Here is a 121,896-nt window from a genome sequence, read left to right on the forward strand (position 1 = left end):
TTAAAATTTGTTCAGCATTTATTAGTGGGGCTATAAAACTTCCATCTTATTTACAATGGCTTTGGCTGGTGATGGCAGATATTTCAGATAGGGGCGTGTAACTGGAACAAAGACAGTCTGTGAGATGTTCTCTCGCTGTCTTGTTTGTTTTAAATCTACTGCAGTCGTAGCTTTCTTCCCTGTAGGTGGTAGAATATTTTTACCCGCACTTGCAAAAAGATCTGAGTATTTAAATTTTTTCAAGTGTAATGGGGCCATGTGTAAATTTGTGAATGGATTTCTTCATAACGAATGCACTGCAGACTAAAAAAATCCCTGTACTAAAGCCCTCCCTGGAATTATCTGACCTTCTTTGGAGACCAGCGGGTTCTCCTTCCTTCTGTTGGTGGTCCTGGGCCGGCTGGTTTTGTGTCCTGCATCGGGTTTGACTGAGCAGTGACACTTGTGAAGCTCAGGCAGTGTTTTACGATCACAGCAAGACCTAAACCGCGTCGCCAAACCCCAGCTCTTCTTAAACGCAGGCGTTTCTTACTGAAGACGCCAACTCTTGGGGAATCTTACCATGCAGTTAACGGCCCCCAGCCCCCAGGGAGCTGTCAGGGCCAAGATTTACACCAGGAGCTTCAAAGTGCCATGTGGCTGGGGACAAAGCCTCTGCCACCTTGAAACTTGGCTGGTGTCTGGAACTCGGGGCCAGTTTCCCAAGTTTCTCTTCACGGGAAGATAGGAGGCTTCTCCCGGAAGGGTGTGCAGTGTGAGGTGATGTATGTAAAGACAGATTTCACCCTGGTTCCCAAGAGCTGGATGATTCATTGGAGCTTTTGCTGCTCTACTCCATCATCCCAGGTCAAGTGCAAGAGAGTTGAAGGCAGTGCTAAAGGCACGGGTTTGGGAGGAGAAGGCTGAGAACCTAAGAGAGGCCTGAAAACAACAGAAAGAAAAGGGTGGTATGAGATTTACCAAAGTGATGGCCATAGGAGAAGCCGTCCTTGTTGGACATCCTTTGGCTGGACATCCTTTGGCTGGACCAGCCAAACATCTGATCCCACATCATCCAGCAGGCCTAGGAGACTGTTTCAAAAATTATTTCTGGGCAGTTTTGTGTACTGTATATTCTAACCACTAGGAACTGATTGTGTATGCTACCAAATAGAAGGTGCACTGTACCTGGTCACTGGTTTCCCAAGCTTAAGTAGTTTTAAATAATGGCTTTCATACTTTGTATTTTTGGTGGATTATATCTCTGCAAACCTTGATTCGTGTGTTGCTTCAGGGTCGCTTGCTTGCATTCTCTGCCATGGATGCTCCTGGGCCACATCTCCTCAGTATCTCACCCAGTCAGTCACAGGCTTTAACATTGCTGTCACAGCTACACTGGTTTGAGTTAGAAAATTAGAAAAATACAAGAATTCATGCTGCACCTTTGTGAGCCGCTGCAGGCTTAATGCTTACAGTGTATGTTTGTCACCTATGGCACCTATGGCACCTTGGTAACATGGAATATCAAGGTTCTACTTACAGAGGCCACTTCGATAAACTGAAGACTTAATCCTGTAAGGCAATTAATTACCTATACCTACTGGCAATATTTCCAGCAATCTGTTTATGATCATTAATAACATCTTGAAGGGATGTGTTCTTAACATGTGACGTATATTGCTGTCTTTCACGGACTTGTCTTCAGTTGCAAACCTTTTGCAAACCACTTATACATGCAACTGTAATATAAAATACGGCTGAAGTAATTTGCAATCAAAATTGCCTCCTGTAATACGTCCTAAGATGTGCTGAAATATTCTACCCTGTCAAACAGAGCTTTTAAAGAATTCCCCACTTCCTTTGGCTTTGAGGAAGGGAAGTTGTAAATTTGATTTTGGAGTTGTTCAGCTCTGGAACTTTTTAAACATTTACTTGAGGTTAAAAAAAAATTCTAGTGTAGAGCTATTGTGATCGCTTTTACATACACTTGCATATTTGTGTTTCTTCTTTATGAGTATGAAATGAGGAGTGGAGAAGATGCATCATAAAGTTAATTTATGTTTTCAAAGCTCTTCTATAATAGGAGCACAAAAAGTTGACCTTAAAAAAAAAAAAAAAAAAAAAAACAACCTCCCAAAAGTACATGCCAAGGAAAAAGCTTTCCATTCATCCAGGGTTCAGCATGTGTTTTTTTCATTTACTGGCCCTAACAGCTGACTTTATCTGTTAGCTAATTACCTAGTGACATTTAATTGAAACCTGAAAAGAGCCCAGGGGGCTAAAAATAATCACAAACCAAAAGTGAACGCACCACTTGTTTGAAATTAACACTGAGCAGCAGAGCGATCCCTAACATCCACCGCTGATGACAATGGGGTTTGGAATTCTCATGAGGTGGCAAATATCTCTCCACCTTTTGGGGATCATCTGTCCTTGTCGGTATCTTGGGCTGGCATGTCAGGGCTGTAGTCATTCCGTAATGTGCTTGGGTATCGGGATCCTGTGGGCTATGTATGTGAGCTGTATTAATTAAACAGGCTCTTCAGCACCTTCCTGATACTTTCTCTTGCTTATGGAGGGAGGACGTGGCATCCTGTAGAACTGGAGATGTTTCTCCACGTACTTACCTTTGAGGAATGAATTGTGCGTCGTATTTACTAGGATTAATTCAAAGCATATGTATATCTTGCAGGATCAGAACTAAACGCTGAAAGTTACGCATTGCCTTTGTCTCTTCCCCACCCTCCCCACCCCCCTTTGCGTCTAAAACTCCTCTGCATGCAGATGGTGGTGCCTTGGTTTTAATCGAGTTCAATGTACTGAGTTTACACTGTTCTACTGATTTTAGCGCACAGTGTCACAACTCCAGCATGTGCAGTGAGCCCACCACCGTCCTGCTGGCCACCAGAGCTCACAGAGGTGGCAGTGACAGCCGAGAGACAGAGCAGAAGCGCTGGCCCCAGGTGGTTCAATGTGAAGAAAGACATTCAGGCTTTACGTCTGAACGCGCTTTTCCTAAAGTGCTAGAGAAAGAATACTGGGGCTGTGCCAAAAGAGGAGAAAAAAGACAGTAAGACTATTTCTTCCCTCAGTTTGGGGCTATCTGTCCACTTTGGAGAGCTGGTAAACCTTTCCACAAAACTTGGTTGTTGATCTGTCCTACATCTTGTCCAACGGTTACATCTTATCCACTACACATGGACAAGTATTAATTTCCCAGTTTCTTCCCAGTGGCATTAGAGCAACAAAACACGTACTCTGTTTCCGTAAAAGGAAACAAAGCGAGCTGGACCATCAGCTTTGAAAGCCTGTACACTGTAGGCAAGACTCGAAGAGGAAGCAATGCCAAACTCGGCATCTTCTCCAGAGACACTGCCTGCTCGCCCTTGCACCTTTACGGGTCAGTCCCCACCCCCAGACACTCAGTGCATCAGGAACTTTACTTACAGGAGTAGTACTGTGAATTCCTACAGCATGCCCACTGCATCAGTATTTCTGTTTTACAGCGCTGCCTTTGCAAGCTCTCACCGCAGAGCATGGACTCAACGTGCTATGCACCTTCTGAACATAAATCGAGGCAGCAGCCTCCATGCCAGGGAGTTCAGCTACAGCAACGGGTGGCAGATGGATACAAGCAGAGAGAAAAACACAAGGAAGTTGGGTTTTTTTTGTTCGGTCTGATGGACAGTGGTCCCAGCCCAACAGCTGGCTGGCTGGCTCTAGAAGAGCTTCTTTCATGCTTCTGTATTTGCAAGGTCAAGGCCTTCCTTCTCAAAAGAAGCTTTCACTCCCACCAGTCCTGCAAAGCCAACTTCACTCGAGAGAGAATCCCTCCAGGCTGTTCTACTTCATGCCTCTGACAAACGGCGGCAGCAAAGTTTTGATCATCGAGCGCTCATTTAGTAACAACGGAGATGGAAAGACGGCTGTCCTGCTTGGGCAATGCTTGCTCTGACGGGGAGGATGTGATGAAATTGCTATCTGATTCGTAAATGAAACCAAGAAGATCTGGAATTCCTGAAAAAGAATAAATATGAATGGCCCTGAACCGTGCCACTTGTCTGAATATAACCAGACTTCGAGCTGTTGTGCCATGATCCCCCTTCCAGATTTATATCTGGATACACAGGGCACATCTAGAAATAGAGCTGGGGAGGAAATAGCTTTCTCGTTCTGCAAAATTTTTAAGATTTCAAACATTTTCTGTTTCGCAACAGGATGAAACAGAGCTTTTGAAGTATTTCATGGTAAAAAAAACCCCTGAGATTCCAAAATAAAAAATAGCTCAGGGAGCGGATCACCTGGGATGCAGAAAACCCACATCCCTCTTTTGCCTGAAATACATGAGGAACTTGAACCTGTACTGTTTCCATCCGAGAGGAATATTCAAACCCCTAACCTGTATAACCCATCAGTTACCCTCTTGCATTGAGTCTTCTTGATCTGTAGCAGCAGCAGTGTGTCCTCAGTGTGTCATTTGTCAGCTGATGTTCTTTGCAGTTGCTATGGATTAACTGCGACTGAAAAACTTCTGCTAAAATATGAGAGATTTTCCGATTTCAGGCTAAAGCATCCACCTCTAATCACTCCATTTTCAAAAAGTGGCCATGCTTTCCCTCTGAAAACTCCTGTCCTTTGACATGTGTCATGCCTTGATCCTCCTGTAATCTCATACCTCTTAAAATGAAGAGTTTTATGATTGAGGCTGTGTAAGTGTTGCTGTGCCTCAAGCAAATCAGCAGCTCTTGTTTCAGCAGAAGCATAAGAAAACTTCCAGGTATCCTTTGGGCATACAGTCTTGTACCCATGCTCTCCCATCTAGTGTCTGAATAATCTGAATTATAGATGAACTCTTCTCTGTTGCATGGACGTATTTATCCTGCAAACGCTGCTGAGAGTGTGAGGCAGGACACAGCAGTGTACTTCACATCACCCAGGATGATTTTGGCTGGTCATCTTGTGGACTGCAGTACCTTTGGGATCCAGAGAAGTGTCATGAGCAAAAGCCAGATTTTCTGGCTAACAGGGCCCTTTCTATGTGTTTTTGTGGTTTATGGTAGGGACGATGTGCGAGTGCTTCAGTTACAAGCATATGAAGTCCAATGGGAGCAAAGTGTGAGAGTAAATTTTTGAATCCTATAGAACTCATTACTTCAAAATGCCATTGATTAAAGGACCAGGCAGTAAGCAAAGATTAAGATCCTTAAAACAAAGCTGTCAGATGATTTACCATTTTTAATTTGTTCAGTTACCTGGTCTGAAGTTTAAGGGGACTTCCCTCCCTCTTCAGTACTTGCTTCGGGTTTGCAAAAGGCAAAATACTCTGTACAGATAGGACGTCAAGGACAGCGGTCCAATTGGAGTTATTTCCTTTTATACAACATCACTAATTTTATAGCTTGCCCTGAAAACAATATCCTTTTAAACTTGATCCACAAGGCCGCTAATGAGCTATAGGCATGCAATCCAAGCAGGCCTGAATATGAAAACCAGACACCCCGGCGGAAAGCTCCCAGGGTTTCAAGCCTGCAGAACCTATTTACTCCTCTGAAACTTAAATTTACACTTCTTCTGCCCTTCACCCGTCCCTTCTGCAAATGAAGGGCATATAAGGGCTGCGTGGGACTGTCCTGATTTCAGCTTAAACCATGACAGGGACCCTATATGTTAGGGGGTAGTTGTGGTTTCAAGTGTTTGTGACTCTTCTGTTGGCCCCCTGCAAAGATAATAATTGCGCCTGCAAAGCACAGTCCACTCCAGTGGTGGTTAATCAATGAGTCTTGGGCCGTTTCCATAACGGGCTTTGGTTTTGTTCAGTTGTTCCGTTTCTGAGTCTGGTCCGAGCCTGAAACATCAATTTCTCTCTGATTTTTCCCGTTGCCTAGTAATTAGAGTGTAGTATTCACCAGGATTATGGGATGGCATTGGTTAAATTCCCCAGTCCTCCTTGATGCAGAATAGATTATCAAGAGGAGAAGGGAAAAGAAAACATTGTGTTGTCTGGGACAAACATCCTAGCCTGCCTGCTGCTCAAACACAGAGCTTGGAAAAGCTCCGTTTTGAATCAGAACCTCCAACGCAAACGGCAGCTTATTTCTGGCGGACTTCAGGTTCCTGCCTTCCCAAGCAGAACATCCTCTCCTATGTCCTTAAACACCTCATTGCAGGTTTGAATTCAGGACACACAGGATTTCATCTCCACCACATCAAAGTAGCTGTTAGCTTCCTTCTACATTGCAGACCCGGGAATTGTTCGGCTAAAGCATTGGAGATACGAGGAGTTATCGGAATTCTGCCAAGCCTCTGTTATATTACTGCCTCTGGATACAGGATAAGAAAATTGGTGTCCATTTTAGAGACTCCATATGCCCCAGCCTATTAAAAAGTATAATTAGTGTAATGGAACACCAGGCATGTGTCTTCCAAAGCAGATCAGCCAGTTCTAGGTCATTTTAACCTATGTCCTTTGTTAATTGTTGTTTGCGGATCAGATTTTCATTTGCCCGTTTCTCTGTGGGTAATGAGAATGGCTGGCATCTCAAGCCCATTTCAGCCTGCGTCTGGCTCGCTCTGTTCAACAATCCAGATGTTTTTTACCATAGGCATTTTATAAAAGCCTAAAACAAATAAATACGTGGTCCTACCCCTTCACTTCTCTGGGGATTCAATATTCCCAGAGTGTTATTAAGGCGTGTTTTCTTCCCTTAAACCCAGCCTCGCTGAGCGGCCGGTTCACACAGATCCCATTGCAGGCTCGTCCACAGCAGGGCTTGAGAACCAGAGGGTAGCTCAGCCTGGAGCCTGGCTGCCCCCTCCCCCGCTGGGACCCTGCCCCAGCCCGCATCTCACCGCTGATGTCAGCGTGCAAACCGCTGCGCCGGAGCCCTCGGCCAGCCTGGATGCACAGCACGGAAAGTAAACAACATCATCTCTCCCTCCTCTGCATCCCCTTCCCACCACCACCACCCGACGCCTACAAATGAGATGATCTGTAGCTACAGCAGTGGAACTTTAAAACAAGCATTTCCCTGGCAGATTCAGTTGAAATACCAAGTGGTTTTTTAATGGGAAAAATTAACCAAGAGGTCTTACATTTCTTTTCTGTTGTTGTTTATAATCACGGTCGACAGAAACGTCATCTTGTAATAATACTTCGCCCACTTATCTTGCCACACGATTATTCATACCAGAAGTGGGGATGAGAGGAAAAGAGTCTTCTGTGATTGTTGTTTCATAACCTCTTCCTATTTTTAAAAGGCATCGAGTCCAGAACCAAACTGTAAGGGTTTAACTCAGCCCAACATCACCTCGTTGCCACCAGAACCTTTCTTAATGGCATAGGTTCTGTGTGTGTAATTAAAATAGCCTTGGAGCTGCTCTGCGATAGGATCGTAGGGAATTAAGGATGCAGAGCTCTCCCAGGTTTGCAGCATTTTGCTGCCCTCCCCAGCCAAGCCGCCAGTGCTGGGAAGGGACCCGGCTGCTCCCCATCTTTTTCCCAGTGGTGAATTGTTTTGCACCAGCTTGGGCTAGAGGTAGTAGTCCAAGATCATCCTGCACCTGACTGGTTTAGTTCTAGGGGCAAGGCTAAGAAATTTGAATGGCCCTTTTAAGTGATGGGTTAGAGAGTCACGGAAAATAAGGCAAGGAGATTAATCTCACAGGAGATTAAGGCAACTGTTGTGGTAATGGTAAATGTTGATGTGTAACCACATGAGTAGGATTATCTGCTCCTACAAAGAGTAAGGGGAATGGTTTGCTGTCAAGGTCGAACAGCACGCCCCAGGGGTGACCTTTAGGCTTGAAAAATTAGAGTCTAATTCATCCCTACGTTGCTCTGTTGGCTGTGATGCAGCCCAAATGCCGGTCTTGTTTTCCAGGGGTTCCCAACACATAAGGGCTGTTGATATCCATGTCTGAGCTACAAAATCGAGTAGAAACCCAAAGGAAGGCAAGACGCCTTACACCACAGACTTGGAATATGATAATGTTGAATCAAGTCCTCAGACTTCGGGCTTTTTTGTTCTGTTTCTCATCTAGGACTAATGACCACGGTCCTAATTAGCGTCAGTGGAAGAAAGAGCTTAAATGCACGCTTAACCACAAAAATAGGTTGAGATTTGCCAAACAAATTCAAGAAAAGCCAGTGAGTGTAAATCAGTTGCTGGGAAGTTTAGCTAAGTCAGTTGTGAGTTGCTTTGAAGTCGGTGTATGTAAACAAACATATATACGTAATTATTTACCACCATGTTATTTAGGAATTTGCATGTGACAAAACACCAAGCTATTCAAAACACATTTCTGCCACTTTATCATTGTTGATAAATACCTCCTAGAGCTCTCAGGAAAAATAAAACCCCTATCACAGAAGGTGTTATATACCTAGAGAGAGGGAGCTCTCCGGCTGGCGAGATAGGTACAACGCGGGAGAAGAGCAAGTGTGGTGAGATGAAGTCACGCAGTTAATCAGTTGCAGGCTCGTTAATACAGCTCGTTCCCAGGAGTGTCTTTCCATTGAGAAATTCTTCTTGTGGCTGCACTTACAGACACAGGCAGCCTTCGAGCTTTGGCCTGTTGGTTACCGTCACCTAGTAAAGTCTACCCTTTTGCTGAGCCAGCTGTCCTTGAGAGCTCAAGGGGGAGAATTAGCCTCTGTGCTTTGATACCTCCCCTTGAGGGACAGCGGTGGGACTGTTGCCAGAACATTGCAGGGGGTTGTGTTGCCTGTGAAAACGGAATAATCTCTATTTTACTTTGCTGTGAGGGTCACTTCTCTGGGATTTGTTGCTTTATGCATGCCAGCTTACACCTCGGCAGCTCTTGTGAGGATACAGTCTCCCACTCAAGTAACTAATCAGTGTTTCTTGCTCTGAGCAGCTCCGTGGTTCTGCAGTTCTTACACACCTGGTAATTATCAGCAGCAGCATCATCCGGCTATCTGCAGTGGGGTTTAATGTCTTGTGTCTAAATCTAGTCTTAAATTACACCGACCATCCACCCCAAAATAAGAAATAAGACCAGTGCATTATCTGTATTCTGTGCGGAGGTCGGAGTGTAATGTCCTCAGTGATACAGACCAGCCACGGGTCTGTCATGCTGCTGCACCAGACAGATGTGATTGGAGCATCATTACTGGACAAGTAAAAAGGCAGAAAAACGTAATTAAGGGAATCTGGAACAAATTCTCCCCGTAGGAGCTGATGATGTGATGGTGACTTATGCTAGCAGAAAAGCTGGCCCACTGAAGCTCATCGAAGGTTTTGGAGTTATTGAGTTAAAAACTACTAAAGGTATATTTTCACCTCCAGCTGATAAGGAGATGGATGCTCTAATTATCCTGACTGAAGAGCTTATTTGGAATAAGTAGATAAGCCTTCATAAATCTGGCTTTATATGTGACATGACCAACATCTTGCACTTAGCTGGCTTTAATGGTGGTGTACTGGAGGATGCTTCGACTGGGTGGGGAGGGACAAAGCGTACCAAACCAGTGACAGAGGGTGAAAACTGGGTCTCCCTTCTTGTTTCCAACCAGGCTTATTGGAGCTTGCCTTGTGTTTCAGCATTAGATATGTTAGGATAAAGGTGCTCAGCCCTGATTCCACCCAGGTCCACGGTAGCAATCCTCGTTAAGTCAATCCTGTTTCTGATTAGGATAAGCAAGGTCAGAGAGCAACTTCTAGCAAAGAAAATCAGAAACAGCTTTAGGACCTGAAATCCTGTTTCTTCCTCCCGCAAGTTTCAGCTGTCTGCTTCGGGCTAGGGCAGGAAGAATGAAGGGACCAGACTCGGGTTTGTCTTCCATTTCTGATCAATCCTTTGAGTCCCAAAGCACTTTCAGCTTATCCAAAACCAGCTCACGTGCGTGCAGCGAACAGCTGGCGGCGGCTGTCCTGCAGCATCAAAAAGACATTTTGCCAGAATCTTCATTCCTCAGTGCCACCCAGAACGGCCCGACCTTTTTTTTGCTCACGCCACTTAAAAGATTTAGCCTTGGGAAAACACTTCCAACCCATTCCAACCCGTTCCAAACCATTCCAACCCAAACTGCGAAGGTCAGACGGGTCCCTGCATCAGGCTTCCAGGGAGCCTGGGTCTGCGTCGGCTTTTTTAAGGATTTCAAGCAGTGGCATAAGCTACCTCGGAGCCGCAGCAACATCTGCAGTGAGCAGGGCTGAGAGCTGCACCTCGCGCGCTCTCCAGATGTGCAGCAGGTTTGCAAGGATTCGCTTTTGCTCTGGTGGGAGGCGGAGAAATCCTGGGGTGGAGAAGGAAAGGGCTACCCTCCATAAATGACCTCTAATGGGCAGGTCACAGTTTTCCCATTCCTTCATGATTTCAACACTTACTTTCTTCTCCAGGACAAAAAAAAAAAAAAAAAAAAACAACACCAAAAACCCAAAAAAACCCCAGCATCTCATTAATTGATGATTTGAAAGGAAAAAAAAGGGAAAAAATAGCGAGATTAAAAAAATGAAACAGTATGTTTCAAGCGTTTTGAAATGTCTTGCTTTGATTTAATAGTAAAAGTTGTACAAACTTGTTTTAGTGGAAATTAACGTTTCTCAAGTAAATTACTCAAGTTGTGGAAAAAAGGAAATTTATGTTCAGTTTGAAAAACTGAAAAGAGAAAAATTCAAAAATTGTGCAGACAAAGAAGTTAAATTAAGAAAAGATTTGAAACCAGAGGAGAAACGTAATAAAAATGTTTTCCATTATGTTCCCATATGTGCTGAAAGCCAAATTTCCAAAGTTTTTAACCTGAAGGAGACATGGTAAATGCATGCCGTCCCAGCCAGACTGTTACACGAATCTGTGATTTTTAAATGGAAATCTATTATAGCCTGGATTCTGAGAAAGGAGAGGATGCTGCTTAGCAAGCAGGATGTTGTTGTTTCATTGGAGAGAAGAAAATAACTGAAAAACCTCCAGGACCAGACATTTCTTAAGTTTTTTACACGTAATGGGAAACATTGCACGTTTTTAAGCCGAGTGCAGCCGCGGTGGATTAATGACAAAGATCACTGAGTGTGAGGAGGCACATGTGAAGCAAGACACGGGGAGAAGTTTCCTCCAAAACCTTGAGGTCGTGACCTGCCCCTTCAACACCAAACTCCTTTTCTAAAGGTGTGGTGCTCCCTTCATTTTCTCTAGTTAATTTGCATCTAAAAAACGGGTTGGTCCTGCAAAACCTCTTCCTCCTGCGATGAAAAGCACTCACTGGTGGAGTCAGGGCTGCATCTGAGCGCCGGCTAACGGTGGAGTAAGTTGCCACGTGTGCTGGTTGCTGCTCTCAAGTGCAGGGCGCTCTTGTGTTTTTACGTATGAAATGCAACTATGGGTCCCACCAGTGGTCTAGACACTGGTATCACAACCAGAGCTCCACAGACCTGTTTAGACCTGTATTGCAGTTATGACAGCTGCTGCCTTCTTCTGTCAGTGGAAATGGAATTAGCTTTTCTACTCTCGGGCTTTTAATAGTAGCACCAACACTTGGCTTCTATCAGGGAAATACCCTCCTGTTTCCATTCAACAGCATTGTTTGCAAATAAAGACAGTCTTTGTCTTGGGTTGCATTATGGATTTAAACAACTTCACCAGACAAACGAGGAACTGTTTCTCATTTTTGTTTCTGCCAGGAATCACAGCCATCTATCTGAATGTGCAGCACAAAGAAGGTTAGAGGGATCTCACCACGCGACCGAAAATGCCAGGGCAATATACATCGCGCACAGGCTGAAAGGTGCTGTTCAGACAGCTTCAACAGCTACCAACGGGTGGCTTTTGCACTGCACAAGTTTCATCAGTTCTACAAAATATTGGGGGTTTGACACTTCTATCGCTCCTACTAAACCAGATGATAGCAGGGCAAGTGCTGTGGAACCCCAGCGCCCAGGTTACTCCCTGTAGCCTTTCGGCAATTTTCCTGTGTGTCATCACCACCCAGGGAAAGAAGCACCTAAACTGAACGTGCCACCTCCCAAAATAATCTCCAAGACTGAAATAACTACCATCACAGGGATATTTTCAGGAAAAGACACGCTTTAGCCTTCTATCCAAAGATTTTCAAATTATATCACACTGATGTCTTGCTTGGAAGGGACAGCTACATTTTCATAGCTCCGTTGGTTACGTCTTTTTTGGCTCTGTGTTCTTAATGATAAAGGAGAAATAGGTAGATCTGATGCCTGGCTGAGCAAATTCTCACGGAATTTCTCCAGTTCAAAGGGATGAGTTAATTTTCTTTTTCTTTCCAATGCTACTTCATGCATCATATGACAAGACACATCTGCTCAGTGACTAATATAAAGGGAATATCCCATGCGTGTAAGCGGCACAAGCCTGTCTCACACTCAACCTTTCTGCATTTTTTTCGAGGGCTGGTTATGCAATAAATAAATGGGGACAAATGCATCCCAGGGAAGAACTTTTAGTCAGCTTTGAACGCAGCAATTTGGCTTGGAAAAATCTCCAACATCAAAATAATAATGAGTGCATGTTACTGCTGACAGTCCTGGAGACATGAATTCTCCGTGCGGCCAGAGCCAACTTCTCAAGTCCTCTCTCCTTCATATCTTAGCTCTTACTTATGGAAAACCCTCAGCCAAGGGGGTGGAGGAAGGGACCGGGAAGGGTTTGCAAGACTAAACGCCTCAAGATTTGGCTTTCGGTGAACAGACATGCCAAGCCTCCACAACCAGCAGTCAGCACACTGATGGCACCCTTTGCTGTTTGCTCCGGTGCTGAGCCCAGGGGATCCCATCAGGAAAGAGGAGGGGAGAGAAGAGAAGCCGTTGATGGCTCCGTGCCGCTTCAGGTGCCGATAAACCACCAGACGTTTGCCTTTTGCAATCCACCCGCCGGTTTTGGGGGCCACAGGGCAGCCAGCTGAAGCGGATGGCGTTTGGGCTGTGCCATCTGGAGTTGTCAGTTTAATGATGTAGGACTCAGGGAAACGGTTTAATAAATAAATCTAGCCAGTAGCCATAGCAGTCCGGGGAGCTTTGCAATACTTTGCAACAGTTGTGCAATAAAGAGGAAAATAAGAACGTATTGAAAAGGAGTATTTCATCAACTGGAGGCTGGGGAATAAATCAGAGAAAACCATGTACTGAAAGTAATATATCTGCTAGGTTTGGCCGGACTTTGGGATTTGTTTTCCTTTGTGTTTTCTATTCACAAATTGTTCATCTGCAAATTGCAGTCCACAGCTTCAAATGGTGTATAACAGCATCATGCCGTTAAACTTTATGAACCAGTGTCACCAGCGGAGCTCTGTTACTTCCACTAGCTGAAATGTTGGCCTCGTGTATGTTTTTATGACCTTTTTTATTATTCCTGATTGTTTGATGATGATGACGACAATATATTCCTTCCTTTATGTAAGTGACCCGCTACATCTTTTGTTCTGCCTTTTGGCAAATTAAAATTCAGAACAGAAGTAATCGCTGGCATAGCAGGTCTCTTGGGATAAGGGAGGGGAGTACTCCAGGGAGAGAGAACAGTTATAGAATCATAGAATCCTGTAGGTTGGAAAAGACCTTTATGATCATCCGAGTCCAACCATTAACCCAGCGCTGCCAAACGCACCACTAAACTGTGTCCCTGAGCACCACAAACAGGCTTAGCTCATAGCTGGATAATCCGCGCATGAATCACCACACATTGCATAAGGAATTGGATCTATGGAGTCTATCTCCACCACCTCATCCTCCGCAGCACTGGTGGGACTGGCATTCCGGGGACGTGGTGAGCACTAGGGCGGTAGTGCCGGCCGTAATGGCAAAAGACGACAACTGTTTGGCCCTAGGAGAGCTTGAGACCCATAGAGGATTTTTTCCTCTTCCAAAGGTGAGACAGAAACTTTTTTGGAAAGGGGATATCGTCCCTAGCTGACCGTTTCCCATGAAGACTTTTGATTTTTAACGGTCTGCAATCAGCTCTAATGATCATCAACGACAAACTGCAGATTAAGCAGCCACGCCGTTCCCGTGGCAGCCTTTGGCTGAAGCTATAGCTCGGGTTTTACCACTCAGCACTATGGATTTATCCTGCTTCAACACCCCTTGGAAGCGCACAGGCAGTCTTTACCGCGTCAGTGGAAAGATGAGGGTAATATTGTGAATGGCAAGGTTCCAGTTCTCCATAACTGAAGCCGTGGGATGATTGCCTTTTGTTTAAATGTCAGAGGATCGTAGATGTCAGAGACGAGAAACGGCCTTTTAGATCATCAAATCTGCATCACAGCGTGGAAGGCATAGAAAACGGAGGCAAGAGTAACACCATGTGAACGTCAGTGGTATCCCATTGGAGTTACTGTGAATTACCCGTTCTGACTGACAACCCAACCGAACCCAGATGATGGAGGCACACATGGCATGAAGTATTCACTGAAGAATTTCACTGAACAACACATATGGCTGTATTATATATTTCATGGTTAAAGTAACACCAACTATGTTAGGAATTAACATGAAGCAACTTTGGAGGCCAAGCTAATCACAATTCTTTAAAGTATAGGCAGTGAACCATAACCCGGACATAAAATATTTCCCAATAGCTGTTCTAATACCACCAGCTGTACTCCGATTCACTTGCACTGGTTAGCTTTTACACTGAAAGTAGCTTTAAGTTCAATGCTACTACTCGTAGGAAAGGACTGCTTTCAGTACAAACCAGCACAGCTCTATTGGCAGCAACACAACACCCACTTCTACCAACTGAGCCAGTTGTATTCCTGTAGTACTAACGCTGTTAGGTGATCCAGAGTAACTGTTACCCCTCTTCCCTTAATCTTGCTAATTACAAGCCAAAAATACATCTATATCCTTACCTTCCTGGGCATTGCTCAGGTACAGGGCAGTCGAACAGATTACTCTCGAAGTTGTGAGGCTCAGTTTGCTGCAAGCAGATTAAGACCTGAAGCAGCACAGTGAGGGTGCAAAGTTCTCCTCTCCCTGTTGTAGAGATGGTAAAAAGAGTTCTCAGGCAGAGCAGGAAAGAAAAAATGTTCTTCCTGACACCTTAGTTTACCTACCAGATTAGCCTCTTTCTTTTGCTCTACACTTATTTTACTCTCTTTCATTTTTCCTTTTTTTTTTTCCCATGGGTTAAATCTATTTGATTTTTTTTTTTTTTTCATTTTGTGTTTTTTAAAAATGTGCTTTGGCAGGAGTTGTGATTTTTTGGTTAGTAATCCACTTATTTTGTGGGTTAGAAGATATCTCAAATAACAACTTGGACACGTTGTTGGCTGTCGTTGGCCGCTCATGTGGCATGAGGAACATGTGAGGAAACACGTCCTTTCATGTTGAACTCCCCCTTCCAAAACAAAAAAATGATCCACTTCCTACCATGTGCATACCTTTAAGGTTGGAGGGCGGCTGCAATGTTAGTGTAAAAATACTCACCGGGACGTAACGTTGACAGAGAGATGCAACTACAAACGTGTGTATCGGTGTGTCTTTGTCTCCGCTTCTATATTCTATACATGTGTTTCTATACATGTAGGTGTGTATCTCTGTCTTCACAGCCACACATAAACCCACACGTTTTTTAACTGGAGGTATATTTGTTCCTATAGATGTATTTGCCTGTTGTCTGCATTTTCAGACACTGTAGCTGCCACATAGCCTAAACACTGGTGAGATAAAAGCTCGCTTTTTCTTTCTTTTCTTTTCTTTTCTGTAAACTTATGAACTGATGGGAGCATTTTTTTCATAACCCATGGATTAAGTCAATATGCCTTCTTCTCAAGGATGAGGAAAAAAAGCTGAACAAATAGCAGCTGTCTTTCAGTAAAATGCATGCGATGGCCGTAGGATGTTTGAGGATGTCTAATTTCATTGGAAATAACGAGTTTATCTGCGTACGTTGGTTTGTGCTTGTGGTTACCAGGATAAAAGTTACGCTGAAGGTGAAGGCTAAGCCCTTAAAAAGCAGATGGATCATATGCTTGGAGTAAGCTTGTTATATATATTTATGGCACATGCTATAGGTCCCAGTCAAGATCTTGGCTCCCTCATGCTAGGCACTGCATAAACAATTTGCAAGAGCCTGACTCTTCTCCAAGGAGCCTAAATAGGCCAAGGAAGCAGTTTGAGAGAGGAAGAATTATTAGTTCCTTTCCACAAATAGAAAAACAGGCAGAGGCTGAGGAAGTGGCTTGCCAAAAATTGTGTGTAGCTAGGGTGGCAACCCAGATCCCCCAGGTCCCAACCCAATGCTGTAAAACAGACGACCAGAGGAAACGGGTGCATATACCTGGGTAAAGCAGAAGTTTGGAGTCTCATATGGGGTTTCGGTCAACTTAGGTTATGGGCTTGGAGAGCAACAAAATTTGAGTGGGGACTGAATGTGAGGGACGCAGAAGTAGTCAGGTTTTATTGGCCTGTTGGAAAAAGGACGACCAAATATTATTAATGGCAGCGTCATTACTGAATGTTGCCTGACTGAAGACCGCAGGACTTTTAACCACACTTTTGAACCACTGTCTGCACAGGCCATTGCAGACCGCTCCACGGGAGGCTTGCTGCCACCCGGCATCAGACCTGCTTCGCTGCCTCACCCTGCTCACCATCAAAGCCATCACTCATGTCAACATGTAACGGGGGAACCTCAGGCTTGAATTCCTTATGAAATGCTTGGAGCTGGACCAGTCTGGACAACCAACCTTCTGTTTAGCTGCTTCAATGTACATTTTTATTAGGGAACCAGTATAGACTTCCTCCCAAGTGATTCATAGGTCATCTTCCCGAAGCTGCCGTGTTTATCACAATGGTTTCTTGCTTTTAACCGCGTTCATTTACGGACCGTCATTCAAAGACTAATAAATCTGGCTCCAGTCACCAGCCTCTGTGGTATATATTAGACGACTGGAGAGTCTAAATTGTTCAACCACTGTCTTGTTTAGAGGCTGTTTTGGATGATGCTTTTCCATTATTACAGGCTTTACTAATTATTTAGTTTTATTGCAGCGATGCTAACAAAGCCCAGTACTGCAGCGGGACAGCGCAGGCAAACACACAGTAAAATGTCTGTGCCTGAATCCTGGCTAAGTACGGTAATACAGTTAATTAACTCTCTGAAATAAATAGAGGGCTGGAATGCTTCTAGGACACTTTAGGTTGTGTTGGACCTCAGTGTGGGTCCTCTTGAAAATCCTCAGCGGAGGTGGCAAACTCCCCTTTAGTGGAGTAAAATTCTTCAGATTCAGAAAGAAAACTTTCACATGGCCTTGAAGAAAATCCTCACACTAGATGAAGTTAAGTTGGCTGAATCTGGTTCTTTCAAGTCTTGTCTCTACAGAAACTGGTTTTAATCCCACCTTCTTGTAGGTAAAGTAAGATTTCAGACACATGTTCAGCATGCATTAATAATATATTAAATACTGGAAGTCCTGATTATTAGTCCTTCTGCTGATGGCTATTATCTTCAAAAAGATAATGAGAGGGCGTTAAGCAATGCTTTTGCTTGAAAGCCCTCTCTTGTTCCTTCCAATGGAAAGCTGCTCAGAAGGTCAGAAAAGCGACAGGGGAGTAAAAAGTGTCTGTGACATAAAACTTCCCGTGATTCCCAGAAATAAGTTGCTCACTGATGCATCTCCCAGTAGTACTTATGCCAGCAAGTGGAAATAAAATACTGAAAGCCTTAGAAAGAAGTTCATCAAATAATCTGCAAATATAAAATAAAATAAATAAATATTTATAAAAAAAAAAAAGCCCCAAGGGCAACATTTGGAACGATAACCAGGATCCCAACTCCTTGCAGGTGCTATGTACCTAACCGATTTAAATCTTCTGCATCCAATGTTCTGCCAGCCATAGCTCCGAACACTGTTAATAACGTGGCTTGAGTCCCACGCTGATAACCGAACTTCGGCTCCGAAGTGCAGCGCCTGCGTTAGGGACGCGGTGACATGATGCTTCCCTGGCTGAATGCCGTTTCTTACTCACCGGCCATTTCTCTCCTTACGCCTTCGATGAACCCTGTCGGGCGCCTTAAAATAATTTTTGCTAAATGCAGCCCCGAGAGAGTCTGAGGTGCAGCACAGCACCTGGGGGGACGAGCAGGGTGAGGCCAAGCTAGCTGTTGCGCTGCAGGAAGGCATTTGAGGTTTCGTACAGAAGTTCAAACAAATACTGCAGTTGACGTCATTTATTGTAGAGGGATGTTGGGGAACAGAGGGGAGAAGTAACTGGAACTGACTAAAAAACCAAAGAACAGAACTTCTGACATGGAGCTGGACAACCAAACCGCTGTAATATCCTTTTTTTTTTTTTTTTTTTTTTTTTTTTTCCGTGTAAATAACATCTGATGATGTAGACAGTGGAATTTTACAGTGGTTCATAAGCAAACTAGATTTTCAGGTTCAGTAACATTGCAGGTCAGTAGTTGCTGTTTTCAGTTCCCAGGTTAATTTTATGGAATATTTTGCATTGTGCCAGACTCTAATTAATTCCAAATGATTTCTTCTTTCCTGATTTTTTTCCTCCTTTTGCATGTTATCATCTTACAAAGGAACTAAACTCTCAATTTTCTCTAAGACCGGTGATTATTTGCATAAGTGATGAGAAAGCTCAAGCATTTCTCTGCAAACCCATTACAGACATTTAGGATATGGGTAGTACACTTCCTTAAAAAGATGTTAAAAACTTAGTTGTGAAGTTTTGTGAAGGAAATGACATTGCCAATCTACTAAAGAGAAATTTCAAGGTAGGGTTTTAGAGGACAAAAAAGCCTTGGGTTTTGCACGGTATTTTCAGACTATGATTTCTAATACAGCTCAAGGAACTGTGGCATTTTTTTCAAAGTAGACTGTTTCTGGTACATCTGATGAACTATATATTAGCCTGCTTGCAAACTGCCTTGGATGAAGCACTTTGTATTTTTAGTGCACGCTCTTTGCATTCACTTTTTGGAAGAGTGCTTGGGGCAAAAACCAACCTGGTACGAGACGCTTTATACAACACCACGTCGAGTTTTCAACAACTTTAGCCAGCCCTTAGCAGCATCACTTAGCCTGGTGTAGACAGTGCCCAGGGAAGCTTAAAACCTGTTGGCAGATGAGTTTGATTAACGATTAGTTAATCATGAGCCGGCTCCCTTTGATGAGCCGGCTCCCTTTGGCAGTGGGCAGGTGGGACTGAAGCGGGGATTAACTGGTGTAGGTAGCAAGATTTGCACTGGCGTCTCTGCAGATCCGCTGAGAACAGCCAGAATGGCTACAGAGCCTTCAGCACGGTGCTGCTGATGGGTCTTGCACCGCTGTTGAGGGCTGAGGAATGTGTATGACTTCTGCTTGTTACCACTTGGCCAGAAAAATTGTCTTCCACCTCCCCGCTTCGTCACAGCATTAATCAACCCACGCGCCATTCAGATCTCCCTCTTCGCTGCCGCTTCTTTTAATCACGTGTTGACGTGCTCAGATGTATGAAGCTCCCGAATCACAAGGTCCCTGGGCAGAGGGTTAAAGAACTCGCCGGGGCATTTTTTAGTGGCAAAGCACTCGCCCTGCCCTTGTATCAGGAGGGTCAGTGGATGCTCCAGCTTGGTCGGTCCTCTTCTGCCAGCGTGGCAGCTCTCAGAGCCAAGGGCTGGGTATTGCTGCAGGAGGAGCCAGGGGATCCGACAGGCTGGCAGAAAGTCACAGGAAACAGGGATGGTTCGTATTCGGAATTTCTGGGATCACAGATCTACAAAGAAGGGGGTCAAGGACTTCTGGGAGAGGTGGTGCAGCGAGGTTTCTCTGCTGTCTGTGTTCTTCTGTCTGTTTGCGTTCTTGTCTTTTTCGTGCCAGCGATTTCCTTCGCTCGCCTCATTGGTGATAATGATAACATTGTCAAAGCTTGCCCTTTCCAAGAGCGGGAGTCCTTTGAGTCATAGACCTGCGCTGCTGAATCAGAGCCCTTTTCTTCCTTTCCAGTGCTGCCTTCTTCCCATCCTGCCTCCCCGTTCAGGAGCTCTGCCAGGTCCCAAATGACAGCATGAAGCCTTTCTTTAAAACAAGAGTTTAAAGGGACCAAAAAAAAAAAAAAAAAAAATTAAAAAAATCAGAAAGCAAAGGCTAGAAAAGCAAAGCACTGCTGCCTTTCTGTGTGCATCCTCCCCCTTCCCCCTGGGAGTCAGGAGCGGAGTAACCCAAGTCAATGCATGAGAGTTTAATTTGAACAAGTTGCTGGCATGGCTGTGGGCCAGTGTCCCCCCCTGCGCCGGCTCCCAGGCCCCCAGGAAAGAGCAAGGCGGGGGTGGGAGCTGAGTCAACAGCTCAGATGCACTTTCTCAGCAGTCAGCTGGGAAGTCCGTTCGGGTTAGTCTGTTTGAGTGGGATTTCTGTCTCTTCTTATTGATCTGTTTTGGATACCAGGCACCAGTGTTTTCATCTCCAGTCATGAAACAGAGGGGTAAAAGGGCTGAGGTGAAGGAGAGTGCACAGGGTCTGCAGCACAAGAGCGAACATGCAACAAGTCCGAGAGGAGGAGAGTGAAAACACGGCGAGGGTAGAAAACAGTGGGGGAGGTGGAGAGAGATCAAAGATAGAGTCATGGAAGAGCCAAAAAGGGAGGAGGAAAGAAAGAGGAGAAGAGAGAGAGGGCAAGGTATGGGGGCAGCTCTAAATGGCACGGCGCTTTATTGGACATGCCACCAAGGAGCCGTGGCTGGGCGCTGAGGGACCGCCTGGCCAGCTGCACGGAGAAAGCAGCGGGCTTTCACGTAGGGGCTGATTAAGAAGAAAGAGGAGAAAGAAGGGGATGATGCAGTGAGGGACCAGGGGGTGACGCAGTGGTGGTGACAGAAGACAAAGCGCGGGTGTATACAGATGGAGGGACGGGCAGTGGATGCAACCGTCAGGCCCGGGGTTGTTATAAACATCCTGCCTAGAAAGAATCTTGCTTTTTCAGATATTTCAGTTCTGAAACTGTTCCAGCTAACATCTCTCCAAATAATAAATAACTGTAATGCATGTTTACCCCTACTTCCCGCCATGCACACACACATTGTCAATCATTATTTTGGCTAAACATTTTTATGACACTACCCCTCCTTCCCTGAAGTCATGTTTATTATTACAGCTAAACAGTGAATTTTCTAATAGCCTTTTTATACATCCTTTTAAATGTCTTCTCTAGTAACCCAAAGAAAACCCTCATAACCTCCCCCTTAGCGAGGGAGCAGCAAGATTGCTCGGGCAGATTAGCTAGGCACATTTTCGCTGCTGTCTGTCCTACAGAATATGGTCACTACTGGCTAATGCAGGACTAGAAAGCCATGAGCAGTTTTTTCACAAGATACTCACCTGCTGAGCTTGGTTACTACTGACTTTCACGTGCTTATTTAAGTATTTGGACTGAAATAACACCCTGGGTTTTTTTATTTCCTTATCGCTTCTAGACCACAAGAATTGTGGGCTTTAAAATCTTTGGGTCAGAGACCTGAACATGTAGGGATTTAGAGCAAAACCACATCGTCCTCTCTCTAATCCTACTGAACAGTAACTCACAGGCGCTTTACTTTACAGTGACTTACCTACAGAAGAATCTGCTTCTCCATTGCTTCCCACTGTATGGAGTCGTTAGTACTCATGAAAACTGCTGCCTTATAATTAGAGTAGAAATTGTCCACGCTTTAGCATTCGTAAGCCTGACGGCGTATTTCCTGCCAGAGGTTAATGACCAGGCACTAACCTACCTGCTCAAAAACTGCACTTACGCCGTGACGTAGAAGAAATCAGAATTCCTCATCGTGGGCAGCTTTGCTCCACAGTGAGAACTAAAGGTTCAATTAAGTCTGTGGTCACAGAGATGCCATGTGTCTCTAATCACATCCTGCTTTGACGCTAAATGGGTTTTGTTTTCCAGTTCTGGGAGCTGTGCACTCAAATCCCTTAGATTAGGCACGTTGGTTGATTGTGTATCCTTTGAATGTTCATGTAGAAAGCTGCCTTTTGAGGAAAAAATAACGATAGCAATGATAATACTTGAATCTTTCATAATAAGTCCTTAAATCGCTGCTATAGACCTTTGTTCTTTAAGGCCACAGTGCACAAAGTGAGAAGGGGCAGGCTCATGCTGCAGCAAGGGTCACTCAGGTTAAATACTAGGAAAAACATCCTAGCAATAAAGAAACTAAGTTTTCAAAAGAACTTACACTTCCCATAAGTTTACAAAGAATTTATTGGGTTTCAAGAGCAATTTCCAGCCCAGGCAGTCCTTATGAACAGACCTAACAAAAACTGCTTTTGGAAATGGCATGGATAAAACTGCTCCCGTCTTGGAAGAGGGTCCCGGCTGGTGACCTGGAGTTCCCTTCTGACTCCGCTTCTATGAATAATATCCCCATGTTATACATGGGAAACGAAGACAGAGAGCAGTGAAAGGCCATATCCAACGTCACAAAGCAAAACTGCAAGTAGAACTTAGGTCTCTTCTCTGTGGGGGCAAGCAAAAAAGAGGGAAAACAACAACAACAAAAAAAGAAAACAAACAAACAAAAAAGAAAAGTAAATAATGGATTCATTTCAGGCTTTTCCTGCCTCTCAATTCCAGGCTTTCCTGCATTTCTTCAGATGTAGTTGAAAGGAACCTTGGCCTCCAGTTCAAGAGGAGACCAAGTTATCTTCCATCCTAGCCCCTCAAAATCTCAGAATACCCACATACAACCAGAGTAACACGTTGTTTCTGGGCCATTTCACCTGTACATGCTTGATGGGTAGTGTGCAGCACCGGGTCACACCACCTTCAGGCAATTTGCACTGTGACAGCAGAAAGGAGTTGCCTGAATTTAAGAAATCATTTGGCCCACATAGTTTTTTCCCAAGCCAGTAAAACCTTTTTTATTCTTTTATGAATTTTGGGGTCACTTTCAAAAAATAATTGAAAATACAAAAACCTGTACACTGAGCAGTTAAGAATTAGAAGGGGATATTTGTTCTTGTAACGTTCGTGGTTACCACTTGTTTGAAAATAATTGCAGCCCAAGATAAAAACCGATCGCAACAGCAAATTTTGTTCAAGAACGCTGTTCTACTTTTGAGCTCATAGTCGCCATCCTCCTCCAGTTTTAGCATCGTTTGGTATTCAAGAACTTGAAATTACAACAAACGCTGCTGGTTCTGAACTGGGTTTCAGCCGCTGATCACCGGGGATGCTGGGGAGGTTCTCAGATAAATTAGAGCCTCTCTCTCCATCACCTTCTTTATGTACCCAGGGCTAGTGTTAGGTCAATAAATTCTTGATAAGCTGCACACTAACAACTAAAAACTCCTCACTGAACCCGAAGTTCTGCTGAATTCGGAGGAAGGAGCAAGAGGATATTGCACGTAATTAGCCTGCGGATGAAATTCCTACTGAGATAAGCCTGGATCAGACCCTAGATCCGTGCACCCCTAGATGGAGGGGGGAAGTGAAAAGAGAGGCAAAGCCAGTGAAAAAGAGAAGTCCAGGCTTTGGGACTGGTAGAAAATTCTTTTGAAACTTTCTTCTCTCGTTTTCTTGTATAAACTTGAGTTTTCAAAACTAAATTGAAAACATTCGCGGAAAGCATGTTTGCCTCAATTTTTTCATATTTTCACCAGAAAACAGCAAATCCAGTTTTATCTGCAAACAAATAGCTCAACTTTTTGTCAAAAAATAATAATCACAAACTGGAAAATAATCAGTATTTGATGCAAAGTCATAATTTTCCATGGGAAAACCTCCAAATTCCATTTCAGGGCATGTCAACATTCTAGATGAATAAAACAAATACAGGCAAGCTTTAAACTAGCTTGCTCCAGTACCAGTAAGAGCCCAGTACTGGCGGCATGAGCTCAACATGGACTACTCTACCCAATTCTCCAGCAGAAATGGGCCACATGCACAAGCTCCTATTAACACCATGTTGGACAATGGCTCTGAGCCATCTTTTCCTTCGCCTCTGGCCAATATCTTCAGAAAAACGTTAATGAACTCAGTAATAAAATCAGTTAATCATGTCCCACTCCGTCTTCAGTACCAGATGTTCTATGGAGTTGGAGGGGGAAGGCTGCCAGGGAAGAAAACTGATGGTTTTCACGCTGTTGGGGAGCTTTCTTCTGCACCTGATCTCGTCTCCATGGCTTTTTGGGTGCAGAGAAGCTGCAGAAGGAACGACCCACGGGTTTTGCTGGCTTGGTGACAAGGAGCAGCCGGCACCCCTGTTTTGGGGAATGTGAACCTGAGCGATTCACAGGAAGCGTGTGAGGAAAGCTGAGAACGGGGCCCAGATCTCCGCCACCTCCCATCACTTAACAACAAAGTGATATTTTCTCTGCGCAGGAAATTGGATCTCGGTCTTTAGAAGCAAGACAGTCTAGAAAGCAATCGCCCCTCTCCTGGCCAGACGTATGCCAGTAAGTGTTGGCATTAGGCACAAAGAGAAAAGGACAAGAGATTTTCCTATTGACCTTTGCAAGCTTTAAAAAAGCTCCTGTTGGTAATGCTAAAGGCAACATACATTATTGTTCAAAAGAGAAGTCCCTCTAGCAAGTTCCTGATGGATAATAGTGGTGTTTACTTAAGGAAACTGGGTAATCACAAAGGTTATTTTTATTGGGTGCCATCCTTTTTAGCATCCTCGTACACAGCCGACGTCAATGTGTGTCATTAACAATGACTTGTAAAAGGATACAGCAGTTGCTAAGGAAACCTCTGTTGCACAGGAGCTAAACAAATAACAGCAAATTAAGCAGGGAGCAGAGGCCACAAAGGGCCTGATTCTGCAAGCCGTTACCCGTGCAGGCAGTCCAAGGCTGCAGAGCTGCTCTCTGGACTTTGCTGGGAGATGCTCAAGCCCTTGTACGAGAAAAAGTTTGTAGGCATAGGTTGCTTGTCAGAAACTCCTCGAACTTTTATGTATTCAGTAGAGCAGATCAAAGGCAGCTTACAGTCGAAATAGCACGTAGCTATTTCTGGCCTCTGAATATAATTAATTGTCATTTGAAAGCATCCATGTTATCTTTGTTGTGATATTAATTTCACTGAGAGATGCTAACAGGAAACATCAATGTACATGGCCTTCAATCCTCCGTTAATCTTCAGGAAGTGTAGAGCAGATTAGACACCTTTAAGCATTAATGAGATGTGACCTTAGGACATACCCAGGTATCCCTGTGTGTTTCAAAAAGTCTGAGAGATATCCAGGGAAGGTCGTTCTTGCTGGTAGCGGTTGCTGCTTTGACTTTTGGGATGGGGGGGTAAGTCAGCAGGACCCATATTACCAAAGAACAACACGCCAACTCAGTTCTGCAGAGATGCTTTGAAATCCTTTTGCCTGTCAATGAGAAACAAGAGTATTAGTTCAGCAAAAACTTTCCTCCATGCAAAATTCTGGGTTTTTTTTCCAGGGGACAGGTAGTTTTCACTTCACAGGGATCAACCACCGAAGCCAGTCTTGAGGAAGGACACAGCGACGAGCAGATCGAGGGGATAGGATGGTGGCACCTTGCAATGGCAGATCATTTTCTTTTACCTGCATCCAGGTAGAAAGAACAGGGTCTTATGACTGCTGGAATTTAACGCCGCAAGATGCTTTTCAATACAAAAAAAAAACCCACAAAGTTTTTGACAGCAAGGAATAGCTTCACTCCACCCAAGGGAGTCAAAGTGGTTTATTGAAGTTGTGATTTTAAAACTAGTTTAGTTAAAGGGTTGCAAATCGCTGAGCAAACATTGATTCTTCAACTTCAACGAAATTTGTTTCAGTTTAGTTCAAGCCAGGGAGGAGAATATAAGCCACCGCAACCGAAATAATAGTGACCATTGTAAATCTGCATCAGCTTAAGTTAATCAAGGTGAAAGTCTGTAAGTAGAGACCAAGATCTTTAGACTAAAGGACTCTCTTATGCACGTTTCCACTGAACCCAGGACAATGGGACCAGGATTACAGGGTGTTACCATGATACAAATGAGACACAGCATTAAGAAAAACAAGTGTTACCATAGAAACAGCTGATAAATGGGCACATGCAAAAAAAATTGGCTTAATTTGCTTGTTTAAATGGGAGGGGAGCTATTTTGATCCTGCTTAATTGCAGCTGATCCTATTTAATTGCATTTTCTTCTACCAAGGCCGGTACGGCGTTGTAGTTAGAGCAGCGGGATAAAACTCCAGCGGGCTGTGGTCTTGGGTCTTGCTGCCGGGAAACTGAGGCAAGGATAGGTGTCTCTGCTGGCTCCCAGAAGCGATCTGACTTATCTTTTCCTCAATTCCACCCATCCAGAGGAGTGACTATAGCAGGAAAATGAAAATTAAAAAAAATGTATGAGGGAGAAACCACTTGCTCACCTGCTTTGCTCGGGTGGGAATAAGATCGGGTCTTGGGGTTGCAAAGAAGGGGGGGAAGCTTTTCCGATTTGTCCTTTGCAAGGTGCTAATGCTGATTTTAAGGTCGCAGGAAAAAAAGAGCTCCGCATTTAGCAAAGCGGAAAAACAGCAGCTAAGTGTGGAGAATCGGAAACCTGATTTGAATAAGAGTAACCAGATTGTAGGAACTTTAAATAGAATGGCAACTAATGTAATTAAAATGAAAAGGTTCAAAGCACATTAAGGGCATTAATATGCAATAAGGAAATTCTTAACTTGCTATATTCTCCCAACAACAGTCCTGAAGGTGAAAGGAGCAGCGCCCGTAAAAGCCGTTCTTTTGGGGAGGGCATTGGGTTCAGCGCATGAGAAAGGTGCAGGCGGAAAAGCCTTCGATGGAAAGTCTGGTTATCGTGGGCCCTTTGGCGTGATAGAGGCTCGATAGGCAGCACCGGGCACACTCACACCATGCAGATCTGCAACAAACCTTCATCTTACAGCGTGATGCACGTGAGCAAAACCCTTCAGTCCCTCAAGGTCTGCCAAGGCAGATAAAGGTATAAATATATATGTTATTATCATATATATTTATATATCAGCGCAGGGAAAGGGCGGCGCTGGTTCAGGGGTCCGATCGCTCTCCTGAGCATCTCCTGTAATGGCTGGTACCGGCTGCTTGGAAAGATCCTGCAGCGAGGAGCTCTGAAACAGCCCATCTTCAGGGAATCTCCTTCCCAGACTCCCTTGTTAGACGTTAGCTGAAGCCCTTCTAGCAGATTATGCCCCTAAATATAGCTTTGTTTCAGCAGCGCATTGTTTTATTGTAGCAGTAGAAATGGAGATGACATTTTTTTGGACCGTGGAACAGCATTAACAGCGTCCCTCTCCGAACATATTTCAAAGCTTTAAAAAACTAAATGAAAAATTCCCCTTACATATTATCCTTTCTGCACCGAAAGGATTAAAACCAACTAGTCAACACAAGCCCTGTATGTACTAATTAACTCCTTTTCCTGTAGCTTTAAACGATTCATTTAAGCTCCCTGCATAAATATATATTTCACCTAATGGAACTGGAATTTTGCCATGGATACCACTCCAAGCAGGATTATACCTCCAGGCATCAAAGTAACTGGGCAAATAGAAACTTGGTGATTTAAAATCCGCAATGATAGCAAGAAATGCATAGAAGAGGAACGGAAAATGGGAGTCAGTAGATGGCAAATTCTCCTTGTCGGGACAGGAGTATTTCTGTTTGGAGGTGTCAGAGTCACCTCTGGATGGAGCGGCACGGACCACACGCACTCCCTCATACCTACACACAGGCTCCGAATATTCTCACGGGAGCTATTCCCAAGCATATGGTGAACAGATCAGGTTTTCGACAGCGTGTCCCACCTACAGGAACTGCCGTATGCCAGATCCCCCAAATTAAAGACTTACATTTCTCTTGTGTGGTGACAACGCAGCTTGTTCTCCTGCAGGAATCCTCATGTCCCTCCTCAGATTGTTGTCCAAGGAAGGCTGTTAGACAGTTTTTTGGACCTTGCACTCATCAAGAGCTGCTGGGACATACTGTTTTCCCTGTGTTGGTGTTTTAACTCTGAAATGTGGCATAAAAACTGTCTGGTTTAACTACTAGGATATAATTCTTGAATTTTAAAGGAGTGCAGCTAACCGTATACCTCTTAAATCCTTGGTTTCTGTGATCTGCTTTTTTACTTTTTGAAAGGAAATCTTAAAAAAAAAACCCAGACACTCAGTTTCCAGTCTCGGTGGAAGTTGTTTCCTACTGAGATAAATAAATAGATGTGAGAATAGAAAACATACACCCATTCTAGTTACATCCTAGGTATTTATTTTGTTGCAGCATAGAAGTCCAGTTTTAATCCTACATAATGGAAGATGAGCTTCCTAGGGATAAGATTTAGGCAGCAACCATAAAAGTCCATCCACAGCTTCTTAAAAATAATAGCCTCTTGATTGAATCCTCTGCTTTGGGATTTGCAAGTGCCTTTGCAGTCTCTGTTGGACAACAGTTTTCTCCAGAAAGGACACGGTTTCCCAAAGTAGAAAATACCTTCTTGCTTTAGCAGGAAAAGTTCTCCCTCCTCTTCCCCTGGGTATTGATCCCATTGCTGGCATATCTCGCCAAATCTAAGGCAGGGAAGGCAGCGGGAGGAAAGGGGTGCAGACACCGTGCCATGGCAGGTGGCACAAGTAGGAAAAACGAGGGATGTGTCTCCGCTTTAATTAACAACAGCAAACCAGCAACGCTGGGTGAGATCTTTGGCTGATGCATGTCCACTGAGCTCAGCCAGCGAGTGGACCCGAAGGCACGACACCACCTCCCCCGCTGGGGTTGTTGGAGCTGCCTCTGGCCCTCTGCCTAGGTTTTGAGCAGTAAAACTCATTTTCTACTTAGAATCGTAGGATCATTTAGGTTGGAAAGGACCTTGAAGATTGAGTCCAACTGTTAACCCAGCACTGCCAAGGCCACTGCTGAACCACGTCCCCAAGCGCCACATCGACACGGCTTCTAAACACCTCCAGGGGTGGTGACTCCACCACGTCCCTGAGCAGCCTGTCCCCATGCTGGACAACCCTTTGGGGCAGGAATTGTTCCTGATTTCCAACCTAAACCTCCCCTGGTGCAACCAGGTGTTTCCTCTTCTCCTACCGCTTGTTACTTGGGAGCAGAGACCGACCCCCACCTTGTTACAACCTCCTTTCAGGGAGTTGTAGGGAGCGAGAAGGTCCCCCCTTGAGCCTCCAGGCTAAACCCCGCCAGCCGCTCCCCATCAGACTGGTGCTCCAGCCCCTTCCCCAGCTACTTTCCCTCAACTTTCCTGCTAAATCGCACGGGCTTCTCCTATTTTATTATGTAACTTCATTGTCCTGAAGCGCAAGATGAATCCCAATGATTTTCACCCTCCTCCCAGCTGCTCTTTGCTGTCCTGTTAAGGAAAGCCAAAACCCAAACACAACCCAGATGCTAATGTGAGTTCTAGAGACCCTGGTAGGATTCAGTATTACAGTTTTTTAGCTGAGAAACCAGAATATTCTGAATCCAGTGATAGAAATGGAACTGAAACCACTTCCAAAGGGAGGCACAATAAAACTGAAGGAATGGATAACGAGGAAGTTTTTATAATTGCATCAATTACAGATATGACCGCAGTCCATTTTGCTTTTGAAAGGAAGTGAAATAGATGCTCTGGGTTCGAATATCATCACATACTGGCATTATTACTTGATATGAAAGAAATCTTGGGCCCTGAAGGCTTTACAAAAGTCTCTTCTGGATTTGGCAGGGCATAAAATGAAGTTCCTGCTGGTTCTCAGCCTATCTTTCGTAGCCCAACATGTAAGGATATAACATTGGCTGGTCTGAAAATTAAGATAACACCAGACTTCTCAGTGTCATATAAAGGAATGACCTTCTGGATTTCATCGAAACTACTGAGATTTCAAAGGGAATGTATTTGCTTCTAATTAGAAGACCAGACCAGAAGTAGGAAACTTATGCAATGAAGTAATTAAACCAAATTCCTCTTGGTCCCTGTGTGCCTGATGTCCCATCAGGCAGGAGCTTCCATTTTAACGAGCTGTGTTTGTCAGCCAGGATCTCGTGGTGGGTAACGCCGTCAGAGTCAACAGGTCTGTGTGTGGCCATGCCAGCTGAGAATGCATCTAGGTGACACCAGAGGCTGAAATACTCCAGCGGGAACAGAAAGCCAGGCAGAAAACATCACTGGCATAGAAAAAAATTGCAATATTAAGTTTTAATTATGACACGTAAATTATGCGACATTCAGTTTATGAGACCTCTGTATTGACTCCTCAGTGGGACTGGAAAACTTGCACAAACTCAGGGTACGGCTCATCAGGTGGAAAATAGGTTCATCAGGCTCACATTTTTTTAAGTGTGATACAATTGTGCCTTGAATTAGCCCACTCCCTTCCAATGACCTTTCTTGCAGCATATTTTGGATATTAAGAAGAGCTGGAGCTGGGGCAGAGCAGTTCATCCCTCAAGCCAGGAAGCTGAGATGCAGCCAACTCAGAGGAAATTTTTTTTTTTTGTTGTTGGCAATTTTATTTTTTTTTTACTGTGCGTGTTGCCAAAAGATTAGAAATGACAATCATTAACAAGAACGAGAGCCAGGGTAGGACGGGGCTGCCTGCAATAACAGAGGGAGCCCCTCTGACAGCGCTGGAAACGCTCCTTCAGGGTTCACGGAGGCCAAGGGCTTCTCAACCCTTTGCATAGGGTGGATGATGTTTTAATACTGAGATTCTCTGCTGAGAACATGATCCCACGGACCCCACCTCTCCTTTCACTGGAAAGAGAGAGAGCTTCAGCCGTTGCTTACGTGGGAAGTGACGGTAATGGGAGAGAATTGAATGTAGCTTTAGCTGCCGTTAAATGATTTCACAGCTGGATATAAGGAGATGTGACTGCCACTAAAGTTGTTCCATTGGTTTCGGGAGCTGGACTGCCTTCCAAGCAATCGAGCCAATTGAAGAGATTATGTATGGTGTCTGTGGGAACCCCAGATAGGAGCCCTGACCTGGGACAGTCATCTCCTTAAGGACCCTTTCAGAAAGCAAGGGTCAGCCAGCCCCACCACGCACCCAGGGAAGCGAGGGTGGGATTTTCAGGTGCATTCGATGACCTTGACGTTGTCATGGTCACACTTTGCTTTCACATGAACTGCCAGGGGGACACCCTGGCAGAAATCCCATTTTAACCTTTCTGTAGTGCCACGGGCATGGTGGTCCAGGTAGCCTTTTGCTCTAACCATGGCCTTTTTCATATTAACCTAGTAGATCCAAACAGCATGAAACCCTCCTTGGTTGTATGCATTTGAAGTAGGTAGAGCTTTCAAGCGAAGGTCTGAGAAAAATGCATGTTTGCCCAAAATAAATCTGCTGGGTGCTTCTTGGGGCAAAAAGGTTTTGGAGTAACAAGTAGTAAATGAGTTCAGTAGAAAAGCTTCCCGAACAAGTGTACCCAAAAGCACACTACGGAGGGGAAAAGCCACAAAACTGCAGTTTTCATAGAAATCTGACTTCTTCCTTCAGCAAACTATCTTCACGTTTCATGCATTTCTCTCCTCTAAATTCCTTACGAATATGTGGGTTATCACAGAGCTTTGCGCTATGTGTAAGAGTTCAGAAATCTTTGTCCTTGTCTAAACTTTGCACTACAGGCCTTGTTTATGAGCTGTCTGGAGAGGATCTGTGAATCAATGGAGCATTGTTCAATAAATAATAAAAGCCAGACACAACTAGGTTTCTTTTTATATGAGGCTTTTCCCATAGGAGATAGTATATAAAAATTTCTGATGTGTAAGAACATGGTTTCTTCCTCTCTAGAATGTAATTTAAACTCATCAAATTAATTACCACTTTGACATACTATCGTTGGAAGTAATTTGTAACATCACACGTGACACATAAAGTCGCTTTGTAAGATGGGACCTTGTTGTGATTTAGATTCTTTTGTGATCATGCTAGAGGAAGCTGTAATTAATTTCTGTCAGTATGATATATAAGTGGCAGTTTGCTTCATGTTTAATACAAAAGAATTAAACAGGCCTTTCTGGCCCACCTCTCTTGTGTCAAAGAGCCAGATTTGTCTCGCGTCTTTCACCCTACTCTCAGTTTGTCAGACGTATTGCAGTGCTAGAGCAAGATGGGATGTTTGTCTCCTTTAAAATGCCTATGCACTGGTCAGGGTTAATGTAGCAGATGCTTAGATTTTATTCACGCTTGTGCAAAACCCAGGGTAGATAGTCCTGCTCTGTAGTCACTCCGTTTTCTTCTGGTCACTTGGTTTTGTCATCACTGAACACATAGCGGTTGAAGCCAAAGTTAGGTGGAAGGCATTTCATGATAAAGAGAATTTTGAGCCTCTAATCTTACCAAAATCTTGTTACAAATCAGTGCAAGTGGTGAAAAACCCATCTGCTCTTCTTCTTCTTCCAGGCAATCCCTGATTTTTTAATAAAATACGTCTCTCTTTGAATCAAAGTCCAAAGCTGCAGCCTGTGCTTTCTCTGTACTCCCCTGGGCCAGCTGGTACCCACTGCACGTATGCATCAGCCTCAGCCTCTTCGTTAGTTCACCTGTCTGAAAGATACAGTGATCAGGCATGGAAAAAGGCTTCAGATAACATGGTAGCATCTCTTGGAATATGAGGTAAGTGATATTAGGAATGAAATGTTCCATAAATCATATTTAGCTGCACAGCTGGATGGGACTTAAAGGAACTGGGTCAAAAAGGCAAGCACGTGTCTTCCCCCCTGCATTAGTCCAAATGCCTAAGGCCAGACTGGGGCTTGCTGGCACAGCTTTCATTGTCCTGCCTTCCAGAGCTCGTCTTGTTAGAAATGCTTTTATGGTTCTACAGGACTACTACTCCTCGTTGCGAACAGTGATATGTCATTGGACTCTGACTTTGTCCGTGAAGACTCTCCGGTTATGTCTGTGGCAATAGAAAGCTCGAGAGTCTGTCTTTGCTGGCGGTTTGCCTTGCCATAACTCTGTCTCCGTGTGTCCTTTTTACGTCTAGGAGGACCATACCTGCAGGAGGATATGATGTGACAATGCTCACACCAACTACTCAGAACCCCAAGTAGAATCTGGGGACCTGGGCAAAGGTGTTGCTGAGGCTTTTCCACTCGGGGAGAGCAGCTGAGCCACCAGCACAGCTCGCAAGGGGAGCAGCAGGTAAGCCATGAGGCTGGGGAGCAAGGCTGACCCCCAGCCTGTCTTGGGGGTGATTCCAGGCAGCTGGATGTTCATAGCATTAGTCAGGGTGATGTGAGGATCGATACGGCTCGAGCCTGGCATGTCCGTAAATCCACGTGGCAGACAAATCCCACCTGGAGCTGTGGGTTATTTTCATTAAAACAACCTCTTTGAAGGATGTGCTGGACTCTTAAGGTTAAGGTGGGAAACAGAAACAGCTGGTTACAAAACCACCGTGTCCTAACCCAAAGGCCAGTGAAAACTGAGGAATGATTCCATTTCATTCCAGTGAGGTTTGGATCCAGCCATCACCTGCCGTATGGCTGGGAGAGAAGTGGAGTGTAAACACGAAGGAGAAGCGGGCAACCAAGCATGTGACTGGTGTTTGTGACTGCCCGGTGAATGAGCCCTCTGTCCATCCAGGCCATTCCGTGGCCGGATCCACACGTCCAGCCTTGCTCAGATCCCTCTCACAGGAAGGCATCTGCATATTTGTGGCCGGCTTTAGTTGGGAAAACTTCAGTCAAGCCTGTAAGTATCTGTTCTGCTCTACCACCATCACCACCAGAAACCATCTGGTATTTTAACAAGCTTGTGCTGCAGATTTCCATATCTCCAGAATAAAATTGTGTCGGGGAGGGCAGGGGGGAGGAAGAGGAGTCTTAAACCAAAGCATTCGGGAAGCCACAAAGAGGAGGCTCTGTGGCTAACATCCATCCTCTCAACCCAAGCTGGGTATACTGGAGTAGGATGGCTTGCTCAGAGTGCAGAAATTGGGAACAGGCTGTGCTGACAGCTTCCCCGCGAGGGCTGCCAGCGGGAGAACAGCCCCCATTTCCAGCAGGGCACCAAGGACGGGGTGTCCCGGCGAGGTGCTGAGCGCTTTAACACCCATGAGCATCAGGATGAACTGAGGCCAGGAAACCAGTTACCAGACAGGGCTTCCAAGTCCTTTAAGGGATCGATTGTGTTCGCACCTCGGGTCCCATGCCGGGCCAGCCGAAGTCAGTGGGCTCCGGTGGATGAGGTCTCGACCACAATGGGCTTTGAATTGCATTTGCAGAAGGATTTGCAGAAGTGTAGCTCCAACGGTTTCAGCATTGTGTCTTCCTAAATGAGTAAAAAATCAGGCCTAATGATGGAAACTTTTCTAAGCAACCTGATACTCCAGAGCCTCCTAAACACAGAAGTAGAGGGATAATAATGGTAATAAAATAAGAGCCATCCTAAAGGCGTGATCCAAACTGTTACCAGTTCCATCCAGTCCTTTCTGCCTTCTCTTCACCCTGGATGACTGTAATTCCTTTGAAAAAGGGCACGTACCTAGAAATTACCATTTTTTTTTTTGGTGGTGATCACACGAAACATTTGCAAAGGAATGTGAACGTTGTCTGGGTGTGTTACACATGCCGAGTTCTCGACAAGTTGCTCAAATAAAGGGAGACGTCATGGCAAGAGGGCACTGAAGTACGGCCAGAGGGCTCTCCATAACCCACGTAACACCTCCAGCACACGAGAAAGAGCAAGAGAAGATGGTTCCAAGCAGCACTTCCATGCTTCTCTGTCTCACCCAGGACTGCGTGTTTAATTGATCCATCTTCATTAAGTATTTGGAGATGCTCAGCGTTACACAGCAGCACCTTCTTTACATTCTCATCGAGGAAAGCAGATGAAGCGAAGGAAGAAAAGGGTGTGAAAGACAGCATCAAAGCCAAAGGAAAGGAGGTTCTTCGCAGGATGTTTTCTCAGGTGTAAGAGAGGGTGAGACTTTTTCTAGCCAAAGACATCAAAGGCGGGAGCCCCCTCCCCAGGCTGCTGGGCCGGTTGGGTTTGGTTGGGCTTGGCTCAGCAGCCAAGGAGTGACTCGAAGTGACTCAGAGTGACGGGGAGCGACGTTTTTTCTGTGTAATCCGGAATGGGTAGGAGCCTTTGTTTAGGAACCTTTGCAACTCCCTAAGTGAGTTCATCCCAGTGAGGTCAGCAGATAAAACATATCTGAGGCAGGTGAAGAAATCACCCTGACTTTTTATTACTACTTGTGTTTTTAAATACTTCTTCAGTACTGCTTGGATCAGTCCTGTGCTGTGGCTGTTCTGGGCTTAGTTCTCTTACCAGCCAGGGGACGCCGAATGCAACCAGATGGTCTTGTGGTTACTGTACTAGCTAATCCAGGGCCCTTTCCTTCCCCAGACATCCAGCAGGAGACGGGTCCTTCCGTCCTAGACCCTCATCTGTCAAAGAGCAACACCTACAGTGTCCCCAAGAAGTGACTTGCCGGGGTGTCTGCAGTCCCCAGCCTCGTGCCTTCAGAAGTTACTGGAAAACAAGGAATAAATGACGGCACGTTGCTCAGTAGTTACACCCCACCAATGCACATGGTTAGGGAGGGAATTTCTCTCCCACATGCCACAGAGCAGCATTCTTTGGCTTGTGCAGGACCTTCTCCATGAGCAGGGAAAAGAAATACGGTGACCCAGGAGACCTCCTCCTTATCCCTGCGTCCCTTTGACTAAATGACAGGGACCGAAGGCACTTGGAGGGAGATGAGGAATTTCTCGGCGTGGGGCTGGGATTTGGAGCACTTTGAAGTTGCATGGGCTAATGAAGAGAACAGTTTGTCCTGGAAAATGGGAAGTCGGGGTGGGACCGCTGGCTCTCGGTGACCTGTTGTGTAGCCCTGGCTAATTTGCCCATTGTCTCTCCCGTCTATTTAAATCTGAAGCTCTTGGGGGCACCATATGTATTTACACAATGGGGCCATGATTTCCATAGCGCTTGTGCTAATTATCCAACACAAATAATTAATGGATGGAACAAGTTCTGGCCCCGGGGTTGAGCTTCTAACCACCTGCCCTGCTTATAACTTCAGGACAATTTGATTGCAGCAGAGTGAACACAATGCCGTGAAGAAAACCCAGCAAACGATTCAACTTTTTTTTCTGAATATAAAAGCTAAAGAGCCAGTAATCCTAAAGCACATCAGCCTTTCTTTTTTTTCACCTAGCCTGGCTGCATCCTCCTATAACTGCTAAATGCAAACAGTCGAATCAAACACCAAAACCTTAACGCTATATAAACCACTGCTGGGTATTACCGTGTTGCAAGAGTAAGAGCGGCAGCAGCCAGCTCTTGGCTCGATGCCATCGCTTTATTACTTATTACTTATTTTTATATAGCCTTTGGCATGGCGAGGAGTCCTTCTTTAATTATAAACAGGAATGAAGAAGCCACAAGAGGAAATCATACAGTATTGTAGCCGGATAACTGGTACTGCACTGATTACACAGGGGCTCTTATCAAAGCTGACACAGTGCTGGGGCTGCGCAGATATTGTGCTGGAAGCCACGGGCTGTGCGTGGGAGAGAGCCTCGCAGCGGACGTAAGAGCAGTGTAATTCTGCTGAATTGAATTCTCCACGGAGGACTTTTTTTTTTGTTTCCTTTTTCTCTCGTTCTCCCTCTCTCCCCCTGCATTAAGGAAATAGGAGAAAAGTAAAGCCAAGTCCTGGGGGACAAAGAAGTAAGATAAATGTGTAACCTTTTCACTTCTTCTTTCAACGCAGGGCCGGGGGGGGGGGGGGGGGGGGGGGGGCGAGAAACCTCAGTTTGACACAGAGATGAGCTATGGATAACGAAAGTTTGTGGAACCATGAGAAAACTCTTTAATCCCATTAAATCTCTCCCAAGAAGTGAATAACTACTGTTTGTTTATCTTGCCAAAGCCCCTTCGGTTTTCTGGGGAAGGACCGTCAGCCCCAGCTTCCCTGTAGGCATGAGCATCCTGTCTGCAGCATCCTCAGCTTCTGTCACCGCCTTGCCCTGTGCCCCGTGCCCAGCCTCGCCGGCACGTGAGGCTGCTCCAGCTCCTGCCTGATCCCAGAACAAGTTTGCCTGGGGCTCAACAAGAAATCCCCAAAGGGCTGCTGGAACAGAGGCCGTAAATCTGATTTTTTTTTCTTCATTGCTCCTCCACCAGCAATCTGCTGTGAGACCATGGGAAGATTTCTGCTCTTTGCGATGCCATGCTCTCCATGGGTAGCTGCGTCTCTGGGGAGAAGACCAGCGCAAGACTCGATCCATCCCCTTTCAGCCCTGCTTTAGGTGGAGCTTTTGCAGGGCATTGCCATTGCTCTAGCTCCCCGCACCGCACCCTCAGGATTGCACGTTTAGCAAAGATAATATTGGCCTCTGCACCAAAATGGAGAGAAGATGGATCAGCCTTCTCCCCTGCTACCGCCTTGCATGGCAGAAGACAGCTGTACAAGTGCTAGTTTCAGTTCTAGAGCTGACAAACCCCCTTTCTATCATTTCAGGCTGCAAAACATCTAAACTGAAAGTCAAGGGAGGTTTGTACACACATGCTTAGGGCTTTAAGCCAAGCTGCATCAAGTAACCGTTCTCCAAACATGACCGATGATTATTTTTTTAGCTTGACATCTTCCCGTTGGGTCAGATGTTGGCCCTGTCTCTGAAGATTTAAACTCTTGCAATGAACTTATAGCAAATCCTGTGAACACCTAGAGGTTTTCAGAAGCCCCTAGGGTTTTTCAGAAGCCCCTTTATTTTGTGGGGTTCTATATCAGCTAAAAAAAAAAAAAAAAAAAAAAATCCTATTGAGCTTCATTGTCTTGTTTTTCCCCTCAGCTCCCACTTTTGATTGTTTTTCCAGCCAACACTCATTGAAGGCCCATAAATAATCGTGTCGGAGCTGCAGGCATCTTCCAACCCTTTTAATTTTTTTCCAAAAGCCCCAGATACCATCTAAGCTGACTGAAGCCAAGCACTGTGAAGGGCTGGTGAACTTGAAGCTTTCATTGCCTACAACCTATAAAGGAACAGAAAGCCAAAACTTATTTTTATTGTGCCCAAAGGGGACTCAGATCAAGGGGTTTGGATGAACTTCCCTGTCTATCTTTACTCCAAGTACTCCTTTCTTAAAACAAAGTAGATAATTTACTAGTGATTTGGGTGATAATGTGGAGCCAAATTCTTGGTGGTTTCCTTCAGTGAGTTCTCTCTGCAGAGAACTGTGTTCTGGTGACATTTCAGCACTATGAAATAGAGTCAGGGACAGATCCTGCTCATGGCGCTGTACCTGGGGATTACATCTGCTCCGGAGGGCCAGCAGGTCACCAGATTGAACACGAACGCCAGGTAGGAGAAAATCCTCCTGAAATTTAATGTGATGGCAGATAAAGGGATGAATCACCTGATGAACAATGGGAGGATTTCAACAGCTTAGCTCGTTCTCCAAATCATTAAAAAGACATTAGGTCCCTTATTTTTTCCCCCCTCGTGCCTGCATCCTCCTGCCTTTAGCATGGGGACAAGGCAGAGAGTCTCCTGTAGTGAGCAGAGTGAAAAGAACAAACTGAGCACGGGAGAAGGGTGGATTTCCATCGCACGTCCCAGCACACGTAACTCTGGCGTGATGCTGGCATGAAGGAAATCTCTTTCGCTTCTAAAAGCGTCCAGAAGCGTTTTGTCCAGAGGTTGAAGCACGACTTCCACTAGAAAGACGGGGGAGGGCATGCCCGCCTCGGCAGGACTGACCGCTGTCTGCCACCTCCACCCAGAAAGGTGCTAAACCCAAGCCCTGGCAATGTCAGTGAGGATCTCCAACTCCAGGATCAATGTAATATCTCAACGGACCAGGCCAGTGTCTACACGCATTTACCTAAACACTCAAACCAGCATCATATACGAAAATTACCTTTTTTACCAACATACCCTGTAATTCTGAAGTTTTCTTCCTTCACTCCCATCGGTGACTGAGCCATGTATCCATCATACTCCAGCTCGTCTTGTGCTCCCTGGGCAAAACAGTAATTTGTAGGCTCACAAGGTGCAGTTAGAGACCTACCAGGTTCAGAATTTGGCATTTGGTTATTTTCATTTGTTATTTTCGTTACAGAAAGAAAAATCAAGCCGGAGTTCCCAGTTGACCTGCCCTCTGGCCCTTTAAATTGAGGTGGGAAAGGAGGAAAGGGTGTTTCTGCTAGGCTGGGTGCTTGTTGCCTGGCTCCTGGGGCTTACAGTCTTTCTAACTGGTAAGTTTGTAGGATTTCTGGGATTTTTTTATAATTGCTCTTTTCCTTTTTATTCTAAAGAAGAGGCCAGGCCCTCAAAAGTTACAGTTTGGAGTGGTTTTCAGTGACAGGCAAAGCTCTGTGCAAGGTTTTTCAGGTGCATCTGGTTTGCTACATGCTTGTGACACTGGGTGGTTCGATTCACAGAAGGGGAAAGGTAATTTCTCAAAGCACTTTTTTATGGTCTTTGTCCTGTTGTTGTGAAGGGCTCTCGGGTCCCCCGAGTAGCTGGGTGGTGCTGCTGTTATTTGCTGCCCAGTCTGGGATCTGGTGGGATCTCTAAGAGCATCTCTGTGCTTAGCTCTGAACGCAGGTGGGACCTCAATGAATGTTATAACACATTTTCCTCTCGAACAGCTTGAACTGTGACTAGAGAAAGCAAACAAAGGAGGGAAAAACAGGGGCACAAACAGTGATACGAGTGGGCCGAGGGTGTGCAGAGGGGTATCGCTGATTCTCAGCTGTATTTTCTGGCCCATTTATCTGTGTCTTGCTCTGCCCTCATCCGTGGGGTGATGCCATGGGCTCCGTCTGTGCACAGCACAGGCAAATCCAGCTGAGCTCCCTGGGCAATGAATAAGAATGTATTTGGTGAACTTTCTGCATTTTCAATGTTAGGGGTTTTGCTTCTTCAGGAGATTTCTGATAACGAGCTAATTTTATTACTTGATTAAAGAAAACTGATGAGGCCCCAGCGTAAGGACCAGCATCTCCTTACACTGCTGTACCAAACAGGGGCGCAGATATTACAGCATGTAGCTGAAAGCAGGGAAAAGGGCAATGTGAAAAGGGATTCTCCCCTAACAGGTGGAAACTGAGGCAAACTGATACTCCAGACCTGACCCTGCAAACGTTCACATGTGTGCTTAATTTTAAGCACGAGTGCTTCCTTAAAGCCAATGATTTAAAGGATTACTCGTGCTTAAAATTAAATACACATGTATGGATCTGGGGAGCGGGATCTTCAGTCTTGCTGCGTGTGAACGAGCCACTGACTTGGAAGCACCTCCGTGCTCCTGTAACTCTATCGCATAGTACATTCCAAAACAATCTTATCAGCAATGTCTAGGGGGTTGTATGGCACCTAGCACAACAGATCCCTGCAATTATCTGGGGCCTCTGCTGTGCTAGCACAGGAAAAGCCGAGCATTTAACTGTGCCATTTCCATCCTTGTCATCTACCTGCACCTCTGGGGGCTCTGAAGTTTTGTTTTGTTTTTAAGATCTGTTCCAGCCAGGGGGCAGAAGCTTAGTCTCACCCCATTTTATCCATCCACCCTGAAAGGGTTTTCCTTTAAAACCTTCCCATTCTGTCACTTCTATTGTTTTTATGTGATGTAAGTAACCTCGTTGGGTCTGCTTGGAGGCTGGGAATAATGGTTCTGTGCAAGACTGAGGACAGCTTCTGCCAGTTGAGATGTGCTAGCAAGGAGGAGGACATTGGCACTTGGCAGAAAATAATACGAGTCCCAACCCCCACTTATTAAAAACGGGTCTCAATTTGAAGCACGAAGGCTTTTATGTTCTGTTTTAAACCCTTGCCTGGCTTAAAACTGCATATTCTTTATCTTTATTCATGTCTAAACTCTTTTTTAAAATCCTCCTACGTGTCTTCAACAATATCTTGGAATAATGAGTCCCACTGTCTAATTATGAAAGATTTTTTCTCTCAAAGCTTTTTTTTTAAAAAAAAAAAAAAATTCGTGGAGAAGTTGTGAAAACCCCACAGTACCTCGGTAACAAGAACTCCAAACTCTGCTCTGAGCTGGGGTGTGTGTGATTGGTATCATCCCCTCCCAGCAGCTTATCACCAGCTGCTCCTTTACAGAAACCAGAGATGGAAACACTGCACTGGGCACTTGGAAAAAAATCCGGAGTGGCAGCCCCTACCCGGAACGCTCGGTTTAAATGCGATGTGGTGCAGTTTACCTGCTTCTGGAGAACAGCCCTGAAGTGGCAGCATCTTGGGTACCAGGTGTGTGTTCCCAGCAGATCAGGGAGGCAAAGGCATGCAATTTCTCAGCAGGAGCCACGTTACCAGCATGGCTTCCAAATTAAAATCTTCCACCCTGCCTCATTTAAGGCAGGGAAAGGGCAGCCTGTTTTCCTTGCAGCTTTCTCCTCCAGCCAGCCTCTATGCCACTGGATAAATTTCCCTAGCTCTGGATTTGTCTTGCCCACCTTTATTGTAGGTGTCAACATTTCTCAGTGCTCAGCCTTTCCAACGCTGCTGGAAGCTTTTCCCATTTCTGCTCCTCTTGGACTACGCAGTGCTCCCCCCCCCGCCCCCCCCCCCCCCTCCCCAAGCAAAGGGAGATGCTGCAGTGGTCTGGGGCGTGGGGTGGGGGAAATGGGGGAGGATGTGGAGTGGTTCGGAGGGGTCAGCACCGGAGGCTGGGGTCAGGCTGGGTTTTTTCTTTCTTGAGAGAATTTCAGGAGCTGCAGCAGCATCTGGGGCTGAGTCCACCACCCTGGACCACAGACTGTGATTCCCACCCTGAGGACAGCAGATCTGTTCTCTGCCTTTCTCTGTCCTTCAGGTGATGCAGAACAAAGCAGCAGCTCGGGGTTGGTGTCAGCCTTTCCACCTGACCACGCCCTCTGTTAGGGGTTACTGTTGGTTTTTTTTTTTCTCCCTCCCCTTCCCAGTTTCTTTCCAGTCTCCCAGCATCAGTACAGATGCAGCCGTGGGACCAGCTCTTTGTTTCATCTTTGTCTCCAATCCGATTTTCCAGGGGGATGGGAGACCTGGAAAAGTCATTCTCTGCAAGGTTTGCAGCTCGAAGTGGAGCTCACAATTCGCTCCCCCCTGCTCCCGGGTGGTGGGATGCTGTGAAACTGGGCAGCGCTGGTAGTGCCTGACAAGCAGCAATCGGCCGTGCTGCGGGTTTTATGTAACGTGGGAGAATAGGGGAACCCAGTGTCTGAGGAAGGAAAATCGCTTATTCCATAATGACTGTTCCGCTGCCTGGTACAGAGTGGAATAATTAGGGTTTCTTTTCTCTTTAATTAGAAAATGGCAAACATAGATTAATCAATTACAAATGCCTCTTTATACTGCAGTGCACTGCAATTAACATTACTTAAATGTGTTAACAAAGTAGGAGGCCTGTATTTGTAAAGCAACTTCTCACTGCTTTTTCTTTCCCCAGTTTCCCGGCTCCCAACATGTCTGAACCCTTTCCGTTTTCCCTTTCTGCTCTCACCCCTGCTCCTTCTGCAGAGATTTACCAGTTCGAGATGAGATTTAAAAAAAAAAATAATTATATACCGCACAGAGTTAGCGCAACTGCTCTTTCCAAAAAAGCCCTTTTTGGCCAGGCTTGGGGGGCTGGAGGGATTAACCCAGGGGGAAGAAGGGGAATCGGCATGTTTGCTGGGGTCGCACACTACAATAGCGGAGTAAAATCCAGGAAATACAATAACTTGATTCATTACTCGTTTCTTACGCCGCTGCCAAAAGCGTGATTAAGTCACAAAGAGTTCGATTAGGGACACTGGGTAACAAAACCTCGGCTCCATTGACATGGTCTATTTTCAGAGTACATCTAGTGCCTGTGCTCGCTGCTACGGCCTCTTCCTCGGCCGCATTTAATAGCCGCCACGGCCAAACAAAAGTAGCGGAGGAGCGAGTAGGGGAGGGCGAGGGGAAGGTTGGGGGGGGGGGGGAGGAAGCCGCTGCCATTCAAGAGGACAAATACCGGAGCAGCAGCCATGGAGGGAAGGCAGGGTGGTCCGGAGGCTGGCACCCAGGGGTCCGCTCAGCACCCCGCCTTGTGCCGGGTGCTCACCTGTGCCCGCGGCGGGAGCGGGGCTGGGAGAAGCGCCTGTGTCTCCATCCATTGCTGCCATCTATTGGGAGGAATCGGCTCGCTCTCACCCCCATCCCCCTGCAGAGCCGGCTTTCGGCAAGAGCATGGGACTTCCAGCCGCCACCAGCCCCTAAGGGATTACAGCGCCGTTGACCTTGACGTGGGTCCTTCGATCCACAGCGTTGGAGGGCATGCCCCTTCTACAGGTGTTTCTTTCCTTGGGTCTTTGTGAAACGTGTGGTAGCCCCAAATTGCCCCTCCTGGACTCCCCAAGTGTTGGCAGCACGGTTCGGACGGAGGCAGCGACAGCAGGGCTCGATAATACTTCATTTTGTGGTGTAACGGCGGTTTTGCGCCGTAACGAACAGCCCCGTGATTGTAACAAGCAATAGGATGTAGCAAGCAAAGGGACGCATAGGAAGCACTTGGAAGCAAGCGATCTTAAATTTGGATGCTCCAACACAAATCTGGTCCCCCCACACTGGTTCTGCATTGCTATTTTGGATGGATTGGGGGAAAAAAAACCCCACCGTGGTGACTGCAAAGAAACCTGTGGCCTGTGGATAGGGAGAGCTGTGTGCACGTGGTGTGTGTGCTGCTCCCCCGGCAGCGCCTGTGCCCTGGCCAGGAGGTGTAGAGCTGTAGCAAGCAGCTCTCAGGTTTCTGTAGGTGGTTGTCTGCTCCTTTCATCTCTACTGTAACTTAAAGACACTTAGCACCTTGGATCTGCCCCAAGATGAAATAGGTAGAGCAGGGAATGATATTGCTCGCACGTTCATCGCAACACAAAGCTAATGGAAAAACAGGTTTTGCTGTTAGGTCACGTCTTTGTCTAGGTGAAGACCGAGGCACAGTTCCGTGTTTTCTGCCCTGCCTAGTGGTCCTGCCACTTTTTGGCTTTTGCTTTGTTTTGCTTTGTTTTGCCACGATCCCTCCAGCTCAAGTCGGTGGAAGGGGGGTTTATGGTGACACAAACACGCGCCTCCCCACCTTGCCAAGGGCATCCCCATTCTCCGAGAGGTGGTCCCTCTCCTCTCCCTTCGACTGGTGGCAGGTTGTCCCCTTTTGTACCACCCTCGGTGCTGGCTGGTTGCAAGATGCTGTCTTTTAGGGGGTGATGGGCACCGCACCAAATGAAACAGATGCTCCTTCCCAGCAAAATCTCTCAGGGACTAGCCAAATGCAGCAGCAGCAGCGCTCCGCTCTCTTGCAAAGCAGCTCCATTCAAATTCACAGCTGGTGGGTTTCTACCTCCCGTATCACCATGCAGCTCCTCCGAGCCCCTCTTGCTTCTGCCTGAAGGGTAGGTACACAGGTTGCTGCTCTGCCAGCATCCGAGGAATGGGGCGTTTGGCTCCAGCCCCGCTTTGTTTGAAGGGGCGAGGGCAGCATGTCACATAGTGTACCTGCATCACTCGGCTCTATAAAGAGCTACCTCATAAAACAGAAGTCATTTCTCTGAGAGTTCGTTGTGTGCCACCTGTGCTTTGTCCTCTGTCGGCACATTTCCCTAAGACCTTAGATAAAAATGAAAAAGGCTTTTTATGGTTTAGTTCAAAAGATTCTGGAACCGATTAGGTGAAAAAGCTTCCATCTTCATCCACCGCACATGCACTGCTCAGTGGCCTGACTGCCAAAATCTGCCCTGCCCAAGAGGGAGAACACCTGCAGCTCTGTACGGAGAGATCTTTCCTACTGTGGCGGCCTTCTGATGAAGGACATGGACTCTGTGGACCCCAAACGCTGGTAAAGCAGGAGCCTCTGTGCTGTGCCGCAAGTGGTTGGTTTCCACCTGATGATAAAGCTTACGATGATAAATGCACTGAGCTACCTGCCGGCGTGGGCCCCCAAGGATGGACCCGCTAGCTTTCTACAGAGTTTTCTTTTTTTTTTTTTTTTTTTTTTTTAAATGAGCCATTATGTGCTAAGTTTGAGATGCAGCTCGTTAGGGTGCTAGCTATCAAGTATGTGGTTTCAATTTGGGATCTTGCTGGCCATCCTCCCGGGAAAGATGCTTTGAACTGAAGCAGCGGTATGTGGCTCACCACAGCCCTGCCGATGGCAGCCGCCAAAGCCTTTGAGAGAAGAGGCAGAGAGCGGAGCTGCCCCCCTGCTCCCTTCGTGCCCCTCTGTCGGGAGGAAGCGGGGACCACAGAAACGCGCTGGGGGGGGTGGGGAGCGAGCCTGAAGAACTGTCTCTCCTCCCAAGATACTGGCTCGCTTGGAACAAAAGTGCGTGTGGGAGGGGTTGCATCTTATATGCTGGAGGATGCAAAACGAGCTTTGTTTCCAATGTCACCAGCGATGATTTTGGAATTGATAAGGCTGAGGCAGCTGGCACTTCCCAGAGCAATGAGGAGTGCTGTCGTGAGGGCGAGGGGGGAAGGAGAGCCAAAGCTGGGATGCCAAAGGGCTGATCCTGCTTTGGAAAAAGATGGGATGAAGCGATTAAGTAGGAGTGACCGGGAACGGGGCTCTGGAGTTCTGTTCATGCCTCTAGGAAAGGATTTTGATCTGCTGGTGAGCAGTCAGGGGCCAGGCTCCCTGGGTCCTCATCTTACTCTGGTTACATCTGTGCATCAGCTTCCCACTCTGTAGAATGAGGAGGGAAGGCTTCCCCTCGAAAAAAGTTTGTGGGACATCATTACTGAAGTAAATTTGAGTGTTGGAGGGAGAAAACATACTATCTTCTTCATTTCTTGTGTTGACGCAGATTTTTCACTGTGTGGTAAAGATTAACTTGTCAGTCGGGCTTGTGTTTATCCTCTTAGAAATAAAAAGGCAAACTGGATGAACACATGAATGGAAACAGGGTGAAATCAAGTTTTATTGCGCGTTCAACAGTAACACGTGCTTACCATATCGTATTGTTTATGTGTGTTTAAGTAGCATAGTGTGCATTTATATAATAACTTAATTGGAAAGGGGTTATGGTCGGGGAGATTAACTCTGTGGTGTTGCATGCTTTCAATTTCCTGGAAACATGTTCAATGCAGTAACTCCTGCTTAGGCCTCTCTTATTTAAAAAAAAAAAAAATGTTGAAGATAAAATCTCCTGAAGATGCATTTTGAACCTCTCATATATGGGATGGGCTGGATCTGACCAGGATAACCTGGAAGTGCCAATTGCTTTTTCTGCGTAGGGGTACGTGGGCATTTTGTTGCAGGCATGTTGGACTAAAAATCTGTATGTTTCTTAAACAGGAAACATTTACTAAAGAAATAACTTGCAACGAACAAACATAAATAGACTTGCACATAGCTTGAGTTCCAGCTTTGTCGTCTTTGTTTACCAGGAATTTGTCAGACAACTGCTTGGGGCTCTAATATAACCCATAGAGACTTCAGGCAGCTACATAATATATTGCAAGAAAAACTTTATGCAAGGCATCTCCTGCCCAGAAATTCACAGCCTGTTCTAGTGCTTTTTTTATTTCTAACCATAACCGTGTTGAAAAACTCACCTTGTTTAATAACTGGCGAAGGTGGGTATGTTAACTGCTCGCTGACACTTACTGGGTCACCCAGGGAACATCTGGTGGTCCCCTGGTCATGCGCTGTCCTGTGTGGGCTGTCACCAGTTTGCTTCCCATTAAAATAAAAAATAATAATAAATTAAAAAAAGGTAATTAGTGCAGAGTGCAGCTCACCAACGCAGTAGACTACCAGTGAACCTAAGCCTGTAGATTTTACATTATTTAACTCCGGTGAGGACACTGTGCCCAGGTCCCTGGGTTCAACGTATCCGTAGGTGTTAGGGGGTGTTTTACGGCTGTGGGGTCACAGCTGTCCCCTCCAGACGAGGGGGCGTTTGGCTATAAGGAGAAGCCTTTTGCCACGCAGGTAAGGACCCTGCGGCTGAATTTGGGAAGGGAGCGGGGCTGCCTGGATGCTGAGGCTGATGCTGCCTTTGCAGGCAGAAACGTGTAACAAGTGCAGCTCTATTCAGCCCTTTTAATGAGGAAGCTGAGGCTAAAAGGCTGCCGGGGCGGGGGATGGGAAGGCAGGCACAAGTCTGGCAAACCCTTTGAACAGTTTGGACCAGCAACTGAAACGTATTTAACCATTAGATATGAAACTCCAGCCTTTCTTCCCCCACCCCCACCCTCCCCCTTTTCAATTAGCAGTTGGTCCCCAGGCTAACAGCCTGCTGATTCACTCCCAGCGGCCGTACAGCTGATGCTTCATAAAGTCTCTGTGTTAATCTAATCCCTAAATAGCTCTGGTCTCCATCACGGTCGCAGCGGAGATTTCGGTTCCAAATTGTAATTTTATTCTTGTAGCCTCTGAAAAGTCAATAGGTTCCTGGAGGCGTTGCCCGCCCGTTGGGCGGCTCGGATGGAAAAGGGCTATTGTAAACCCGATTTAACATGCCCTTCGGTATGGACGGGGCATGACCCAGAGCCTGCCGAAGGCAGAGGGGCTCTCCGAGGGCTTGGAGTGGGCTTTGGGAGCGGGGCTGTCACAGGCTATTCTCAGGTTCTGCCTATATATTTAGATGGGATTCTGTGCCTCCATTAGGGCCTTTGGCCGCTGCTCGTAACCCGGGTCGCTGAGCGACTCTGCATTCTTTGCATCCTTGCCCAAATTTGCACTTTTATTCCCGGAAGCCATGCTGAAGTGCCGAGCTGGCGTGGAGGGAATGATTCTGCAGATTTTGCTGCGTGAGCTGGCTGCCTGGTGGCATTGTACACTAAAATAACCAAAACTCCAGGCTATTTTTAGAACTAGAGCATTCTCAAAAGCTTCCTGCCTTGATTTCCCTACCTCCCCCAGCTATTGTTCGCTACTTTGGGCTACGCCGTTGCTCCAGGAGTAGCCCCAACAGCATACCTGCCCCGGGGGAAAAAAAATTTCAATTTCTGTGACCTGCACGGACTCTGAATTACATCGTTGCACCCATACCTCTTTTAGCCAGCTATTAATGCTGTTAATCAGCTAGCCTTCATCGTGGAGCTCTTTGCTACTCTGGATCCAGGCTGTCGTGAGCATTTTCAAGTGAGACCAGACTTGTTGCCTGTGATCTTTGGAAAAGATCTAAGCAATTTTCACTTACTATTCCAGGCCCTGTTCTCTCTCATAAGCCCTATCTGATAAGCAGGAGGCTTTCAGCACAGCTCCGAAATCCCTCGCAATAATACCTGCAAACACCTATCACACACCGTAAGAAGTTCTCCTGAAGAAGAGAGACAATCTCAGCTAAAAAAATAAATCAGGAGCTTCCTGGTATAGGATTGCTAAAAGCTTTTCAAAGCTCTTTGGATTAGCTCTTGGGTAGCTATTACAGCGGTCGCTGCGGAGCAACTGTCTTAATTTGGGGCAACCTGGGCACCAGCCAAATTGTCCTGTAGCCCCACAGATGGTTCCCCAGTTTCAAAGCCTTGCCACCAGCTCAAAAGCACGGTTACTGTAGTGAAGGACAGGGAAGGTTGGAGGGGAGTGGGAATTTTCAACCAATTTGGCCAAGAGGTAGAAGAGGGAGGATACAGATGACGGTAAAATCTATCCAGTGCTTCAGCCCTGCTTTCTGGCCAGCGCGGGTTGGTTTCCAGTTGTCTCGGGCTTTGTCCAGCCGTGCCTTCCCTATCACAAGAGATGAAGCTTCGAATTACTTGGCTAGCTTGTCCAGCCAGCTCTTAAAGATTGCGATCTTAAATGAGCGACTGGTGAGTGGCTGGGTGCTGCCACGGGGCAGACGGGGGTCCTGAGCAGCGGTGGCTGGAGCCACCCACCTGGGTCCCTGCAGTGGGAAGGCAGCTGGCAGGAAACGGGCCCCTTCCTCAGCGTACGAATAAGTATTTCCTTGAGCGCAGGGATTAACAAAGTCTGGTTTCCCACAGATTTGTGTCTTGTGGGCAATTGTTAATTGCGATTGAAGCATTTCCCACAACTGGGGCATTTGTACATCTCCCTTCCCCCTCCCTCCCCCATGGAGTCGCTGGTACCCAGTGAGGGGTGGTCAGATGCGGTCGGTTTTCAGTGGATTTTAGGGTTTTCTTCTAACAACTGTCCTTTTCTAACAACTCACAGAGGTGATGGGGAGCTCTGAGGTGTTGATGCCCCCACTGAATGCAGCTGAAGGTGCCCAGACAATTAAAACGGTCAGCAATGGGCACGCACCCATGCACATCCAGCCTGTCTGTGGAAACGTCACCTTGTTAAACCAGACTAAAATTGTTAAGGATGGGTTTGAAAATCAGGGCAGGCTTCATAAACTGAATTAAGTTTTAGTTAACTTAGTGGTTTGGAGGGAGTTTTTGGTTTTGTTTTATGGGTTGGGTTGGGTTTTTTTGCTTCGTGGTGGATTTTTTTGTTTTATGTAGAGCCCAGTCTCGAATTGTTGAATGAAAAGCACACGGGATTAAATTCTGTTGATCTTGAAATGAGGATTGTGGGCATTATCCTGACTTGCTTAGTATAGACAGAGCCGGACCAAAATCCTGCTTTTTGCTTTATGGTCTAGTTGAGAGGCTTGCTTCTTGCTGTTGGCCATCTGTTTGTGGATCAGGCCTAAAGTCGCTGTATTGGTTTCCCAACTGTCACGTGGGGATAAAAGATCTGCTTTGTTCTATTCAAATTTAAAACTGTGAGCTAAGAAGATGCAGTTTCCCAGAAAAAGTATCCTTGGCGTTTAGGTGTTTGCCATGGACAAAGCTGCTGTGCTGGGAGATGTAAACCAGAAACCTCCAGCTTAAATCTCCCAGTCTAGGTTTGAACTGGGGCAAGTTCCCAGTTCATATGAGGCCTTTAAGATGCTTCTTCTTATGGCTGCGCACCAGATAAGTGACAATTAGAAAAGACAATCAATTTGTGGCTGCTCTGGTTTTAGTTTCCATCTGATGCAACTGCAATCTGGAAGACGAATCTTAATTTAGGACTACAAAGGGATTGTTCTCTCAGAAGATAACACGCTGCCGGCCAGGCTGTTATCGGCCGTGGAAATTGATTGTCCCGTTTAGTGATATCTCTACTTTTCCATAGCTGGTTGGGAAGGAGTCGCTGGAAAGCGAACTGAACCAAGGATGTGGATGCTGTGATTGTTGCTGGGAGAGGACGACTTCTCCCTTCACCTTTGCAGGCTCCCTAAAACTCATCCGTTTGCCCTGACGTGGTACAGATGTTCGGAACTCCGTTCTGGAATGTCTGCTTTCCTCTCTCTTCTACTGAACGGTACGGAAAAGGCAAGAGCCTGTTTTAAAACTGTGGACACTGTGACCTCTTCTGTATAACTGCGTGCCCAGTTAGGAAACAGGAGGAGGTGGAATTTCCCATGGCACATACATAAATCCTCCTTGGAGGTGGAGGATAGCCTCGGATTTTCTCTACGCTGTCACCCTTAGTGTCCTTTATCCTTTTCCCTTTCGGTCTGCTCCCTAGCTTCCAGTTTCTTTCTTTCTCTCCATCCCTAGCCCTCACTTGGCTAGCTGCCTTGGGAACACCTTCTCCTGTTTCTTTTCCTAATAAATGGGCCGAAACAGAGCTTCTGACTAAGCTTAAAAATCAGGTTCTTAGCTCTTCTGCTGGTTACCGCGCTAGCGAGAAAGCTCGGAGCAGCTGTCAGATATTTATGCAAGCCCTTTTCCTCTTCTATTTTCAGTTCGGTTTTGATCAAAAAAAGAGGGTGCGGGGAGATCAGCTTGGAAACCACAATACATTATTCACAGCTCCCTGCTGCTTTTTCCTGCTCGTTTGCAAAAGTAGGTGTGAGGTGTAGCACCGGAACGCGCCGGTCGAGCCGAACCTGCCGAAGGAGACGGCAAGCAGGGGCTGGGAGATGCTGACTTGCTGCTTTGCAAACCCCAGCCTTCCTCGCTGCCCAAACTGTGCTGTCAAGTTCATCATCGTCTCCCTCGGAGGCCAACCCGCCGTGAACTTCAGCCAGACAATACACGCGACTCTTCCCAGCCCGACTTATTTAGCAACGTTCAGGGTTTAACATCCAAAGCGGCAGATGGGGAGGATCGCATGCGCTGCGGAGGGGCGGCAGGCAGAGCAGGGTCGGGAACAAGCTGTTCGAGGCCTGTTTCCACTTGGATCTCACCTCCCAGCTGAACTGGAAAGAACGCGATGCTCAGCCCCGGCTCGGGACGCTCCAGTGGCTTTGCGTTGCCAGTAGGGGTTCAGAGGGGTGAAGGGTGGCAAAGGGAGGGTGCAAAAGCACCGCCGCTGGCTGGGCAGGATTGGAGGGGAGAGAGGTGGGTGGTGCTGCCTTGCCCTCCGGTTAGCCTCAGAAATATGAAATCGTGATGCTTCTGAGGGTATTTGAAGCACAGGCGTTGCGGTTGAGCTTGAGCTTGAGGTGAGTGAGGCTATGGGCGATACCTCGAGAGCCGGTGGGTTTTGTCAGGGTCCGTAAAAGAAGAATGGCTGTATGGCTGATGTGGGACCTCAGGCAAAATATGAAAAGTTTCCCTGGTCCTTGTCTTCTAAAAATTACCCTGCGTACGTTTCTACTGTGACAGACAGGTATTACATAGGGATGTTTCGGGGCAGGAACCGGGACAAGAAGCATCGGGTGGGCTGGGCTTTGACTAGCCCAAAAGCCAGGAGATGTGGTTCCAAGGGACCTTCAGCAGCTCTGGGGTCGCATCGGCTGCAAGTTAGCAGAGACCAGAGGCCACAGTCCCCAGGGAGCTTCCCCCGTCGCTTCTACGTGGTTTGAATCGTGCTCTGCTCACTTGGGTCCTCCTACCTAACAAGGCACTGGGTTACTTAGGTTGTGGCAATTAGTACTTTTACCCTGAGAATAATCTTTCCAGCTTCTGAAAAATCAGGGGGAAAGAATGATTCTCACATTAAATGTTCTTGTCAGGACGGTAACCAGAATATTTAATATACTAACCTTAGGATCTGTGACTTGTTATGGTAATAAAAAGAAAAAATACAAAATGACCCTCTTGCAAAACAAATTCCAGTAACTATTGGCTAGAAAAGTTTCAAGAGACTTTCTCAAGAGTAGAGCGAGGAGGCTGCCATGTCATTCCCTTTTTTTTTTTTTTTTTGATTGTTGTTCTTTTTTTTTTTTTTTTTTTAAGAGCTGCTGTGCAAATTGAAATGTATATTGCTGGCTGATTCCTGCCTGCCTTATTTCACACCTAGTGCTGAGGTCGCCCTGCAAGAGGCTGAGCAGGGGATGCTCCTGCCTGCCTGTAAACAGGGGAAAGAGCTTCCCAAGGATCCTTCCACAGCACACAAAAAAAGCAAATTCATGATTCATGAAGGCTCTGGCCATAGATCTTGCAAAGAAATGTTTGGCAGCTTTAGAGAATAGCTGGGTTTATTTTAACCTTTAAGAATGACACCAATTTCACAGCTGTTAATGCTATGTGGCTCCTACGCTTTCCAATGCAAATTGCACATGAAGGGCTAATGCATTTTGATGAAAGGAGAAGGGGGGGGGGGAGCTGTGAGGCAGAATCTCCATATTAATGTGCCAATATCTTTGTTCTGAAGTGTTTAATTTTATGCTTTAATGAGAGATCCTCTTTCTGGTTAAGGCAAGCCTTTGCAAGAAACTATTTGGATATTTGCTAGTGTCATCAGGCTCTGGAGCAGGGGGAGGGAAAAAATACTTCTTGCAAGTGTGAGGGGAGGGGGGTGCCTCTGGCAAAGGCTGTTGTGGTGGGAACCCCTGAGAAAAGGTCTCACCCAGAGCCCCTCACAGTCGGGTTTGGGATTAACTCTTGTCGCAGTCAAAAGAATTGGGGATTTGGGATCGTCCCCCTGGCTGCCGGGTGGAAAGTAAATGGGCTGGATGTCCAAGCGCTGTAAAATGTTGAGGGGCTTCCTCCCCCTCTTCATCCGGGCCAGCACCTCGGAGCTCTGATGGCTTTTACTTCGGATGAACAGCTCTGTCCCTGCGTGCAAAACCTGGCGTTCTGTCTCCACGGGCATCCTCCAAAATACATTACTCATCAGCATGGTGTGGGATAACCTGCCAGAGCATATTGTCGTGTGTAAATGCAACTTCCTCGCCTCCGTGGGCCGTTTCTGTACCTCCCCTGGGCTGGGGCTGGCACCAGCACGTCTACCTGCTGAATGGAAGGATTAAAAAACCCTCTGACTCCGTTTTTCAGGTACAAATCCTGTCCCAAGCCAGGGATATCCATGTTTGGTTAGAGTGAGGTAAAGCTGTCAGCCTGCCACAGCAGTGCCTTTAAAGGGCTTTTCCATCTTCCAGAGATGAGTGTTTTCACTGCCTGGATCAGGCCGAGGTACCGGGAATTGAGTGCTGAAAAGTTCTTTATGGATCTGATGTGTGATGTGCATTTGGTTTTAATCAAAATCCCGTTGAAGGAGGCAGTCAGGGTTTAGAGCATAGGATTAGGAGTAATACCAGGTTATTATTAGTAATCACTTTTCATCATGCATTGCATTTACAAGATACAAAACAATCCCAGTAAATATATACTGAAATGCATAGTTCCCTTTTTAAAAAAAAAAAAAAATCAAATTGTGTGAAGTGAATAAATTTAGTACAGTAATATGAGAAGACCTTTCACTTGCCTTCATTTATGTTTCTGATTAACTCAAACGCAGCAGAAGGCAATAGTTGCAACATTACGTTGGGGATTAAAGAATCGTACCTTAAACATACGGCGGTCACGACCCAGTGAAACCTATTCTGACTATTTGCATATAAACCCCTGAGATATTAAATCCCTTTGTTTAACGAGAAGATTTTGAGCAGGGCAGTTGTCGTTGTTGTTGTTGTTGTTGCCAGGTTTATGGAGCGGAGGCCAAAGCCTGCAGACAGAGCCAAGTGGTTTTGTCGGGGCAGACACCCAGGTAACTCTCAAATTGTATCCTGCCCTTTTGGAACGAGTTCTGACATCACTTGCACCGGTGCAGCCAGGGTTTGATTCATTTGGGCTAAGCAAATTAAAAGGTTTCTGCTTAGCCTCTCCCTTACTTTGCTTTTATACTGTCAGTGTAATTGAAGCTACTCCTGGTTTATAACTCCGCGATGTGGAAATCGCATCCAGGCAGCATGCGGTGACGCATCAGAGTAATGGCACAGATGAAGGGCTGATGCTGAAGCCGGCGGTTATACTAATGTACACCTGTTGAGGAGCTGGTCCAGCGGGCTGTGCGCAGGCGGCTGGCGAGCCACCAAGGCCTCCAGACAGCGCGGGGCTGATCCCTGCAGCGCACGGAGCGTTTCCCATGAGGTTCAAAGCTGCGGCGGGGCGGCCAGGGGTCCCGCTCCATCCGAGCCTACCCCATCCACGCGGCGGCGGTGGCTCCTTCCAGCCATCCCTTTGGTGCGGGAGCAGAGCTCCCCACAGCGTGCCGAGCGGCGAGGGCAGGGTGGGGTGGCTGCCTACGTGTGTGCCCAAGTGTCACCGCCACGGCGGCAGACGAGGTTGGTTTTGCTGGGAAGGAGCAGACGTGCGGGGATGAAGCAGCCGAGCGTTGCTAACTCCCGAGGTGATGCAGTTGCTCACGTCCCTCCGGAGCAGAGCGAATGGAGGGGTCCTGTGCTGGGCGAGGGGGGGCTGCAAGGTGGGCAGGCATTGAGTTACACAATGGCAGGGGGGGCTGCTGCCCTCCAGGGGGTCCCAGCCGGGGAGCAGCTGAGCATGAAGCAGGGGGGTGATGGAGTTTAGGTTCCCCTCTCTTTTTTAGGTTTTTTTTTTTTTTTTTTTTTATTTCTTTTCTTTTCCCCGATGTTTCTTAGTGAGGTTGGACAAAAATCTTTACACCTTGGGAATAGACTCGGAGCGGTACAATAGCAGGTACTGTGCGATTTAATGGCATCTCTTGAATGGAAATGGAAAGGGGGGGACAGCCCGCGGGGGGCTCACAGCACACGCTTTTTTTCTCTTTACATGGATCAGCCAGGAAACAAACCCTCCTACTCCAGGGCGGCGTTTAACCTGCCAGCTAAGCCACAGAGAAAATTTTTCCAGCAGGTTATACCCAGCCTTTGGTAACGACTCGTGGAACTCCTTCCAGGTTTTTATTTTTGGGGATTTTTTCCCCTCTTCTGGTGAGATCTCCAGGGTATAGGCCAGCTATTAGCTCACAACAGGAGGCAGATTTTTAGGGGAAAAGCTTGTGCTGTAACAATAACAGTCCCTTGTGTCCCTAAACCCTCTAACAAGTCTTCAAGGCATGACCATGGCATGGGCAAACCACCGATCTTCGTACAATCTCAATGATTCATGCGCTGGTTGCTTCTTTCTCCCTTTAAAAGCCAGAGTACGAGAGAGAAGCCCAGCTCCTCCACCATCACCAGCCAGTGAGGAATGGGAGTCACAGGGGGATTTTGCAGCTCTTGGTGCCTTCAGCATGCACAATAAGTCATGCAAACATGCTCTGGTACCAAAGGACTCCAATGTCTCATGCAGAAATTTGCTTGTACAAGTCTCCTGCCAAATCTGACTGCGATTCGGTGTGGGTCCTTCACTCCTGCATTCGTTTTCCCACTTTCTCAGAGCAGTTATAAAGGTATTGCCTTCCCAGGGTCTTTTTGGAGGCTCGATGAGTTTTTTCTGCTGTTCTAATGTTTACACATGTCCTGATCCAACATATCGCACGGGATCCTGGTGCCTGTTCCCATTACCAAGCTGAGCCTCATCTTACAGCTGAGCTCCTGTTACTGCCGTTTGTAATTAAAACAGGTTGCTCTGAAAATAAAGGGCAGGTACAGACACTAAATATGTCCTCAGAGGAGTAAATCAGCCCTGGGATAACGATATGAAAAAGAACAGAAAATGTGCTGGAAGGATTTTAGTATCTATAGGAACTACTTGCTACTAATTTTTCCTTACACTTGGACTCAAATCAGGAGGTATACGTGCTCAGAGGGCCAGGGCGACCTGTTTTGTTTTGCAAACTACTTACAGTTCAGCCTGCAACATTAAAAAAGACAAGTAGGAATGTTCACCTTGGGGGTGAAGGGGTGGAGAAATTGGGCTTTGAGTTTGAAATTCAATTTTGTGGAAAATACAATGCTTCCACTCCAAATAGGACTTAGATAGAATGGTGATTCATCCCCCATTGAAGTCAATGCCAGAGTTGCCTTTGATTTAATGAGAATCAAACCCTATGGGATTATTCTCACTTGCAGACTGGACCCGTCCTATTAAGCAGAGAAACCACAGCAGGGTTGCTGCTTTTTTTTTTTTTCTCTCTCTTTTCTTTTTTTTGTCTTTTTTTATTATTTACTTTTTTTATTATTATTATTTATTTAATGAAATTGGCTCGGTGTCACCAAACTGAGCCGAAAGCCGAAACTCGAAACCCTTCTGTTTCAATGCTTTTTCGAATGTTCTTGGAACATCTGGCACAGCTGTTCTTTTGACCCCAAGGCAGGAGCACAACCTCGCTCCGCTCCTGTTCCTGTTCCAGCCGAAGCTGACACCAGCCATGCCAAGGGGACGGGGACTGAGCAGCCCGCACCGAGCCATCAACTCCTTCTGGGAAGAGAAATCAGAGCTCAGGGATGGGGCGAGGACCCTGGAGCAGCCCTGTTGTCACGCTCCGAGCTGTCAAACCTAGGCAAAAAAAAAAAAAAAAGGCAGGGATGAGGTAAAGCAGCGGACACTGTTTCTGGAGCTCCACTAAGGAAGAGGCTACTTCTGTTTTTCTTTAAATTGCTTCCTTATTGACTTTTTAAATTTAGCCGCACACAACCCTGAATGAATGCCCACAGGACGAGGGGGGTTTTTTGCACCTCCACTGAAATGAAATCTGTAGAATCGGTTCATGCAAACAGAATTTCTGTATCTGGATGGATCTGTGAGTCTATTTGAGCTGCCTTTCCTTGCCTGGCACCACAGATACGAGGGGATTTTTTTTTTTTTTTTCCTTTGGCAGAAAAGATTGTGGGGATGGCTGAGGGGGAATCAAACATGCTCAAGAGCCAAAAGAAGCTCTGATCAGTAATGCCTGATATCTAAATCTTCCAACTTCTTCTAAGCTGCAGGAATTAGTAACTTTTTATCTATAAATCTTCTCTCTCCATGCACCTTCCTGATTTCCTTTCAGCTCTGAGGCTTAATACCAGCGCTTATACTTTCATCCCTTAAATACTCAGAGCCTTAAATTGTCTCTGGTATACAGGATAATCAGTTCTCCAGTGTGTTAATCCTCATTATGTGCCTATTAAAATGAAGATTAAATCGAGCATTAGGGTGCCTCCTCCCGTTATGAAATCTGAAAAAAAGGATTGAATTGGGGGGGGGGGGGGGGGGATGGACGACAACCAAACACCTAAAAAAATTGTTTCGTGAGCTTCGCTGGGAAGCAGTAAAAGGCAGACTGTGCTGAAGGCTGAGCTATGAACGTGTGGTTTTATTCATGTCATTGTGTCAGTGAGGGGAAGAGAAGGCAGGAATAAGGTTTTAGGCACCGGGAGGGTATTTGCATGTGCCTACGTGAGGCGCGGGGTGTGTTGCACGGGCTCGGCGCGGCGCACACGTGCTTTGGCAGGCGAGAGGCGATGCCTCCCATCCGCACGCACACAGGTACGTCCCCTTCGCCATGCTGGGGGGGGCTGGGGTCAGGGGTGAGGGGCTGACCCACCGCCTGAGGGCTGGCCACCAGCCCCCCCCCCCCCCCCCCCCCGCCCCTGTACAAAATGCCCCTCTGCCTTCTTCCAAGCTGCTGGAACCCTGGGATAACTGCTAAAGGGCTGGGAAAAAATAGCTTTTCTTAAAGGGCAGGTGATGGTGGTGGTGGTGGTGGTGGGCTGGGGGATGATTTAGGGCTGCCCTGTCATTTCCTTCAGCTCAATTATCCCTCGGAAGTCCCGGCGTGTGTGTGCCCCCCCCTCCCCTCCCGCTTCGCCGGCCGCTTAACTTTTGGGTGCTTGTTGTTTGGCAGGTACTTTTAATGGGCTGGAAAATATTCTTCCTGTGAAGTTGCAGTTTTGTGGGGCTTGAATGAGTCCAGGCAGCCGTTGGCTCTGCCCAGCGCCTGCCGATTGGCTCGGCAGCCCGCGGGGGGACCGATAAGGGCGGCTATAAAAGCCCTCGCCACGCTGGTCCCCCAGCCAGCAGCAGCCAGAGGGGCCAGGCTGCGCATCCCCCAGCCTCGCCAGCATCCAGCCTCTCTCCACCCGGGAGCTCCCAGCCGGATCCACAGCCTCACTCGAGCCGGAGTGGAAGAGGAGAGAAAGACACACGCACGTACACTATATATATATATATATATATATATATATATAAAAAAAAAATAATAATTCCAAACTAGAAAAAAAAAAAGGCACCCAAAAAAAAAAAAAAAAAAAACCAAACCACACTTAGCGGAAACTTGTCAGAGAATGCTCCTAAAGTCTGGTTTGCTCCTGCTGCTGGTGATCAGTGCGTCTGCATCCTATGAAGCTGAACAGAATGACTCTGTGAGCCCCAGGAAACCCAGGGTTGCAGCCCAGAACTCAGGTAACACCCAGCAAGGAGGGTTTTCAGCCTGAACCCTGATGTCTTAAACTGTTTCAGATATCTCTACTGCTGATTTTTCTTTTTTTTTTTTTTTTTTCTTTTTTTTTTTTTTTCTCTCTTTTGCTATAACTGCTGGTAGGAGCAAATATTAATTTAAGGGTCTGGTTAAGGAGGATATTGGTGCGTAGCTGGAGAAGAAATCTTCCTTTCAGGAGCTGGGTCAGGGAACCGGTGTGTGATCTGCTTGCAGGATGCAATCCCTTCTCTCTCCTCCTCCCCCACCTACTAAATGAGTTCCATGTACTTTCCCCCCCACCCCCCCCCCCCACCCCCTATTTGCATGTATCTTTCTCTCTTCTCCAATTGCAATCATACTTTGGTGTTAAATTCCTTGCTTTTTAGGAAGTTGATAAAATCCGTGGAAATTTGTCTGAACCATTGTTCTGCCAAACATCTGTCTATTCAAATAGGGGGAGAGAGATATGCGACTTTGAAGAACGCAGTAACCTAGAAACTGTCCACCGCTAGCATTTATTTTCAAAAAACCTGATTGCTATCAGTTAGATGGTACCATAAAAATGCGATTGTGACATTTAGCAAACTTGCTTTTACAATGGATAGAAAAAAAAAAAAATCGCTGGCAAGTCATCTCTGGATGTGTCTACTTTGTGCACTATAGATGCTTAGATAAGTTGGACACATTGTCTTGAACAATGGAAATTAAAAATCTGTCTTCTAGTATACTGAAAAGATATTAGGTCTCTAATTTGGAGCTCATTAACAGATGTCTTATTTTAGATCTGCAAGGCTCTGCAGCATTATACTAGGGTGTTTGCTCAATTTCCTTTTGTATTTGGTTGCTATAGAAACATAGGGTCTCACTATTGCACCGTGCCTAAAACAATAAAAGCTTAATGCATACTAAGTCTGCTGAAAGCAAAGTTATAATTTGAACCTGTGGAAACATAATTATGGGAATGACTTGGGCGATGGTGAGGTTATGAACTGGGGAGAGGATGTTCTTACCAAATATTTCTCCCTTCAGGCACGTAAGCAAGAGCGGAGAACGAGAAGGGGTTAATTGGGTGATTTTTTTTTTTTTTTAATTTTTTTTTTCTCTCTCCTCTTTTCTGTAAAGATCCTAGTTCTATAGATACGTCTTTAGGCTACAACTTAGCTCTTAATAAGGTGTGTTCTCTTCCACTAAATGCAAATCCTCACTTTTCCCACACCTAGGATTTTGATGGGAGACGCTGGGTTTGCATTTCTTTCCTAAAGAATGTCTGGTAACACAATCTGCAAAAGTAATGAATATGCCTTGCACAGCCACATAAGGGGACAGATGTTCATCTTACCAAAAAAGGTTAATCCCTACTAATTTCAGGGCAATCATGTGGCAATACTGCTGATTCATTGTTAAAATGCATAGTATCTGCACTAAAAAAGACGGGATGACATGGATACCCTCCTGTTCAGACTGACTGCTGCCTCGACGATTTTAATTATACATGGTCAGCTCCATTACCTGAACTTTCTCTGCCCAAATGCCCCTTGTCTCTGCGAATCTTTGGCAATGCGACCTTTCCTGGCTATGCTTGCAAGCTGCTGGGTACCAGGTTAGTATTTAGCACCAAGCTGCTCGCGCGAGTCCTTTGCAGTACCGCTAATGGACACGCAAGCTAAAAATTGTAGTTTTAGGTACGTTAAGCTTTTTAGAAAAGCAGAGGTAGCTCCAGCGCCAGCAAACCCAGCGCTTCCTCGCAGCAAGTGCCGGTTATTGGCAACCGCCGTCACTTCAGTCTCGTTTTCCAAGGAGGTTTGTGAGCCAGGTGTTGCCAAGCTGCTCTGACCTCCCGTTGGTCCAGGACCGCGGAGGAGACCTCGCCGCCCAGAGCTCCCCATGGGCTCAGCCTCATTGCTCTGGTCTTCTTTAGAGGAGCTCTGGAGAAAGCTGGAAGTGCGTGCAGTCAGCATGAGGTTGGGATGGACCTGTAGGTCTCCATCTAGCCAGGGACTACCCGATGTAACCAGTGGAAGGGTTTGGTAGTTGCCATCTCTGTTCCTCGTTCTCTCGCATGACTTCGGTCAATGAATCCCTTTGGGTCCCCAAAAGCCACGAGGCTACTACTTGAGCGTGACTTTGCGCTGGAGAAGGGCTTTCCAGCGCGGGGCAGGGGCGAGCAGCGCGGGGCTGACGTAGTGCCTGTGCCTCTCTCCGCAGCTGAGGTAGTTCGCTGCCTGAACAGTGCCCTCCAGGTGGGCTGCGGGGCCTTCGCCTGCCTGGAGAACTCCACGTGCGACACGGATGGCATGTACGACATCTGCAAGTCCTTCCTGTACAGCGCTGCTAAATTCGACACTCAGGTACAGTTACGAGTATAAAGGGGACGAGAATAATACCTCGCCGTTAGAGCTGCCTTTTCATGCCCTGATTCAATGAAGGGTTTTTAACGAGTCCTAAAACACGGGCTTTGCTGAACGGATGCCTTAATTTCTCTGTCCTCATGGAGATGGGGTCTGCGCAGGCTTAACCCTTCCTTGCTTGCAGCCCTTCCTGCTGCTCAGCTGCTCCTCTGACCCGTGGTGTTGGTTTTTTGGCTCCGAACGCATCCTTCAGGGCTGTTTTCTACGGTACATTTTCCACATACTGTATGCTACGTGTGAGGACTTGGCAAGGAGCGTTTTGTGGGGCGGAGAGCTAAGTTTCCTCTTCAGGAGGAAATATAAACGTTCTTCTAACAAAGTAAGTCTTCTGACTGTGTGACCTGGCACAGGGCTGGGATTTGAATTGGAAGTCTTCAGGCCTGGGAATGCACGGCCAGATCAGCCTCTCCGGAGCTGCAGTCGCTCGCTGCAGAATAAATAGGATAATATCAGAGGGCTGTGGCTCTGCCAAGGCCCCTTCCCTCCCACTTTCTTCCCAAAACGTGCGCACCCCCCGTGTTCCCTGTGCTCTCGCTCCCGAGGACAAACCTAAAAACTCCTAAAGCATCCTGAGGTCTGGTGAACCAGATGTGTTAAATCGCTGGCACGCAGCGAGCGGTCCAGCCCCCTCCCAGAAGGCAGAATTGGCCCATCTCTGGTGCTGGCGCTTTTGGGTCTGTTCACGCCACGGCTTCCATTGCCTACATCTTTTGGGAACGGGAGCTTGCTGTTCTCCCTGGACCGCCTGCATCCCAACCGAAACCACTGTGAACCGTAACTGTGTGGTAATCGCCAGCATTTAGGGTCCAATTCCCTGCCCTGATTGGTAAGGGACCTCCAGCAGGTCCTTAATTGCAGCAAGGGTAATTAATAGAAGCCAGCCACAGCGGAGTACCTGCTAATACATCCCTTTCTTTGAAATCTGCTGCAGTTTTAAGTTTTTTCCTTCTGTTTCCAGGGAAAAGCTTTTGTGAAAGAAAGCTTGAAATGCATTGCAAATGGGGTGACGTCCAAGGTGTTCCTTGCCATCCGGAGGTGCTCCACGTTCCAAAGAATGATCTCCGAAGTGCAAGAGGAGTGCTACAGCAAGCTGGACATGTGCGGCATTGCGAAACGAAATCCTGAAGCCATCACGGAGGTCATCCAGCTTCCAAATCAGTTCTCAAACCGGTACGTGGAGCTTTCCTCAGCTGAAAGGCAGGAACTGCAAAAATGGGCAGCACAGGGAAAGAAATTAGAGGCAGCAAGTTGATTAATTTCTCACAAGTCCTAATGTAGCTTATCCGAAGTAATGTTCTCTGCCTTTTTCAAATCCTTGTTAAGTTTTACCAGCATTCTTCAGATTCTCTTTTTGGGAAATACACTTATAAACATCTCCAGGGGAGAATCATAAAATTAACCAGTCATACATGACTTCAAAGCCTGGAGTTTGTTTCGGTGTTAGTTCTTCTCCTTTGAATGCGGTGTAATGGTAATCAGAGCTTCTAAATACCAAACGGGTTCCATTAATACAGCATCTCTGGCATGCTGAGCACTTAAGAGCTTCTCAGCATCTTGTAGCTTCACTCCTGCTGCCATCCCCTTCCTCGGGTTTGCGTGGCCCCTCCAAACTGACTTACCCTGGGAATGGGAAGGACTGGGAAAGTTTAAAGGGAACCAGCAAACAGGCTCCTCTATAACCTTCTTCTGCCGCGATCTAGTAGTTCACGTTTCTAGGGACAGCCTGGTGTTCTTAACAGTCCCTTTTAGGGTTGTCTTCACCCCTGTTCCTTCTTGATAGCCAAGGCTGCCTGCGGCAATGGGCACGTCACGCTGCTCCCCGGTGCCTTTATCTGAGCACAGAACCGCCCTGTCCCCATCCTCCAAGGACAAGGGACAGAGAGAGGCTTCAGGGAGCTGCTGCAGTCTGCACAGTCACGCTGCAAGGGCAGGGATGGCTTCCTCTATATCCTGGAACAATCAGTGCTGAGTCTTGTGATTGGGATAAAAGGGATCTTTTTTGAACACTTTGAGTAAATATGCTCTAGAATCAGAGTGCAAGCAGACCAAGCTGCAATTTAACATGTTGGCTGGCTGTGACAAGTGCTACAGCTCCTCTGGGGTGGCTGTTTGATTTGATCTAGAAGCATCTTCAACCTCCAGATCCGTCCTGGGACAGGCATGCAAGTGATATGTAGATGCTGCAGCTCTGCAGCACAAATTTGTTACAGAAAACTCCATTGTACATATTCTAGCCAGAAAATTATACTTGTGGGAAGGCGAAAATTATACCTGTGTGTCTTTCCCCCTAGCAAATTTGGAAGAGGTTTGCTTCAGTGTTCCCCCAAGGGCTGGGATGAGGCGCGGGCAGCACTTCATCATCATCATCACGTCACATCAGTGTTTTATAGGCTGAAAGATGGGATAGTCGGCAGAGTTAAACAGCCCTTGGTGGGGCTGTAGGGGCGTCGGGGCAAAGGGAGGACCCTTGAGCGAGGGAGGATGCAGGGACAGCAGCAGCAGCAGTGTCATACGTGTTGGGGATGTTCCTCTTCAGAGGACTGAGCCTGAACCGGAGCCGCTGTCTCCTGAGGCAGAGGGAACCCCTCCCCCCCAGCCGCCAACCCTCGTCGAAGCCAGAGGATATTATGCCATGTTGAGTAACAAAAGCAGCAGGATTTCCCAGCTAATAGTTTACACTAAGGTCTCCTAAAGCATCCTGCTTTCCCAGCCCCTGTCCCAACATAGCCACAGAATAAGAATGTGCCACTTGGCCTGGGACACTGAGGGGAAGTAGTTAAAGGTCATAGCATCTTCCTGCGATTTAATCTCATGGCAGGAGCAGGAGGAGAGGAAAGCCTTGTTGCTTTTGCTTGCAGCCGAGCTCCCAAAAGGCCCTAGCGAGCTGTTGGCTTGCAGCTCCAGCGATGGAAACGGCCGAGCTGGATTCGCGTGAAGGAGGTGGAGGCAGCGCGGCAGAGGAAGGCGGAGAGGATCCGTTCCCCTGTCCCGGTAGACTGGGACGGGTTTAGGCTGGCTGCGTGGCTCGCACAGATGTGTTCAGCATCAACTACCGTGCACACTTCAGACCTTAACATTAGCGCTGCCGAGCTGTGCCTCAGCGTGCCAAAGCCTGGTCCTTTTGTACTTGAAGTGCGGCAGAAACTCTAACCTCACCTGACCTCCGCTGGCTGCTCTAAAGGCCAGAGCTGAGAGTTAGGAAAGGGTTTGAATGTGAACTCTCATTTCCCTCTTCCTTCCCCTCCTCCACCTGCAGGTTATTCTCTTCTCTGCTCCCGTGGAAAAATGTCACGGTGACCTTAAAGGCTTAAAATAAGTTCCCCGCTGTCCTTTCAGGCAGAAGCGGCCCAGCAACTATGGGACTGCTCCTCGTTTCCCAGCCTTCACTCCCTAGGAAGATGCTCTCGTACCGTGAGGTCCCACTGGCCAGCTTTGCTCTCTCCCAGCGCTGGTTCAGCTTCAGCCCCGTGGAGCATCGTCCCTTTGAGCACTGTTTTCTCCTCTTGGCTCAAGCAGCGCTGGGGAAACAGATCAGCACAAATTCCTGGCTCCCTCCGTGAGCGAGAAACGTGCGCTTCAAGGCTGCTGGAAGGCAGAAAGGGAGCAGCAGGCTGCAGAGGAGGCAGGCACGCAACAGGGCAAAGCAGAAGGTCCTCACTTGTGATTTAATGCATGGTCAGCTTGTTGGACGTGACAACCGATTGTATGTCCTGAAGAGCTGTCCCCAGGGAAGACGGGCATCTGTCGGGCTCTGACGTGGACTGAGCTTGCTTCTCTTCTTGCTAAAGGCTGTGCATGCAGGGGAAGGGAGAGGGACAAAAGGGGCTGGTGCCACAGGGATGGACACATTCATAGGAGGGGTCGTGCCAGCTCCGACCGGTGGCCCCTTTAGTCCGTTAGCCCGTCTGGCGACGGGCAGTATCTGCCTCTTGGAAACATGCAATTCCTTTTCTCCCTAAAGCTCTAGAAATTCAGGTGGTTTAGCAGCAAGTAAAACACACATCGATGCCAATTACTACATCGTCTCAGCTCCTCGCTCCCACCTTCTTCCCAACCCGCCAGGGTAACACCAGAAGCGCTTGTGCTTGGAGCCTGTGACCTTGCAGAGCTGGAGCAGCCGCTCGTTTAGAACAACTGAACTAGAAGTTTGACGGGTTGTGTTCCTTCCGTACGTCATGGGCACTGCATCTCCAGTCCAGGGTGTTTGTTAGATGCAATGAGAATATGTACAATTGTGCACGTCAAAAATCCATTTCAGACAAACCCTGAATGACTGAAAAGTTCTGATTCTCATAGTTTTGTTGCAATGGCTGAAAATTTTGATTTTCATAGTTCTTTGCAATGACTTTAAAGTTCTGATTCCCATAGTTTGGTTGCAATGACTGAAAAGTTCTGATTTTCAGGGCATCAGATGCAATTAGAATATGTACAATTGCGCACGTCAAAAATCCATTTCGGACACACCCTGAATGACTGAAAAGTTCTGATTCTCACAGTTTTGCTGCAATGACTTAAAAATTCTGATTCTCACAGTTTTGCTGCAATGACTTAAAAATTCTGATTCTCACAGTTTTGCTGCAATGACTGAAAAGTTCTGATTCTCACAGTTTTGCTGCAATGACTGGTCTCTCCTGGCTTGAGATCAGCTCTTACCTTATTTCTTTTGTCTGGCTGGGAGCTGCCTTGGCATAACAGAGGGAAACTCTCGTTGCAGGTATTACAACAAGCTGGTGAGAAGCTTACTGGAGTGTGATGAAGAGACTGTCAGCACCATCAAGGACAGCTTGATGGAGAAGATTGGCCCCAACATGGCAAGCCTCTTCCACCTGCTGCAGACAGACCACTGCGCCCAAGGCCACCCGCGGGCAGACTTCGCCAGGAGACGGATCACCGAGCCGCAGAAGCTCAAACTCTACTTCAGGAACCTCCGAGGTGAGGGGTCCGTCCCGGCCCACGCGAAGCGCAGCTCCGCCGAAAGCGCGTAAACACCTCGGGGGAGCCACGCTGGGTGTGTAAGGGATGCGAAGCGCTACCAAAGCTGAGGTCTCTCTTCTAGAGGAGGAATGCACCCAACCCAAGTGTACTGTAGCTAGTTTTAATAACGACTAGGAACTGGTTTTAGATTTAGTCATTCATATTTTCTATTCCTCTCGAACAAAACTTTTTGCATGGGTCTGTGTTCAGTGTCTCAGCTTTCCTGCCATCAAAACGTCTCCATCTCTTTTCTTCCCCACAAAAAAAAAAAAAACCCAAAAAAACAAAAAAACACACAAACAAAAAAAAGATATTCCTGAACGATCTTAGTCTTAAATATAACCGTACAGTAGTCAGGCCTTCAGACATCGAACCCTAAACGTACTGTAGTGCTAACACCAGTGAAGTCTGAAGAGTTGGCACCGAGGAGGATAGCTTATTCTCTCTTGTAGTAAGCGGGTAGGTGGCGATAGATGCACTACTAACTATTGCACATCCTAAAGATGTCGGTGGAATTCGTGTTATGAATCTGTGCTGGCCATGGACGAATATGAATGTCATATTCCTGGTCTCTTAGTGTCATGCAGTCCTAACCCTTCCAACAGAGCTCTTCTTCACCCGTGGATTCACCAAACTCGCTAGCTCTGGATGAGTCTAGTTACTGTGACCTGGCACCACAGAGCAAAATGAGTTAAAACTAAACCCCCCCAACCCCCCCCCCCCCACCTCCCCAGCACACACCAAATCAGGAAAAGAACATTTTGTACTACGGAAACGATTAAAAGAGGTGCCAGTCTATGGCTGAAGCTAGTCAGAAGGTTACATAAGCCTGCATTGTATTTAAAAGCTAACATCTATGTACTGTATTTAACTGTCTAAAGCTTTAAAAGAAATCTAACAGAAACAAACCCTGTCTTAAGACTAGAGTATTAAAGGTCTTGCTCTAACTGTGGTATAAATAGTTTTAAAATCTGTCATGTACTGTACATAAATTCCACGAGAGTCTGCTTGAAAGGAGCAGAATATAGTAACTTTATTGCATAAACTTAGTTTTGTAAGTTAGCTATTTCTTTTTTTCCTGGAAACAGTTATCTCTGTTGTATTGCAGAGTTCACATTCTACTCCGTGGCCTTTTTATAATGGAAGAGAGAAAAATGTTTAGGACAGAAATTACAGGGCCAGAAGAAATGAGCGTCTCATAATTAAAATGGGGGGAGGGGGGGCAGGGGGGGAGGAAGAAGAGTTCAGGCTGGCCAGCCCTCGCTTCACGAGACGTAGCTACAGCCCAGGCACGAGCGCTGCTGGGGAGAATTATCAGATGGCTGACAAAAAGCCACCTGGAGATCCCATAGCTGCCTTCAGAAAGCTGATTTCTGGGGAAAGGCAGGAGGAAAAATTAAAAAAAAAGTAATAATTTAAAAAAAAAAAAATCCTTAAATTCGCTGAAGCTTCAGCAGTAAAGCAGCGTGCCTGCCTGGAGAGGAGCCCTGCGTTCCTGCTCTCGGTGCTGCCTTTCCTGCCATCCAGCTCTCCTGCAGCCGGGGCGGACGGGAGCGGAGCCGCGCGGCTGGGCCACCCCAGCGCCCTGCACAGTAGCCTGGCCGGGCTTCGGCGAGCCAAAAAAAGCCACATTGCGGCAGGCCATCAGCGAGGCCAGCTCCACGCTCCAAATCTATCCCGTTACAGTCTGCCTGCAGAGTGGATGACTCTTGCTCAACTAGTTAGAGAGCTAAGAAAGGAGGGAATCTATTTTTCTTTTCAAAATCTAAAGCAATATAACTTTTTTTTTTTTTTTTAAACCACAAAGCCTTTAAACAATAACTTGCTGCTAATATATTGAAAACAGATGCAGTGGCAGCATTTCTAATATTGCTGTCTTCATTAAATGTAGCCCAAAAGTGCTGTCATAAAATTGTAAGCAGCAAAAAATGTTGCTGACGGTAGAGGGTTGTTATTTTTTTTTTTTATTTTTTTTTTTTTTTTTTTAATACTCTGAATCGTGCCATCCAGGGCAAGCAAGATGCAATATTGCTCATTCTTAAATCACAGTCAGGTAGATAAGAGTTCAACACCAGGAAGTTTTGCAAGGTGAAAACCAAAGGCCCCTTGAATATCCTGACCCTGAAAGTTTGATTTACGCTTAGGAACCGATCCCAGAACCGCGCACGTGCCACTTCCCACCCTACAGCATCCCCCTTCCCGCTGCACCGTTAGGAGACAAGGATGACTAAAACAGGGACGTCTGCTGGGGTTTGTGCATCAATATTGCTGTTTGGGGCAAGAGTTATAGAAAAATAATAATAATTTAAAAAAAAAAAAGTCTTTACCTGGCTGGAGGCAGCGTCCAACCGACCGCCTGGATGGCCGCGCCGGTGCGATGGAGCCTCCCAGTTTGGGTACCCAGGGCCTCAGTGGGCTCCACCAGCAAAGCTCACTGGGGACATCGATGCTTCTCATGGCCAGCGGCTTCTCTTGTTGCTTTGCACATCCATTTCCACAAAAACCCAAAGACGGTTTATAAGGGCGCTTGCAGGGCCGGGGAGGGGCCCTTTTGGGTTGTAGTAATGAATATTTTTTTTTTTCCAGTAGGAATTTAAGCTTGTTGGCCCCTGAATACAGGTAGGGAGATGATTGGGAAAATAATTCCCCCCAATTTGATTTGCTCTGGGACCACAGGTGACTGTGCAAAGCAAAGCCCAGCTGGGGGCACCCATGGGTGCCCTGTGCCGGAGGGACCCTCAGCTGCATCCCGAGGCTTTAGTAACATCAGTTGGGTTGTTTTTTATTTTTTCCCCAATGCTGAAGCAGCAAGGAAGCCGCGAGCACGCATCCATCGCATCTAATTCCTGGGGTTCACCTTGCCTAACTTTTGCCATCCAGCCTAAGCTGGTCGCTTAAAGCTCCCTCTTACTGGGGAGGGGGACGTGGGGGTGGGAGAGGTGCTTCCCATGGACTGGGAAGGATGCCTAGTTCCAAATGGTTTGAATGGTGAGAGAGATCCCCCTGGGGATGGGGAATGACTCTCGATGTTAAGTCCAGCTATTTCACATTTTATTTAATCTCTAATGCTTTATTTTTTTAATCTTGCGTTCGTTGCAAAATGATTTCTCGCGGGGGTGGGGAGGGGCTTCTCTAGAAATGTTTGCATGATTCTCATTGTGATTTGTTTGCACTTTAGATGTTTTGTGCCATTATAAATTTGCATTATGTATTTATAATTTAAAGATACTTAGAAGGGGAGAGAGTTTGGGGGTTTTGGTTGTTTTTGGTTTGGGTTTGTTTTTTTGTTTTTTTTTTTGCTGAGTACTGGAATAAACAGTGAGCATATCTGGTATATGTCATTATTTATTGTTTAAATTACATTTTTAAAGCTCAGTGTGTTCATATAAAGGTTATTTGAAACATATCATAGTAATGAGAAAGATGCAAGTTATTTTCTTTGCTTATTTTTATAATTAAAGATGCATAACATAATGAGGCCTATGTTGGATTTTTCTTCTGCAATGAAATAAAATGTCAAATTTAAGGGGGTTTCGTGTCCGACTCTTCCATTGACCCTTACTGTGACTGTACTACCGATGAGCTGGTGGTGGCACTTACCTTTGGCTGAGCGTTGTAGCTTTTACATCTCCTCCGGACACCGAGTAGCTGGGGGTTGGCGCAGGGGATGCGGGGTTGGGGGTCCATCACCCCGTCTCCGGCAGCGAGGCAGGAGGAGGACGCGTAGAAGGGGCTGAGTGTGGAGTAAACTATTCCCAAAGTAGCTTTTTGGCATCTAGACCACCTGAGCATCACTAGAATAATCCTCTGAACACACTCGGTCTGACCAAAACCTCCGATCCTGGGCCCCGCAATGCCTGAGAGTGGCTGTAAATCCTGGTGCTAATAAAGCTAATAAAGCTAATAAAGCTAATAAAGCTCGGGTAATGGTTTTCTCTGACAGTGGCCTAACCTTGTAAATTGTCTCTTATTCAGCCCGATAACAAAATGCAGGCAGAACCATTTTTTAAGGAACGCATCCGTAACACCATTGCAGGAAAAAGAAAATACCTTGATTTTGACTTTGATCTACGTGTAAATGTGCATTTACACTTCATTCAGGAAATCTCTAATTTCCAGTGGAAGATAAAAAAAAAAAAAAAAAGTTTAATAATCATCAGAGGAAGACTGGCAGGCTAATTCAGACTTACTGCTCCAAAAGCTACTGCGAAGTTTGAAAAGCCATTTCCCCCACCACATGACAGTAAGGCTTGTCCGAGAGAGCCAAAGAACGAGGACTGGCGATACAGTTGGATTAAAATAAAATCTCTTCTTCCTTCTTGCTTCGTCCAGCAACTTAGAAATTACCTTGAAAAGAGGCTATGAAAATTTTGCTCCTGTTGAAATCTTTTTTTAGTCAAAAGCTAAGTTCATAATAAGGTACGGTAACTTATCAAAATTAGAATTTATCATTCTTTGCAAAGAAATAAGCCTCTGTGGCTCGTGGCATTGAGAGTCGACGAGCCAGAGCAACGCTAATTGAACATCGCTGCAAACCGGGGCCAAGGTGCTAGCAGAATTGGCCTGGCCTTGAGCTCCTGCTCTCACTGCTATTAATTAATTCATAAATGGTACGAGCCCCCCGTCGCCTCCTTACCTTGGTGCTGCTTTTGGGAAGCAGGAGCTGAGCTGGAAGCTCGCTGGTGTGACCTGGTGCCACCAGTTGCCTTGGCCTTCTCATAAACTCCTTTCTCCAAACGAAGAGGTTAAAAGCCAAGAAGAATTCCTAAGAAGCATCCACATCACTGCCATAACCGAGCATTAAATCAGTTGGGTTTACACGGGAATATGAAACCAGTTCCCGTCTGGTTTCCTAAGATGCACCAGAGGTCTTTTGCTTTCCCATTTTTTTTGTATTTTTTTTTCCTAAAATCCAAATTTTTTATTTATTTTTCCTAAAATCCTAAATCCAAAAAAAATGGATTTGCTTTCCCATTACCAGGAATCCCCAAATCTCTTGCTGAACACATACACCCCCCCACCCACCCGTAAATCCCTGGCTGCTAAATAACACCCCCCGAGTCCCCCCTCTGTAGAAGCCAAAGCAGCAATTAGCCAGAACAACCAAAATTTACGTTTTCTAGCAACATTGCATTGCTAGAAACAAAGCCAGCTACCATCTCTGCTCTTGCAAAAAGCGCGCCTTGGCAATAGTACAGATGCCACGCTTCCAAAAGCTGGCTTTCACAGCTGTTTTGTAATTAGTAACCGCTATAAACTGATTACTGGCAATACAATGTACTATTCATATGAAATCTTCATAAATCTCAACCCGTATGGCTTCCTCATTGGCAAAGAACATCCCTGAAATGAAATTGTTCTCGGAGAATTGGGGAATTTTGCTGGTCTGAAGCACCTCACCCCAACGCACGGAGTCACTTAAGAATCTGGACAGGTCGATAATAATTCTACACAACAAATTCTGTCAGAAATCCTGCTAATTCGGGGTTGGGGGGTCGTTTTCTTTCCCCCCTTAGCTCCCCTGACTGCTAAAACACGACCCTAAAGAGTAAATGCCACAAGAACTCTCCAGCCAGGTTCAAAGCGAGATCAACCGTGCTCCATCAGGAACGGCAGCATCACACCTTCTCCTACACTGCCCAAACTCAAGCCCAACCTCGTGGCAGGGATTATATATCCTATAGATAAAAATGGCAACAATTCATTTACACAGCACGTAAGGCAGGCAGCGCGAGTCAAGTGAAGGTCTTTAAAAAAGAGCAAAGGTGTTAATTAGGCAGCTTGGAGGGTTGTTATCATTATTATTATCATCATCATTATTTTCATTATTATTAGTTATTTTGTATTGTTATTTTGTATTGTTATTTACTATTTATTTCATTCATGGGACATTTTTACCTGGCGTCCCCAACCGCGACAACATTACTGAACCCCAACAACTTCTCAAGAGTCAGAAAAACAGCAGCAGACTTAGGGAAAAAAAAAAAAAAAAAAAAAAAAAAAAACGGCAGCAGCAGGGGTCTAATGGGAACAGCCCAGCCACCAAGGTGGAAAACCTGGGCAGAAACCAGTCGGAGGAAAGGAAATCTCAGCTTGGTGGCGGCGGAGGGCTTGGTGTGCGGTAAAGTCCTGGTTATCATCCTCAAAACAGACCAGGAGTTAATTTGATTTGGCCGAGACCCAAAGTACATGATTGACTGATGTTCTTGTCTTGTCCTTTTTTTTTTTTTTTTTTTTAAGTTTTATTACAAAACAAGGGGAAAATTATTTCAGATTTTCCTGGTCCTCACCCTTCCTGCTTGCTTTGCTGTTCTGAGCAAAGGGGGAGAGAGAGAAAGAGCGAGAGCAGGAGAGGAGGAGTGTGATCTTTGGCACTTTGAATGACACTGGGCAAAATGACGGGGAGCGAAATTTGGGAACAGATTTTGCTTCCTGCCTCCTGTGAACGTAGAAAAATAAAAAGCAGGAAAAAAAAAAAAAAAAAAAAACCACCCTTCCACAATATAATAAAGGACATTGTCTTTGCCATCATGATTCAGCCAGTACAACCGGGAATATGAAAGAAGTTTAAAAAAAAAAATAAATTAAGTAGGATGCTAAAAATATAATTAAAATGCAAACAAATGGACTCCGCAGTGGTCGTTCCCATCATGATGGGCGAGATACAAAAGGAAAAGGCAGAAGAAATGCAAACGGCTGCAGACGTCACTGTGCTGCAAATGGGGGAACTCGCCGTCGCAGGACAGCGAGCTATACAAATGCAACTGGGAATTTTAAATATATATATATATATTTCAGCGTAAAGCAATGGCCAAATATTATACCAATGGATTTTGGAGGGGGTAACTGCTTCAAATCCCACTCTTTCCGAGGCCTGATCAAGGGAGGGATGCTCAGCACCTGCGGGAAGCTTACAGACAACATTGTTCAACAGGGTAAGGCGCTCCCCAAAACTCCCTTCTTTCAATAAATCAGCGTTTTCCAAGGACACCACGACTCCTCACCTGGTTCACATACACACCTGTGTTTTCAAAGGCCGGGTTCCTCCTCAAAAAGGCCAGGTTGGGCGGTAGAGATCACGTCAGATGATTTTTGCTGTAAACCCCTTTATCCCAGCAACACAGAGGGATCCACGTCGCAAGCGGCCGGAGAACCTGAGGCAGAAAATACCTGCGAGAAACACGGGAGTTTTATTCTAGACAACAGCTGGAAAAACTAGTAAAACCTGTATGAGCTCATGGGGGGGAAACGTAACTCTTTTCAGACGGGATTTTTTTCTTTTTTTTTTTTTTTTTCCCTCTTCGGTTTTTATCGTTAAGCAAACACTGGGATAACCCGGATTGTAGCTGCAAAGGGTGGTCACTGTTACCTGCCCCTTCCCGCTTCCCCCTCCAGCCTTTCCCTTGGCCGGGATGGATGCTGAGGGTCCAGGCACACAAACCGAAGCTGGTCATAACGGTTATTTAAAGAGAAAAATAATTTTATGGAAACTGCGTTGCCCTGTCTTCTCAAGCCGGGAAAAAATATTCCAGTTGGTTCCTTTGCCTTTCCTTCAGGGTTATTTTTCATCAGCAGGCTTGGGAGTGTTTTGTGCTGCAAAAACAAATCCCTGCTCTTCTCTCGATGTGCTGTTTGGCTTGGAGTAATCAACTGGGCTCAATAAAATCATCAGCCATCTCCAGCAGGTCATGCCGAAACCCTAGCATGGTTTTGCTCTCAACTGGGGAATTTAGAGAGTCCAAAGCAGCAGAAAGAGCCAGCTATTTATTTTTATTACTGTGCTGATAATTAATCCGAGAAGTTTTTTCAGGACTTAAAAAAAAATCTTTTTCTGAGCTGTTGTTTGCTTAACTGTTTCACATGTGTGTCTTAGAATCACTTTTATTCGCTGGCCGTGATTTTCACGGGAACGAGGTGTCCATCTGGGGGATTCCAGTTCACATTTGTGGCTAATTATGTGAAAAAGGTGCCTTTGATCTTTTCCTAAAGCCGCCTTTATTCCTACAGCCACGGTGAAGAGCGTGGCCCCCACAGGGTCGACTTACAGAGGAAAATGTAAAGAATGAAATTAATCTGAGCAATAAGAGGAGAATACAGATATTTTCTGGGGTTTATCATTCCTCCATCACCTTTGCTCACTCCAGTGCTGCCACGCACGAGTTTCCATCAGCATCTCTCCTCTCCCTGCCCCAACAACCTCCCCCACCGCCGGCCGTGTCCCAGCTCCTGCCCCGTGGCTGCGGATCCTTCCTGCCCAAGGGAAACCTTTCCTTCCTTTGGGCAAAGCCACCGGCCTCAGGAAGAAGGATGGAGGAGGCTGAGAGTCCCGACAGCTCACGGCGAAGTGCGTGACGGGCTAGGTGGAGCTGCCACCGGTGAGTCAAGGGACTCCCAACGACGCACGAGCGTTTTCCTCCTCGTCACTCGCCCGGGTGCTGGCGGGGACGGAGCCCCGAGCCCCGCTGACACGGTTAAAGCTTTGATTGATGGAGCTGGAGAGGGCAGATGTTTTATCGCTGCATCAGAGGAAAGGGCTCCGGGCAGATCCACCCACGGGGCCCCCGGGGAGATGCACCAGCCCCGGAGCTGGATTCCCAGGTCAGGGACCAAACTTCCCTTAAGGATGGGGAGTGGTAGGTTCTGGCCGAAAAAATGAGATTACCAGAAGGACAATATTGGTTTTTCCTCTGGTGTGGAAAGGCGTTCTGCTCTGCTCCCAGCATTGTGCAGCTTTATTCTTCCTAGGGGTGTATTTGGAGTTCACTGACGCTTGCCCCATCGTTAGTCACTAATCAGAATCAAGTACGAGGGACCTTTTGCTTGAAGCGTTGGGGGAAGATCAGCATCCAGAGGAATTTTCCAGAAGTAGCCAGGATTTTCCCAGCATCCCCAGTTGGGGCTGTCTGGGACACTTTGGCAAAGCCCTGGGTTCAGCTCACAGGTGCTCAGCAAGGCTGGAGAAGCAGATCAGCATCAGCTGAGACAATCCAGCCCCAGACATCAGCCCTTCTCCAGCTCAGCGGGCCACAGCCACCACCCACATCCCATTGACATGCAACTGAGTTGTCAGGAGCATCTGGTGGCAATCTCTCCCCAATTTCACATCCAAGCACTGCCAAAAAAGTCACATTAGTGTCACAGAAATCCCGCATGTGCTGGTGCCCGGCTCAGCTTTACCATCTCCTACTCGATTTTGCAGCAGCTAAGGGTTTCATCTGCCACCAAAACAGCAAATAACCCTCTGCTCGGATAGTCATGCTGCTAGAAAAAGCTCATTGTTTGCCATAGAAAGAGCAAAACCTGAATTTCCAGCAATTTGCTGGACACCGACCGAAAGGCCAGCGGGAGCAGCACGTATCCCGCTGTGTGGCCAGGCTCTGGCAAGAGGCACGTTAGTTTTTTCAGCATCCCCTGATATTCAGCTGATGGGCACGATACGAATGAATGAATAATACAGTGGTTTTTGTAAATTATATGTGTGCTCAGAGAGGTCTGATGTGCTCTGGCTGCTTGTCACGCAGGAGGCAGTTCCTTACCGAGGTTGTAAATGTTGTTTTAATACGGTAATAAGTTTCTCGCATGCCATGTTCATCACCCCTAAATGCCTTAAAAGAAGTGAGCCAGCTGTCCCAGCTTACTGCACCTTCAGCACCCCAACTCTCGGCTGAGATCGGAGCTCCCAAAAAATCCTGTTCACCCCTGGGATACGTCTGACTGTGCCAAACTAAGGATGGATTTGATTGAAGCAACGACGGGAAAGAAAACATGGGGATGCTTTCTTCTGGCAAGGCATTTTGGGCTCCCAGCTCAGCTGCAATTTGATTTTAAGACAACTATTGATGAACTCCCGAGAAGTTTGGGATCTGGGCATCGTGGCAAAGGGTAAAGCTGAAGCTCAGTGTCAATCCCTACGGAACTCCACCCCGGCTGCCCTGCTGGGAACGGGGCGAAAGCTGCGTCAGCCCTCGCACAGCATCACTCCGGAGGATTTCTCATGCAGCTCCGGGGCTGTCAGGAAGCGATTAAGAAAGCAAAGGAAATAAAAGCAAGTCAAAGAGTTTTGATCCCGCTCACCCTCTTCCCCCCACAGCGCTGACGCTGGAGAGTGGGATTATTCAGGGTCCCCTTTGAAGCCGTGCTTGCGTCAAAGGATGGCACCTGAAAACGGGGAATCGTCTCGATTCCAGCCTGGATTCAAGGCAGAGAGGAGCGGGGGCTGATCTGGGGCAGAGCCTCATCTCTGCAAACTCTTGAGTGGTTTGTTCAGTCACTGGCACCAGTACCACTACGGGGATTGCACTGGGCAGCAAGAAAACCGGAGCTGGTCTACACTCCTGCCCCCAGGCTGGGCTTAGACCACTTCATGGTTAAGCCAGCCGAGCACATTGCGACCCACGTCCCCATCCCCACCGCGTTCACCTCCAGTGTCACAAGAAGACACGTTTCAGAGCAAACAAGCAACCCAAAGGCTGATTTCTCCAAACCCACCCCAAAAAAACAGGGGTATTATTTGCTTTTCCTCCCGGCTCCCCTGCTCCTGGGAGGCTCCGATGTGTTTTCAGCTGGTTCGGCCACCCCCGGAGCCAGCGCGCAGCCTGACGTCACCCCCACGCTGCACCTCCAGCTCCCATTTATGCTGGCAGCGCTCTAAAGATAGATCCGAGCAAAGATTATCAGCCCGAGCAGTATTAATAGGAGGCAGCTGCTCTTTAAAGACGCTTTTAAATAATCTAAAGAAACTTTGTCGTATTTTTAAAAGCCTTTTAAGTGAGCCAGGCTACCCCTCCTCTTCTCTCGCACACCCCCGCCCCAGCCCACGTGCACCCACTCCCCGGCAATGTGTCAGCCCGTTTTGTCACCCGGCTGGCTCAAAAGCAGCTCTGCCATCCGACGTGGGCCAGGGGACACCGCTCTGCCCCCTCTTCAGCCCAAAGGGAGGGTGGTGGCAGGATTGTGGAGCTGGGAAGGGGTGCACAGCCCCCGCACAGCCCCCCCGGCTGCCGCGCCGGGCTGGCTTAGAGCAGCCACCTCTCCAAAAAAGCCATGGGCAGAGCCGGTCTTAAGAAAAACACGGCGAGCTGCCTAAATTGGTGCTGAGCAGAGGAAATACATCCCCTTGGGTTGGCGGGGTTGTACCTGGGGTCTTCCCCACACTGACATCCCCACGCACCCCCCGGTTCGGCAGTGGGACCGCGCACGTGGCACGGCCACAAGCCTTGGGACAGCCTGGTGAGACGGGACGGTGTCCCGCTGCCGTGTCTGCCGCCTGTTTTAATGGCACGAAGGGAAATAACACAAGATCTGGGTCTTTCCTCCAGCCAGCGCCGGCTCCCGGGCCGTGCTTCAGCCAACTAAATGGCTCCCAAGTGCAAAAAACAGCCCGAGAAAACAGTGAAAGGCAAAAATAAATATTGTGAAACTCACGGCTGTAGAAACCAGCTGCAGCTGCCGGTGGCCACATCTGGCCGCCGTGGCATGGCAGAGGCAGGACCCGCTCGGAGGTCCGGGCGAGCGGGCAGAGGCAGCATCTCCCCCACCTGTCCCCATTTCTGGGGGTAGGAGGAGGATGCTGTGCTGCCCTGGGTACCCCCTGGCAGGAGTGCGGACCCCGCAGCATCACCGGTCCTCTGCTCGGTAACCTCATCTCCCTGTTAACTGAATAATGGAGTGAAACTTTAGCTCTGCTGCTCTCAGCCTGGAAATAAAACCCTCCGGCACAGTGCAGGCTCCTGCTAGACACCGCTCGGGGCTGTCTGCACCGAAAGAGGAGCGGGTACCCCATAAATCCCACCTTTATATAAAATCAGTGGGTGGCGGTATGATACCTAGGGCAAAAGGGTGGGGGTCTGGGCTGGAGCTGCAGGGGTGATGCTCGTGCCCGAGGGTAGCAGATGCCTGTGGTTGTTAAAAATAGATGCTGGTGGCACACTGCTACTTTTAAAGGCCAAATCAGGATAAAATCTATTGCTGCACCGTGAGAAATAGATGAGGGCAAATCCCATTGGAGTGGAATAAACGTTACTCCCCGTGCAAACAGAGGCAGGGAGGCTGGGAGGGAGCAAGCGCCGGGGATTTGTGCGAGAAGAGGAGCGTGGGCATGGGCACAACCTGCCCGCATCTCGGTGCATCAGTCTGCAATGGGGGGCAGGGCCCACGATCGGGACCAGGCTCTCGGGAGATGCCAATGCTCCAGGAGTTTCTAACCCTCAACGCTTGGTTTTTAAGAAGGCTCTTCCTTTTGGCAGCCCTTTAGTTGAAAGCGGAAAATTACACAGCTCACCCTTGGAGCTGATGGCTGTATCATTAATCATGCCCTTTTTTTTTTTTTTTTTCTTCCTTTTTTTTTTAAAAAAAAAAAGAAAAATAAATGCCAAAGAGGACACCACAGATGCGAGCACCAAATGGGCTGCTCGGGTTGACCTCCAATTGCTTCGATACGTATTTCACTCCAGCTCAGGAAGTTGCTCACAGCCAGTTTATATATTTTAAGGGTGGGTAGATTGACAAATAGGAAATCTATGACATGTAATAGCTGATAACGCATGATGCATTTCCCTCTGCCCTGTGAATTATTTGAGGCTGCATTTTATTTAAATATTATCATGCCTAGGATTTCAGCGTGGGGTGTCCACAGATGACATCAGAGAGAAAAAATTAAGCAATTCTCCTTATTTTAGGAGCTTATTTGTCTTGATATTTTAAGTTATGTTTTTGGCCCGCTATGCAAGCGATCTTTCTTCAATCAAAATAAATGCCTCCCATTAAAAAAAAAAAAAAAAAAAAAAAAAGGCAAAACAAAACAAAACACAAACCCAACAGATGTGGCAAGCCCTGCAGTTGTTCCAAAGCAGAAAGCAAACCCAAGCACGTTTGCCAGGCCCCGTCCGCCCACTTACCGAGCCTGTGAAAACCAATAATAAAGAACATTTGCACAGTGCTTGGTCTTTGCAAACCGCGGGGCAGCTTGCGACGGGGACATACGGGGAGCATGAGGCGCAGGGGGAACCCCCTGGGTTTTAAGTGAGGAAGTTGAGGTTTGGTGAAATTGGGGAAGCCGGGGGGTAACCAAGCTCAGCTTTGCCCCGACCCCGCACACCTTGTCAGAACACCTCTCCCGCACGGCTTGGAGGGCCAAGGAGGATTTAATCCCTGTCCTCGCCCCACTGGAAGGCAGCTTTTGGGATGCTGCTTTGCACACTAAGCATTGAAGAAGCACAGCCCAAACTCCCCCTTCCCCGCGGGGCATTCACCTCCAGGCACACCATACATGTCCCACCACGTCTCACCTCTATTTTCCTTGCCAGAGCCAGATTTTTTTTTTTTTTCTTTGCCACCATGCTCACAAGCCCCTTCAGCCCCCTGCTCCTGAGGGGCTACGTAAGCCGTCAGCCCCCTCCTGACCACCCCAGCCTCAGCCCCCGGTGAAGCATGAAGCGGCAGGATGCAGCTGCGGGAAGCCCGAGGATGCGTTTGGGATGCTCCAACTCTAACAGGGCTGCTGGTGGGAGAGATGAGAACCCCGGCTCCTGCTGGGAGTCACTGGGGGAGGCTGGAAGGGACCAGCATGGACCTCCTGCCCTACCCTTACGGCTCAGCAAGCTGCAGGGGGATACACTTTTTTGTTTTCTCCCCAACTCTGTGAGGGTTTTTTATTATTTTTTTTCCAGCAGCTCTGCTCCCTGTCCAAGGCGCTCAGCCACAGCTCTTGTGCCATCTGCCGACCGAAGCCTGCTGGCTCCGTGGCCCCACCACGCCACAGCACCCACCACCCACTCGGCCTGCCTGCACCCACCCTCTCCCCTCTGGCAGCCCCCAGGTGCCTCCCTCCCTCCCCTCGCTCCCACCACCACCTCCTGCCCAGCCCTGACTTGAAAGTCATCCCCAGGAATCTGGCTACCACCTAGAAAGTCCAAAAATGGGAAAATTCTGCTCCTTGGCCATCCCTGCTATGGCCAGGCAGGTGGCCCCAAAAGCGGGGAAGGATGGGGACAGGCTGCACCCCTGCCACTTTCAGACCTGGTTTTGCAGGGAAAGAAGGTAGAAGCAGCCAAATTTTGGCTGAAACGTCCAGGTATAGAATTATAGAATCATTCAGATTAGAAAACACCTTGAAGATCATCAAGTACACCCTTGAATCTAACACCGTCACGTCCAAGTGCTGGGAAGGGGCAGCCCAGCAGCTACCAGCTCCCCATGGGGACACCACGGCGGCCCCCACCATCACCCCAGCACAGCCCTGCGTGTGATGCTGCGACACACACAAATGCAGAAATTCATCTGCCCGCTGCAAAGCAGAGGATCGCACCCTTCATCACCGAAATGCACCGGGGAAGGAGCAGGTAGCCCCGATGGTTTGATGCAGGATGTTCCTTACAGCTGCCTCGTTAGAAAAAGCGACAGACAAATATGAGAACATCATTCTGTGAGTTCAGATTTCCTCCATCTGCCAGCACTGGGGGACACTGAATTATTCATGACATTTCACCAAAATAATCCAACTTAAAAATAACTCCTCTGCTTAAAAGACGGTGAGAGCACTTTTAACACCCACCGATATTTTTACCTCCTGTGCATGAAGCAGCAAACCCCCAAGCCCAAGCAATTGCTGCCGGTACCCACCGCTGCCCCACTCCTCTTTAATAGTGTGGGTGAAGGAGCATAGGGGATGAGGTGGGGGGTGGGGGTGAGGGGATTTCCCCCCCTTTCAGTGCTCAGCTTTGGAGTTTAGAGAAGGAAAACTGCACATCTGCAGTGTCCAAGCAGAGGGCACTGCTGTCTAATGGTTGGAGCCAGGGCTCTGCTACAAGGGTTTGGTTTATGTCAATCCCAAAGTCCTTCTGGCACAGAAAACCTCACCCACTAGCAGATATTGCTGCAGCATCCGCCGAGAAACCTTCTCTCCATTTCCTTCCCCTGATTTCAACAGGTTCCCCAAACCCCAGAAATTAAAGATTAAAAAATGGTGATAAAACCCGGCCCAACAGAGTAGCCAGGAATGAAGCAGAGCGCTGGGAAGGCACTGGCTTGTCTCAAAAAGGGTACGAGAGCTGGCTAAAATAGAGAAAAAAAAAGAAGAAGAAAAAAAAAAAAAAGAGGTAAGAGGGCAGAGATGACAACCTGCCCCAGGTTTGGTGGTTCAGCCTTGCCCCCACACTGCATCATGTCACGACACCCTTCCACCCTGCTCGCGCTGCCCTCACCCACCGCCTGCCTCTGCCAGCGCAGCGGGGACGTGGCCGTCGTCCCGGAGTCAGGCAGAAAGTGAGTTCTCCATGACAAAACTGACTTTGAAACTTTAGCAAGTTATCCCATGGATTCTGCAAAGCAGCACTTTTTTCTGCTTTCCCCACCACCACCATTGTTTATTAGAAAGCCTTGGAGAGGGTATCTGCTTTCCCTCACCCGCCTGCAGCTCGCACTCTGCCATCACTTCCATTTTCTCTGCTTTTTGTTTTCTTTCACTGATGAAAAAGGACCGGAAAGGAGTTGGGGAAAAGAAGAAAATGTATAAAACCCTTTTAAGTTTAGTTTCAGCTGCATCAAAGCATTCACAAACTCCTTAGAGACGTTTATACATGTGCTCTGTGCTTGCAACCCCTCCGTGCATCCACCTCATTATTCCCATTATATTCCCATTAGTCAGTATTCCCATTATTCCCTCACTCTGAGCATTTTAAAAACAAAACCTTCTGGCAGGGCAGGTGTGCCTGGGAGGGCTGGCTACCCCATCACACTCCTGGCAGGCAGAGTCAGGTTTCCCGAGTTTCGGATGCTCATCCGACATCACATCGGGATCCTGATGCATCCCAGCGATAGCTGCCAGAAATCAGATACTTCGGGAGCCACAGTCGCGCTGCTGCCATAGAAATCCTTCCATTTAAACACCCAACGGTGGCTAGAAGCAGCTTTCTCCTGATTTCATCTAACCTAGTTAAAAAGAGGAGTAATGTCACTGGGGAGCTGTAATCAAATTAACTTGCCAGTCAAAAAAGAAGCCGATGATTTATGATCGCTTGTGATAGATCCTCTTAGTCTTCTTCCCAGAAATCCCCCTGTGGCTTCTCACTGCCAAAACGCAGCGGCCAAGATCCACGGTCCATCCCCAGCACCGCAGGAAGAGCCCCAGCCGTGATGTCCGCAGCATCGGGAAAGCTCCCGGGCACGGGGCAGGGAGCAGGGCTGGGGCTGGCCAGGCTCGGCAGCAAGTTTTGGCAGGGGAGCACCTGCAGGGATGATTTACGAGCCTCATCCAAGCCTCTGGATGCTCCAGAGCCCGCGCTGCTCTGCAAGCAAGGGAGGGTTGGATGTGACCTGTGGGGGCACACGGAGCGGGATGGGGAGCAGCCAGCACAGCCCCAGGACCAGCACGGGGCACTAATCCTGCCCCGCTGCCTGTTCCCTGCATGAAGCTCCATTTTCCTTCACTCCCCCCTGATTCAACCCACCCAGTGGGGTCTCTCCGCGGATCCTGAGCGCCAAACTCCAGTCTCTCCATTAATGTCAGCCACACCGAGTCATTAGGGGCGGATAAAACTACTTACCCCAATTCCTTCCTGCTCGTCTCAATCCCAGCCAAGCATTTTACCTTGGCGCCGGCTGCCTCCTGCCATCAACAAGCCAAGGTGTAATGTTACTGTCTGTTTTGCTCTCGCCTTTTGGCATTTCGAGTCCCAAACAAACCATTTAGACATGGCAATGAATCCAGTCAGGGACTGGGAAGGGGTTTGGGGAAGGGGGCACAGCCCTGGATGTGGAGAAGGGGTTTGTAGGAGCTGCTCTTGCCCACTGGGACCGGGGCGAAGGGGGCACACGGCTGCGGTGGGAGCCAGCACGGGCAGGAAAGTCCAGCCCAAGGTGCCTGAGCTGATTTAAGTGAGCTGCAGTGTCGGTTCTGTACAGGATTAGAAATTCTGGGGTGTGAGAAGCAAGTGCAATAACACCCAAAAAGTCAAAACAAAACAAAAAAAAAAAAAAGAAAAAAGAAAAAGTACCTCCAGGTATTTTTTTCAGCGGGCAAAAGTCACACTGAAAAATCCACATTCCTGCCAAGCATAACAAAAGCAGGATTAGGAGTTTTACCCCGGTCAAGGGGATGGAGCAGATGCTGGAGGGGGGCATCGCCGCACCCCACGAAACCCTCCAGGGAAGGCGACCTCGGTGTTACCCGCAGTGTGTCCGGCCCTAATTCTTACGTTACACCAGGGAGTAAGGCAGGGTGGGCAGGGACATCCCACGGGCAGGATGCACAGAGCTAAAACCCCAGGCTGCAGGAGCGAACACCAGCACGGTGCACGGCTGAGGACCATCCCGCGGGGCTGCGAGCACTTTGCTCCCCATGCCACCATATTTATTTTCCCTCCCGCTCCAGCCCCTCGCTTCCGCGCCTGCATTTGGGTAGTTTATTTATTTAGCCTCCCCTAACAGGCTGGTTTGGCTATTTCGGTGGTGCGAGAGATACCGACCCAACCCGGACAAAAACTAGCTCTGCTCTGTCAGGGCTATCAGCAAACACCAGCCCCTGAGGCCGGCCAGGAATTTTAATTGAAATAGCCGGTCACCAGGCTCAGATAAGGCCCAGCATCACCCCATGGCCACTGGGGCTCCCCCTGCCCCATGGGACCACCAGCACCCGACCTTGCTCCCCCAACTCACGGGGGGGGCCCCGACCTTGCACTGCAGCTCAGCGCCTACCAGCCACTGGGACAGACTGGGAGGGAACTGGGGTCCAGAGCTGCTGTCGGTGGGCAGCCCACCTTGGTGGGGGCTCTCGCAGCATCCCTCCCCCGGCCGCAAGGAGCTAGGTGGTCTGCACCCCTTATCAGCCCTTATCTCCCAAAGCCGCTCGCTAATGTGACCTTAATGGAGCCAAAATCGACTCGATTTGTTTTATTGCAGCTCAGCCCCAATGCCCCCACACACACACACTTCCCCTTGTTTTGGAAATACAGAGGGGAAGGGGTCTGGCTCCTTCCCCGGCAGCTGAAAGGGGGGCAGCGTATGGGGAGCCGTGCCCAGGCCTGAGCATCCCGGGAGAGTCCTCCCGGCCCCCCCCAGCCCCCGGGACCCCCCCAGGCCGGCCCGGCGGGGGCCGGGGGTGGTGCCTGGCCCGGCAGCAGGAGGGTCAGAGGCGGGGAGCGGGTCCCGCAGCGCACAGCCCCTCTGCGGGCACGGCGGCTCCGACGGACCCCCCCACCGCCCCCCGCCCCTTCCCAGGCCTGGAAGATGCTGCCCACCCCCTTCTCGGTGAAGGACATCCTCAACCTGGAGCGGCCGGAGGCTGCCGGGGGGGTCCCCGCCGCCCCCGGGCCCCGGGCTGCCCGCAGCCCCGGCGGGGAGGACGAGCCGCCGCGTAAGTGACTGGCGGGGCCGTGGGGGCGTTGGGGGGGCTGGGGGAGGGGGGGGGGGGGAGGGCACGGAATCGCTTTCGTTCCCCCGGGGTGGAAAACCGAGGGCAGCCCCCCCCCCCCCGCCCGTTGCATCCTCGCACCCTCCAGCCACGATCCCGCCGGAGCCGACGGTCCCCGCCGCGGGACGTGGCAACACCCCCGACACCCCACTCCCCCACCCCCCTTGGATATTTTCTTTTTTTCTATTTTTTCCCCAGTGTTTGAGGGTTTGGGGGTTGTTTGAGGCATTTTCCGGGCAGCCCGACAGCCCCGGTGCATCCCACCCCGCCGCCCTCGGAGAAACGAAACGGCTCCGGGAGGTGAAGGGTGTGGGGGGTGGGGGGTTGGATGTAGTTGGTTTTTTTCTGCCGAACGGCACAAATCGCCCCCTTTTTCGATGACACGAACCCCCGTGTCGATGCTCCGCAAATTGTCCCCGCTGGGGACAAGGACCGGCCCGACCGGCCCCGAGGCGCCGGCTGCGGCAGCGGGGATGCTCCGGGGCAGCCGCCCGGGGGGTCAGACCGAGCCCACCTCTCCCCGCCGCCAAAATCCCACCAAGTTTCCTTTGCTCGTGTTTCCCTAAAGCCCGGCGGCTTCGGAGCAGCGAAACGGGGAAAACAGTAGGACCACAGCTTGAGCACTGGGTGGCACTGGGATGCAGAGCTAGAAAGGGCGAGAGGAGCCCGGGCAGGGCGCTCTATCGGCTTCACACCTGCAGATGGACCCCCCCAGCACCCCATTTCCCGCAGCATCCCCTCAAATCTCCCGAGCCCCTGCAGACGGACCCCCCCCAGCACCCCATTTGCCCGCAGCATCCCTTCAAATCTCCTGAGCCCCCGCGGCGGCTGCCAGGGTACCTGAGTGCGTCCCACCAGCCGGGGAGCAACCGCCAGGCAAGACCCCAGCCCAGATCACCTGCAATGCAAACCCCCAGCAAATTTAAAATATATATATATATATATAAAAAAAAAAACAAAACCCAAAGCCACTACTTTGCATCTTCTCTCAGATCTAATAAATTAATAATTTCTCCTCCTTCATTCCCAGCCCCTTCGTTTTCCTGGGTTTGCTTAAATTCAGAGCGCTGCAGGATTCTTTCCTGGGGTGCTGGGGGTAAGTGCTACCAGTCTCACTGCCCTCGCTCCCAGCCCCCCCGAGCAGGGCAGCGGGGAAGGGGATTTGGGTTCTGGAGTACTCGATCTCACAGCACATCCCACTTTCCTTGGGCCCCTCTGAGCTGGGGCTGCCACGGTGGTGGCACCCACAACAGCACAGGCATCGTTAGGAGGGACCGCAAGGAGGCATGATCCAAAATTCATATAACAGTCTAATTCCATCAGAAAGAAAAAAAAAAAAAAAGAGGGGGGGGGGGGGGGGAAGGGGGTGTGTGGTGATTTTCTTGAATTCCCATTAAACATCCCAGGAAAGTTCATATTAAAAGGGGAATTCCCTTGCATTTCCATTAAACATCCCAGGGAAGTTCACAGTAAATTTATCTGCTATCAACCCTACTTCATCTTCTTCCCAAAGGGCCCCATTCCCGATTCGATTCCTCCTTCGGAAACACGCTCTCCCTGGGAACACAATCAGACTTGGGTCTCACTTTGGGTTTTTCTGGCTGCAGGAAAACGTTTGCTCGCCCACCCCTCCGAGGCAGACAAGAAGAAAGCCGACCCCTGCCACCATCCCAAGCAGCGACAGCGCAGAAAACCCCGAGTTTTGTTCTCCCAGGCTCAGGTGTTTGAACTGGAGCGACGATTTAAGCAGCAGAAATACCTCTCGGCTCCGGAAAGGGAACACCTCGCCAGCGTGCTCAAGCTCACCTCCACGCAGGTGAAAATCTGGTTCCAGAACCGCAGGTACAAGTGCAAGAGGCAAAAACAGGACAAATCCCTGGAGCTGGCTGCCCACCCGCTGCCCCCCCGGAGGGTGGCGGTGCCCGTGCTGGTCAGGGACGGCAAACCCTGTCTGGGGGGCTCCCAGCCTCATCCAGCCCCATACGGCATCACCGCCAGCCCTTACTCCTATAGCTCCTACTACAGTGCCTATAGCAGCAGCCCCTATGGTGTTAGCTATGGGGGGGGCTATGCTGGGGTGCCCCCCAGTGCCACCCCAGGCAGCCACACTGTCAACGGGAGCTTGGGCATGGCCAGCGGTGCTCAGCACCAGCCTCCCTGCTTGCAAGCCGCCGTGCCAGCGGGAATCAGGGCTTGGTAGGTGGAGGTGAGGGTCACCTGGAAAGCACTGAGGAAAGCCCCCCTCCCCCCCCCCCCAACTCCAAACCCAGCCTTAGTTGGGATGGGAGCTGAATCCAAAGGGTTTCTGCCCCCCCCCGGAGAGTGGGACGACTCCATCCCATGCAGTCACATCTCTGCAGGAGAGAGGGGGATGCTGCCGCTCCAGCGCTGTGACTTTGGGGACCCGGTGGCTGAGGGCATTTATTTATTTAAGCACAAACGCTTTGGAGTCTGGCCCTTCCCGCTCCCACAGAGGATTTGCTCCTCCGGGATGCCAGCACACAGCCAGCAAGAGGGTGCAAACGCTGGTTTTCTTCCAAAGGACAACTGGAAAACAGGGTCTGTGCACGTCACTGTGCGTTCACTTTTTAACGAACAGTATTTAATGCTTTGAGTCCCTCTAATTTTTTGAGATACCTTTCTGATTTATATTTCTTAATAACTCCCAGTGCAGGTGTTCATTTCTGTCTATTATTATTATTATTATTTGCAAATAAAAAACAAAATGGTGAAATTGTGTGTTTTCACTCTCTCACCGTTCCTCAACTTTAGCATTTTGACTTTTCCCATCCATAGTTTACATCTGAGCATGAAAACCTGATCCAAAGAAGAAAAAAAATAAAACAAAAAAAAAAAACCCACACCACCAGAATAAACCCAAACCAAAATAAACCACCACCACCAAAACCAAAATCAAACTTAATATTAATAAACCCAGAAAGATAATCATCTTGTGGTCCAGGCTTGGGGAGCTCCCAAGGTTTAACTCCCTCCCTAAGTCTTGGTGAGTTTTTTTCAGCTCCCTGCTTCTATTCCCTTACTGGTAAAATGGGTTTGCAGGTACATGGTGGGGCAGCTCGCAGGATCACAGTGGGCTGGTGCCATCTGAGTTATTCCAGCACCACTGGTGCTGGACCAAGAGGTGCAAGATCCCCAAATCAGGATCCAGCAGCATCATGTGCCTTGTGGGATCAGAGGACTTGTATGTTTATATATGCATCTCTCTATATATATATTTAAGAAATGCAGGAGAGTCGGATGTCATTGCAGTGTCCCAGTGCAGATCAAAGGGGAGCACAGCCACATCCCACATCCGCACCCTCGCACTTCCAGAATAAACCCAGTGAGAGTTTGTTAGACCAGCACAACCGTCAGGCCGCCCGTGGCCAACCAGTGCAGGCTTTACTTGCATCGGGGAGGGGAGAAAAAACATCCAAAGGTCAACGCCTGATGCAAAATATTGGTTTCACAGAGATGTCTCCACTCCAGGGCCAAGATATTCCCGGGACAGAGCCAGGCAGCAACCTGCACACAACTCCCACTGCACGGGACAGGCAAACCCCCCGCCCCCGTCCCCATCCCCGCTCCTTTCCCGACAGCTTCTTATCCTCCCAGCGTTCGGAAAAACAGGCTTGCAGGAGGCAATTCAGCTTTTATCTCTAATCCTACTCAGCCCCATCACTCTGACGCTCACTCACTTCCCAAACGGGACATCTCTGCTGTCCAAATCAAACCAGAAAAACCCTCTCGGCGAGATAGCCTGCCCACCATCCCACCGCGCCGAGGCCCTGGAAAAGGCTGGGTGAGGCGACAGCTGTGCTGGGCACTGCCCCTTCTCCTCCCCTTCATCCATCCACGCTCACTGGGGGCTATCTCCCTACATCAGCTGGGGCTCAGGTTCTATCCCAGTTTTGGGGCAGCCAGGGGATTCAACAGGGTCCTGGCACTGGGGAAAGCGCCAGCAGACCGCAGCATCCCACGTGCATGGGCTCACCTGCAAGTCTTCACACCACAGAGTTTTTTTCTTTTGAGGTTCAGCAGTCAAAGGAGGCAAATCACACAAAACTCCCCCCAAATAAACACAGAAATCAAAGAAGGTAATTGCTACCCTCCCCAGCTCAGAAAAAAAGCCTGAAAATGGTAATCATGGATGCTGAAGGCATCATCTATGCCCCTCCAAAACATACAGAAAGCCCGGTCCCTGCAGGGTCAGGGTATCCCTAAATCCTTGGTGTTTGCCAGATCCCCTCTGTCACCTGCCTCTCCGCAGTACATGTCAGGGATTTTGCGTTAAACTTCCCGTTTCCAGCCCAAATCAGAAATCCCACGCTGCAAGAACCAGCTTTTCCAAGCACCCAGACACACAAACCAGCCCACAAAACCTTCCCCTGCACCAAAACTCCTGTCCTGGGCCAAATTATTCCCCACTCATCAGTACAAGTTATTTTGGCTGAACGAGCCAGGGATGCTGGCACTGGCAACCAAGGACCAAGAGATTTGGCCACAAAAAAAAAAAAAGAGCCATGTGACGAGGCCACCCATAACCGACCGACGGACGGAGGGGTCGAACAGACGGACGGCACCAGGGGATGTCACTAGCCACTGCGGTAAAGCTGTGGCTGCAAAGCAGAGGTGTAACAACCTGGCTCTCTTTGCAGGAAAATATTTTATTGAAGTTAAATGATCCCCCTGGAAGGAAGGGAGCTGCCCAGCTTCTGGGAAAAGAAGTCCCTCTGCTGGGTCTTGCCTTGATGTCTTTGTGCTAGAGCCCGGAACAGTGAAGGATGCACAATGGGCTGCATCCCTGGGTGTGGGGGCACCGACAGCAGCAAGGGCAGCCTAAAATCAGCAGGGGGAGGGTCTCTGCAGTGGGAAAATTGGCCCCCAACCCCAGCACAGAGGGAGCAGCATCACTTCCCGACCCCAGCGAGCATCCCCGTATGGCACAGCACCCACCCACACGGCGGTGTACCCTCAGGCCAGCCCAGGAGACCCACGGGTGCCCCTGGGGGGTCCCCTCCATCCCCAGCACCCCCGAGCAGCGTGGTGGGATCTGGTTTAAGCGCTGGAGCGGGTGGGCAGGGAGCAGTGGGCAGCCCACCCACCCACCGTGGCCACCTCCCAGCTCCTAATTTGCTCTCCAGAAGCCAGGCCAGGGGGTTAGAGGGCCAGCGGCGGGGGCACGGCTGCAATAATACTACTCTTGGGTTCCAGTTGCTTCATAAATCTTTTCCCAATTCCCTTTCTCGGGCTATAGGAGGACAATGAGGCTGAATTATGGAAGCTACTGCCGTTTTCCAAGCATACAGCGAATATAGGGGGGCATTTTCCAAGGCAGGAGCATCAGCAGGTTAAAGAATGAGACAAAGGGGCAGGTTAAAAGCAGGTTTGGGGCACATCAACCACCCTCCTAGAAAATCAACAAAGTCCTCAGGGGATTTCAATGAAATGTTTCTCTTTTAAAGGTTAAAAACAATTTTGGCTGAAGAAGAGGGGCTGGGTTTGGGTGAAGGCTTTAGGAATAGAAGAGGGGATCTGGGCTACGTTATTCCAACAGCAAAAGAAGTTTGCAAGCAACAGGGCTACAGGGGGTCATTGTGTATATATATTTTTATATATGTGTATATATACATACTCATCCCTCGGAGGGTGCCTGCAATTCCCAGGGATGCTGCCTGCCCGAGGAGCCAAATCCTGCTCCCACAGGGGCTTCCCCACCAGATTGCTTCGCCTTACGATGGGGCAAGGTGATTTTTTAATCACATGCTGCCCACATCTGGGGGGAGGGGGGTCACAGCTGTTTGTGTGGCGAGCAGGGAGTTGTTTTTCAAACAGAAACTCGAGAAGAACAGCTACAAATAAAGTAGATGCCCCGGAAAAAAAATAATCTGTCGTAACAGAGAGCTCGACTTGTGGTTTTTCCTGGAATGGGGGAGGTTTTGCTCTTTGGGGTGTTTTTGAAAGTGGGATTTTGCAGGATGGTGTATAAAGGTACTAAGGCTTCTTAAATAAATGCTGTCCCATTCCACATCTGGGCAAGGAATTGGTCTGAGGTTTAGGCTTAAGTTTTCATGTGAACCCTCTGCCCTTTTCTGTGCAAGCATTTGCCTCTGGAGCCGCTCTCCCTGCCTGTTGTATCTTAACTGGTTTTAAAGCCCTTGCTACAGCAGCTTTGCAAAGCTGATGAAAATGTCTTTGACCATTTCCCCCCTGTTTTTCAACAAACTGAAAGTGCATCAGTGTGGAAGGATTTTGAAGAAAACCCTCAAAGTAAAAATAAAAAACAACCACCAACCAACACCCTTCTATTTTCTTCACTTTTTTTTTTTTTTTTTTTTTTTTTTTCCCCTGAAAACCACATTTTTCCCAAAAAGCTGTAGGGATTACCCTGGGACATAAATCATTTCTATAATTAGGAGCAAGCAGAGCACCAGCTGCTGGGGCTGGGTGGCAGAATCCATCCTGCTGGATGCAGAAGATGTCCCCTTGCAGAGCATCCTCCAAGGTGGCGATGCTGGTCCCCCCTCCTCTCGCCAAACCCCCCATCCTGGAAGTATTTTGATGGCTAAAAGGGTGAACTCACTTAGGCATCCTCCTCTTCATCATAAAAGCTTGGGGATGATTTGCCAGCAAGGGAGCAACAGCGGGGGCAGTGGAGGAGGCTGGGTTTGGCTGTGACCCCATGGATCCGTGGGGAAGGGTGTCCTGAGCAAGAGGGAGAAGCAATCAGCCAGAAAACCCGCTCGGGAGCCAAGAGACAACCGAAGGGCGTAGACTCCTGCCAGGGATCTCCAATCAGGCCTGGGAGGCTTGGCTGCCTGCCGCATAAATGCGGAGCGGGGAGGGTGGGAAGCCAGTGTGCGTCTGGGCAGGGAGAGGAGGAGGAGGATGAGTGCTGGGGTGCTCCCTGCAAGGAGGCAGAGAGCACCCAGCAGCACCCCAGCAGGGATGAACCTGACCCCCACGGCAGCCCAGCAGCCCATGGCCATCTCCTCCAGGCGCCGTCCATCCTTCCTCATCCAAGACATCCTCTGGGATGGGGCAGAGCAGGGAGCGTGGCCGGAGCGGGGCAAGAGCAGAGGGTTTGGCAGCCCAGAGGACGGGGAGCCGGGGGCAGCCACGGTGGAGGGGAGAGAGGCCGGTTCAGCCCTGGGGGCTGCCCCAGGGAGCCCTCGTTCCCCAGCAGCACCCCAAGCCCGAGGGACACCCCACGAGCCGGACGCAGGTAAGGGGGTGGAAGCCCCGGGCTGAGCCTTCTGGCCAGGCAATGGATCAGCCGTGTCTATGCTTGGGGCAGCCAAGGGGCAGGATCCAGCCCCAGCTGCTGCGAGCATTTAAATACGGGGAGTAGCCGCTCTAGTAGCGGGAGAGTAAGAGCAATAGTAACTACCTGCAAACCCTTGGCCAGGCGCTTCAGATAACTCAAAAGACTGAATCTGCCTAAAAATGCTGCTTTAAAAAAGTCCCCAGTAGATGCATTTCTGTGATATCTTGGGAAATAAAGTTCCCTTTTCATGCAGGAGGTCCCCAGCAAAGGCACCCTGGGGTACTGGCTGCCAGCTCAGAGGGGCAGCCCATGCCCATCCTTCCCACAGCCATCAGAGCGGCGATGCCACCGAGCTCCTCGGTGCCTCCGGTCCGGGGATATTTTGAAAGCCCTCGTGTTGAATTTGTGCCGTTTGCAGCAGGGCTCAGCTTTCCCGCATGCCCAGCCCCGATTCGAGGATGTGCTCCTGCCTGTACCACTGCACATCGTGGGGTTTATGGATAACGATCCCACGCCTCTTGCTGCCGCATCCCTTTCTAGCACGCAATTGCAAAATTCATTGTGGGCGGTCACGTCGCGCTGCAGAAGCCACACACCGAAAATCACGCTCAGAAGCAAATTTTGGTGACCGGTGTCTCTCGTGTTGTAGCATCACGAGCATGGCCAGGGCTGTGGGAGGGAGCTTGGCCCTTCCTTGCCCCAGCAGCCCTGGGCTGAGCTGCAACAGCCAAAAAAGCAATTTCAAATCCTCTAGCGACTGAGCCTTGCTAGCTAAGGCAGCCCTTGCCAGGGGAATTTTGGCTTTACATTTCAAGTCTATTAAAAGAAGTTTCTACATAAAAGCAAGTTCAGAAACAGCCACCAGGCTGATTATTACAAAAAAAAAAAAATATCATTAAAAGCTGTAGCAAATCTCCCAGAAAGCGGCAGCATACATCAGCACAGCTCCAGGGATTTCAGTGGGACAACCATGATTTACACAAGCTGGGAATTAAGCCGGTTGTTTCTATCTTGAGCATCATGTTTACATGTTAAGAAAATATACTAAAGAAATTACTAAAGCGGGAAAGGGGTTGATGGGGGGGGGGGGGAACGACGACGACACCAAACCAACAGCTTATTTCCATCCCAGGCTGGGCAATACACAAAAAAGAACTAACCGCATAAATAAATGGACTCAAAAAGTTGTAACAGCTCTAGGGGACACGTCCCAGGGAGCCCAGCACCCTTCTGAGTAGCGGCTCAGGTGACCCATCGGTGCCACAAGAAATAAGTTGGAGGCAAACACCACGGAGCTGTGATCCAAGGCCAGCTCTGCAGTTATACATGTCAAGCCAGGCCTGAAGGTTTAAAAATCTGCCCCAAAATTTCTTGGCATTGCCAAGAGAAAAGGGAGGGATTTATTTTCAGCGCTTTCTAACTGCAGGCTGCTTTAAGCCGTGCTGATCTCCTGTCTCAGAGCTACCCTCTGTAGCTTGAGGACAGCAACTTGTTTTGTTTGGGGATCAGGATTTTCCCATAGGCACAAGAAGTGCCTAATAGCATGAATCCTGCAATAAAAAAAAAAAAAAAAAAAAAATCTCCAGAGCTGTTGATGCCACGCTGTTCACAACAACAGCCCCTTGGGGTTTTAGGCAGACCTCCACCAGCTTTGCAAAATATCCCTTTCTATATTATTTATTTTATTTCCTAGTCTTATTTTAGTTCCTTAAGAGTACATTTGTACTGAACGCATGCTTATAGAGTTAAGAAAGTGTGATTAGGAAGAAAAAACTCCCTTATATGACTTTAAGAGAGTGTTCACACCAATAATTGAAAATATTTCCAAGATAATACGAGTATCTTGCTCTCTGGAAGGGAAAAAGCAAAAGATTCGGGCAATTTCCAAGTGGGTAATTCTCAGCTCTTTCCTCCTGCAGATGCCACGTACCTGTCAGACTGTGCCCCCCCGCTGCAGCCCCTGCCCATCGCCCCGTGCCCCCCCCGGCAGCCCAGGCGCTCACGGGCAGCGTTCTCCCACACCCAAGTCATCGAACTGGAACGCAAATTCAGCCACCAAAAATACCTGTCGGCCCCCGAGCGAGCCCACCTGGCCAAAAACCTGCAGCTCACCGAGACCCAGGTGAAAATCTGGTTCCAGAACAGGAGGTATAAAACCAAAAGGAAACAAATCGGCTCGGAAAGCAGCAAACTGGACACGCGGCTGGCAGGGCAGAAAGCGGCCGCGCTGCCCGGAGCATCCCTGCTCGCGCTGCAGGGTGGCTGGCAGTACCTGCCTTGCCTCTACTACGTGAACGGCTGGAGTCCCTCCTGGTGGTAACCGCTTTTTTTTTTTTTTTAGGTAGAAAACATGCTTTTCTCTTCATTTTTTTATTTTTTAATACTCCATCACTCTTTCTAGCACTAATTCTAGGAGAGTGAGACCCCATGCGCAGGAATGATCAGCATCGCAAGCCTCTCTTGCTGCTAACAGTTAAAAAAAAAAAGCCAAAAAAAAGACCCCCAAAAGCCCAAGATTTTAAAAGTATATAATTCAGCATGCCTGACAACACCACTCGGGGTTCAATGTGCAGCTGTAAAATATTACAGGTTCTTGGAGGGGCAGAAAGGGATGGTCCAGCCCTGGAGACAGCGATCACCCCTCTTTGCCCCTCCTAAATCTCCTGCACCCCCCAAAGCCTTTGCCCCTTGCTGCGATCAAGCGGGCAGAAAGCAAAGCACCGATCCTGGGCTGGTGCTGATACAGCCCCAGCTCGGCTACCTGGGCCACCAGCTGTTCTATGATCTAAAACCCAGGGTTAACAAAGAAAAAAATACCCCCAAAAAATTTTTAAAAGTGCATTTCTGCCATTGCTACCATAGCTGCTAGTGGTCCCGGAGGGAACTTAGAGCCCCCCCAAGATTTCTGCGTGCTGTCAGGCAGCACCGCAGCCTCCACCCAGGGCAATGCACGTGTTTTGGGGGGAGAATTAATCCTTTTTCTGACAAACCTTTTTGATAACCCGAAGTGCCAGCTGGCCACAGAGCTGCAGCTGGGGACCGGGCTTGCCGGGACGGAGCCGTGCCAGTTACCCCCACCCAAACCCGTCCCTCTGCCTTCGCAGCCCAGATGCCAACCGCCGCTGCCAGCGCCTCGCCAGCCCCGAGAAGCCAAACCAGAAAACCTCGGGAACACGGACAATAGCGCAATGACAGATGAGTTTTGCATATCCGGGTGTAGACGCTGTTTGAACATTCCCATATAAGCTCTTTTCAACAGCAACAGCTCCAAGAGTTCAGCGCTCCCGGCAGCTCCCGAAGCACCAAACTCCCTGGTTTTAGGTGAAATCAGCCCAATTCCCAGCCCCGAGGCATCAAGAGGATGGTGTCTTTATAAGTGATTTTTTAGTGAGACTGCTATTTGCACTAGCAGAGTAGCAAAGATTTATTTTTCTTTTAACTAATCGTACCTAAAACTTTAGATGCCACTCAGTCCATGGGACAAAAATCTAGAAATAAATGAGATTTCCAAGAGAGGAAACACATTAACTGCTTTTTTTCAGCTAGCATAGCTCTGCTGGAACAAACTGAATCTTCTGAAACAAAAATACAGGGAGGTTTCTTCCCTGTGAACCTCAAGAAGCATTCCCATGGTGCCTGCTCTTTCCGAAAAAGAATTAAAAATCACAGTGGTCCAACTCCCGCCCTGCAGCAGGGAAATACAGACAATTAAATAACATATAGAAACTGCTTAAATCTGTCCTTCTTGACAAGATTATTTGGAAACTGATCTTTTTGCCTGGTAGATCCAGGTCTTGCAAGCTCCCAGAATAGAAGAGAGAAGTCGCTGGAGGTCCGCAAGGGGGGTGTTACAATGTTGGGGAAGGGAGGATGGGGAGAGAAGGTGCAGGCTGAAGCCCTTTGTAGTAGATACTCATTTGCTCTTGCTATCAAAGCTGGGAGGATGACCAGTTGCTTTCCGATTGTCTGAAAGTAACCCCTAATATCTTGAGATAACATTTTTCTTCCAGCTCCTGCTCCCAGATGCTGTGTATCCCCCGGCCCATTCCCTCGCGGCGGTGCTCAGCCGAGGCCATCCCCCCTGCTCAGCCGAGGCCATCCCCCCTGCTCTGTTGCAATGTGTTGCAAACTCACTCCCGCTCCTTATCCGCTGCACGCTTTGCTTATCCGCTGCTTGGAACAACTGAAAAAAAAAAACCCAAAAACAGCAACAAAAAAAGCCCTTATGGCCTCAAAGCCAAGCCCCCGCCGGGCACACATCCCTCCCGATTGCATCTGCAGGGGGAGGAGGTCCAGCTGCAATCCCGTGGGCTCACCCACACCCGGACCCTCGGGATGCTCCTTAAATCAATGCAGAGATGCTGAATCAGCACTAAACTCACCGAATTAGCAGCTCTGACCATCCTGGAGCTGCCCCTCAGCAGGGATCACAGCGCATCCTTTGCACAGGCAGTGGAAGAGCGGCAGGGATGGGCGTGTGGGTGGGGAAAATTAGATATGAGCTGAACTTCTTGGACGTTTCTTTGGGAAAATGTTCATGTCATAGCTACTGATTTTCTTCCCTGCTAATGGTTTACAACCAGTAAAATATCATTCTTGTTGCTTCAACACCCAACTGCTTATACTTAACTTTGCTGGTTTAAAGCAAGTTCAGTGCAAATAGTTGCTATTTTTGTACATTTTTTTTTATATATATACTATTTTACCTGATGTGCATTGGCCTTTGGAATAAAGAGTGCAGAGTCTTTATTAAAAACAAGCTGCCTCTGTGGGTTTTTTGCCCTGGGTTTGGATTTTCTTTTAATCCCTGTTCCTGCCACGAAATGACCGGGGCTGTGCCACCAGCACCAGCTGCTCACACCACCAGCACCTGCAGATGCTGCACTCAAGCGAGGTTTTGTGCAATGAGCTGCCACGAGCCCTAGCTCACACCGTTTGGCAGGTGGTAAATCATCACCCATCGCGATTTCTAGGTGCTCAGCACCAAATGCCGCTCCATCACCCATCCAGCCAGGCACAGAGTACGACTGAGTAACCTCTAATCCCACTGACTGTCCCAAGGTGACTATGTCCCAAAAGTAAGAGCTTATATACTGAAACACTTTATCACCCCCAAATTTCCCGTAATCCCCTGATTTAAGCGCCATCCCAGTGGCCTCCAGAGTTTTGCACCACAAGCACAGCTTTTACGTCTGCCCCTGCAGACGGTCCTGCAACCACACCAGCGCGATCAGGAGCAGCGTGGGGCTCCGTAGGGCCATAGGAAGGAGGATTCACCCCGGTGTGAATGTTTCTCCCTCGTACAGAGGTGGAGAGGGACTGACCTTGGGTCCCAGCCTGCCCGTGCACACACTCCCTCCCCTCTGCTGTTGGCAGCGGCAGCTTTTCCCAAACAGAAAGCGGGCGGCAATAGCTGCCATCACTCCCAGCTTCGGTTTGTGTTCTAGATGCTTTAAAAAAGAAACAACAACAACAACAAAAAAAACCCAAAAAACAAAAAACAAACCAAAGCAGGCATCAAGATGGCAAAATGAGATCTCGGGGGAGCTCCTATTGCCTCAGGAAGCTGGTGCTGGATCCTCAGCAGCTAAATCCTCAGGCAGCCGCGGCTCTCCAGGCTCTGCTGCCTTCACCCAGCGGCGTGGTGGAAGGGAACAACAGCTCCCGTCCGTGGGTGACCGTTCATCACGGGCAGTGACAAGCAGCAGTCCCTGCAGCCAGGGCTGGAAATCACACCTCCTCCCCCTGCACTCATCCTGCCAGCAGCCTGGTCCTGCTCCCAGCTTCTGCCTTGGTCCTAACCCAGAGCACAAAGTTGTCGCTCGCCAAAGTTCGCAGTGACACGGGCACAGCGCAGCTTTTTTGCAGCGGGGGCACCTGTCAAAGCAGGTTCTGGTCTGACCCCAGTGCTGGCTGGAGGCAGGGATGCAGGCAGGGATGCAGGCAGCATCTCCAGCCCCTTCCCAACGTCTGCTGCGGAGAAACATCTTGGCTGACTAACCCCAGCCCCCCCTCTCCTCCTTCCCAACCCTTTTCTCTGCAACCCCCAAGTAGTTTCTTTATGGTCGGAAGATAGACTTCCAGTGGGGTTTTCCTTTTTTTTTTTTTTTTTATTTCCCCAAACACAAAGAACGAGGACAAATAAAAGGGCTGTACCATTTGGATAACCAAATCATCCGAGAGTGTTAAAGCATTAATCACAACAAGGGAAACGACACGGCAGGCTTTCCCAGTGATAAATACCCCTTTGATTAATACAGGGGGAAAAAAAAAAACAAACCACACCACCCTAACTATGGAGAGTGGAGTTTTAATCAGCCTTAATGAAGCAGAACTCCTGTTTGTACGCAACTAGAAACAGAAAGCATCATTTAATGTCTGTCAATTAGTGTCACGCTCTGCCGCTAACATATCCATCAAGATTAAACAGTGTCTAATGCTGACATAACATTTACACTTGTTTGTGCCAAATCATTTATTTAAAGCTAGAGAATAAAAAAGAAAAAAAAAAAGAAAAAAGAAAAAAGAAAAAAGGCTGCCTTTGGATAATGTGACTGTTGACTAACATTTGCATGCAATAAACCACATACTTGGCAAGGACTGGCAGGACCGGAGCCAAGAAAAATCTTCAACTTGACCTACACAACATTTGCAAACCAGAGCAGTGGGAACAAGCTCACTACAAGAAACTAAATAGGGGATAGAAAGATGCGAGGATGCCCAAAGTGCCAAGCTGCCTCAGACCAGTGTTCCCCTGAGTTTCGGTACCAGTTTTGGAACCAGTTATTACAAAGGTGCTTTGGAGTGAGGCACAGAAACTTTTCAGCAAAGAGCACTAGGATGCGCGGCTGCTTCCCAAGGAGAGAGGCAAGCTAAGCCGTAAAGCAGAGGGATTTAGAGCTCTTAAAACCCTTGAGGATTTTCAATATTTATTATTCTTGTTGTGGATGCTCTTGTCATCCATAAAAATACTTCGTCTCTCTGTAACCCAGCTAGAGCCCCTGCGGCAAGGCCGTCACAAAGCAGGGAGTCCCACAGCCCATTTCGAGGTGCTGGACCCAAAACGGAGGAAGACCTGGTGCTTTCTCCAGCCTTGAGCCATCCCAGCAGCAGCAACGCCAGAGCAGGATCAGGGAAGCACAGGAGAAGCCGAGTGGTGCAATCATCAAGGCAGGCTTTCACCGTGATGGAGAGCCAACAGAGAAGGAAAAGGAAAGGGGGGGGAGAGAAAAAAAAAAAAAAAGAAAAAAGAAAAAAAAGTACTTTGGAGATGTGGCAAAACGCAGCTTTGCAGATTGGCATTCCCATGGGAAACTCCTTTGCTGCCTCTCACAAAAATCCGAGGTGCATTCCTCCTCTTTCTTCTGTTATGGTCTGGGCACCATTTATTAAGAACAGCCAAAGGCAGAGAGAAATCCACAACGAATAGCCCTGGAAGTGCTTCCAAAGCCGTCTGCCCGCGGAAATTTATGGCAGCCCGCTTACAGAAGGGAAAGTCAAGAGATAAGACAAGTATTTTTACAGGAAAAGGAGCTCGGCACGAAGCATGCATGGGTGGATTTTGTGCTGAAACGCTCCTGTCTTGGAAGAAAAAAGGAAACGGGCAAAGAAAAAGGCTTTTGGGGTCGGGTACGGGGTGTCTGAGCAGACGGACTCGGGGTTGTTGCTTATCCCCCAGCCCCAAAGAGGAAAGGGGGGGGGGGGTAAGAGGGGCACCACATGTGTCACCTGTGACACAGCCTTGCCATGGACCCCCCAGGGATGGGGGAGGGGCGCGGAAATCACAGCAGGGAGCTGCAGCATCTGGGCTCAGGGGAGACGCCTGGCCCTCTGCTCGGAGAGCTGGCAGGGAGAGCAAGGACATAAGGGAGGCTCCCACCGTGGCATGACATTCCCACTGGATAGTGCCGGAGCTGGGGGAGGGGATCTCTGCAGAGTCAGTGGGGGAGGATGCTCACAGCACTGTAGCCGTTTGTTTTGCCCAATTCCGTTTGCACTTCAGGCTTTTTCCAGCACGAGGGTTTGGGTTTCCAAGAGATATCAGCCCTGCATGGTCTCCCCAGCTCTTCTTTCCATCCAGATCCTTCTGTGGCAACCGGATTTCCAGAAAAGCAGGTTTCTTGCAGGCTGGAGGTGGCATAACCTTGGAGCAAGGCCAGTGTCCCCTCGGCCCTGCACATCCCCATCGAGCCCCGGCTGCCCAGCCCGAGACATTCCCAGCTTTTGAGATCGAGTTTCCAGCATCGTTTGATTTTACATCCTCAGTGGCTGTTTGCACCACCTGAGCCTGGCGAGGCTGGACCGGGGCTCGCAGCAGCGACAGCGCAGAGGAGAAAGGGACCCCATCCCCAGGAGTTACCGGGAAGGGATAAAAGCTGGGATATCAGCTCTTCGGCAAAGCCTCCCGTGGTATTTTTCCACCGGCTGGTGAATTTCCCAGCCCAGGCAGCACAACGGGGTCCCGCTCGCGCCGGAAAGCCGAGGGATTATTAGCACAAGTCTCTCTGCAAACAGAGCTTGGGTGGGGGCACCCAGGGCTCCTCGCCGCTCCCCTGAGAATCCGTGGCTGAGTTCACTGGGAAAACGCACTGGCCGAGCTCTAACGAAGCAATTATTCATTTGGAGCCACTTTCTCATGGGGGCTGGCAGCACCCGGGCTTCTCGGGTGGAGATTTGCAAGATTTACACAGGACGGAGTAACACCCAGAGTAACTTCCTCCGCAGAAGGATGGCTAAATGCTTTGCAAACATCATCCCAACGGCTGCGCTGCTCGGCCGGGGCGAAGCTCCCTCCCCGGCACGGGGCTGTCAAAGGACCGAGCAGCCCAGGGGTTGCAGCAAATACCAGATGTTCCCCTCAAACACATCCAGATGTTCCCCCCGCCCCCAAGCTGGGTCTGAATGAAGTAGAGCGTGGGCTCCCTTTATACTAGCCAGATAATATTAATCCTTTTTCTAGACTCCGAGCGCTGCGCCGGCCGGGAATCCTGCCAGTGTCTATGGGATGTGTTTGCTGCTAGGTATAGTCACGTACGAGGCAGGGCGATGCAGATTGCTCAGCTTCCTGGCAAGTTGCCGTGATGAAAGAGAGTTTTCCCCAAATACCACTGGTTTAGTCTGGATACCCATGTTGCTCCCCAGCAAGTAGCTACCTGCATCAGCTCTTCCCCCTGGAACTGTACTTCTCCATGGCAGGTTTTATCTGTCAGCCCTTTAAAACGAGAGGGAGCGGAGATAACCTGCGAGTTGGCACCGATCCTGCACTGCTCCTGCAGCAGCTCCCCAGGAAGCCCCAAGCTTCCATATAAAACCGCCGGGGGGGCTCAGTTCCCTGCTCCCCAGAAATGTGATGTGTTTGATGATGTGAGCATGAAGAGGTGCCGAATCCAGAAGGATTTCCCACCTCTGATCAGGAGCCAGCCCCCCAGCCTCGAGGAGACGGTGATGGTCGCCACTAAAGCCAGCAGCAAAACTACCCAGACCCAGCACTGCACCCCAAAGCCACAGCCTTGTCCATGTCAGCATGGAAACATTGGGATTTTTCCACGCTGATAGGAAAGTGGAGAATTTTAGGGCAAAAATCCAGAAGCCGCTCCTGGGGAGCTTTGCTAGAGCCGACTCAACAGGAGGCAGCCCCATGCCTGGGCACCAGGCAGCAAGCCAAGCACCAGGACAGCATCTAACCCAGGGTCTGGAGCTCACAGGCTTCTGAAGAGGGGCCAAGGGACTGATTTTATTTGTGGCACCAAGACCTACTCCATTCTCACCCAGATTTTTGCAGCCACCAAGAGAGAAGGGCACCCTTTGCTCTCTGCACCTTTCCCCCAGGTCCCCCCATTCCCAGCCCCAGCAACCTCGGGGGGGTTATTTAGCAAATGACCAATATTTCACCCCTCCCTGCCAGGCAGCTTTTCTCTACATGTCAGTGGCACATCAAACCCTCCTCATCCTCTGTTTGCACTGGTGAGAGGAGGAATTACTGCAATATTTATCTACCACTCTCTTTCACCAGGAGACCGCTCATCTCCTTTGCAAAGCAGCCCTGGAGGCACCGATCACCGCACGCTTCTCATCCCGCTTGCTAAAAACATTGTAAGGGACAAAGCTTTAAAGCAAATAAAATAATAGAAAATTTTAAATGAAGGTGGTAAATGTACTTGGAGGGTTCAACCCATCAGTGGTTGCTCCTGAGCTGTGCTGGCTGTTGCAGACGTGCATCTCGGAGCAGTTTTTGGAAGGTCCTGTTTCCTCCGGGCAATAACAAGCAGACTTTGCTGTGCAAATGATAGCAGGTGGAAAAAGAAAACCGGGGGAAAGCCTGGTTTCCTTCCTCCTCCTCCTCCTCCTCCCCCCAAAACTGCTCCTATCAGTGCCTCTGTGCTGGCAGCAAAGCAGGCGGGAAGCGAAGGTGAGGATGCTGCGCTGGGATAAATACTGCATAGTGGGGGTAGGGACCAGCTTCGACCCAAAAGCAAAAGGCTCATGACCCAAAACTGGCAATATTTGGGGCTGGAATTACGTTCCCCTCCTCCCCAGGGCTTGGCCCTGCTGCAATGCTCCATGACAGATTTACACCTGCAGAGCCCGGCGGAAAACACTTGCCTGTTCTACAAACGGAACCCTTGTCTTTTAAAAGGAATTAAATCTTGTGGATAAATACAAGTGGTTTTATTCTCTTTGTGGACAATTGTGGCAGAATAAGATAGCAGGTTAAGGTGTGGCCGGAAAACCTTTCACTCCATGGGCTGCATCTTGTCACCCAAGGTAAACACGCAGCTTAATGAAATTTCAAGAGGGAAAAAGTGAGATATTTGTCTTTATGTTCATTACCCTTTAAAGCAGAAACAATATTTGAAGAGAAACAAAAATAATGATCATACGCGGTGAACAAATACAGCCTAGATCCTGGATTAATCAAATGACTTAAAAGTCCAAATGCCGGAGCTTTGGTGGCACAGGGGGGAGCACCCGGTCCCACGGGACCCTTGCACCCACCGCTGTCCCCAACTTCTCTGCCAGAAGGTCCCCCTGGATGACATCCCCAGACACGGTCCTGGGGACGTGGCCATCGCCATCCACATGTCCCAGGGAGCATTTGTCCCCTGACATCCCGCCGTACTCACGACTGATGCTCAGGGTGCACCTCCCACCCTCCAGCAAAGCCCTGGTTGCCGTTTCTCCTTTCACCCCCACAAGCTCTGAGATATTACAGTTTACTATTTAATTTTTTTCTGCTCATCTTGCTTACTGACAGACCCCTAGGAAAAACACCAACTGGGAAATTTCTAAACGATGGACCATACGGTAGCAGGGAATTTATTCGTTGGTCCCAACCCAAGACCTCCATATAGGTGCTGAGCACAGCAAAGCAACCACCCACCACTCTATAGATTTTCACTGCAGGAAGTCCTGCAAGTTTAAGGAGTTGCTACAGTCTACCAGATAAATAAGACGCATTAAAAAATACCCTCAAAAGATATTTACACAATAATCTGTACTGGTTCCAAAGAAGCCATTAGTGTCAATTAGAAAATCAGATGCGTTCCCAGGGCAAAATGCCACCCAGCCCGGAGGGAGACGGGCACGTTGGTGTCACGGCTCTTGGCAAGTGCCACATGCCCATGGGTGACACCTCCAGTGGCTCATTCCTCCTCCATCCTGAAAGTTTGGAGGTGACCCAGGAGCCAGGGTGATGCCCTTGGGCTTTGCTTGCTCCGCTCTCGGTACCCACGTGCCCCTCGGATGTGTCCCATCCTGATCGGCTCAAAACTTCTCCATTTCCACCGAACGGCCATCAACAAGCCAGGCAGATGCCAGAGGTTTAAAGCAGAAAGGAGGGAAAAGAGATAACCCTCGACATGATGTTTTGCAGACGTCCTTCAGCCTTGCTGGTAATCTCAGCCAGCCGCTCCATCCAGGGAAAAATCATCCCCTTCTCCCGACCGCAGCTTTTTTCTCCTGGGAAAACCAGGGCTCAGCCCGGGTGCTCCCCACTCTGCAGCCACCCCGCGCTTTCCCAACATACAACATCTCCGTGTTCCCCTCCATAACCAGCCACATCTTCTATCTGGTTACGGCACCAGTAGGACACAGCACAAAATAAGCCTTTAGCGGAGTCGGACAACTTTTAGCAAACTAAAACCAAAGAAAACATAAGAAAAGTTTCAATTACTCACGGGTAAGGGGAGGGGGAGCAGCCTGAATTCCTCGGGGATGCTGGGGCCAAAGAGCTGCAGCGGGCAGGCGAGGAGAGCTTCTCCCAGGGCATCTTGCGAGGGCGCAGAGCCTCTTTTTGTAGGTTTTTCATTTTCCTGGGTGTTTTTCCCCTTTATTTCAGTAGACTTAATTCAGAGCCTTGAGTAATTCAGGTGTAAAAATCCCTTACTGCCCCTGAGCCTAATGAGGAAGACACAGATGGACAGGAGCTGGCATCGCCAGCCATTTAGCTACAAGTTTAATTGCGTAATTCATGTCCCTTGTGATGACACATCAGCCGAGCACAGGAATTTCCCCCTGTGCAGGCACAAATCAGGGGCGTTTCCCACTTCTTGGGGAATTACTGGGAATAAGATGCAGCTGAAGGGTGACCCCGATAAAGAGAGCTGTAGGGGTCCTCACCAGCCTTCGTACAAAACCAGTAATTAGTATTTAAGAGGCAAGCATGAAGCCTGCCAACACACCTCACCTTTCAGGACAATACACAAGTTTACTACAGAGGTGGAAGGGGGGGGTGGTGGTGTAAATATTTACTCTGCAGTGCAAACAGAGATAGAAAGCTGTCAAAAGCAGCTTGCTGAGCATAAATAGCATGTTATCGCTCGATCTTGTCTGTTAAGCTCATCAACTGGGCGAGGCAGCCTGCTTTCCAGCCCATCGGTTGCACCTTCTTGATTTTTCACTGATAGTAAAAATAAAGCAAGGAAAAGAGAAAAGACAGAAGAGGCAAGAAAAGGAAAGTCCTTATTTACCTTTGGGGTGGACCAAGGAGAGCAGCATCTTGTTGCTGCTTCCCTTTGCAGCCAGCCCTGACTCCCCAGATGTTTGCTGCTAAACCCTATTATCTATAAATAATAATTGTTCTCATTATTCCCAGCTGAGCTGCCCTTTGCCAGCCCAGGAAGGGCTGGGGTAGAACTGCTGGCTGGCTGCATCCCAACAGAAGCTCACCTTTAGGATTTTAGGTGCATCCCTTAACTGCTGCACCCTGAAATCAGCACCTCCTGTATCACTGGAAAGCGCGTGCCCTTGGGATCAGCATCTATTCTGAACAAAACTGACGGGAAGCAAGTTACACTTGATCCCCTTGTTAAAACTACGCAAGGCTGCTCCCAAAATAATCCTCCAGCCCCAGCTCCAGATTTTTAAGGCTGGAGATTTACTCCAAGGAGTTGCAGGCTCTTCTTTTAAAATCAGAGATGCACAGCGCTTGGTAAGCTGAAATGTGATTTTTAGACAACCTGGTTTTCATGCTGGATTTGGGACAAGGACCATGGGGTTCTGCCAGGTTTATTAGAGGTGAAAAGGAGGAAAAGGGCCTGCAAGAACTTCAGATCCTCATGACAATGTTGGAAAGAGTCAAAGGAGGTGATGCTCCCCCTCTACCCTGCCCTGGTGGGGCCACGTCTGGAGTGCTGTGTCCAGTGCTGGGCTCCCCAGTTCAAGACAAGGAGCTACTGGGGAGGGTCTGGCAGAGGCTACGAAGATGATGAGGGGCTGGAGCATCTCCCTGATGAGGAAAGGCTGGAAGAGCTGGGACTGTTCAGCCTGGAGAAAACTGAGAGGGGCTCTCATCAATGTCTACAAATATCTTAAGGGTCAGCATCAAGAGGATGGGGCCACGCTCTTTTCAGTGGTGCCCAAATATTCATATACGAAGATGAGAAAAAATTTCTTTGCTGTGAAGGTGACCCAGCAGGGGAGGGGGCTGCCCAGAGAGGCGGTGGGGTCTCCTTCTCTGGAGACATTCCACCCCCGCTGGACGCAGCTCTGTGTTGCCCACTTGAGGAGAGCCTGTGTGACCAGGGGGCTGGGTGGTCTGCAGAGAGCCCTTCCCACCTCACCAGCCTGTGGTTCTGTAATTTAGAAATAAGGTTTGGTGGACTTTGGATAGACCAAAAAGACCCAACTTTGACCCAAAACCCCCTAACAATTTCTGGCCCCAAAGAGGCAAGGAATTCAGGAATTCCCTCTGCTTATCCAGGTGGCCAAGCCTTGGCAAAGCCCGTGGTACCAAGCAGGCTGCTGGGGCACCCCTCACCCCAGGACACCCCTCACCCACCCCGCAGTGATGCCCCTCTGCTTACAGACCCCCTGAGCGCCCACCCCCGTGGCCACAATGGCAACAGCACGGTTGATTTGGCATCCTCACCAGCAAAGCCACCTCCATCGGGCACGAAGCTGGAAACCCAAATCCCCACCTGGAGCCACCTCGGGGCCAGAAACATTTTCCAGCCGGAGCTGAAACAGTCACTCCACACCAGAGATTTTATAATTGGAACATTTTAGTTAAGACTTGGGTTTGTTTTTTTTTTTTTTTTTGGGGGGGGGGGTTGCCCCCTTAGAGCCCACCGCAGCCAAGCCCTGGGGACAGCTCAGTAAGCTCAGATGAACCTGACGCTGCTCAGCCCTGCGCCGAAATTGCACCACCACCTTCTCCTTTTTCTTTAAGGGGAAAGCAAGATCTAAAGCAGCTTGATATCCTCTGGGGTAGTTTTTCCTCTTCAAGTTATGCAGCAAATATTGAAATCTCAGCAGATGAGCAGCTCCCCAGGGCTTTCACCCCATGCGCTTTCTTCCGGGGGGGAGACAGAAATTGCAATTTGGGCATTTGCTTTGCTGCTGAGCAAGCCGCAGGCAGCAGGTTTGCTTTGCAAATCTCAGAAGCCAACTTCTGGCCGAGAGGGCAATGTTTTAAAATCCTTCAGCGGCTCCTAGAGGAGCAACAAGCCCACGGTACAGATGTCAGCTCCTGCCAGGCTGTGCAACCCCTCCCAGGGGTGTTTTTCTTCCTCCAGCGTGATGACAAAGGGCTTTATCCAGCTTGGCTGGCAAGGTGCTGCTGCCAGGTGCTGAGCCTGCCAAGTGTTCGGGGAACACTAGAAGGCACCACTCCTCCAGAGATCAGCCCGAGCCCATGACACCCTCCCGCACAGCCCCCAGCTGAGGAAAGGCACAAGCATGGGCCTAAAAGGACAAAAATCAGAATATTTTATTTCCTTGAGCTCCAGTGATACAACTGTAGCAGCATTTCACAAACGAACTCCTGCATTGTTAAATATACATTTAAGGAAACACATTAAACTCCAAGGCAGGCAAAATAAAATAAAAATTAAGAACTGCGGACAAAGTTATTCATCCTCCCCCTTTAAATAATATGTGCGTTCGTTGCAGACAAAGCAGCAGTACATGTTTCACATCCCAGGTTAAAATAAAACATCACACTCGCAGCAAAACTTCCCAATGCAAACCTAGCAGAGATGAGGAGGGCTTTGGTGAAGGGGCTTTCACCTGGGGATCCAGCATTACGTACAGCAGGAAACATTTTAATTAAACATCCCAGAGACCTCTGCAATTATGAGAGCAGCCAGGCACGCTCCCAGCTGCAGAATGGGAAGTCTGGTTTTATCGGATAGCCGGGGCGATCCGTCAAGAGCTCTAAAAACCTGCAAGTGCTCCTCACCCGCTCGGGGCAGAGCAAGCTCCCGAGAAAACCTGGCTGATATTTGTGCTCAGCACTCAGGAGGCTCCGGGGCACGCTCTGGCTAGCAGCCCGAACGGGATGGGTGCCAGCTCCCCCCTCCAAGGAGGATGCTCAGCCGGCCAAAGCCGCGACCGCCCTCCCAGTCACTCCACAGGCTCCGTCCCTGGGCAAGTCCAGCCTTCATCTCCCAGCTACTCACAGGTTACTCCAAATGGGAGATGAAGCTCTCCCAGAACAGCCAGGGTGAAGTCAGAAACATTAAAGCTAAGCAGCCAGAGGAAGAGGATGATGCCCTGGGGACGTCTCGCTATGACTCCTCACTACTGAAGTCACACCGAAAGCCGTCGCCTTCCACGTTATGCTACAGTTTGCCTCTTTGAATATTAAAAGTGACCCAAAATTTTCCTCTAAGAGTTTTTATGCCCATCTCTGATGGAAATATTATGTGCAGTTCTGGTACCTGTTAGTGACTCCTCCAGTTGCTCAAGTCAATAGAAAAAAAAAAAAAAAAAAAAAGGTATCCAAGGCTAACGGATGGCTCCGAGACCTCCAGCCCCGGGGACTTTCTCCAGCTGCACCACTGAGACCAGCAGCCCCAAGCTTCCAATTTCCACACTTTTAAGACACAGGGTGCATTTGACACAGTGATTCATTCAGTTTAAGTGACAAAAAGGCATCAAGAAGCTCCATTTCACCATTACCAGTGGTACAAGGTTAATTTACACAAGGCACATGCAAACACCACCCAGAGGTGCTCTTTGATTTACCTCCTCCAAAGAACGGAGCAAAAGGATTAGCTCTGCTTAGTGTCATCCCATACAGGGCACCTGGCTGACAGGACCCCTCCAGCGACACGTGCCAGCCCAAAATCTGGCTGAAGCCACATCTCCACAAGCTGCACCGTGCACAGCGGTAAGGCGACGGCATCAGCTCGAGGCATCAGCCGCTGCTGGCAGGGCAAGTTCCCAGGGAGGATGGAAACGTGCCACTTTGTGTCCTGTAACTTGTATTGACGCATCCAGGCTCCTAAAAATCCCTCAGGGGCCACTGAGAACCCAAGTCACAGGCTAAAGGATGGGGGGTTTGGTATGGAAGAGCCATTTCCAAGGAGCAGGGCACGGAGCAAGGCTGTCACCCTGCCCCAGCAGGCACAGCTTTGCTGGCCACCACGGAGCTCAGCATCCCACAGCAGCGATGCCAAATTTTTTAGGAGCCTCTCTAGGTTAGTTGGGTTTTTTTTTTTTCCTCCCCTCTCTTGATGAGCAGCAGCTTATTGTCAAACACGGGCTGGGAGGTGGCTTTCCCTCTGCAGGTAAGCCTTGCCCAAGGCTGTCGCTGCCTGCTGCTGGTCTGGTGCTGCCAGGATGAGACCCTTGCGACTCTGAGTGACTCCGTGCACCCCACTTCGACCCCACCAGCTGGAGAGATGCGCACGGTGGTGGGATCAGGGCCTTTGTGAGAAACAAGTATGAATAAATTAAGGGAGGATGAAGGCTGTTCAGCGATCACACACCATAAAAATGTACCTTTAAAAAAAATTGTTTGCAAACCCCCCCCACACACTATTCTTTACAATCTATTTTTTTTTTAAGAGTCTCCTTGTAAAAAATGAAATTGTTAGTTTCCCCCTCTCTTGCAAAGTAACCAGGTACTTTGGGGTGCCCCTCCTGGGTGCCCTGCAGCTCCCGTTCCTTCTCCCCTCCATCCCAGCAAGTCTCAAAGGGCCACCAAGTACCTCTGACACCCACATGAGAATCCTGGCCACCGTTCGGAGGCTAAATGCTGTATCATTAAAGCCAATCTGGCTATAAAAATAAATGCTTTTGTGTCCTCCTTACACAGGGTGGAAGAATTTTGCCCTTTTTAAACAGCTTAGCATCTAGCTGTAATAGTATTTTTAAAAAACAATCCAAATGCCTACATAGAAAAATAAAGGATAAACATTATCCATCTATTTTATATTTATATAAAAAGTTCTGTGACAGGATATTTTGCTTCTTTGCCATAAAAAAAAAAAAACAAAACAAAAAACCAAACAGCCTAGGCTATATAACCTAAGCTGCCTGGTGAGGAGTAAACTACGTCTTCAAACTTATTCAGAGAAAAATATCAGTTAGCAGATTCACTTCTCCAAAATAAAGTTATTAAATATATATATTATTGTAAGTCTTTATAAACTATCTTATGGTTTAAGCGAGGAGGGGGAACAGGTGGCCGAGGACCACTTTAACCCCTGGGGAGGGAGAAGTGGAGGTCAGCTGTGACTCCACCAGAAAGCTGGCGTGTTCCCTAGCGGAGACCCAGGGCTGGCAGGTGGGGACACAGGGCGGGGGGACACGGGGGCTGGCGCTCACACGCGGGCAGTCCTTCACAAGGAGGTTCTTTTTTCCAGCTTGTGCTTGGTGAGAAAGTACTTGAAGAATTCATACACCGACCAGGCGATGGCCGTCGAAGGCATCTGGTAAATGACACGTGCCTGCACCCCCCTGAAATACCCCGAAACGCCCCCCAGCTGATAGACAGTCTTGAAGGCGTTCACCATGCCCGAGAGATGCCCGCTGATGTTCACAGAGCTCAAGGCCATGTTCTCCTGGGTGTTGAGCAAGGTCTTGCAGACATCCAGAGGAGTGGTGGCAGCGGCAGCCACCGCCCCCGCCACAGCCCCGGAGACGATGTGGGAGCGAGGGTTATACTCCCTGCGCGGGTTGATCTGCTCCTGCATGAATTCGTAGGTGATGAAGTGGATGGCCTGGAAGGGGACGTTCATGGTGAGCTGGGTGGTGTAGCTGCGGTAGAAGGCACCGAACCCCTCCACCTTCTGCACTGTCCTCACGCACGCCAGGACGGACTTGTAGGGGGAGTTGAACATCTGCATCCGCTGCTTCACCACTGGTCCAGGCGGTGGTCGCAGGGGGCGAGGGCAGGGCAGGCAGCACCGGGGGGGGGGGGGGGACAGACACAGGGAAACACAGAATTAGCTGAGGCACATCTCTCCCGGTCATCACAACGCCCTGCTCCCAGTCCCAACCACCCAGCCCTGACCTCCCCCCTTCCAAACCCGCACGGCTGCGGCAGACGCCGGGCATTTCTGTAGCCACGAGCCCCTTATCCCCAGGCTGCGTCCATCCTCCGCTTCCCCCAGCCCCCCCAGTGCCCCCCAAAAACTCAACAAGCGAAGGAGGCGGGTCAGAGCTCAGCCCCACTTCAACAGCCCTCCACTTCCAGGGGCCAACGCGCTCCTCCAGCTTAATTAAGGAATCTTTAGCTCTAGCTAGAAAGGCATTAAGACAGACCGACAAGGACCCTCGGAGGCATCCCGTCGCGCTGAAACACTGACGTTCCAAGAGGACAAGGGCAGAAAGGGGATTCAACAACCAGAGGTCACCTGGGAAGTAACAGACCCCACCTACAACCCCAAGTCCTGAAGTGGAACAACTTGCACTGATTTTAAAAGTCCAATTTAATTCACTTAACAGAGATACGATTAAAAGGATTTGAAACACTGGAGACTTTTTTTCCTTCGGGAAAAACCTGACTTGGGGCCAGCTCAGAAGCACAACGCATTAACACCGAAGAGCTGGCAGTCCAGCTAATTGTCTTCATTTTAGCTGCACTTCATCAGTCCTCTTCGTGCCAGTCTCTGCCTGCCCGGGAAGGCTACACAACAGTCCCACCGGCTGCTGCACTGGTCTAGCAACATGATCGAGCTCGGGTTTGTTTGGGTAGCCCCCAGCTTCAAAAAAAGATGCAGCCACTTCAGTAAATACACACTAGCAGAGTAGCAACAGCCTCGTGCTAAAGGCGACACCAGTTTTCCTGGAAAGTCACTATATACCACACGGATGCTGTGCAACCCCTTGGCAAGCAAGGGAAAACAACCAGGCAGAATTTAACCCTTTACAACAGCCTGAGCTCACCAAAAACTGGGCAGAGTCACTAAAGCAAAGGGCTTAAGCTGCTGAGATGCTGCAGGGTCCCCAGTGCCCCCCCGGGCTAAGGGGGTGCAGCGCTTCCCCCAACAGCGCAGGGCATTACCTTCAGCAGGATTCATCACTGCGTCGTGGAGCAGCGTGGCCACGCTCCCTGCTATCCCTGCAAGACACAAGAGCATCCTTCAAAAAAAAAAAATAAGAAAAGATTCAGAAGCCACCGAGCACCTGGGTACCACTGCGTGGGGAGCTGTGCGTCACAGCGAGCCCAAGGAAGCAGCCAGCAACACACCACTATTCCCAGTGTGGAAAAACCCACCCAGGGCAGCTTGGCAGAAGCCGCGATGTGCTCACGGCTGTTCCCTCCACCACCTCGCAAGCTTTTGCCTGTGCAAGACACCACCGGCTTCGCTCAGCCTGCGCCAGGCTGAGAAACCAGCAGCGCTTAGGACTGGCTCAGCGCATCCATAATTAGGCATTTTCATCCGTTTACTCAGTCTAGTTTTAAAACACTAATTGCACGGATTCTGCAAACATCCAGCCAGCCCTTAACGATCCTGCAGTTGGCTCTAGGACGGGCCTCTGGAGCCACACCTTCTCCTTTGATGTAGGTTTCCATCGCAAATTCTCTCTTGCCTGAATGGCTTTCGGTCATTTCTCATTAACACGGCGCTTCGGTTTCCCCGCTGGTACCAAAGCCTGTAGCTACTTGAAAGGCAAGCATAGGAAGCATATTACTAGCAAAAAGCAGCAAGCCAGGAAGATATTATATACCCTTAACTGAGTTGGTTGAGTCAAGTCAAGTGAGTCAAGCCAAGTGACTGCCACGGCAGATTCCTACTGTCACATCATGGCAAGGACCAGGCAGAAACGTCTTCTGACCAACCCCTTTTGTAGCACCCCAGCTGCTCAGTGAGAGGGTCTCTGCTGTCACAGCCGCACTGCTGGACCGAAAAGCACAAGCCTTCCCTGTAGAAGCAAAATCTGTAGCAAAGCATGCAAGCACACAGGGAACGCAGCGCACTTCGCCGTGCTGGAGCTCCAAGGGAGACAGCTGGAACAACCTGTATTTAAATCTCGAGAGGTTTAGATGATGCCTGTGGCTGCAGCTGAACAATTCTCACCCAGTGTATTGATAACCTGGGCTGGAATAATTTGAGATTAAAGAGCAGTGCAGAAATCTAGGTTGGATGAAGACTTTGGGGGGCGTGCAGAGCCATCAGAGGCTTCAGGTCAGGAGGGGTTTCTCTGCTGCTGACTGCAAGAGGGACCTACCAAGCAATCAGTAGCCCTAAGACAGGTTTTGGAGGAGCACGGTGGCTAGTGTCAAGCACTCGGCTGGAAGGCAGGTGCCACACTTGCCTCCCCCCACTGCTCCGGGAGTGCCAGGACCTGCAAGACCCAGGGTATGGTCGCATCCTGCATCCTCCCGTACAGGCATCTACGGTGCCTACAGCAGGTTCTTCCAGGAGCAGAGCACGGTGAACGATGGCAAGCTAAGCAATGAAGCAAGGGACATGCTGTTAACTGCAAGTGGGTGGGTTGGTTTTTTTTTTGTGTGTGTGCAAAAAGCAAAATATACCATTGGCCAAGTGGCTGTTCCCTCCATGCTGGATAGTATCACTCAGAGACTTTTTCATTTTCTCATAGCAGGCAAAGTACATGGCGTGGGCAGGGCCAGCCCCCAGCATGGTGACATTAATCCCACGTAAAGGCCTCCAGAAACCCTCTGTAAGGACAATCTTCTTCAGAGCTTCGTACACGCTCCTGTACTGGGCTTTGGGGTCCGGCTGCAAGCTCTGCATCCTCGTCTGCAACAAAGCACACCAAGGGAGAGACCTCAGCTACCAGTCTTCCACCCAACAAGCACACGTCGAAGAGCTACAAGTCTTCCAAGATCGTTAGTGGAGTCAGTAATTCAGTCCCCGGTCGCACCCATGCCACAGCACTGCTCATCCACGCGTCCCTGCCTGACCAGCAAGGTTAAATCCATTGCAACACCAAAACGTTACGAGGTTTTGTGCTCAGTGCTCAGACAAGCGCTCGGCGGAGGGAAGCGTAACCTCTGCTCTGGTTTATGCACGGAAAGTACAGGGAATTAAGCGAGCGCAGTTGTTCAAAAGACGGGGTGAAGAAATACAGTTAGGTCTTTTAATTGCTCCTTGCTTACAACACCGCCGGCGCTCTGCCCCAGCTTGTTCCTCCTGCAGCTGCTCGTGACACCCGGCGAGCCCCATGGGGGAACAGGTTTCCTAGAAGGGCAAGCTGAGAAAATGGGGCAACCCACAACAACCCCCCACCCCGACCCGTCGGAGAGGCAAAGGCCACCCCGTCCTCCTGCAGCCACCCAGAGGGTGGCCCTGCCTCGGCCAGGTGGTTTCATCCGCACCTTCGTTCCAGCCCTCCATGGGCTTTTCTTCCCCAGGTTGCTGAAGCCAGCTAAGCTCCTGGCACCCAAAGCACCTTATTAAACTCCCTGCCATCACTTAATTATGCACCGTGGGAAAAATTAGTACTTTTAGCTCGTTTCAGGCTTCGGCAGGCTGATGCTGTGGCGCAGCAGCAACGCTGCCAGCCTGCCATGGGTGTTTGCAAGGCGGAGACCCCAGCCACCTCCCACCAGCAAGGGGAGAGACACTGGCAGGGCTTAAACTTCTGCAGGCACCCCAGCAGGAGCAAGCACATCAGAGCATCAAGATGCAAAGGGATGCTCCTGCTGCTCTGCAACATGCCTGATACACCCCACCACACCGAAACCGGTCTGAAGGGGTGCAGCCTTTGGTTGTAGCACGCCTCAAAATGTAAACAGAAGGCTCCTGGGAATGGACACAGCCACAGGAATCGGCATTTAGCAACCTGCACCAGGCTCCATCCATCCAATTAACGCTCTTTCAAGGAGAAGCTGGAGAACTGCAATTAAGGGGCCATGGGGATTTGATGGGAAGGATGCCTTCCACCCCAGCGGCTGGGACACCCCACTGTCACATCAGTTTCCCCCAAAGGATTCAGCAGCATGAGCGGCTCTGTCCTCAGCAGAGGTTCAACGGCCCTGGAAAATGCAAGAGCTGGTGTCACCACCTCCACGCTTCCTCATCAGGACACATCCCTTCAAGCTTATCAACTGACTGCAGTAATTAACCAGGAGGCAACGCTACAGCTACGCTTCCAGGCAAGGCGAAGCCAATAAGAACGCTTCAGGTTTGGACCTTTGATTCTCCAAACCGCTCTAGTTTGTGGAAGCTGAAGAGCACTTACACACTTGGAGAACCAAGGAAGAGATCAGAGCTGAACTCCAGGACTCCGACCCAACGTACCAAAACCAAGCTACGAAAGCAGCAAAGCAATACACGAGGCTGAGCCAAACAAATTGGCGCATCTGTAGTAAATACTCTAAAAAAAATCGCACAGGAATTGTATTTGCAAAGCGACTTAGTCAAGCAGCTAGCTGAATTTCAAACTTTTAAGCACTGGCCGGTGTTCATGACAAGGCATCACCCTACCACAGGGTTTTTGGTGGCCTCAAGCAAAGCTCCTGCTTCAGAGCACTGCATTGTAACCTACACACAGCACCAGAGATCACCCCAAAAGCCCAGGAAAAAATCCTCCTGCAAGGGCAGCAACAGCACTGAATGACCTTGGAATTTAAAAACAGGTTTTAAACCTGGCTCTCTGCCGTCAGCGAGTGGGTGTAAGGGTCCTGCAACCCCACCAAGGGTCTCTGCACCTTCCCGTCCTGCAGATGCTCATCAGGAGGGGCTGGATTTCACGACGCCCTGGAGAAACTCCCGGCAGCCGCTCCACCATCAGCGTGACTCAGCATGACCCACTGCCGCCGAGCTGGTCGCATCCAGCTGGGGTTTTGGTCGGTTGTTTTTCTTTTTTTTGCTCTGCTAGTTTTAACTTGAAGGCATTGCTTCAGCCTCCGGGGCTGACCCTTGGAGATCCCGATCTCACCCCGCTCGATCGCCGGGATGCCTTCGAAGCAGATGGTATAATTTAAGCAGGCAGCAGCAGCATCTCATCAGAAAGGTAATCAGGGATAAGTGCTCCTGTAAAGCAATAAACTGCCAGCCTGGCATGTGCAGGAGCGAAGCGGGTGGTGCTGTGCTACTGGAAGCTAACCCCGAGCATCCCCGTCCCGACCGAGCTGCTCTCCCATCAGAACGGATAACTATCCATTTTTATTTTTCCGCTGACCACCTGAGCCACTCCAGAGGGGTCCAAATGCTCGGACCGTACCCCTGAGCGGGCGGTAAGCGTGTGTTGCACCCACCTAGCCCACGCACTGCGCTTTGCATCGCCGGCAGGTCCGCAAGCTCAGACCTTTCATTAAAACCACGGAGACAAACAGCCCCAGGAGCGACCCACAGCGAGATCTCCCGTGCGGCCGCTGCAACGCAAGGGGGACAGAGCTGAAAACAGGTTCAGCTCCCTCTCATCCCAGCTATGCTTAGCGTGGCGTGAATGATGATGATTTGCTACGCGCTATGCAGTCCTCCCCCCCCCCCCCCCCCCCTCCCATCCCTTGCCACCTACCTGAAGCCAGCCAACTCCTCCAGAAGCCTCCCCCCCCTCCGCTGTTAACCAGCCAAGAAATACTTCTCCACCTACTAAGATTAATCCTCATTGCATAAGGCAAGAACGCACTGAAACCGTCCTGGTAGCCCTGGTTCCAGCTTGAGCATCAGAAACTCCACCAGAAGTCACAGCCTCAGGTCCACCAGGTTACCAGCACTGATTTTATGGGTGCTCTCAGGGGGACAGCACCCAGCCTTCCCATGGCTGGGAGCACAGGACTCATCCAGGCTCGTTTTCTAGCTAGAATTTATTAACAAGAGCCAGGTCTCCAGCCCTGCGTAGTCTCGCAAAGGGTCACCGATTTGACACGTCACTGTACAAACAAGTTCAGATGTAATTTGCCTTTGTGTTGTGTTTTTTTGGTTTGTGGTTGGTTTTTTTTTTTGCCCCCCCCCCCCCCCCCCCCCGAACACAGCATGCTTTCTCAAAGTTCAGCTTGCACGTTCATGTGCCAGCCAGCCCGCTCTCCCTGAAGCTAACAAAAGGCATGGAGAACACAATATGCTTTTACCAGGAAATAAGCAGCGTTTCTGCAGCAACCCAGGCCGATCCTGCTGGCCGGAGAAGGCTTTGCTATTGCACAACCCATGCCATGCTCAAGATTTGAACTTTTTTTTTTTTTTTTTTAGGCTAGGCTGGTTTTTTCAGTTAGAGCAGCTCCCCGGACAAGCAACGCCCTCGGTGTGGTACCCACCACAGGAGGGGAGCACAGGGTCAGTGGAACAGGTTAGCCGTGACTTTCCAGCACCCTGACACTATCAGCCAAAACACGAGGAGCTGCTCCTCCCGGACCTCTGCGGAGATGGGTGGATGCAGAACCTCCCAGCACCAAACCCAAGCCAAAGCAAGCGTCCCTAACCCCAAAGCCTAAACCACCCACAGCAAAACAGCTCACCTGCCCTGCCACCCGAGCACTTGGGCGCTTTCAACACCGTCGTTACAAGCAGAGATGCTCCAAAGTGTCCTTGCACCAAGGCAGGTCACCCAGGGTTGAGTGTCCCAGCTGGAGCCACTGGAGCACTCACTCCATCCCTCCCAACAAGCCCATCGCGCTCATCCTCCTTCCCCTTCCACTCCCCCTGGAGCACCAAAGATGTAGGCTAGATGTTTCTCCTGCCAGTATGGCAGATCTCCAGTATGGGACCTCCCGTCCCATTGGAATCCACACACACCCACGGTAAAACCAACTCACACCAGCTCCTGAGCAGCTCAGGTTTTCATGGAGAAGGGATGCAATGTGGTCAGGGCTGGAGCGAGGACTTTGTCACCAGTGCCACCGCCACCCACGGCAAAGCAGGGAGGCTTGAGCCCAGCACCTCTCCAGCTTCCCACCACATTAGCTCCCAGGTGAGGCCAACTGCTCCTCATGTCCCCGAGGTGGCCGCTTTACCTGCCATGGGCTGCCAGCTCCAGCAGCCTTGCGGAAAAAAAAAAAACCCAAATGGCTTTAAAAGAGGCGGCTCCAGGGGACCCCTCCAGATCCCCAGAAGCCCTTGACGCGCCCATCTCTAAAATTAACGTGGAGACACGTCAGGCTTGCCAGGACCGCTGCGTTTGCAGCATCTACCAAACAAAACAAGCCTAAGCACCCCGAGAGCCACCAGCACCTACGGCTCAAGCCGGTGTCAAGACACGGATAAGACAGAGCCCACCGCGTAGTTAGGGCTGAAGCTACAAGCGGCTCCTTACCATCAGGAGGAAAACGGTGGGAAGGCCAAGACACGAGCCTCCAGCTGGAGGGAAATACAACCTGTAGTACATTTCTGAAGGAATAGCAAAAACACAGGTACAACCAGCAACGCCTTAAGGTCCAGCACGGCTGTCGCAGCCAGGCGTTGCGGCACGTGCATCGCGGATTTACACCCTCCCTCGTCACCGCCAGCGTGTGCTGCGCCGCGGGCACCTACAGCACCCCGGGGTATCCTCTGGGCGCTACTACACCGCGGTGCACCCGGGCGCTAGCTTAGCCGCTTGCCTTGACGCCACCATCGCAGCCTGCCTCTCCCCGACCTCGCCAAGCTCAGGAATTGTGCAAGTGTCTGAAGCAAACAACTTCCCAAATTCAAACACTTTCACTTTCTCTTTCAGAGGAAATAACTCGCCGGAACCAAAACATTTCCTCTACAGCACGACTGACCGAGCCGGGCGCCCGAAACAAAACGCCTCTTGCTGCAGCATCCCCAGCTGCCTACACCTCCTGCATGCTCCATGCAGCCGCGACTGGTCCCAGTAAGCCCCCAGTACCCAGCAAGTCAGGCAAAGGCAGGAGCTGTGCTGCTTTTCTGTGCGAGGAGACCCCGGCAAAGTGGAAGACAGAGGCTCTCACAAGTTTAATTAACCTTTGGTTACTCCCAGGACAAAAAAAGCTGCCTTTTTGGGGTCAGCAGGTGGGCAGAAGGGGCACAGCTCAGCGGCAAGTGGCCAGCGCAGGAGCAGGACCCAGCGCCCGCAGCTGAGGATTCTGCTCTGCCCCAGCAGACGATGTGACCCCGGCTGCGCTCCGCTGGGGCTTCCCTGAAGCCAGCCAACAGCTGGAGTATTTTATCTGCTTCCGAGCCCTCCGAGCAGTTTGCTGAGCAGGATTAGTCCCAGCATAAGGCATGGCTCTGGCAATCTCCCCGCACAGGCGCTGCCAGCCCTGAAGCAACCAGGGAATCTATCCAGTGTCCAGTGAAACCAGTACTTTCACCTTCCTGCAAAGCACCTCCCGCTCCGGGAAACCAGGCACAACTTTCGTTTTCTCCCTCCCCTCTTTCCCGGCGGAGGAAATGCCCTCTTCAACACCAACCATAAAGTCCAGAGTGACGACACGCTGCTCTGGCCGTGACTTGGCAGAAAACACCGGGCTTGTTTGTGAAAGAAGCTGGTGCGGCAGCACCCGGGGTGGCCACGGACCCCCGCACCCCATGGGGACCCCCGCTGCCCACACCTACGAGCCAGACCCGGAGGGAAAATGGGGAAAAAAAAAAAGCAGGGAATATTCCCTCGGAGCACATATCGCAGCAAGACCTCCAGCGCCTCAAAGCGAAGGCATTTCCTCTCCTCTTCCTACTCTGCCAGGGAACCCTGCGTTGAGAAGAGGAGAAATTAGAGCATCTGCTGGCAGCCCTTCCCGACGGGATCACGGAGGATCTGTCAGCACCAGCAACACAGCACTGAGGGGGGGTGGGGGGTGGGTGGGGTGGCTTTGCCAAAACTTTTTTTTTCAGGCCACCAAAGCAGCGTGCTGGCAGGGCAAGAGGGAGAAATACCCTTCACGATGCATCCTACCACCGTGGAGCCTTCCCTCCTGCGTTCTCCAGGGCACAGCTCGTTAGTCTCCAGCATTATTAGTCTCATCCGCATTAAAACCCAACCACCAGCAGCCCACCCGCAGCCCCTTTAGAAGCCCCGACCCCCATAAAGCCACCACGGCCACGGGGCCACACGTAAGGTCAAGTTGGTGCCACTCACGGCCGTGCTGGTGGGTGGATGGAGACCACCCCATCCCACCAGCTTTTCCCTCCCGGGCTGGGATGCTGACAGCTTGGGGGGGGGGGTCCTGCTCAGCCCCACGCTGGGGGGTGACGCTGCTAGTGTCCCCCCCAGCACGAGGACTTTGCTTGCCGCAGCGGGAGGCGGCGAGGCCAGTCGGGAGCCCTGGGCACCCCAACACCCCCTGTACACCCGCCCCCCCCCCTTGCGTGACACCCCCCGCACACCCGCCCCCCCTTGCACACTCCCGACACCCCTCGCACGCTCCCCCCACTTGCACCCCGACACCCCCTGCACACTCGCCCCCCTTGCACCCCGACACGCCTTGCACAGCCCCCCCCACTTGCACACTCGCCCCCCCTTGCACCCCCACACCCCGCCACCCTCCCCCGCACTAGCACCCCGACACCCCTTGCACACTCCCCCCTTGCACCACCGCGCACCCTCCCGCTTGCACCAGCACCCCCCGGTACCTGGTCACGGACACGCACCCCCGGTGCCCCCTGCACGCCTCCCCCCGAGACCCGCAGCCAGCGGGGCGACCCCCCCCGACCCACCTTAACCGAGTCCACCGGGTACATGACCGTGTGCTCCATGATGCCCGCCACCGCCCCGGCCACCATGTGGGTGCCGAGCGAGGCGCCGCTGGGCAGGCTCTCGTACTCCTCCACGGGCGGCGCGGGGGGGGCGGCGGCAGTGGCGGGGCCGGGCCCCGGGGCCGCGCTGCCCCCCACTCCGCAGCTCAGCTCCATCCGCCCGGCGGCGGCGGAGGGGGGGGCTCGGGGGATGAGGGTGGGGGAAGGTGGCACCGGGGGTGGGGACACGGGGGGTTCCGGGGGTGGGGGGGGGGCGGCACGGGGCTCGCGCACCGCCCCGACCCCATTTTAAAGCCGCGCCCGCGCCCCGCCCCGCCCCGCCCCGCGCCCGCCAATGGCGAGCTGCTGCGCGGGGCCCTCCGGCGTGACGTCACAGCCGGCGGGCAGCGGGAGGCGGGAGGGGAAGAGCGATTGGCAGCGCCGTGGACGAATGGACGAGCAGGGACGGCGGGGGGAGGAGTTGCGATTGGCTGTTGGCGGAAGGGGTGGGCGCCCCTGCAGGCCGCGCGGAGGGGGGGCGGCGCACGGCGGCGTGCGGGGAGGGGGGGGCGAGGGTGGGCACAGGGGCGCGGGCGCGGGTACCCACAGGCACCCACGGGCACACGGCCCCCGGGAGCTGTTGCACACGCACACCCCCTGTGCACACAGACACCCCCACGCACACCCCGCACACCCGCAGACAGCCCTACGCACAGCCCCCAGGTGGTGTTGCACACACAGGCACGCACACACACACCTTGCACACACACACACACACACACACACACAGAGCCTCCGGGTGTTGTTGTACACACACACGCCCACGCACACCCACAGACACACACGCAGCCCCCAGGTGATGTTGCGCACACCGGCACACACGCAGACACCCACACACTGAGCCTCCGGGTGTTGTTGCACACACACACCCACCCTGCACACCCACAGGCACCCACAGCCACAGCCCCTGAGCATTGCTACACACACTGCACACACACTGCACACACACACACAGCCCCTGCACACCCACAGACGCAGCCCCCAGGTGTTGTTGCACACACACCCTGTACACCCACAGACCCCCCACACACAGAGCCCCCAGGCCCCCAGGTTGTGTTACACACACACACCATGCACACACACACACACGCACACCCACAGACACACACGCAGCCCCCGGGTGGTGTTGCACGCACACACACACACACACACACAGGCACCCACACACAGCCCCCAGGTGTTGTTGCATGCACCCACACACTTATCCCCTGCACTCTCCCACAGACACAACCACACACCTCCTGCACCCCCCCACAGACACACACACACACACCCTGCACCCACACACCCTACACCCCCCCAATCACCCCTGGGCACCCACACTCCCCAGACCACAGAAGATGCCACAGCCCCCCCCCAGCCCCAATTGCCTCAGAGAGGGGGAGGGGAGTTCTGCCCACCACAGGGGTTATTTTGGAGAGGTCTGGGGGTTCTCCGGGTGCTCCAGCTCTCACCAACCCCCCCGCCAGGGCCGGCGCAGCGGGGCAAGGCACCACGTCAACCCACCTCCCTGGGTCTGAGCATCGGCATGGGGAGAAAAACCTCATGGAAGGGCTTGGGAGAGCTTGCTGCCCTTCCCGAAAGGTTCTTACCGGGAATCCTGGCCCATCCTCAGGAGGAACAAGCCCCCCACACACCCCCACAACCCCAACCCTCCCCATCCCCTCTATTCCACCATGCAACCAGCCCAAACCAATTCAACGGGACGCTCAGAGAGATAGAGCCAAAGTGTTTGTGGCCCAGGGCGGTGGGAAGAGACTTTATTTCATTCCGCCCTGACGGATGATTTGGAATTCGACCTTGCTGGGAAGGTGGCGTGTCCTGGAACCAAGGTTAACCGTTTGCATGGAGCGCCGTGATAATGCACAGCGATAATGCACAGCCACTTATTGCTGCTTGAGCCTCCGCAAGCAAGGAGGAAACGCGTCCTCCGAGAACCCGAAAAAAAAGCAGAAAAAATAAGCACTTGGTTTTCCTGTTTGCTGTGAAATGAATACGCACGAGGTGAGATGAGCCTGGTGTGTTCCCATCCTCGCCGCCCATCCGGGTACCCAGAGAGGGGCTGTGGCGGAGCATCACCAGGGTGGGCACAGGCATGTGCTGCTGCCCTCCCTCCTGCCCCCTCTTTGTGCTGGGAAGGGGCTGTGGCGGAGCATCACCAGG

The 121,896-nt window shown here is 49.3% G+C and overlaps 4 protein-coding genes and 2 long non-coding RNA genes across 11 annotated transcripts; 4 read left to right on the forward strand and 2 right to left on the reverse strand.

The window, feature by feature from the left end:
• Positions 1 to 56,474: 56,474 nt before the first annotated feature.
• On the forward strand, positions 56,475 to 58,126 carry LOC308055873. The gene is made up of 2 exons (XR_013924631.1): positions 56,475 to 57,431; positions 57,790 to 58,126. It is a non-coding gene; the product is annotated as an uncharacterized lncRNA (long non-coding RNA).
• A 14-nt stretch (positions 58,127 to 58,140) lies between these two features.
• STC1 (stanniocalcin 1) lies at positions 58,141 to 66,477 on the forward strand. The gene is made up of 4 exons (XM_080370429.1): positions 58,141 to 58,346; positions 60,568 to 60,710; positions 61,729 to 61,940; positions 65,485 to 66,477. Exons 1-4 carry the CDS (start codon positions 58,229 to 58,231, stop codon positions 65,753 to 65,755), a joined length of 744 nt encoding a protein of 247 aa, XP_080226555.1. The 5' UTR covers positions 58,141 to 58,228; the 3' UTR covers positions 65,756 to 66,477.
• Positions 66,478 to 68,056: 1,579 nt separating this feature from the next.
• LOC308055874 lies at positions 68,057 to 82,809 on the reverse strand. 2 transcript variants are annotated; one of them, XR_013924632.1, is made up of 2 exons: positions 72,766 to 82,809; positions 68,057 to 70,509 (listed from the first exon to the last, which is right to left on the reverse strand). It is a non-coding gene; the product is annotated as an uncharacterized lncRNA (long non-coding RNA). The 2 variants fall into 2 exon arrangements; XR_013924633.1 differs by having other exon boundaries at positions 68,057 to 70,528.
• A 1,157-nt stretch (positions 82,810 to 83,966) lies between these two features.
• NKX2-6 (NK2 homeobox 6) lies at positions 83,967 to 86,350 on the forward strand (the record flags this gene model as incomplete). The annotated part of the gene is made up of 2 exons (XM_080370362.1): positions 83,967 to 84,093; positions 85,758 to 86,350. The coding sequence occupies 2 exons, from the start codon at positions 83,967 to 83,969 to the stop codon at positions 86,348 to 86,350; spliced, it is 720 nt and encodes a 239-aa protein (XP_080226488.1).
• Positions 86,346 to 109,153, forward strand: NKX3-1 (NK3 homeobox 1). Its single transcript, XM_080370430.1, has 2 exons — positions 86,346 to 91,375; positions 93,337 to 109,153. Exons 1-2 carry the CDS (start codon positions 91,039 to 91,041, stop codon positions 93,735 to 93,737), a joined length of 738 nt encoding a protein of 245 aa, XP_080226556.1. The 5' UTR covers positions 86,346 to 91,038; the 3' UTR covers positions 93,738 to 109,153.
• SLC25A37 (solute carrier family 25 member 37) lies at positions 106,608 to 119,932 on the reverse strand. Of its 5 annotated transcripts, XM_080370425.1 has the most exons (5): positions 119,656 to 119,795; positions 118,413 to 118,690; positions 112,629 to 112,857; positions 111,153 to 111,209; positions 106,608 to 110,006 (listed from the first exon to the last, which is right to left on the reverse strand). In XM_080370425.1, exons 2-5 carry the CDS (start codon positions 118,530 to 118,532, stop codon positions 109,486 to 109,488), a joined length of 927 nt encoding a protein of 308 aa, XP_080226551.1. In that variant the 5' UTR covers positions 118,533 to 118,690; positions 119,656 to 119,795; the 3' UTR covers positions 106,608 to 109,485. The 5 variants fall into 5 exon arrangements, with proteins under 5 accessions (XP_080226551.1, XP_080226550.1, XP_080226552.1 ...); XM_080370424.1 differs by lacking the exon at positions 118,413 to 118,690 and having other exon boundaries at positions 119,656 to 119,932; XM_080370426.1 differs by lacking the exons at positions 118,413 to 118,690; positions 119,656 to 119,795 and adding an exon at positions 117,314 to 118,375.
• Between the last annotated feature and the right edge of the window lie 1,964 nt (positions 119,933 to 121,896).

The sequence above is a fragment of the Falco punctatus genome, assembly GCF_963210335.1.
Source record: "Falco punctatus genome assembly, chromosome: 20".
In the NCBI taxonomy this organism is placed as follows: Eukaryota; Metazoa; Chordata; class Aves; order Falconiformes; family Falconidae; genus Falco; species Falco punctatus.

What these genes read in the sequence shown, in the direction of transcription:
- NKX3-1 (XM_080370430.1), top strand. Translation starts at nt 91,039, where the DNA reads ATGAGTGCTGGGGTGCTCCCTGCAAGGAGGCAGAGAGCACCCAGCAGC. An exon ending in ACCCCACGAGCCGGACGCAG is followed by an intron (nt 91,376 to 93,336) that starts GTAAGGGGGTGG and finishes TTCCTCCTGCAG; the next exon opens with ATGCCACGTACCTGTCAGAC.
- SLC25A37 (XM_080370424.1), bottom strand. Translation starts at nt 119,850, where the DNA reads ATGGAGCTGAGCTGCGGAGTGGGGGGCAGCGCGGCCCCGGGGCCCGGC. An exon ending in GAACAGCCACTTGGCCAATG is followed by an intron (nt 111,210 to 112,628) that starts GTATATTTTGCT and finishes TGTGTCTTGCAG; the next exon opens with GGATAGCAGGGAGCGTGGCC. An exon ending in AGTGATGAATCCTGCTGAAG is followed by an intron (nt 110,007 to 111,152) that starts GTAATGCCCTGC and finishes CGCCTGGACCAG; the next exon opens with TGGTGAAGCAGCGGATGCAG.
- STC1 (XM_080370429.1), top strand. Translation starts at nt 58,229, where the DNA reads ATGCTCCTAAAGTCTGGTTTGCTCCTGCTGCTGGTGATCAGTGCGTCT. An exon ending in GGTTGCAGCCCAGAACTCAG is followed by an intron (nt 58,347 to 60,567) that starts GTAACACCCAGC and finishes CTCTCTCCGCAG; the next exon opens with CTGAGGTAGTTCGCTGCCTG. An exon ending in CCAAATCAGTTCTCAAACCG is followed by an intron (nt 61,941 to 65,484) that starts GTACGTGGAGCT and finishes CTCTCGTTGCAG; the next exon opens with GTATTACAACAAGCTGGTGA.